This window comes from Rhopilema esculentum, chromosome 15, assembly GCF_057945365.1.
Source record: "Rhopilema esculentum isolate cy_ngs chromosome 15, ASM5794536v1, whole genome shotgun sequence".
NCBI classification, from domain to species: Eukaryota; Metazoa; Cnidaria; class Scyphozoa; order Rhizostomeae; family Rhizostomatidae; genus Rhopilema; species Rhopilema esculentum.
In genome coordinates this window covers 3397904-3499001 of record NC_142829.1, presented here as the reverse complement: position 1 = coordinate 3499001, position 101098 = coordinate 3397904, and the positions used below count along the sequence as shown (strand labels likewise).

At 35.9% G+C, this 101098-nt stretch overlaps 4 protein-coding genes and 1 long non-coding RNA gene across 7 annotated transcripts; 2 read left to right on the top strand and 3 right to left on the bottom strand.

Annotated features, from left to right (window-relative positions):
- Window positions 1-7992: 7992 nt before the first annotated feature.
- Window positions 7993-10553, bottom strand: LOC135685053 (uncharacterized). The gene is made up of 3 exons (XM_065200792.2): window positions 10312-10553; window positions 8862-9334; window positions 7993-8396 (listed from the first exon to the last, which is right to left on the bottom strand). The coding sequence occupies exons 1-3, from the start codon at window positions 10376-10378 to the stop codon at window positions 8130-8132; spliced, it is 807 nt and encodes a 268-aa protein (XP_065056864.2). The 5' UTR covers window positions 10379-10553; the 3' UTR covers window positions 7993-8129.
- A 4188-nt stretch (window positions 10554-14741) lies between these two features.
- On the bottom strand, window positions 14742-33770 carry LOC135685049 (origin recognition complex subunit 3). Its single transcript, XM_089112861.1, has 25 exons — window positions 33516-33770; window positions 32443-33197; window positions 31392-31494; window positions 30097-30197; window positions 29542-29665; window positions 29091-29195; window positions 28776-28831; window positions 28317-28434; window positions 28066-28147; window positions 27555-27714; window positions 27228-27341; window positions 26471-26607; window positions 25990-26053; window positions 23416-23532; window positions 22709-22788; window positions 22129-22206; window positions 21114-21184; window positions 20593-20687; window positions 20267-20355; window positions 19252-19327; window positions 18999-19064; window positions 18254-18370; window positions 17764-17843; window positions 17513-17617; window positions 14742-15235 (listed from the first exon to the last, which is right to left on the bottom strand). The coding sequence occupies exons 2-24, from the start codon at window positions 32485-32487 to the stop codon at window positions 17515-17517; spliced, it is 2181 nt and encodes a 726-aa protein (XP_088968987.1). The 5' UTR covers window positions 32488-33197; window positions 33516-33770; the 3' UTR covers window positions 14742-15235; window positions 17513-17514.
- A 639-nt stretch (window positions 33771-34409) lies between these two features.
- On the top strand, window positions 34410-50924 carry LOC135685800 (transient receptor potential cation channel subfamily A member 1). The gene is made up of 11 exons (XM_065201870.2): window positions 34410-37887; window positions 38625-38965; window positions 41048-41345; window positions 41901-42228; window positions 42702-42898; window positions 43832-44161; window positions 44482-44868; window positions 46272-46773; window positions 47789-47953; window positions 48522-48697; window positions 49793-50924. The coding sequence occupies exons 1-11, from the start codon at window positions 37409-37411 to the stop codon at window positions 50025-50027; spliced, it is 3438 nt and encodes a 1145-aa protein (XP_065057942.2). The 5' UTR covers window positions 34410-37408; the 3' UTR covers window positions 50028-50924.
- A 2230-nt stretch (window positions 50925-53154) lies between these two features.
- LOC135685566 (solute carrier organic anion transporter family member 4C1) lies at window positions 53155-79703 on the bottom strand. The gene is made up of 11 exons (XM_089112635.1): window positions 79519-79703; window positions 65066-65309; window positions 63483-63671; window positions 62298-62671; window positions 61678-61879; window positions 59681-59881; window positions 58585-58762; window positions 57530-57668; window positions 56699-56922; window positions 55305-55522; window positions 53155-54268 (listed from the first exon to the last, which is right to left on the bottom strand). Exons 2-11 carry the CDS (start codon window positions 65286-65288, stop codon window positions 54141-54143), a joined length of 2076 nt encoding a protein of 691 aa, XP_088968761.1. The 5' UTR covers window positions 65289-65309; window positions 79519-79703; the 3' UTR covers window positions 53155-54140.
- On the top strand, window positions 56917-88368 carry LOC148958437 (uncharacterized). 3 transcript variants are annotated; one of them, XR_016144618.1, is made up of 4 exons: window positions 56917-57305; window positions 77535-77611; window positions 85729-85850; window positions 88318-88368. It is a non-coding gene; the product is annotated as an uncharacterized LOC148958437 (long non-coding RNA). The 3 variants fall into 3 exon arrangements; XR_016144617.1 differs by lacking the exon at window positions 88318-88368 and adding an exon at window positions 87583-87620; XR_016144616.1 differs by lacking the exon at window positions 88318-88368 and having other exon boundaries at window positions 85729-87539.
- Window positions 88369-101098: the final 12730 nt, after the last annotated feature.

Sequence of the window (101098 nt, the reverse complement as noted above, 5' to 3'; positions counted from 1 at the left end):
AAGATGGTCTTCGAGATTTGTGCACAAATTGAAAGAAACTAGATTGTTACGTATAAGTAGATACAGTTTAACGCACGAAAATGGTCGGAGACGCATTTTTTGCAATTCTTGCCGTTCACGGTCAGCGTCATCCCGCGCCAGACCTTTTTTCAACTTTACTGTGCTATCATGTTCCAGAAAAACCTTCACTTCCATACTTAGAGGGACAAAGCTAGCGGTGGGTGTAGGGGGTATAGGGGCAACTTTCTCCAAATTTTCATGTTTGTTTGTAATTCTTTAGCTGGATCAAATAATCTTTGTTAAACCGCCTATTGGTAGGAGAACTGCACCCAAATTTATCCTAATTTATATCTTCGACGTCGGTAAATTGAACTTAGATGACTCTCCATCCCGTAGTCTGGAAGGCCAAGTTGCCATTACTTGCTAATTATGCAAAAGTGAAGATAATGTTACCGGGTGGTATTGTCCATAATGTTGCATTTCCAGCAAAACGCGTGACATGGACATACCCTAACATTTGAATTTACCTTTCTGCTATACAGTTTCCTTATTCAAGAGGGCCTAATCTATTTCCCGGTTCGGGTTTAAAACATTGAAGTTAAAGGAATTAATGTGCACTTTAGCCACTTTCTAAACCATAACTAGCACCTCCCAATTAAGGAATCGACCCAAATTTTGCCCAGACACCGACTCAGGCAGCCTTTCCACTAGCCCGGGTTTGAACAAAAACTGGTTAAAAGTTATCCGTTTCTGCGTCGCGTTCCCACTAACCCACATGAAGAACGGATCTCAGAGTGGGTCAGTTTTAAGCCGGGTATCTTTTGATCCACCTGCAAGATAACAGAACGCCGAAACCCGGATAACTTCTGACCATACAGTACCAAAGTGTGACGTCATCAAAAATCCATTTTTAGAACTTCTTAAATTTGGCCACACAATCTGAAAGAACATAATAAAATACCTCTCAATATGCAAAATTAGTTAGATATGTTCCAAATTGGGCGAGATATGACCGATGAATGATTTCAAGTTTGCCAGTGCTCAAGTGACCATATCTCAGCCAATTCGTAATGCCTTTAACTGATTTTGCATATTTAGAGATATTTCATAATGCTCTTTCAGGTTCTGGGATCAAAATTCGGAATTTCTAAAAATATATTTTTATGACGTCATCACTTCGGCACTCTATAGAAGACTCACTTGCAACAACAGCAACGTTTAAGAATTGAGATGGCGCCATAAATCAAAAAACAAAATCCTCGATGTCGATTCATGGACGCCGGAACGACCAAGGGGCAAGACGGCGGGCTTGAGTAAAAGGGCATTTGAAAAATTAATTCCCAGCTACCAAAAATTCTTTCGCAACTGTCATTTTATTTTGATCTTCTGTCGTACTCAAAAATCAGCTAAATTTTGGCATAATAAGTTTCTTCATAAGTTTCGAGAAATGTCGTCATGAATGAGGCAATACAGTCAGGATTTCATATGAATCTCATGGATTTCCTACAAATGGCCGGCGTCAAGGGCACTTCTTTGAAAAGGGTACTTTAGCTCTTCTTGCCCCTCTTATCAAAAGGCAACAGAGGCGGTTGATTGCCCTGATGGCCTAGAAATTAAGACACATGGGATAAAAATATACTTCCCACATCTAAATACAGCGTCAGACGGAAGCGAATCTCTTGACGTAAAAAAGGTCATGAACATTTCATAACATCATTTATGACATCATAATTAAGAAACTCTTAAAAAAACAGTGAGTATTGAAATTTCCAGAACATCAAGAAACTGGAGTACTCAACATCGACCTTTGTTTCTTATAAACAAAAATGAGTGTATTGTTCACACGGATCTTATGGCGTGAGATTGCACCAGTTTCTTGGTTGTTTTGTCAGTATTTTGATTTATCGAAATTTGGATTAATATTTAGGTTAAATATTACAGTTTTTCTGTAAAAACACTGAGTATAGAAAAAGTGTTAAGAAAAAGTACTGCTCAAAATGCAAATGCCTGGTGCCACTAGGGGTCTGGCGGGGCAGCCCTGGAAATGTCTTCCCTTTCAAAATGATTCGCATCGCTGCAGATTTCTTGGTGTGAATCATTGAATGGAAAGCAACAGATTTTGAGCTCTTCTATCTGCCCACACCCGTCTCTACCTGTAATCGTTTAAAACATTTTGATTACTTCAATTCCTAAAAAAGAATTTTTTTATGTGACTCTTTAGACTTTGATTCCCCGGGGTAATTTGCCCCACTGCCTCCTCTTGGCGGCCCTGCATATTTACCTTAAAGTCTGTTTCATTTTCATCTCCACTGTGATAGAGTTGTGTGCAATTATGAAAATGACTCCTTCTTATGGACTTGTTTCTTTGCCTCGTGTCCATTATCTTCATTTGAAATTGAGGATTTCTTCACAACCAGCTTTATCTGCTATTTACCTTGTACATCTAAGTCATACAAAATATTGTAAACTTTTACAATCCTTAAATGTTCTTGCGCAACCGGCATGCTTTGCGACTATATTTTCAAAACCGTCCTAATATCGTACTGCGTGAAAATACCACAATCACAATTATTTTCTCAAGACAGCTGCCGCTAAACATGACGGTTACACTACACAATACCCTTTAAATAGCTGTCTCCTTGAGGCTTGTTGATTATTTTTATTTCTGAAGGTCTAGTCTGAGTTCGATCAACTTCCCAACTAAATGTTATAACTAACTAAATGATATGTGCTCTGTTATAACTAAACCCTCAATGCCTGCAAGTCAAGAAATCACCCCTATTAGAACATGGGATGATAATGGGGCATGCAAGAAGGCTACACATGCAATACTGTATATTGAAACCAAAGTTCTTGCCAGAGTCCAGAAAAGTGTCCATCATCAGGACCGCCGAGAGGTTTCTGAGGCTCAGGGACAAAACCGGAAGATGAGGCTCCCTGCGAGCGAAGCGCGCAGAAAATTGTTACCACGACACCGTTTAGGTTAGCTCAAATTCATTCATTCGTTTAAAATTTTCGACTATTTTCAGGCATTTTTTGTTACTTCTACTTAATTCCGTTTTGAAAAGGGATCCATTAATTCTATGAAGCCCTCTAGACCTCGAGGTCTTGGGGTAACTTCCCCCCTTAGCCCCCCTCGCGGCAGCCCTGCCCATCATTCTAAGTACTTTGTACAATCCTTTCTCAGAAAAACAGAGAAAAGAAGGCGTGTTACTTTGATATGTTAATATTTTAATGTAACGAGTTAAAAAATGATATTATTTTCAGGCTATAGACTATAGGAACATTTGACTATAAGATTAAAGACTGTTATTTATATGTTAATAAATATTTCACTTTTATTCGATAGAAAGTAAAATTTCTTGTGTAGAAAGAGAGTATTTCTTTATAACTGAGAAACTGCTTACCAGGGGAACCAAAATCGGCGGAAATCTTAGTACTTTCAGAAGCTTGATTGGATGCTCGCACATGCAAATGCAATGTCTGCCGTTTAATTGCAAATATTATATAAACAACATCAGAAAAAATTATTATTTTTCTTGTTTTATTATAATTGGTTATGTATCATGCGATTTTGATAAGCTTTCTTGTACTAATCGATGTAAAATAAAACTGCTACTACTCCAACTTTTGCTAACGAGGCAAGCCATCAGCACAAGTTTTGCAAGAGAAGAAAATGACGTCATAAAAATCAATTTTGAGCAAAGAGCAAAAAATCACGATGAAATGCCTCTAAATCTGCAATTCAATCTGCTAAAGTGTGCATTTCTTGAGATGTGGCCAATAGAAGTTCTCTAACGAAAATTCTGAAAATAGATTTCTAACGTCATCAATTTGCCTTTCAGGGCCTCTCAAAGATTAGGGCATTTAAAACCTTTTGGATCTAGAAAGGGGGCAGTAACATCTTTAAGTACATTGGGCGCTTGTAACTTAGAACTTTGTACCTTCGTCTTGCTTTATCAATATGTGAAACGAAGTAAGTCAGCCTGCTCAATTACTGTCTGCAATGGTTTCTGGGCTGCATGGTTATTCGTCCCTGTGACAACTATGCTTAAATAGAAATAAGACACTCAGTGATAAGAATGGTTATGGCTATGAGTTGTCTGTGTGGACATTGTGTGTGTTTTTTTTCTTCTTTTTTCTTTCTTTACTCTCTTTTAGAGTTGATAAACGTGCACTACCAGCTATACTAAAGCTTGTTAAAACCAACTAAATATGTTAACAATAACTGAATTTAACAACGCAACAAAAATAGATGAATAACTAATATGATACATCAATGTACAGTAGGTTCCCTGTCATGTTATATAGCCTACTTGTTTTAAAAAGGGTTTACAAATGCGGCATGAGCAATATATCGCAGGCATAGTTTTGATACTTGCTTTAAAGGTTTTTATATTTGAGCTTGAGGTTATTTCTGTGGGAATTGAGTTCCATACTTCTTGACATCTGTATCCATTGTCCAATCTGTACGCTATAGTGTTTGGTTTATTTCTAGTGAAAGTGAACCCCCTGGGGTTATAAGATGATTCGGTTATGCTAAAAATATCTTCCATGAAACTTGGATTGTCTTAGGGTGGGAGGGAAGGAAACCTTCTTCGAAAAAAATTCCGTAGCAAAAATGATGGTTTTTTGTTATCTAGGGATGCTTCGTTGGCAAATTCTTACACTTTTCGGAAAAAAGGGACCAGGGAGCACGATAGCTTGTGACGATCCTTGTTACAAAGGGCAGTGGACACTCTTTCTAGTAGCAACTGGCATTGAACAAGGATAGAACATACAAATTCAAAAGAGAGCATGTTCTTGTACTCCCAGGACACTGGTTTCACCATGCAGCTCCGACAAAATAGCAAAAAAAGCGTGATATCTTTGTTATTAGTAATAAGTTATGTATTCTTGTAAGGTTAAAACCCTTCCTTCCGATTTGCTGACTTTTTATGCCTCGTGCTGTATCCACGAACGGAACTTCACAAGATGCTTGGCAAAGACGTTAGGCCAACTGGACGGTAAGAATATTTTTTATTTATTTTACCCGCATTTCATTCTTTTTAAACAACAATATATATGGCTTCCAAAATTTGACTGTGTTTGGTAAGGGCCGTATTGATTCGTCGAGCCTTGCCATGCTGTCCTCAGAATTTAATCTTTGTTTTGTATGACAACGCTCGAAGTCCAGCGCTGTCCTACCCTGGGTTCCAGACTCACTTTATAAAATAATAGAGTCTGGAACCCAGGGTACCTATTTTATAAAATAATAGAGTCTGGTACCCAGGGGATCTATTTTATTTTATATATAGTGAGTCTGGTACCCGGGGTAGCGCCCAGGTCGTATCCATGCCCAGGTCATACAGGCCTTCCAGCTTTCATGCATTTTGCTTGTTTTTCGCGCTTTTTCCATATCGGGTACCAAGCACGCAAAGATTTTTTTCATGAGCTTTTGCATCTTTTGAACACATAAATTGTTTTGAATGACAAAACACATGAAATAATATTTTGCAACATAAAAGTGTCTTCTCAGCGAGGATATTATGATTATATATAACTAATTTACGCGTGTTTGTTGTTGTTCATTCTCGTCGCGTTGCGGTTTTACTTATTTACTACATTTTATCGATATTTCGCCGCAAGAATTCCATCGGAGTCCGTCAAGTAGCCTGCTATCGTGGCCTCTCCTTTATTCACACACATATTATGCTTAACCTATGTTTCAAACTTTCGTTATTTCTGCAAATAAATCTTATGCTAATGAAAAATAAGTGTATTCTTTTCTTGATTTCCTGATTCCTCTAACGACATTTACTTTAAACCCGTTTCGGAATTTCGCCATACACTTGAATTTTTAAAAAGCTCCTTTATAACTTCACCAAAACATGGGCTCCAACAGGGGATGGAAAGTGGGGGAGGGGGCAAGGGAAAATTTAACACCAATTACAAAACATTTTGAAAACTTCTTTTGTTTTGCAAAAAAGTGGCGGGGGGGGGGGGGCTATATCTCTTTCAAGCATTAAGAAATTAACCTTGATAAAAACTGGTGTTTTAGCTGGGGGCAGTATGCGGGGTTCGAGAGGGGCCGTGCTCAAAATTAAAAGTTTTTTATTTTACATTGATAATGCTTCATTAAGTAAGGAATTCTTGCATAGGGGCCCAAAGCCGACAATATTGAACGCAGGCTAGCTAATTTGGTTCGTCAAAATAGCAAATATGTCATTGATGGCTTTAATATTGACCCTGGGACGACTGAATGAGTTAACTTTTTTGTGTAATGAAAGTGGTGTAGCTAAATATATTTGATGATTTTGTTCTAACTTGTGCATTTTTGCCTTCAAAACCAGAGGAAGAGGGTTTTTAGGAACGAAAACAGGGCGTGGCCCTCAAAATATTTGTTGGCTTTTGGCGCAAATTTGGGGCTCGTCAGGTCCTATGCATTCACATGCCGATCCTTTAGCCCGACAAGTACTATTTTGTGGAGGGTTTATTTTGCACGCAGGTAGCCTCTAAACTCCCTAAAAATAAATTTATATTCCACTCTAAACAGAATACGAAACCAGAAATCTTCAGCCGTTTCTATGAAATGCTGCTTCGTATGAAATATTGCTAGGTATGAAATATTGCTTTGTGTGAAACATTGCTTGAAGTTCAAACAAGTGTTATTTACAGTATTATCACGTGCGTGTAGTTTTATCCTAAATATTTTTGTGCCGAACTTTTGTCAACAATAGGGAAACGTTTTGAAATTCTCCTCAAATGCCCTCATATAAATCATTTTCAATATGACTTTGAAGCGTTATGCATTTTAGGCATCTTTAAGCAAAAAGCTTAAATGAATATCGTAATTGTCAAAAGATTCATATAAAATTCTGAAGATTGGTTTCCACTAGGCGACTAAGTGCGTTCAAGTGCGTTCATCTCTAATCCTTTAATTTAATTAAAGATAACAGATAAACTACCGAGGCATTCCCACTTGCAAACATAAACACTCAGCTAGCTGTGTGAAGACAAGTCAAAATGTCTAAATGTCGCATTTTAGAGAATCTAGAACATGCATTTAAATACTAAAATAATTATCATTTTTGCTCTTTTATCACTTATTAATTATGCAATTGTAAGATGTTGTAACCCTCTCTTGAAAATTATGTAAAGGCCATTGTTACACTATCCGATCAAGTATCGCAACAGGATCGCAACTTAAGTTCCCTTGCATTTTCGTGACACGAGTTTCGCAATTCTTTTACGTGTACATTGTAGGTGTTCTATGCTTTCAGTTTATGGCCTCTCGTTAGTCATTTCAAGTAATCCTGATTGTATAGCTCTTTTCAAAATTTACAAGTTAGCAGAAATCTCTTAATTGGCAATGTTTTATTGATCTCAAGGTGCTAACAGTCACGAAATGCATTTCATGCATTGCTATGGTTGAAATTGCCTTATTTTGGCTTTACTTTTGCATCTTACTTGTTGGTTGATGAATGAAACATTCCTTGAATTGTTCGGCTTCTTTTATGTTTAAACGCTCAGATCAAATTTTTTTTGCAAGGTTACTCTGAACCTGATTCAGATAATCAAAATTGGTTTAGAGATGTTTATTTAACAATTTTTCATTTATTAATAAATAAATATTACTGAAAATTCATATTTTGCAATTATTTGCCTTTCATACAAATAACTGAAAATGTCTGCTTGTTTCTGAAATTTTGGGCAGTTTGAGGGAAATATCCTGATAGGAAATTTTTGTAGTTATTATCTGCTTTTATATTCAATTAAAAAGTGTGATATGTAGTTTTAAATTTTATAGATCAATCCTAACACTTTAGTTTCATATTTCCCTGTGTTGTGAGATGCACCATTTTAAGATGGGAAACTTAAAATATTCAAAATAAAGCTGCCCTGCCTAAAAATTAGGCCAAAAATGCAATGCATTTTTTTAAGGCAGCTTAATGTTTGGAAAGTAAAATTGCCATTAGGGAGTCTTGTTAAGAACAGAAAAGAGAAAATATATACAGTTAAGCTAGATCATATATTAAAAAAAATTAGAATTATTTTACATCATCTACAATAATTTCCCACTAACTGGATGAGGTATTATGAATTTAATAGTATATTTGTATTTCAGCTTTAAATAATGCAATGTCCACTTATACATGGGTTTCATCATTATCTTCAGCTTCTTGATCTTCTTCAGCATCAGCATCAGCATCAGTTAACTCTTCATCAGTTGGTTCTTCAGAATCTTCCTGCTCTGTGTCATCCATAGATACTGGTTCATCATCTTCTTCCATGTCTTCTGCATCATCATCAATGTCAGATTCATGATCAATGACCTTGTGGTTTCCTAATTCCTCATCTTCGTTGGATTCTTCTTTTGTTAGTACCTTGCTATTGCTGTCTTTCTTGTTTGCTTCCTTAAATCAAAGACTTTTCTAGTTTGTGATAATTAACCAACATTAGAAGAAATTAACAAATCTGCAAAATAACGGCATCAGGTTTTGTAATGGGAGGCCTTCAAGCTCAAGCAGGTGCCTCTACAGGTGCCTAGAGAATCAAGCAAGCTAAAATATCTTTTGTATCACTGGCCATGGTGAGAAAAAAGGTTTATTATTTATCTAGAAAATTATCCTGAGTTAACAAAACAGCTTAGGTTAACAAATTTCTAGCTCCAATATGACCTTGTTGCACTGCTGACAAAGTAGAGAAAATGCAAACTCAAGTTTTACTAAAGAGATATTTGTTTATTATCAGTTTGCTTTGAGTGTTGGGAATAATGTATAAGGAACCAAGTTACAGGGGCTCAACTTTTTGATTATAATTAAAATGCACCAGGATGTTTATTATGTTCAAATCCAATCCAAATCTAGAAGTTTTTTTACCTTTGTGTCTTTTTTGGCATTCTCTTTTTTGGATATGTTAACTTTATCATCTTTTTTATTCACCTTTTCCACATCACTTTTTTTACTGTTTTCGTTTGGTGTCATTTCCTGTGCAGTTTTTGAGTCCTTTTTGTGAGATGCATCATCAGCAGTAGCCTTCTTTGTATCTTTATCCTCATTTTTTATATCCTTCTTTTTATTCTCCGCAAATGCTCTGTTGTTTTCCAACTCATTTGCATAAACAACTTCATTATTTGGAAGTGCCTCTGCATTATCCATGGCTTCCTCATCTTCTTTGTCTGCAGATTCAGGAAAATGGTTTCCATTATCATCATCATCTTCTTCTTCATTATCTTCTTCTTCCTCTTCATCATCTTCATCATCTTTTGGCTCATCATTAAACTCTTCAAACTCTTCATCTTCAGGCAAAGCATCATCAAACACTGGTTCACTTTCTTGATTCACCATTGCATCTATGGAGTTATAAAATTTGAGAATATAATCAAAAACATTTATAATTTCACTGAATATGCTACATATACTTGATATTACAAAATCATATACATATACTGAACAATAGAGTAATTTTATAAAATTTAAATCTTTAAAAATATATATATGTAAATAGGAACACCAAAAGCACAAAACTTATGAAATCTAATGTAAGATTTTGATTACAGTGTAGACCTTGTTAAGGAATGTAACCATTTTTTCTGAAAGATCCATTAACAGATTTACTGAACATGGTAAGAAACCAGGAGGTTTGACAAAAGCAATTCATAACAAATAGATTTCCAAGTTAGTCTAGTCTCTCAGTTGCATTTCTTGATTTCTACATGAGGAAGTCCCCAATTAGCAAGTATGCTAAATTTATTTGACACAGAAATAAAGAGATGAAGTAAAATCTGGCGGGTCTAAGGCACGTGGAAGACCTTCTTACAGTCTCTATATCATTCTACATTATCACTTTCTTTTATTTTTTACCCCTTTCGGTTGTTCTCCCTTCATTTTAATACGCCTGGCTTGCTACTTCTTCTACATACCAGAGACAGCGTCACAAAATAGAGCCTAGGGGGGGGGGGGGGGCTAAAATAAAGTTTGTGACACAGGAGGACCCACTATGGTTTGGGCTGACGCGAAAAAAAAATTTGAAATCAGGCTTTCTAAAATGGCTAAAAATGCATCTCCCAGACCAATTTAACAAATTGCTATATATACCGCTCAGAAAAGACAATTCGACGATTCTCATAAAAACATTTCGATTTTTAGAAAGAATTTGGGATGGGAGCTTCCCGTCCCCCCGCCCCCAGTGGCGCCGTGACTGCATACAAGTTTACAAAGTAGTTACGCGATCATATACCACAAAGGCCATGGGCCTAAGACGTTATTTTCCGCGCACAATTATTAGAGTTGCCTAGTAAAAATTCAACCATGTTTTGGAATGTGTTACCTTCCTGCATTGGTGCTGAGCTTGCCAGTAGTATGAAGCTGAAAACGAAGACTGAAAGAACTTTCATCTTTTTGAGTGTTTCTGTAGCAAATTCCAGTTTGAAAACACTAGGTAGTTCGATGAAATGTTGAGGCCCAAGGGCAAAGCCGGAAGTAACCTCGTTTAAATTGTCTTCCTATTTGCAACCATGGAATCGCAACAAAGTAAAACTTTTTGCTTTCATTCTTTATGCCAAATGAAGCACTTGAAAAGGAAGACATACTTTAGAAAAAGTAGTAATACACTCATTTTTTATAAGAAACAAGGTCGATGTTGAGAACTTAGTTGTTTCTTAAGAGTTTCTTAATTATGATGTCATGAATGATGTTATGAAATTTTCGTGACCTTTTTTATCACGTCAAGAGATTCGCCTCCGTTCCGATGCTGTATTTAGATGTAGGAAGTATATTTTCATCCCTTGTGTCTTAGGCCCCGTTCACACGGGAACGCAATCGTTCCGTTCCGTTCTTTTCCGTTCCGAAAAGCGGAACGCTCAGGGGTTGTGTTCACACGGGAACGCTTCAAACGACTTCGTTCCGTTCCAAAAAGTGGAACGATAAAATAAGTGATACGAAAAGTGGAACGGTACGCAATCGTTCCGTTCCGTTCCCGTGTGAACGCGCAGAACTGGTCCAGAAAATGGAACGATAAGAGTTTTGCCCTTGGCGCATGCGTCTGTGTTGTTGTTGAGGGAAGGAAAAGGTGACAATAATAAACTCAGCGAAGAAAATGGAGGATTTCAAAAACACCATTGGCTGAATCTCGCCCTTAGTCCATCTAAAAGATTCAACACCATTCGGCAAACATTGAAATTCCTTCCTTTTAGGGTTGGCTTCAATTTTCCCACGAGCTTGCTTATTTTCGGGCCCCTTTGTATTCCCCATTTATTCAAATTGTTTAAAAAATTCAGAGATAGCTCAGAGATAAATCGAAATGATGAAATCTATCTCCATTATGGACATGCGCATTAAAAATCATTCGCTTATTTTGGCGCGCAAATTGCAGAACGGAACGATTGCGTTCCCGTCTGAACATAAACAAAAATCGATACGCAATCGTTCCGTTACCGTGTGAACAGTATACCATTTCGTTCCAGAAACTGGAACAAAAATGGAACGGAACGATTGCGAGGCAATCATGTTCTTGGATTTTACAAAATTTCGTTGTTCTCAGTTTTATCACGATTTGATAGTTTCTCAATTTTTTTGTTTCGAGTACTGAAGTTTCTTTATTTTTTCTGACTGTCCAGTACTCGTTTCTTATAGCCAGTTTCTTATAAAAAATGAGTGTAGATTGTATTAACAACTTAACTACTATAATAAGCCATATCATTTCAACTACCCACTTCTTTGCTTAAATATTTGCTGATTGTCCATATTCCTATAAATTTTGAGTTTAAATCAAAAACAAAAATTTAACACAATAAAAAATGAAGTGTAACGTCTTATAAAATTTAGTCTTCAGAAGCTTAACTAAACCAAAGTATTGTTTTCACATGAGCCTAGAATCATTCTTAAGCGACGCAGCGGGTAAATTTAGAAAGGGTCTCTAGAAAGAAAGCTCAACTTTTTGCCTCTGTCTTACCTCATCGTTAAAACAGAATAAAACGAAAAAATGAAAATTGTTTGCTGTATAAGTGCATTTTAAAAGTAAAATAAAAAATTTCTAACTGAGTCTAATATGAATGGACCCTTAAACATGATCAAACTCATCAACAACGATTTAGTCCTAAGTATCATCCGCGTATATTTAATTCTTTATTTAGATGAAGATTTATTAAAATATTCAATTTTTGCACTAAAGCAGTCATTTCCGTACAAAGCGCTAATTTGCTTCCATGTGTTTCGTCACCAATAGAATGATCTTCTCTTTTGACTATCTATCCATTTCTTAATCTTCTCAGCGACGTCCGCTTTATCCTGTTTGCTCAGAAATCTCAGATAGATAACAAGTCAAACTGGATATGAATTTTGAGCCTGGCTACTATTCTTAATTATTTACTGGATTTCAAAATTTTCAATTCTCAACATTAATATAAAAACTATCGTTATATAAAGGTTTTTCGATATAAGAGCTAGATTATCTAATTTTTTATAAGAAACTGTCTTTTAAAAACCGAGCGCTAAGATTAAGAAAATAATATTAATGACCATAAATTAAGAATCCATAAGCTTGATCCCCCTAAACTTGCTCGAAAACCCTTTTTTAAAGATGGGGTGGAAATGATTCCTTCGACGATTAGGCCCCATTTACCTTTTTAACTAACATCGATAAATAGAAAGGAACTCTGTAGCAATGGAATTTAAGAAGCATTAAGGCAACTTTTAGCATTTAAATGAAAAAAATCAAGAAACTGGGTGATAATCCCGAGGTTAGTTCCTTAAAAAATGACAATAGTTAAATTCGTGAAGGCTTCTTTTGCCTTGAGACTTACCCAAATGCTTCCCAATTTTTTTATTGCAATTCTTTCATTTTGGTAAATGTGTAGTGAATGAAACGTGGTATAGATTGAATATTATTTATAGTGAACTCGTAAACAACGCAATTCAACACGTTATACCAGACGGAACAATGATTCATATAAAGAAAATATTAAAATGAAATAAAATTACTCAACTTTATCTCCAGAACTAAAATAGGGGTGAATTTCTGAATTCTAACATGTTGCACCAACTTTTGGACAATAATTGTGCTTTCGAAAAAAGCAAATCGGTGATATACGATGATGGAGTGAACTCTCCCAGTGGTCTTTCTAAATATTTTGTCATGGTTTGGTTTCACATTTAATTCAGACCCGTATCCGATTGTGTTATACTATAAATGGTCTAGCCAGAGGAGGGTGCAAAGTTGCAGGTGCCAAATTTATCTTTATTTAAAAAAGAAGTGATTTTAGTAACTTCCATATCAAAATTGTATGCTGCTGACTGCGCTGTTAAAAGTTCCAAAAAGCGTTTCTATGTCATTTTACACGTTTTGCGAAGTTTTCCCTCCTGTCACTACCCTGACAATAGTGGATGAGAAAAGCGGATCAGGGAGACGAAGCTGGATAAGGAAGAAAACACTTAACAAGGAACAAAACACTGAACAAGGAAGAAATACTGAACAAGGAAGATGACGCTGGTAAGGAAGAAAACATTGCAAAAGGAAGATGTCGTTGGATAAGTAAATCGATGCTAGATAAGAATGACGGCGCAAGGTAAAGAAAAAAACACTGAACAAGGAAGATGACACTGGGCGAGAAAGATTAAACTGAATAAGGAAGTGGAGGAGGCTAGGTAAGGAAGACGATCCTGAATAAAGAAGACAACGCTAGGTGAGAGAGACGATATTGATAGAATGGGTGAGAAAGACAACACTGAATATGATAGACGAAAGAGATGGAAGATGCCATAGCCAAGCTATAAATATACAGACAAAGATGAATATTTTGATAAACACTTAATACTTGATTGAAAAGCAGGTGAGCAAATAAATTCTTAAGAAGATTTAAATTTATATGGAAAAGTCATTCTAAAGATGTCATTCTACAAACAGATTTCATAGTATCGATCGTGAAGATGAAAACAAAGTGTATAGGCCCGTTATCACGAATTTCCAATGGAGCGGATGCAACGAATCGAGGCAACGAGTGTTTGAGTTATCGGGTCTTTCAAACTTGAAGAAAAAGTGAACATAAGTTCGAGCTACAACAAGTTTATTAGGAAACAACATGAACTACTAGTCTTTTGAAAAGCTAAGATTGCTCTTGAAACCCGTATCAATAAACACAACGTATATAAGGATACCTTCAAACCGAAGGCAAGTCGGACTTTCGATGTTCTTTGAAAATCAGAAAATATCGTCGATATGTATGCAGTATGTGTCAAAGTCGGTTAGCAATTGAAAGATGTTACAGACAATTGTTAGTAATTAAAAGATGAAACAAGTGACTATTTTTTAAACACACAGCAAAGATGTTTGGCAAAAAGTGAAATCTTGGGGATGCAGAAGAACTACGAGCTCATTGCAGTCTTCACTGTATCTGTGTTAATACAACTTGATTTTGTGGTAGAAAAGCGTTACTTATTTAAAAAAGATATTGCCTATGTTTTCACTTCACCCAGAAAAAGTTCTGGTTATAGAAAAACGATGACCGAATGAGTATAGAATTATGGATGAAGATATAGAATATTCGAGTTTGACAGAATCAAAAGTTTGACTTAACGAAGGTTTCTAAACAAAAGTATTACAAAGGTTCAAAGGAATGGAAACAGAAGGAGTTAATGAGAATTCGAGTTATCGGGATCAAACTGGAGAATTCAACTAAAGTAATAGCTGTCGATTGGCATATTGGGTTGAAATTATCTAATAGATAAAATTTGTACTACAGAGGTCATGCTTCACTACAGAAGTTAAATCTAAGAAATAAGATTTAGTTAATCGAAAAATTAACAATATGAGTAGCTCACCAGTGTTAAATTGTAAACATTAATACCCCTGAAAGTTGATACAGCAATTTTTTAGATTCTATAAAGAATCATTGAGATCACTGTTAATATCAATATAAGAAGTTCCAGCTTGATCGTTCTTCAGTCTATAGTCTTGTTTTTCCATCACACCATGATCCATTTTTTGTTTCCCGGCTGTCGTTTCAACGTTCCTTTCCTGGTCAGCCTCATCAATGAGTCGCTCTAACAAGATGTCAGGAGAAACTTCTGCAAAATTCGGCGGCTCTTCGACTTCGAGTGGTCTCAGTTTTGTTACTTCATCTTGCTGAAATGTTTTCAGGAAAGCTTCAAGCTCTTCTGGTCTAAATTTTTCATTGATCATTTCTTCTTCGGAGTCATCAACTGCTTTCGGCATTGTTTCGTCTAACAAATAGGCATGCCTCGCCAATGCATACTGGCTGAAACCAAAAAGCAATGAAGAAATTCCGATCAATAAAAACAAATTTAGGCTTTTCATGATGCGGTGCTCTGTTTCGTACTTCAAACGACGTTTTGAAGTTAGTTTTAATGAAAGTATGGAATCCTTCGTTTTGTACAAAGCAGGGGGTTGCCTGAGTGACTGAGCACGGAATACAATATGTTTTAATACAAAAACTTATAGATAAAAGCATCAAGCCCCGGAGGCTAGAAATTGGACAGGACAGGTGCACGTGATAAGGCATTGCATTGTTTTTCATAAATCAAGTCAAAATTGTTTTAGAAAGAAGTATAAAGTTGAAGATGAGTTTGGAATCTAGAATTTAAGGTGAAAATAAATAAGCGTTAAATTTGCCCTTTGTTTTAAATTGTTTATCACCGTAGATGACAGCCCAAAATATACAGGTGTATCTCAAGATGCCGGATATTTTAAGTTTACATTTATGACCCCTCAGCGAAGTATTTGGCATTTAGCTGCAAAATATAACGGTTTACTACAATACGATTTCTAATCTAATGTTACAGTATTACCAACCGTTGTACTGAGGGACTGGAACAAAAGGATGTTTGATAATAAACATTGAGATCTAACAGCTCAACATGACAAGCCCATTACAATACATGCTCTAGCCTGCCAATTTATCTCTTCGACATTCACTTTCATTCAAAGGGCTTATAATACAGCCGACGAAACTGATGATGAAGGGGTTGTGAATAGGTATATCATAAAAAACACACAAAAGGAGCAACACTTCTAGAAGTGGTCATTCAGCAAAGAGAAAGTTCGTTGCAGAGGCGTTTCTTTCACCCCGTCATCAAAATGCAGTGGATTCCAGCAGCGTTAAACAGAGGCCAAATAGACCAACCAACTTCTGTCTTTCTGAAGGAAATCTCAAAGAATTTAATTCCAACCCTCCCGAAAGAGTTCATTTTCATAAGTTCTTGTTGACTGATAAGGAATTTTGGGATTTCAAAGCCGCTTGAAAAAAACGTGGATGCATGCCTGATTCTGTTTAAAATTTAATGACAGCAAGTAGTCTAAACACAGTTTAGGATTATAGAAAAGCATGTTTTTGTTTTCTGATTAAATTCATAAACCATAATTTATGTTCAAAGACTAGAAAGTAGATCTCTTGTCGATGAGCTGATGTTATTCTTTAAGCTAATGTGTTTGGATTGAATCTTTGCAGAAATTGCCAGTTAAGACAAGAAATGCATCGATTATATCTCATAATACTACCAGTTCATCCATTATGCAAGATTTATCGACCAAATATTGTATTTGTATGTTTCAACAAAAAAAAGGCAATAACATCTTAATTAAAAATATTCTGGCTTCATTTGTAATCTTGAACACTAGAAAGTTAAGAAAGCGTCTCAAAGAGAGATGTTATCTCTTAAAAATCGAGCTAGGCTAGCATATCACCAGAAGAACAAACCTTCAGGTTAATTTGCAAAACATTTTCAATTCTAGTGAAGCCCTTTAAAGACACAGTTGATATTGTCTCAATTTCAAACCGAATTTCAAAATGCTACATACATTATTTGAACGATGCTGATACTGTTCCATCATTTTGTCGTCATTCGTATTAATATAAAATTACTTTGCAATTATTACCTCAAACGATGTATTTATCCATTAAAGATACAATTTATTCTTTCAAAAAGGTATTCTTTAGCCTTGGCCAAAGAGATTAAATTTTTGATTGAGCAGCATCAAACCTTTCGTTTGGCCAAATGATTTATATGCTCCGTGATATTAACAGCTGTTTATTCCTTATCGATTGCAGTTCTGATGGAAATCAAAAATCTTAAACAGATCATAAAACTGTCCTATTGTTCTAAGATATGTTGAGCGTTGCGCAGGGAAATATTGTGTTCATTTCCAACGGAGCAAAATCAAACACCACTCAGCAAAACGTAGAGCAAGTCAAGTGCTACTCAATCGAAAGGTCTATTCGTTTGGCCAAGGCTTAAGACTATATAAGAAAAAAAGCTGTACTAACATAACCTTGAATATTTGAAACATCGAAAGTTGTTTATGAGCAAGTGACGCTTAAACATTTGATGGCAAATTTAATAAACATTTTATAAGTCCAGCAGCTTTGGCAACATATAATTATGTAATAATAATGTTTGAAACATCGAAAGTTGCTTTTGAGCAAATGACGCTTATACATTTGATAGCTGATTTAATAAACATTTTATAAGTCCAGCAACTTTGGCAACATACAATTATGTAAATAATAAATACAAACCTTTAAAAACCCCACGTAAGCCTTTGGACATGATCTGCTTTCCGCTTTGTTGGCTTAATCAAACCTAGCAATTGCATTTCTGAGACACTCTGGAAGAACCGTGCTCTGGTTTTTTCGTCAAGGGAAAACATTACCACAAAGGCTTCAAACTAATATCCATTACAAGTATCTTTAAAACATTTCAAAATAAAAGTTCTAGCACACGGCTCAAAAACACTAATATAGTCAACTAAAGCAAGTGGAAAAGATACTGTAAGCTTTCGTCTTCTGCTTGTCGCTTTTTTGAATTGCTTCGACCGGCAGGCGAGGGAGCAACAACGGCAACAAAGGCCTAAGCCAAATAAAAACAATACAACTATGCTGTTGATGACAGACTGGAGAATATCAAAGAAGAATGATAAAATATTCAAGTGCATGCATCATTTTGCACACTTTTTTACTTTTGCAATAAGGGATCAAGCAAGTGTGTGGCATTTGTGCAAACTGCCTAACATTTATGATAACATTTCACCGATCAAGCGGAGAGCAATGAAATGTTGGGCCAGCAAATTTTCCTTGAAAAAATATCGTCCAATACTGAGCAAACGACCAAATATTTAACCTGATCTGATATTAAATCTGCTGTTAAACTAAATATTAGATCATTTGCACATGCCTTAAAATGCATTGACGCAAGATGGCACTGACAATGTCAATTTAAATGTTTAGGCTGAACCAATCAAACTAAAGTAAACTGTGCACCTGCATCCAGTCATAGAGATTTATCATTTTTCCACATTCCAAGTGAATCTTGTAGACAATGCTCAAGTCGGGTAAGGTTTCTTGGGTATCCTCCGCGTCAATTTTGCAACATTTGCACTAGAAAAAAGGGAAATCCTGATATACAATCGAATAAATTTTAATTTTGTGCGTGATTTTTTTTAGTTGGAGTGAGTCATCCATAGCACGGCAACCGTGTAACGTGAGCAATCGCCCTTACAGCGTTGGTTTGGCTACCTGTCAGAGTCATGTATATTGTGTTTGGTATCAGTTAAATTCCGTATAACTTAAGTCGCGTGTCAATTTCTTGAAATTGTAAGGAAAACAAGGGAGCCTCTAAAGGGCATACATAGAGAGCCATAGAACTATAAGTATTAAAAAGAAGCTTCACAAATAGCCCAAAGAATTTTTCGATGATGTGTAAGTAAAGAACTTCTAGAGGGCTTTCTATCATCAATCAATTGTTGTCAAAAACCAAATAGCTATCGGAAAAGCCGAGAGATCATTCTATTTATAAAAATCAAACAATGACTCTATGAAACATTGGTAGAAGAATGAATTAGATATTCTTCGTATCAAACTGCAATATCAAATCACTTCTTCAACGCTTGACTTCATGGCAGAAATATACCAGCCATGATATCTAAAAGAATTGCGGCCTGTATAGTATTTTGAGAAGGTATGTTTATGAACACGACAACACGATCGATGCAAAAATAATGATTACCTTAAGGTAAAAGTGAGGATCTCGTAACGCATTTTGCACTGACAATCGAGGAGCAGGGTTGATATGCTGAAGATAAAAGATAATAAAGACACAAGCTTAATAAACTTGATACTGCTTGAAGGAATAAAGGATTAAAAGAAAAGTGAACAGCTAAAAACAGCATATCTTCTTTAAACACTACTATGAGATTTTAGTTGAGGAAAAAAATCAACGTAACATAATTGAACAGAGACACACAAGAATTTCTACATACAGGCATAACTGACTCCTTGGCATCGAAAATGAACAATTCGTGAAGAGGAAGCAGCATAGGACATTTTAAGTATTTTCTAAAATAAAAGATTTGGGAAAGTAAATTAGCAAATTAAGAACTCAAATCGTCTTGGCGTCGAGATGTCATATTAGCTGTTTCTATACGAAGAAGTCAGCTTGAAAATTATTCGTTAGGCCCGACGCACTTTCAGCCTGCAGATATTTGAATATTGAGTCGTGAATTCCTAATTCAAGATGACAAATTATTTTTTTGCCTTTCAGCTATTTAATGCTCCATGCCAGAAAAAACAGAGCTGTACACGCTTTCGTGTATAGAACAGGAAGGCTTAAGTTGCAACTGCTAGTCTAATGTTTGATGCGATTAAAGGTTGCTTGATTGTTCCACTTTAAATCTATCCAGTCCTAGAAACAAAAGCGTAAACAACAATTGAAAAAGTATGTCACTTAATACTGAGGTATGCAGCCAGATCGATGGTAAAAGGGTCAACTAGGTGGAGAGAGAAAACTACCCATTCTTTGACTTGTCACAGGCTTTGAAAAAAACAAACTTTTCATAACATAGTACTAAAAGCTTTTTTGCCTGGCAATCCTTAGATTGACGTCATAATGAGGGTTCAAAAAACAAAATGCAATTATATACCCAGATGTAGATCGAAATAGTCCAATCAGAAAAATGCGAGTACAAAAACGTTATTGATAAATTTTTAAATGCACAATTAGAGTTTACTATCAAATATACAAAATAATATTTAAGATTTAATGAGGCTTATTTTTTCCAGATATTTGCATATCGGCGGTTTGTCTTAAACTGGAGTGTCAGCATTGCGAAAATTCCCAGTAAGTCTCTTAGTGATCATATTTTTTAAAAAACAACTTCTTTGTAAATATCTGAATAACGACTTAAAAGTTTATCCCGTTAAACAATGAATTAAAGACGTTCTCTGACAGACTTGTGCCTGCTAAGAAACATGGAAATTAATTACGTAACAAAATACCGAAAAATAGAATCCCAGCAATCGATGACTTCATTCCGTAAATTATCGTATGGAGTGGATTTTCGTTCTTTAACTGCTTGCCTCATACGCTAAAATGACAATATACCTTTTGAGATCTACGTAAAGCACAGCTAATAAAAAGCAGGGTGTATTTAAAACATGTACTATCTAGCACAAGCTACTGCATCTTTCGATATGGTTCACAACTTTAACAATGCAGATATTAAGACGTTCTTTTCATTAACTTGACAAGAACAATTCAAGAGCCTACTTCACTCATGTTTTCATGATTGTTATAACAAAATTTTTAAGAAAAGGTAAATTACCTCTTGCAACTCGAATCTGTTCTTATAAACTGGTATTTTTTCTACTGGTGTTTTTGGTATAGCACTAGCTTCTTCATCTTTTTGGTTACTGAGATCTGAAGGAGCAGAAAAACAAAACAGTCAATAATAAAGAAGAAAGTAGCATGTTACACCAATAATAAGCAACATGTAAAGCTGAATGTCAAAGCTGCTCTGATATCAGTTAATCTTACCAATTTTAGTTTTAACTTAAAATTGAATTTCCATTGTAGAAAATCTTTCTATTTTCGATGCCTCTAGGAGAAAGCAAAGCCCTGAAATTTAACCTGAAACACTAAAACGGTTTGGCAAAAGTTTAAAAATAGTTTTCAAGAGAATTTATAAAATATATCAGCTAAAGGAGGTTGACCCAGAGACAATTTGTGTAATACCATAAACAACTACTTTCAGGATGTAGATTTTTCAGAAAATAATTATCAACTTCAATATCATGAGTCTAAACAAATGTCCATACTTTTTCTGCATGAGGTGAAATAACTTACTATCAAGCGTGTCAAACTTCTTCATCAATTGTTCTAGCTTGGGTAGATCATCAGCAAAACACGCACCTAATCTAGAAATTTAAGCATTTATTTTCTATTACACAACAATAATTATCATTATCTGGAGGTCAGAATTGTAGACGGCGATTGGAAAGGAGAAATGTTTTGTTAACAAAAACTGTTGTCAACCTTTAAAGGTCTGTAATATCAATGGTATTTTCGCTGGTAGCCCACGGTGTCTCCTTATTATACCTAGTTTAATAGCTAGTAAAGTACATTTTCATCCATCATATGAATGCACTTGTGCCCGGTTTTATTTATTCTAAAATGATTTTAAGCATTTCTTATTGATTTCACAAAAGAAATAGTATATCAATTTATCATAATTTACATAACTAATCGATGGAACTTAAACAGGATTCTGATAGCAAAACACATAAAAACAATTATATAAAAGTAGTACTACAAATTAACAAATGAAAAAATCTACCAGTTACAACTCAAACTCTAATCTTAAGTAAAAAAGTGTTTTATGGTTTCTATGTTGAGTGCCTATAGGTTTATTTTTCAAAAAATATGGTCTATGATTTAACGGTTACCCGTGGTCTTTTAGTGTAAATTTCCCTTGTCTTTTAATAATCAAAGTAGCGACTTAATGCTCAAAACAATCTATGAAATATGCTTCTTGTCTAAGCCATTATCACGCACACTATAATTGGAGGTAGGGGTATTACAAGTGCCTCAAGTGAATAATTATTAACAAAAATATTATATCATTCAATTTAAATATTAATATTAACCAGCCTTTTGCTATTACCTGATACTGTATAAGGAGAGCTGCACATGCTTTTGTACGTAGAACAGGACGGTTCTAAGTCGCTAGAGTTTCACGTTTAATATGGACGTAAACTGAGCAAATTTTTACTTCCTTATTTGCCCGTGGCACCCGTGGCATAAGATAATAAAATTGACAAGAGGACAAAATGGAGACTCAAAATATCGATATTGAACCTACGTGTTCTCTTGAATGAAATCTGATAATATTGTGTAGCATTCTTCCAAAAGAAATACTAGATCGTCCTTTGATGTTTGCCTATAGAAAAACCGAAATGAAAATGGAATGAGGAGAGTCCTTCAACTGGTTGGAATGTAAGGAGAATCCTTCACCTGGGAATAACCCTTGCATGTTGATTTGCCTTGTGTATACAACCTTCTTTTAGGCAAATAAATGAGGGTTGTGCCAGTATGCGGTTTAAATACATCTTGCATTAATATAGTCACTGAACGTGCAGTGCCTAGTAAAAACAATAGTACATAACATGTGTGTCACTGTAGAATAAACACTAGAATATGTGCTACATTTGCAAAATATAAAACATCTCTGAATATTCAAGGATATAGAATTTATCAATGTTAGTAACTGTTTTTAAGAAAAATTACAATGGATAGGATCAATAAACAAAATTTTATTTGCAGAAATCCTGTGTACAAACAATATCGTCCTTTGAGCTTTGTCGGCACTTATTGTAATAGTGGTAATGATGGGATCAAAATGCGAAAAAAACGAAAACCTATGACGAAACAGACTGACTCACTTAAGCAACGCAATAGATGTATGGTATTGCTCTTTCTTTACAATTTCTTGCTTCATGCAGAATTCATAGACATCTTTCAACTGTAAAAAAGAAACATTCGAACATATTCAATATGTCAGGAATAGCAGGAAAGAGAAAATGGTTTCATAAAAAGAGTTCTCTTCATAATTTGTTAGGAAAATAACCAATTAGCTACTGTTTAGTAACTTAAGAAACCAGAATGGGCCAACAAGGAGTGACGACAAAGAATCCCGACCTGTGTAGATACAAAAAATAATCTTCTCTCTTTGAATCTTCAGCTAGGTCAAAAGTTAGTAGCTGAGGCTAGTAAAAACAAAGAAACGTTAAAACGTGCTATTCTTCTTCTGGCTTGACTTTCGATTCGAAAGTGGATATAACTGTTCTGCTTACCTTTGGACACTATCCGACAATCATATTACACGAAAAGTACTACAGTAAGATATATTTCCACTCATGCGCGCTATTTTCAAATTTAGAAACTTGTGTTGTGAATAAGACCATCTTACGATACTAAATTTTCTTCAAAACAGGTACAGTAAAAAATAACTAATGATTTTAGCAATAAAATCTTAAGATATTTCAAGATAAAGTATCCAATATCTTTGCTTTTCGACAAAAAACGACTATGCCTAACCCCACTTGGCGTTTTTGAACTTATAAAACTTTATAAAACCATTCACTCTTACTCGCTTTCCAAAAGGTGCTCTTGGAAGTTTGGAAGAAATTTTGTGCAAACATCTCAAAACTGGGAAAAGAGTTGTCATTGTCTTTCTGAATTCATCAATCATCTTTTTAGCTGTTTTCTAAAACAGGGAAATCATACTAGATACTTGGTGATATAATTTGAAATGAGCTTCAAAAAAGGAGATGCAAAGCATACAATTGTTAATTCTATGGTTCAAAAAAATATAACAATTCGCTAAGAGCTAAGGACTGATTTTTGAAGGTGGCTGTTTGAATGATTATTGATGTATAGACTTAATACCTAGATTGAATACCGTGATGAATGGTATGTCATATTACCTTGATGTATAGACCTAATACCTAGATTGAATACCGTGATGAATGGTATGTCATACTACAGGCTTTCGTCGGAAAGGCGTGCGATCGCACGCGCACGCCCTGGCGCACGCCTGCTGCTTTCCAGGAGTGCAAAACATCGCACGCCTTCTTTTATTATCGGAGCAAAATTCATAATTATTGGTTTTGTGGGTTTTTGAGATGAGTTAATAAATTGATCCCTCCTTGGTACTATTACTTCATGCCACTTCAAAAAGGCTTAACACCTTTTCAGGATTGCCGATTAAATATAAAATTTTGAAATAATCATAGAACTAATCTACAGTGGAATCCCGATATTATGAAACATTAAGTGTTTTGAACAAGACTTTCATTTTCTATCGCTAATGTACGAAAGTAGCCGATTATGCGATAAAAAGGAGCCGATTTGCCAATGATGCGGAAAAAAATAACAGAGGATTTGCTGGATTTCGCTACCCCCTACAGCCCCCTCTTTAGACATCGCTAGGCTTTAAATCTAGATTTTAGCAACATTTGATTTAATGAAAGTTGGGCCATCATTATCTTTTATGCATCTGGCCAGTGAGGTACACAAAATAGCTGTCATGTTTGATAACAAAGGGCTCTCGATGCACTGATTTACATGAAAAAACTGCCATTACAACCAGATGAACGCCAAAGCATCAATGATTCTGCTAAGGATTCATTATTGAAGCTAATGAAAACTGCTTACGACATGGCAAACATATTTCTATACTTGTAGTGCCGTTTTTTTTGGATATATTAAATAAGCTCAGTTTATACTTGTTTAGAAAATTGCTCAATTGCTAAAATGTAAGTAGTCATGGTAAGAATTCAGCGAAGTAAATTTCATTGAAATTTTTGCTGTCATCATTTTCGTGTTGGCCATTTCTCCGTAGATCTACCATAATTATCAAAATGTTTTGTGAAAAAATGTCACACGCCATCACACGCCTGGATGTTTTCAGGGGTGCGGTGGTTAGCACGCCTGCTATATTTTTCCCACGAAAGCCTGTACTACCTTGATGTATAGACCTAATACCTAGATTGAATACCGTGATGAATGGTATGTCATACTACCTTGATGTATAGACCTAACACCTAGATTGAATACCATGATGAATGGTATGTCATACTACCTTGATGTATAGACCTAATACCTAGATTGAATACCGTGATGAATGGTATGTCATACTACCTTGATGTATAGACCTAATACCTAGATTGAATACCGTGATGAATGGTATGTCATACTACCTTGATGTATAGACCTAATACCTAGATTGAATACCGTGATGAATGGTATGTCATACTACCTTGATGTATAGACCTAACACCTAGATTGAATACCATGATGAATGGTATGTCATACTACCTTGATGTATAGACCTAATACCTAGATTGAATACCGTGATGAATGGTATGTCATACTACCTTGATGTATAGACCTAATACCTAGATTGAATACCGTGATGAATGGTATGTCATACTACCTTGATGTATAGACCTAATACCTAGATTGAATACCGTGATGAATGGTATGTCATACTACCTTGATGTATAGACCTAACACCTAGATTGAATACCATGATGAATGGTATGTCATACTACCTTGATGTATAGACCTAATACCTAGATTGAATACCGTGATGAATGGTATGTCATACTACCTTGATGTATAGACCTAACACCTAGATTGAATACCATGATGAATGGTATGTCATACTACCTTGATGTATAGACCTAATACCTAGATTGAATACCGTGATGAATGGTATGTCATACTACCTTGATGTATAGACCTAACACCTAGATTGAATACCATGATGAATGGTATGTCATACTTCCTTGATGTATAGACTTAATACCTAGATTGAATACCATGATGAATGGTATGTCATACTACCTTGATGTATAGACCTAACACCTAGATTGAATACCGTGATGAATGGTATGTCATTGAATGGTATGTCATACTACCTTGATGTATAGACCTAATACCTAGATTGAATACCGTGATGAATGGTATGTCATACTACCTTGATGTTCAGACTTGAAACCTAGGCTGAATAACTTGGTGAATACCTTGATGTATAATACATCTTGCTACCTTGATGAATAAACCTAATAACTTGACGTATAGACGGAATACCTTGATGTATAGTACATCTTGCTACCTTGATGAACAAACCTAATAACTTGACGTATAGACGGAATACCTTGATGTGTGGTATGTCTTGTAATAGTTTCTCTTGCTCATTCAAAGACTTTCGATCTTGGAACCTGAGAATAAATTTATTTTAAGATCAAATTGTGATATTAAAAATCTATGATGCTTGTTACAAATACCTGTTAGATTGACAAACATTTCTGTTTAATTCGTGTTGCTCCATAGTTATGGAACAAACCGAATTTCTTCTAAAAATTAGAATTATTGATGATTTAAAGAAGAACATCAACACATTTAAATAAAATCTTGATTGTTACTCTACAATGGTTATTTTCATAAATTATCTTTACATCATCTTTGAAAAATATTTGTATAACTACACCTCAAATCAGATTCAAAAATATAACATAATGTTTTTATAACATAGACCTCAAAATTTCAAAAATTTTGATTTTCAGGAAAACTGCCTGAAAATGATTCTTGTAAAAAGACATCAAAGGTTTAATCGATTGGCTTTTAGGTTGCAATACCTTTGGTAAGATGGCATGTTTATGAGATACGTGATGTGGTCTTCATTCAAGGAGTCAATGGCATTTCTATGCATTTTGTTGTCATAAGTGCAAAAAATGCTCAGAGGATTATCGTAGTAATGCTCCAGCATAGCAAACTAAAATAAGATACAGATTACAATGCACTTAGATTGTTAGAATTTTTAATCAGGAAGATCAAATGCATATGCTTAGTAAAATCAGTAAGTGGTTCATTGGTTTTTGATATGGTTTACAGATCCAACATTGTGTGATTCAAGTTTTACTAGGCTGGCCAAAGTTTTACATAGATACAGGAGAAGTATCAGCTCTCTGAAATTCCAGGAATATGAAATCACAAGGTGTAGACAAACCAAGAGGACAGACCACGACACTGCTCAATAAGTATAGCTTCTTAGTATCTTTAAAACTACGTACGGAAGCTGGGCAGTAACAAAAGCAATGTAATCAGATTAAGAAAGGAGACTAAACGGAAATAGAAAATGACTAGAAAGGTTGCAAGGCAATATAAATAATATGTCAAAACAGAGCTCATAGCAAAAATATTTTCTATTCGTGGGACAATGTAATCAGATCATAAAAATATCCTCTGCAGATCTACAGCACATGGATAGATGTTGCCATTTAACTTCCTCTGATTACCGTTTTTTCATTTCATTTTCTGAAAGGGATTCAAAGTAGAATTTCATAAAAAAATCACTTTTTTAGATTCAAAGAATATATTGATGATTAACAATACCTGCACTGCACTAGCAAAGCTCTGAATAGAAAAGTCCTGGCACAGAAATTTGTCATATAAAACGTGAAGAAGTCTGGGTCCCAACTTAAAAGGATGCTGTGATGTTATGAAGACCTGTTGAATGAAAAAAGGTTTGCGTAAATGTTCCTTCAATCCTTCAAGCAATAATAATATCTTGAATAAACTTTGTTTGCTTAACAAGAGCAAACAAATCTTCAGGGGAAGGAAGGAGTCCAAATTGACTTTTCTATTAAATATAAAACTTATATAGTGAATTATAATGAAATAATAATATAACACAGGAGTAAAAAGATGTTAAATATATACCTTATTGAGAATTATGTGCAGGCACTCTAAGGATGGCTCTGCATGGAACTTTTCAATGGAAAGTCTGGTTGAGACTGAATGAGGCAAAGAGTTGTGCACAGCTCCAATAGTTGTTGCCAATGAAAACACCAAAACTATTGGTAGATCCTGTATGTATTCACTGTCAAAATATGACGAAAAATGCAATGGTTATGTTCCGCTTTGAGAAACAAAAAATCACTTTTAAGAAAACAAGAAAAATTTGCTTTCCCAATTATGACCACTCTCTGTTTTCTTAGTTTTTATTTAAATTTTTAATTTTTTATGAACTAATCAACTATAACATCCATCAATGATCTAGACCACATCTTTTGCCCTGGACTATTTTGTCTTAAATCACTAGCCTAATGCACAAACCAGATAAAATTGCTGTTTATTTACAAATAAAGCCATTACCACCTTTGAATGGAAATAAGGTGAATATACAACTTTTCCTTCAATATCATGCCTACCAAGAGGAAAAAAGTATAACCTTGCAATTAAGATGAAGTCCTGCAACACAGACTTGTGGAAGCCTTCAAAGTCTTCTAGAATGATGACAATTGGATTTTTGCCTAAAAGGAAAAATTGTTTTCAAATTCTTTACAGAAGATTTGAGCTTTTGGTCAATTAGGCTGCATTTCACAAAAAATCAGGCAAAAAAGATACTCTTTGGGACACAACCATTAATAACTAACTTTCTTACTATTATATTCTCTCTTTGTTAAAACAAAGGGGCCATACCTGAATCCTTAGTTGAAACTTTTGAATACCAAGATCTCAGCACTTTGAATGTAAATCGCTTTATCTTTCCCATTTCTTCAAAGAAGCTCTTATCAAGATTTTCATTAACATCATCTTCCTAAAGTTTTTCAGGTGAAAACAAATAATCATGATACATAGATTACACATGGCTATCAAAATATTGTCAAAAGTAACTCTCTGATTCTCTGAGTCTCTAAATAGAATGTGCAAAGTTTAAGATCTATCATATAAAGCAATTAATAGTTACAATCACACCAAATGGTATGTACCAAATTTTGTGACTGCAAATGATGAGTGACTATAAATTAATCTTAATCAAATAGTATTTTATTTTTATGTCGAAAATTAAATAATTATATGTTAAACAAGCTGTAATTTACAGGAATATGCTGGTAGCAAAATTTAAGCATATTTTCATAAAACCAGAATTTCATATACCTCATCATCAGTAGTCATAAGTTGTGTAATGACCTCTCTCATCAAGAATTTCAAGTCTGTCAATAGAATGTTGAGAATTTTTAATTCAAAACTAAATAAATAAACATTTGATTTATAAAAGGTTTACATGATGTGAGGTTATATCCACAAAAAGAAACCTGCTAAGGAAAATGGTAGATGGGTAGCAGAACTCAACAGGTAAGAATGAAAAAATATTAGTTATAGGTTACGAAAACCTCAAATAGCCTATGATAATGGTATGATGATAAGAAAAGCCATAAAGGACCAACCTAATACCCTCAAATATTTACTTACTGGAGCAGTTTTTTGAGTGAAGGAGAACAACATGCGGTGTTATGTCATTCAAGATGCTTGAGGTTATTTGTTGGAAAATTATATCATGATCTGGCATGTTTACTCCTAAAAAAAAGAAACAAAAAATGAGACTTAAAGGTTTACAATAAACAAGAAGATTGATAAAAATATTTTATCAAACCCATATTCAAAAACTAAATAGGATTGCATTTTTAGCCTTATAAATTTGACAAAAACTAAGAAATAATCTGTTTAGCATTATGCTTAGCAAAACAATGGAAGATTTATGTTAGTAATCTCACTATAAACTCATAGCTTATAGATCAAATTATTACTAGATAATTTCCAGATATAAGTGCAGTTGCTTCTGAGCTTCTAGATAGTTTTCTATGAATTGTTTTTTTGAATGCCCATCATAAATGTTCATGAATTCAAAAGAAGAATCACATACCTGTCAAAAGAGCTGCTGTTGGCAGTTCTCTCCATTGGTAATTTGCATTTTCCTCTGAATAGCTTTCTTTTATGTAAGTGAGCAGATCATCAAAAACTTTTTTGTTGGTTGCAACCTGGATGCTCTTGGGCAAGCAGTAAAAATAATCAAATAAAACTAAACTTTGTTGAATAAAAATGCTACATTTTGTACTGAATGCTAATTAAAGAAAAAATATCATTTACAATGAAACATATATTTAGTTACCAAGAAAAAATTTATAACTTTTGTAGCAGCACAAAAATGGTATCCTATAGCAAGTTATCAGGCTCTTTTAGCCCAACATAAATCATCAACTAAAAATTAAGATTATAACAACTTAAAAAAATGGGGTAGTTGACTTGATTACTAACCCCGAATTGCAACTAAATGGCAATAGAAGCTCTTCATTAGAACAATTCAGGTTTTCAAAATACTTACAAAACAACATTTCAATTTTGTTTACTTGAACTTAACTCTTTCAAAGAAGCCCCTAACAGCTTGTATTATTAAAAGTCAGTTATTAAAATAACATACTTCAATTTGCTCTGAAATATTCACCCAGCATTCTTTGAAACACGTATACCGCAAAGTAGCTTGCTGAGAATTCTCGCCTTTCAGGAGAGGAAACTTATTCTCTGCAAAAAATCATAACTTTTTTATGAAAATTGTTCTGGTCATTTGCAAATTAGATGATACTTTGTATTGAACTTTCAAAGGGTTAACATTTGTCAAAGATTTCTTTTCTGTGTACCCACCATCAATCCTGGAAACACAAATCCTTCTATTCAGGGCAAATAATTAGATATTTGGTTGGAGATTATTCAAAGCATTACATTATTAACTAATGAAGGCTTCATTGGGAAGTTTAAAAAAACATGTCATAGAGAGTCATAGACATAAGTAAGTCAGTCAGTCAGTACCCAGTTGGGCAGTTGGTGCTTCTGGAGAAATGGCTGAACCTACCACAAACCGTTGACAGGAAGAGATTTCTAAGAAAAGCCTCTTTTCCCAAACAAGAGCCAATACATTGGTCCTACCTACTAGCATGAAAAATGCCAAACAGCACAAAAGATGCCTTAAAAGGCAACCAGAGAAGCTTTAAGAATGCCAGAAAAAGAAACACAAAATGTAAGACTGTATGGAAAAAGCAATTTTTGTTTAAAGAATCAAAATGAGGGTGGGAGAGCTGTAAATAAATGAACACCACACATGTACTGAGGCTTCACCAAGCAAAATTAGCCCATGCTATGCCAAATACCCATAAATCAACCAAGGGCATTAAAATTCTATGAACCTAGTATTTCGAATCCAGTTCTCAAGAGACCAAAAGACTCTCCATCTATGCACATAAACTAACAAAGTCACATATAGCAAACAATAACACCTTAGGCAAATTATTTAAAGGTCAAAAATGCCCATCCTGAAATTAACTCCTATAAAATTTCATTTAGTCATCATAACTTTAGCAAACAAAAATACTTTTAAGCCAGGTTGAGCCACTTAAAGGCAGGAAAGTTGTTGTTATCTAAAGGCCGGTTTCCACTTGATACGCTCTGGTCACGCAACTTGGCGAAATTCGAATCAACAAGTCAGCAAATCGGCGAATGCAACCAGTAGTTCAACTCAGTTGAACTACTCAGCGAATGGTCTCGCATTCGCAGCCAATGAGGAAGTTCAATTTGCGCATGCCCCAATGTACATTCGCTCAGTCACGCGACCAGTGCGAATAAAGTGGAAACCGGCCTTAACTTTTGTCAGACAAAATGCATTTTGTTATGTATTATTTTTCCAGTTTTTCTTATTTTGTAAATATATTTTCAAATGCTGACCTGTAAAATATCTTGCTTTTACTTTTAGTGACCCTCTTTGATGTTTCTTTTTTTTAGTTGTCTTTCCAGCTTTACTTTCATTGCAATTAAATAGAAAGCAACCCTGCAACATAGAACAACAATATCATTCACACAGTAGTGCAAAATATCATTCAAATTTAATTTTAAGTAACTGTAGCAATGCTAGGTGAAAAGAAACATATTTTTGATTGACAGTGTGTTGTCAATACAAGTTATGATGTTTGCTTTTCACTATTCGCTTACTAAAAGAGTAAGCAGATTGATTGCATTGCACCCATCCTCTCTGGAAAAAAACCCACTTCTTTTGTTGGAATCATCATCATCAGGTACCATCTTCTATCATCAGGTTCATCTTCTACCATGACCCTCCAACTATCCCAAAATCTAAGTTTTTATTTGTTGTCATGGTCATAGATAAAACCTTTGTTGGAATAACCCTTTATTCAACAACATTACCTAGCCCTCACTGGGACAACATGATTTGCATGCAAATCTAAACATTGTTATTAACTGTCATAATAAACATGTAATTTAATTTAGTTTACGTTCCATTAAGAACATCATCAAAGGTCTCAGACTGTCATTTCTGCCAACGTTGTTGGGCCAAGAGAAACTTGCAAAAATTTGAAGGGGAGGGGGCATCCTCTTTTCCAGAATGGTAAGTGGGTGTGCAATGTTCCAGGAAGCACAGTGGGTACTTGGCTCAAATGAGTGATCTCTCATATATGAATGACAAAAATATTCCAAGTCCTCCAGATCAGAAATAGTCAAAGCATGAAATTTCAAGAGAGAAAAAATTTTCGGGGCTTCACAATTACATATTTCCTCGTCTTTTTATTATAAGATTTTCAAATTTTAAATCATAAGTTGCATCCGTCCTTATTTTTCAAAATAAGGCTGGTATAATATGTCGGGCTACGCGTATGGCACGGTACTTGACCTTCAAAATGAAACCTTCAAGATTATTTATCATTTTTCGAGATCAAAAAGTTTACTGATGCATTAACTGCTGCGATCACATAATACTTGCCTTCGAAATGGACACAGTCTCCTCTGATGCCCGCTCTGATGCCATTTTCTACCTTTGCAGGCCTATCGGTAAATCATGATTCCCGCCAACAGCCTCGTAGCCTCGCTTTAGAAATAAAAAACAGGCATGTCATTGAGACACATCATTGTGTTGACACTAGAGAGTTTAAGCACAGGCGACGATAACGATACCGATAACGATAGAGTCTACTGTCATCGTTTCCGTTATCGTTGTGGTATAAGTACATTAAGCATGGACACCCGTAGGGGACTGCAGCTCTACCGCATGACACACTTCCTTGTTTGGCACGGAAGTCTAGTTTTGAATGCCCCACAAATGTTAAAAATTATTTAGCTAAATAAAATATGACCGTAAAAATGTTAATTAAGTTCTTGCTGTCACACACAGCTTTGATGTTATCAATGACGAAGATCTTCCTCTTCTGTTGGAATTACAAAAAGGCCTAAATTTATTCTGAAAGTTTCATACTCCATATTTGCACTATGAGATAACTGATACCGAAAAAGTTCCGATTTGAGAAAATAGATTTTCAATTTAAATGAATGAATTTATTTCCAACGTAGAGTTATTATATACAAAATACTACAAAGTTAACAAGAGCGTTTCTTCCTCCTTTTCTGCACAGCCTTCCTTCTTCCAGCCCTCGTCTACCAAAATTTTGCTGTTAGGTCATCTCGCATTAAAGCTCATCTCATCTTGGGCAAATGACAGTCATTTGAAATGTCCACTAAAACCTTGAAAAAATTTGAGAGATGGTGAATACACGTTCCAGCCAAAACACGAACAATCTTTTTCTCAACCTTGGTAGTTTAAGGTCGAAACCCTCAGAAAATAACGACCTTGGTCGCTTGACACAAATTTTAAAGAATTTGTTTAATATTAGAGTAATAAAAAAGTTTAAGTTCTCAATCTTTGTTACCGAATTTGCAGAATTTTTATTGAATTTCATCGCTGCAGCCTATGTGAATCTTTACAATATAGGTAGGCCCAATTCCATCATGAAAATAAAATTATGAATCGCTTTAAACAAACAAGAGAAACAAAAAACTCACCCGCATGATTTGAGGCTTGATAATGAAGTGGCTGATGAAGCTATTTCCAGTTGAAAATCCTCATAAAACTCAGCAAAATCCGTCACCGAATCCTATCGTTGTCACAGAACGATACATCAGATTTCTATCGTACTAGAACCATGAGTGAGAACGATAACGGAAGGGGAATCTCCACTGACGCCTGCGCATTAAGGTAATAAAGCCTCCTATCGTTATCGTTATGGTTATCGTCGCCCATGCTTAAACTGCCTAATATCTTTGAGGTACCGTAAATCCTCGAATTGCCCCCCCCCCCCTTGAAAAAGCCCCCTCGAATAAGCCCCCACCCTAGAACTACAAATTGTCAATAAGCCCTCCCTCGAGTAAGACCCCACTGCTACCGTAAATTCTCAAATTGCCCCCTCAATTTGATGACTTTTGCCATCTGAGGTCGCCTATGGCGTTTTACTGAATTGCTACAACAAATTCATACTTTTGGTAGTAATTAATTAAATGCTCATCAAAAAATTTCTTCTAAAATAAACGAGGTCTTTTAATAATGTCTTCTTAATGTCAACAATGATTCTATAAGCCCCCCCCTTGTATAAGCCTCCTCCTCGAATAAGCCCCCACCCAAAAATATCAAAAATAAATAAGCCCCCAGGAGGCTTATTCGAGGATTTACGGTAAATCAATAGAGAAAAATCTTCGTCAGCGATTTTCGTCAGATGACGTAGCGATGGCCCGATTTTCCTCCTTCTCGGAAAAAATGATAGCTTGACCTGCCCAAAGAAGCTGCTGAACACCAACTCGATCATTCCTGCTCTTAAAACTCTTGTTATTTTTCATTAAGAGCAGTTGCATAAAGATCAAACTCTCCCCCAAATTTTGACAGATTCTTTGCTTCTCATCTTTTGTAATACTGCTAATTTTAGGCCTTTCTCTCTAGTCCATTCGTTTGATTTTCCTTACCTAATCACTCTTGTTTATCTGTAACTTTCCTTGCTCGTTCCGCATTTTTCTATCACGTGTATTAGGATAATCTTTGTAATATTATGAGTAACTTCATACCTACGTCAATTATCAGCATGTTAAGTAGATCGCCATAGCAACCCAGTATTTTAGGATATCGCGCTACCCCACCCCGCTCGTCACTAAGTAGATTACTTCCTTTCACTGTTTTATTTACGTATGTCTATTGTTTTTAGTTCAGTATTTATAGGAGCCCCGTACCTTATCTTAGGAAGTAAAGAATTATGGAAAAGTAGCAGCAAGAGAAAGCAGTTTAGGCATGCACCGTTTTAGGGGCAAGATGCTTGTGAAAGATCTTGTCGCCTTCGTTTTGCTCATAGTCGTTTGGAAATATTTATAGAAGATATATCAGTTTTGGAAGACCTCTGGGATAGTTCTTGTGAAAGATTATGCCCATGTCACGCGTTAATCATTATGCCGTTGTTAGCATGCAAGTTATGTAGCTGCCGGGACGATTTTATCGAAAGAAAAGAAGGAAAGATTTAGCCGATTTACGTCGCATCATTTATTGGCCATCCTCTGCTTTTTAAAGGTCCTGAGAATCAATCGATTTAAGCAACATTTTACATTGGTGACAGGAGTGGGATTATATGGTGCTGGAAACAGACCCGAACCCAGATTCACGAATCAGTTTAGAACATGTACCTCAAGATGGAAGGCGACGAACAACTGTTCACGAGACGACAGTTCGAACACCCTGCATACCATCCCGAGATGCATTCGGAGAAAACGCCAATCTTTTTTTTAATCCATCCACTGGACTTGTCGACTTTTATTCACAGACTTTAGGCATTTATCAGACTTCAGTTAGTCACAATTTGTTTAGCACGCAGAAACGAGGACGTTTCTATTTTCTCGATAGGGAGGTATGTAATACTGCTAATTTTAGGCCTTTCTCTCTAGTCCATTCGTTTGATTTTCCTTACCTAATCACTCTTGTTTATCTGTAACTTTCCTTGCTCGTTCCGCATTTTTCTATCACGTGTATTAGGATAATCTTTGTAATATTATGAGTAACTTCATACCTACGTCAATTATCAGCATGTTAAGTAGATCGCCATAGCAACCCAGTATTTTAGGATATCGCGCTACCCCACCCCGCTCGTCACTAAGTAGATTACTTCCTTTCACTGTTTTATTTACGTATGTCTATTGTTTTTAGTTCAGTATTTATAGGAGCCCCGTACCTTATCTTAGGAAGTAAAGAATTATGGAAAAGTAGCAGCAAGAGAAAGCAGTTTAGGCATGCACCGTTTTAGGGGCAAGATGCTTGTGAAAGATCTTGTCGCCTTCGTTTTGCTCATAGTCGTTTGGAAATATTTATAGAAGATATATCAGTTTTGGAAGACCTCTGGGATAGTTCTTGTGAAAGATTATGCCCATGTCACGCGTTAATCATTATGCCGTTGTTAGCATGCAAGTTATGTAGCTGCCGGGACGATTTTATCGAAAGAAAAGAAGGAAAGATTTAGCCGATTTACGTCGCATCATTTATTGGCCATCCTCTGCTTTTTAAAGGTCCTGAGAATCAATCGATTTAAGCAACATTTTACACTTTCTTTAAAAAGCTTTCCGCGATAAACAATTATGAAGTTTTTTGAAGATTTCTGTATGAATGACTTGTTCATTTGTTCTTTAATAAAACACTTCAAATTGCATACTGAAGCATTATTTACATTTCTATTGCTTTTTTAGGATCACGATCTACCTTATTGCTAGATGCCCTACCTTTGTACATAGAAATTCTCACTTTTTTATTGTTTGCTAGAAACTTGGAGAGTTCTGGATTCTTCGGTTTGTAACGGTTATGATTTTATATTTAATCAATTTAGTAATGTTCACGTTGTGTGTTTAGATCACATGTTCTGTTAAGTCCTGTTATAGTGAGCGCCTTTTTATGGCAATGTGTTTGTCTCTCAACATGTCCTGTGACGCTCGTATTGTTTTGTTAATTAGCTTTTGTTTATGTTATTAGTCACAATACAGTCATATAAATATATATAACGTAATTTTTTATCTCTATGCTTGTACATATTTTCTAGCCTATTTTTTTATTATAATAAGGACTATACTTACATTTGGTGATCTTTACTTATAGGTTTTTGTTTGTTTATTTTACTGCCAGTGAAAAACCTATATCATAATTAGGATCTGTGCAATTAATACATTACATTAAAGCATTAGAGATAACACCAAAGAAGTAGTATATTTTGTGTGTTACTTATTTGGCCTAGCCCATCGCTCCGTAAATCATAACAAGAACCCTGATCGTTACAGTGAGGTTCTTACATATGTGAATAAATTAAAATTGTTTTCATAAGCAGCTCTAAGTCATATTTGTTTGAACGCTCTAGTTCTGAAGATTGTTTTGTTTGAAAACTTTATCTAACGGCGGTTTAGGAGCACAATTAAATTGTTTCCAGATGAGCAATAACCAAAAAAATGCAAATCCAATGTTCGGGAATGCTAAGCGTTGTAAAGTCCTTGTTTACAGATGGTCTTTTAATAGTACTTCGGTGTATACCGATGCTTTAATAAGGCTGCAAAAACAAATTACCTTTAGCAAATATAAGCCTACTAATTAATGCAAGGGTCTTTTCTGTAAAACTGGGCCAAAAGTTGTTTGCCCATCCTAATTTCAGTTTGAAAGTCAAGGTTTTGTTAAAAATATATTTTCTGTTGATAGAGTTTTGAACCTTTATAACATAACAGAGCTTTGACGCCCCCGGCTAAGTCACAATTGTGATTACACTGCACATTGCACATTTCGCTTTGCGCATGTCAATTTACCAGGCAACACAGTAAACAATCAGGCCTTGGCAGGCGACCTTCTTGCAAATAGAATAGAGCCCAATTCATAAATTTACCTGCTGTTGGAGAGCATGTCTGACATAGCTCTTATCAGGTTCAAAGAAAAATCCGAAAGTGGAGGTGAAGAAATGCCAACGTTGGGAATAAATGTGGGACCTTCAGAAGTAGAAAATGGCGGATTCGAGGGCGAGGTTCCTAAGATTCCCTTCAAAGAGAAAGACAAAAAAGAAAGTGTTTCCGGGCCTGGCGATAAACCCTCAGTTGCGGGATCTCATAGCATAGGTTCTGAACTTTCTTATACTGATTATGGATTGCATCAAGCTGCAAGGGAAGGAGCAACAGACGCGCTTAAAAAGAAAATCGATGAAATAGCAAGGGGTGGGCACGATGTTATGCGTGTAATTGAAATTGCTGATGCAGAAGGACTTGCACCTCTTCATCATGCAGCAAAATGTAACAAGTCTGATGCCATTGGGATACTGCTGGATTATGGAGCATACATTGATCGGCAGGGCGAGGATCAGAACACACCATTACACCTTGCAGCAAAGTAAGACTTGCTCGTTTGTAGTTGTAGGCGATATTGCGTGATTGCCTGATTCTGATAACCACAAACTTGCCATCATTCACTTCCTCCACTGTGATTTTCATTTTCTGACAGCATCATATTCAGCAATCTAGGACAGTATATCTAACAAAAATGTCATTTACATCAAGCTAACAAACAAGTCACGTCTTCTGGGAATCGTATTACGTTCAAACTTTTCCGTCAATTTTGTTATTTAAATGAAATGATATATTTAGGTATGGCAGCAGAGGCTGCAAAATGCAAACTTGTGCTAGGTGATTTATTTTTGAGAATATTGGAGGTAGCAGACAAATCTTATTGAAACTGCCATGAATGGAGAATACCTGAGATTTTAAACAGGTATTCTGCAAATCCTCATTCCAGTTCAACTATTCATAATCTGAGAACATTAAGTAGAAAAACATTGAAATCAGAGAATTTGATAGAACATTTTTTTGTCTTGAAAACACTGATTTTAAAAATATTTACTTTTTTATAAATCAAAAACTCAATGAGCCCAGAATTTGAGAAAGAGCATGCGCATCATCTTGAAAGACAAAAAATTTCCTTATTCCTCTTTAAATAGTGGTTGTATCCAATTTTCTGCTCTATTCTGACACTAAACCTAAAAAATGTCCTCGAAATACCATATTCAAGAAAATAGATATTCAGGAAGAATATATGAATTGAAAGTAATTTTTTGACAATTCAAATCTCAGATACAATTCCTATAAAGCTGCTGAACTCCTAATTCAGAGAAAAGCTTCAGTGGATCTACCAAACACCTATGGTACCACACCATTGCATTTTGCGGCAAGAAGAGGCAACACTGCCATCGCAAATTTGTTGATTAATCAACCTGGGATTGATGTTAATGCAAAAGACAATGCTGGTGCTACTCCACTTCACCAGGCAGCAATAAGTGGGGATTCAGAAATAACTCACAAGCTCCTCCAAAAAGGTGCAGATCCATTTAAAGCAGATGTCGAAGAAGAAACTGCATTGCATTTTGCTGCTGAAGAGGGAAATTATGTTGTTGCTGACATAATTCTTAAGTCATGTGAGTAAATGTTACCTAACAGTTTACATAATTCTCCTTAAAGGTAATGTGTCCAGCTGAAGCAAGCAACTCTGCGGGGGTTTTCAGAAACATGTGATTTTACATGTCATCACCCCAGCCAATACCGTCGTTCTGTTTATCTACCCTGCTGCGAAGTTGGCTTTTCACGTGAACAGTTTTGCATCCCAAGAATACTGACCAATCGCAAGCCGTTTTTTTTATGTAACTTGACAAGTTGGCTATACGCAGCTCTTTTATATGGACCCATTACTTTTAACTGGAAAGTTACAAATGGAATAGTTTGAAAATAAAACTTTCAAAATAATCATCCTTTTACTTTTCAAAGCCAAAGATATGTGCTTTACGATATTATTGTTACCATAAGAATTCAAAAATGCCAATTCTAATATATTTAAAATAATATTTTTGGAAAGCTAACATGATACCAATAAATGATAAAGTTGCAAGAAAATGTGCACTAAGAGTTTCCAAGAATTTATTTCAATTCTTTATTGGAGTTATTATCTTTATAAATGAATATAATGATCTTGTAGCCAGGGAATTAATTTTGTGTTTTCTCAAATGACATTTGGTCTTGGGATGCTTAAGGATTTGTTCAATATCTTATACACGAGAGAAACACAAAATATAGTATGTTTAGCTATAAGTGGTAAATCTGAAAATGATCTTCTTATGTCTGATTGGGTTCTCAGATAGACCCTTGGTTGTTTTCAGTCCTCGCTTAAAGGGCCTCTCCAGCCAAATTTTGCACTTGCATTTTATTGGCCAATCTAAAGGAGTTGAACCTGCTGATCACGAATTCGTTATTTGTTTTTCGATATTTTTTACAGTTTGTGAGATATAAGCTCTTGCATTTCGATAATTGAATTGAATTAATCGACAAAATTTTTTCGGTTTGGTGACACTGTGATGCAATTTTGACGTCACAGTGTATTTCGTTAGTCTCGCCTCAAACCGAATCGAACGTCGGCGACTCGCAAATTGAACACTGCAATTGTTGGTACTCTCAGTTCTGTTCCACCGGCTTTTAGTTTGAGCATTTCAGATATCAATTCTGAAGCCTTTAGTTGTTCATCGTTTCTGGAAAACAACTGAAGTGTCAATTATGATTAATTATTCGCGAGGGAAGAGCTGGAACAGGAAGCCGTAGCTTTGTGGGCCTACACAAGTGATCAAAACAAAGTCGTGACACAGCATGGACACATTCCGACTCGCAAACTTAGAATAATTGTAAACATTTATCATTTTTCGATCCTAAAATGCACTTTCTGTAGATTTAGATGCAGTTATCAACGCGTGACCATTACTCCTTCACGATTCGGTAGAAGATATACGAAATTCATGACGAACGAGAGCCGCACACTGTGACGTCAGAATGTCACAAAACTGATTCGGCTTTTGTCGTTTTTTTCTCGGAAAGGTGCAACTTTAAAGCCTTATAACTTCTAAACTAATTGGAATTTTGCAAAAACAACAACTTTACCATAATACACGCACCAGATGCTAACTTTTTGGTCAATAAAAAAAAAATTTTTTTGGCTGGAGAGGCCCTTTAACTGATTGTATTTTGCAATATTCTGAGAGAATTTTTGTAACACACTCAGTTATTGAATTTAGAGCTTTACACAGATTCCCTACAACTTTTCAAATGGTTAAAACCTTTTTTCGTTTTGAGCAGAAAGAAAAATGTTTTATTTGTGAGTCAAATTTGTATTGTTAGTTTTCCAAGACTTATTATATTAATATATATAAACAAGGTATATTTGTAGATATTTGTGCTTTGAACAATCTTGCCTATTTTTACTTGATTGTCCATTGACCCCTTCCCTCCACTTCACAATAAGCTGCATGCATTGACCTCCATTACTGGGAAGGGGTATGAAAGGTATTATATTATAACTTGGCATACTTGAAGACAGTATTGTTTCCAGTTCTTAACTTCCATCCAATTTGCCAGCCAACTCTGAAAGGTTGAATCATTGCTAATAAGATACCACCATGGTGCTTAGTTCTATCTTGATAGAGTGTTTCAATTTGAATTTTTGTTGATTATGTTTACAGTTACTGGTCCATCAGATGAAATAGATAGCTCTGTTTTTACAAAAAGAAAGGAAGAGCTTATCAATAAAAAGTCAGGCCAGTTAGACACTGCTTTGCACTTAGCATGTACTGCTGGACATAAAGAGATGGTAGAAACTCTGATTGAACATGGAGCTAATGTTAACTTGCATGCTGATGGGAAAGTTTCACCTCTCCATTTGGCTGCAACAAGTGGAAATATTGACGTAGCAAAGATCTTATTACATCATCGAGCCAGGATAAATGCCAGAGATGTTGATCACTTGACGCCATTACACAGGTTGGTGTATCATAAATTTGATCTGAACCAACTTCTTGTTTATTTACTAGCACTATGTATTACTAGTAATAGTTCATTTGAAGCGTTTATAACCATCCCTTTAGAGCAGTCTCTGATGTTTTAGTCTCATTTTGCTTCTCGTTTTGCTTCTCATTTTGGCAATCCAAAGATATGCAGGGGTCTTGGGAATGTGTATAAATTTCGTTCTTGCAATGTTTTTAATTTCTCACGTTAAGGCAGAAGGTATGATAACCGTCTATACAATTATAAATTATATTGTTTATAAGGATTTATCAAAAGTCTATCAAACCTGCGGTCTGGATTCATAATTAAGGTATTTTGCATCATATTGTTTCAAAAGAATATGCTTCTTGCAAGTCTTTTCTGTGTGCTCTCGTGTATCAGCTTTCTTTGCCAATGTTTATACCATTCTTATTAACAATGAAACTAGTTTTATATCTTTAAAAGTTATCTTAGCGTTGGTGAGGTATTTGAATGTGGAATAATCTCTGTTTATAACTTGGTCACTTATTTGTGATAAAAACTGTTATGTAGAGCTTCGATGTTTGGACAGACGGATATGATAAGATATCTGCTTGAGAAAGGAGCGAATATAAATGCAAAGGACGTCGATGGGTATACACCTTTACTAAGTGCCTCTTGGAAGGGACAGACGCAAGCTGTTTTGCTATTGATAGAAGAAGGAGCTAAGATCCAGATGACAGAGTCGTCACTGAAAACATGTGTTCATCTTGCTGTTGAAGACGATCATTGTGTGACTCTCAAAGCACTGCTTGATAATGGAGCTGCTGGGCTCGTAAACACGACGGACAAAGATTACAAAACGCCACTACATTACGCTGCTCAGATGGGAAATTTTTTAGTAAGGAAATAATTTTTTATCAGAAAATATACAGTATATTTAATTAAGTCACAATTGAAGTACATGTCTTTTTGATGTTGTACTGCTGATTTCGCTCTAAACATGAAATAGCATTATTGTATGTAGTTTGGCAATCAATTAAATATAGATTTAAGCTCACAATTCCTTAAAATGTTAGCTCACAGTTTCCTTACAATTTCAACCGCAACTTTTGTTTGAAATGTGCTTTAGTTTAGAGGAAAGTACGGTCTGTCGACTCAAAACATCAGTGTGTTTGTCCTCATAGCTGGTCAGTTGTTTAGAAATTCAGCAGTCGTTTGATCATAAACTTTCTTGCATCGAATATGATCGTGTAGTATTTCGTTCTTTGATAATGATTGCAGTGCCCTTAAAAAACTGATGATCTTCTGGCTGACAACTATTAGGAGTGTGGTGAAAACTCTTTTGGACGCTGAACTATTCTCTTTTTGCAGGCACTAGAAATGCTTCTGAAGCATGAAGCAAGGGGTGATAGTGGTGACAACTCTGAGAAAACTCCTCTTCATTACGCGGCCGAGAAAGGGAAGCCACGTTGTGTTGAAGCTTTGTGTAAATTCCAACCTGGCATCATCAATACGACTGACGATCACGGACGAATGCCATTGCATTTGGCGGCAACATATGGAAATATGTAAGTTCCCTTTCTTAAGATTTCTTGTTTCAGGGGGTCTCTGAAAACATAGGGGTGCGGGGGAATTCTAGCACTAATATGCCAGAGAAATATCATATGGTAACATCATACATCAAAAGCTGAGGATGTATGAGATCTAACAATAATTTGCCACCAAAGATATATAAGGGTATAATGCATGACATGATAAAGTTTTTAAAGGGAATATGAAAGCGATTTAATATCAATTTAGCAGTGAAATGCAGTAAATCGCAAGATTAAAGAATCAAAACATTAGAACTTGAGACTGAGAGGTAGAAACTAGCTTAAAGAGAATATGGTACCTTATTATTTAACTGGTGTAGAAGGGGCTGGAGTAGTTAGTTTGATGTTGTAGTGGGTGGTTCAAGCATTAAGCTAGGCTCAACAGTGTTTCACCCATTAGTAGTTAAATCTTTCAGATTCTTTTTTATCCTTTGTAATGGTCCGACACCCTATTAGAGACAATGATTTTTCTGACAAAAAAATGCAATTTCGCAAAGTTAAGCATCAAAGTCAACCGCACACCTGTAGTTCCTCCATAACATGCCACTGAATGTGGCATCAATTTCTTCTCGCTTAGAGAGACAAAAGTTGGATGTGCACTTTTCGTCAAAGCTTGAAGATATGATGTTTGTCGAGCTAGATATGTTCAACATACGGGAAAACACCGGCGATCTTTTCGGTGTAAGTTAACGAGAACTTGCCTATAGTTTATCGTTTTGCTTCCATGCAAATGCTAACTGGATGTACACTAACTAACTGACATGTGTGGTACATTCACTGAATAGTTGAACATTGCCAACTAAACAAAATTAACACTACCAAGTACACAAATCTCGAGAAGGGACTGTATTCCATTTATGCCTTTTAGTGACGAACAAGAATCATATTGAGTGTTTATTTCATCTACAGTCGTGCTGTCAGAATACTCGTTGATAAGGGAGCCGAGATTGATGCCAGAGATGACACCGCCTGGACTCCTTTGGACTATGCTGCGAAAAATGGATTCTGGAAGTCAATGAAAATTCTTTTGGAAAACGATGCTCCAGTAGATGCAAGAGACAAGAACAACAACACTCCGCTGCACTGGTCCGCTGCAAACGGTCACGTGGAGTGTATGGTTATGTTGCTTGATTATGGTGCTGATATGTCATTGAAGAATTATGATGGAAAGAACTGCCTCGATTTAGCTGTTGATAATTTTCAGCAAGAGATTTGCATGGGGTTAATAAAACATTCCAGGTACGTTCTTACAAATCCCATGGTTTAACTGGTCCTCTTTAATTGTTCCCAGCAAACTGTCGTACTGCAGTGTAGCCTTTGCCCGTTCAATATTGTTTTCTCGCCGTAAGATTTTCCACGACCTTATTGCTTGCATTCATTGTAGAGAATCATGATTGTCCCTTCTGGTTAGCCAACTGGGCATTTATCGTAGTTGTTCCGATCCCTCTTTTAGTTGTGCGTTTGCAATTCTAACGAATTTTAAAATGAACATGCATTAGTATTAATTTTTACGAAGCACATCTTTTTTGCCGTGAATGACTTTGAAATTTTTTAAACAGATGGAGGGAAGTTCTTGACAACATTAATAAAGATGGGAGCACTCCAATGCGCAAGCTCATTGCTGTAGCCCCCAGCGTAGCTCAAATTGTGCTAGACAAATGCATTAACGAATCAAAGCATACCCGAGGGCACAAAGATTACAATATTACATATGATTTTCGTTATATCGATGGTGATCCGGATAATCCTTTAACTGATGACAAATCTTTTGAGCCAGTAACAATGGCTCAATACAACAGAGAAAAGCTGATGTCCCACCCCCTTACCAAGAAATTGATGGCCTACAAGTGGGCACATCTTGGCAGAGGAGTGTATTACACAACATTGTCTCTATATCTACTGTTTGTAGCATGTGTTACATCAGTTGTCGTTGTTCAAAGAGAAGAGTAAGTTTGTTTTAACTTTCTCGTCTCGTTTTGAACTCACAATGCAAATTTGCTTTTTATGTTTCATTTTAACTAAGACTTGTTTAATTGATCATATTGTCATCGGTTTTTAACCGTCAAATTGACCGTGTCATTTTATCATAGTGATAAGTAAATGCCTTGAATTTGCAATCGGTAAAATTTTGAAAGCAAATTTTACTTTCAGTCGAATCCTACTTTTTAACTTTGCTCCCTTGCTTTCCCGGAACTCTCTAAATTCCCTGACCCCAGCCTTCCCTAACCCCAGTCTTCTCTCATCCCTGCCTTCCCTGACCCCTGCCTTCCCTGACCCCCTATATTCCCTGATCCCTGCCTTTCAAGACTCCTCTGCCTTCCTTGACCCCCTGCCTATCCTGACCCCCCTCCCTTCCCTGACCCCCCTCCCTTCCCTGACTCCCCTGCCTTCCCTGACTCCCCTGCCTTCCCTGACCCCCCTCCCTTCCCTGACTCCCCTGCCTTCCCTGACTCCCCTGCTTTCCCTGACTCCCCTGCTTTCCCTGACACCCCTGCCTTCCCTGACCCCCCTGCCTTCCCTGACCCCCCTGCTTTCCTTGACTCCCCTGCTTTCCCTGACTCCCCTGCCTTCCCTGACTCCCCTGCCTATCCTGACCCCCCTCCCTTCCCTGACCCCCCTCCCTTCCCTGACCCCCCTCCCTTCCCTGACTCCCCTGCCTTCCCTGACCCCCCTCCCTTCCCTGACTCCCCTGCCTTCCCTGACTCCCCTGCTTTCCCTGACTCCCCAGCTTTCCCTGACACCCCTGCCTTCCCTGACCCCCCTGCCTTCCCTGACTCCCCTGCCTTCCCTGACTCCCCTGCCTTCCCTGACACCCCTGCCTTCCCTGACTCCCCTGCCTTCCCTGACTCCCCTGCCTTCCCTGACACCCCTGCCTTCCCTGACCCCCCTCCCTTCCCTGACTCCCCTGCCTTCCCTGACTCCCCTGCCTTCCCTGACTCCCCTGCCTTCCCTGACTCCCCTGCCTTCCCTGACTCCCCTGCCTTCCCTGACTCCCCTGCCTTCCCTGACTCCCCTGCTTTCCCTGATTCCCCTGCTTTCCCTGACTCCTCTGCCTTCCTTGGCACTACTGCCTCCACTAGGTTTAATGTTGACCGCAAAGAGTTTGATTTCTAGTCCTCACGTTGAGAAGCATTGAGAATACTCGATGCAAAAACACCCGGACATTTAAAAAAATCGAACATTTATGCCCGGTTTAAGAAAGATTTTTTTTAACCGCAACTTAGAAGAATATTGCTTGAATCAACTATTAAATATGTTAGAATTGCTTAGAAACCTTATAAATCTTATAATCTGGTTGCTTACTGAAATGATACTTGAAAAAACAAAACATTTTAACATTATTTGGTAGGGATCGAAACAAAAAGTTGACTTCAATGAACCAAGCCAAGTATATCACAACAACCCATGCGTCATCTTCCAAAGTCTTTGCAACTGCAATACCCGCATTGACTGTTGCTATATGCTCCGTGAACATATTGAAAGAAATCATTCAAATGATTATTCAAAAGCGGAGATATTTTACTTTGCTAAATAATTACCTCGAATGGACACTGTATATCTCAACTTTGGTGTTTATGTTGGATTTCCTAATTGCTGAAAACACGATAACGTTCACGCAGAAATGGAATGCTGGCGCGATAAGTGTGTTCCTGACTTGGATCAATTTGTTGCTGTTCCTAACCCGGTTTCCGTATTTTGGTGTCTACGTAGAGATGTTTGTAGAAGTCTTTGCTACTGTGATCCGGGTCCTCTTGGTCTTTGGTATTTTCATTGTGGCCTTCTCGCTTTCGTTCTATGCGTTGCTGAGAGAACTGCCAACATTCAGTACTGTTGAACGATCTCTCATGAAGGTAATCTTGTTATTTAGTTTGAAAAATCATGATGCATCAATGGCAGGGACTTGAACCTAATTATAGAGGCTATTTTGCTTTCACAATTTTTTGAAGAAACGAAAAAGAAGAAAAGTGCAAAAACTTTAATGAAATGGTGATCTGATACAACTACTTTTTTTGGCCAACGTTCCCATGATCTAAGTTTGATTTTAATGTTTAAAGGAAAAAAGGAAGGAAAGAGCAATGTAGGAAAGGAATTTTCGAGAAACACAAATGAGTAAAACCCCACCATTTTGCATTGTGATTTTCATATTTTTATGAGTATGAGTTCGTTTATTCCTTCATAAAACCTTCTATGCATTTTTTTCAGTTTTCTACATACCTTTACAGGAACTAATAGAGAAATTTATTAACAACAATTTCAATTTTCTTTCCTTTGGAAAATATTAAGAAACTTATCATAAAAAGTGAAATGCCTAATTTTAAGACATTAAGATGTTATCTTTTCCTTCTTTTCAACGCTTTTCAACGCTTTTCAACACTTTTCAACGCTTTTCAACGCTTTTCAACGCTTTTCAACGCTTTTCAGGTAGTTACAAGAACTCCATGAATATACTCGCTTGCGTGCTGTACAATGTAATAGCTTGATAACGGGCTATGCGCGAAACTTCGTAAATAAAATTCATTAATTTGTCCTGGTGCAATTTGACTTAAATTTCTACTTTTATTCTATAGGTGCAAGAACTGTACTTTATTTAACCTTGCATAATACCCCCGTTACCCATTTACCATTTACTGTCAATTTCACATCTCTTCTTTCGTTTGGCCTTTTTTCGTTTTACGTCTTGCATTCAATCTATTTTCTCTCTTTCATTTTGCCAGGTATCCACCCCCCTCTTCACCCCTTCCCGATCGCTATATTGCACCATTTATCTCTTGTATTTTCCATCGATGATTTCCCAAACTCCATATGTAACAACTTTTTCATTTGTTTCCTGTTCCCAGCTTTTACTTAAAATCTGTTATTTTTCAGGTTGCAGTTATGACCATAGGTGAGCTCGAGTATGACACTGTTCTAACAGACAACGTCAAAACTAATGCAACATCTGGACTTCCCAACATACCAATGGAGGGCGTGACGTACACTCTGTATGCCATCTTCTTACTTCTGATGCCAATTATTCTCATGAATTTACTGGTAAGTCTACACAAATTTGAATTATGCTCACAGCTATACAGTGCTGGAATGTGAACCCTATTACACAGGCAGCTATGAAAAATCAGCAATTATTGCTTTAACGATCCTAATAAGGCGAAAGTGTCGAATGAAATATAGAACGAAATGTAAAAACTTTCTAAAACATACTTTTAATTTGGCACGAAAAAGTGGCCCATGCTTTGCTAATGTGCATTATTGTTTGTCCTTCTTCGTGCTACGGAAAACCAACCTAATGATCAACAATTAAAAGTAACATTTAAGAGAATTGAAGAAATCCATCTCATTTGCAAATTGATTGTTTTTTAACTTTCCGATGAACTCTGATGATTTAATTTTCCATGAAGAAATTAAGACCTTATTATAATCATATATAATTCCAGTGAAAACAGATATAGAGAGGGAAATCATTTGTTCAAAATTAACTTGATTACCTTCGTGAACCCCATTGCTAAAAGCGTATTCCCTTGCAATGGAGCTGCTTCCATAAACCGTATTGCCTTGCATTTTTGGTTAATATTGTGTCTATAGCCCATTCTCTTTTCAATAGGTCGGTTTGGCTGTTGGTGACATCGAAGCAGTGCGAAAAACGGCCTACATTCGCATATTGAAGCAACAAGTGGATATTCTGCATGACATGCATAGAAATTATCCTCGTCTTATGTTGAGATGGGCCTACACCAAGCAACTTGTAATCTTCCCAAATAGAGAATCCATTTTTGAAAGGTACGATTTGCCAAATTGGTCTTTGTGACAATAATTGATCTTGAATCTGCTAGGATTGTTTACAAATCCCTGAATGGTGATGCACCATCCTATATGAGTGACATGTTCACGAAAGTCAACGTCTCTACAACACGGTCTCTTAGAAATTCGGATTATGACCTAAGAGTCCCTTTTCTAAGAACGACCACAGGACAGAGATGCTTCTCTTACCAGGGTGCGAAACTTTGAAATGGTTTTTCTAAAAAGTCCAAAAAACGTCAACTTTAAATAATTTTATGAAAGCGATAAAAAATTAATCAACTGTTCATGAAGAACCAATTATACCTTCCTTTCTTTTATTTTCAATGTATGTATGATAATTTTTTTTAACGATTGTAATTACATTATGGATTAGTTTGATTTTGTAAAGTTAATTTTAGTTAGATATTTTTTTGTATATTTTAGCATGGTCCCCTGTAAATCAGTCCTTGACTGAGGGGCTACTATGGGTAAGAAAGATAAGAATGAAATGAACTGAATGAAATGAGAGAAGGCTGAAAAATTTGCCTTTCATGTTTGTTTGCTTAAACAGTTGTAACAAATTGCTGTCTAATATTTAAGATATTAATCACAATATATCCACCTTTATGTCTCAAAGAATCAGGAAATCCTACACATGCGCTATTTGTAGAAATTCAAGGCAAGCTGATTCGAAATGCAAATTTTTAACATACAGTATGCTTCGAAGTCTTTGGGATTTTAAGTCAAAGAATGTAACTCTCAGGCACGACGGAACCGGGGGATGGGGGGTTGGGGGCTGGAGTCCCCCTAATAATTGTCAAACTCAAGTATATTTTCTTTAAAACAATGTAGTGAATGAAAAAGAATACAATGGGCAGTACCACCCCCCTCCCTCACCCCCACCCCCCCCCCCCCCCATTATGAATTTCATTCCGACGGCACTGACTTTTCATGTCCTTTAGTAGCCACTTTTACTTTAAGCTGCAGAAAAGTTAAGACTGTTTTATTTTCTTAGGTCTGTAAAGCATACTTTTTTTGTTATTTGGAAATTTTCTGTTTTACATATTCTGATTCTTCTTGCCTTGTTTTCCTCAGAATTCGGCGTTACCTTGGTTATGATAACGACTATGACTACTGGAAAGAAGATCAAGCGGAGCAGCAAGGTAAGGAGGACGACCTCAATGATAAACTCCAAGAAAGCAGAGCAGATCTTCAGAAACAAAAGAGGCATATAAAGCAGCTGAAAAGCATCGTTAAAGATCAGAGTGCTTTGTTAAAGCGGATTGCTGCGAAGCTCGATGTTGATGGCTCTGATGACGAGGACGAATAGGCTGTCATAATGAACATGGAAGCATTTTTATTAAAGCATCACAATGCCGTTAAGTGTACACAAAGCAACAATTTTCAAAGACACAACATGTTCTCTAAGGGCTACATATTTTGGCTTGCTACAATTTTCAAGCGCGAAAATTTGTAGGCTTTGGAATTAATATTTCAATAGTGTATACTGCTAAAAGGTGGAGTGATGGGGGCCTCACATTATTCCCTTTCTAGCACCTACATTTCTACTACATAAACTGGGAAAATTATTTACCTGCCTAAAAATTGAATTTCTAACTACATAAATCATTTAGCATGACCTTAAATGCCCTTTAATAATTGTAAGAATATCATGTTCATATGCTAGTCATGGTATGCCACTAGAAGGCAGGCAAAAAACATTTTTAGTTTGGCTGCCTCATTAGATTTTTTCTTTCAGGCTTTCATTTTTCTAGTATGGCTGTATTGTTATTTTGTGTTACTCACTAGCCTAACGGAATTTTATTCTAAATATTTGAGAAGCATTTCGCAAGAAAATGTACTGTACTTTTTTTGATGTGAAAGCTTCCAACAAAATAAGCAATATCGTTTCAACGTGTTAAGTATCATAATTGACTTGGTAATAATTTATAATCGGTGAGCCTTCAATTTGAAATAATTCCTAATAATATCGATTTATAAGTCCTATTTAATAATAACCTACTTGATTGAGTAGTTAATATCTTTCTGTATTGTGAATTTTATGTAAGTTCTGGTGTGGACATTATAATGTCGTTTTATTGTGTAGCCGGCGCTTTTTCAACTGAATTTTATCCGCATATACATTCTGTAATTCCAGGGTATATAATTTTTCGAGATTCATGTAAATATTTTTTAAATTATATGCGACTGTGTGTAGGCTACTTGATTTGCCGTGTGTCTCTTCCTGTCCCAAAATACTATGTTTAACTGAATAATGCTCAGTTACACTTTAATTTGGTGCATTACAATAATTTGTTGTAAACAGCCACATTTATAAGGTACCATTATACAGATAGATCTTGGAAATTCTATGGTTTTTCCACTTTACTCATTATATCTTGAAGTTGATGGTGAAGAACAAAAACGTTAGATCTTGAGGGTTGCGTATCTCAAACTTTGCCCACACACCTTAAACTGTGAAAATTCTATAATTCATTCAGGACACGATCGCCCTTAATGTAGCCATGTCTGACTACAAAAATACGGGTGCATCACAAGAACGCGAAAAACGAAAAGTTACTCTCAGTATGCTCTTAAAGTCCATCATAAGAGCTTTCTAGAGTTAAGCCTTTTTAGATAAGGAGTATTCGATTTTAGAAGTAATACATTGCCTTGTCTTAATAAAAACTTGAAGAGACAGTTATCAAGAGTTTTTTAATTTCAAATAGATAGGGAATCAAACAGGACTTATAATTTTTCTGTATTCACAAGATGACATATTCCTTCCTCTGAATTTCACAACAACGAGCTTCAGCGATAGAGAGAGTTGCTGCCATAAAATTCATAGCAAGGAAGAGTGCTCGAATGTTAAACTGTGATATAGTAACACTAATCTAAGATCCTTTCATTTTTAAACAGTTTAATTTCGTTCCAAAACAGGGTTTATGCATTTCCAATCTTACAGTTTTCAGTCAATATTATGATGTTTTTTTTTTAAAGAGTGTCAGACAAAATGCTTTAGTACGTTTTAGAATTTTTGTTACGAAACTTTTTTCAAACCAACCTTTTTAAACTTGCAAGAACTTGGGAAGGTATACTTTGATGGCAGAGACTGCAACAGTGAGCGAGAAAAATTATATCGATTGGATTAGCTGAAGCAAAAACCTTGTTCCTATCGGACAGGCTATTGATTGTCTTGGTTTGGGGACAATAAATCCATAAGATAATATTTTGGTTTAAATCCTACGGATTATGTTTTTTTAGATTAGAGAATCAGTGGAAGGTCTTAGCAAAAAGAAAAGGAAAACAACTAAAAGTCGATGTGAAGAAATGTACCTGTTTCTCTCTCTGGTGTGTTTGTTACATTTTGCAACAAAAAGGTTTCTGGGCCGTGGCTGATGTGAATTCGAAAACTCAACATTTCTCGAAATTCATTAAGAAATTAAAGGTATGAGCTTGCACAATTTTTTGCTATTGCTCTCAACTCATTTGCAAAACACACTTCACATTTATATGTAAGCTCAGTCTTAATGAGAATGTTGATATATCAACTTCTATGCTTCATACAGACAACCAAAATAAAAAAAACCATTCGTTTTTTCTTTTGCAGTTATCCTTCTGCGAGGCAAAGCTAGAGAGTTTTTCTAAAACTTTTGCTTACTGTGAAACTCTGGCACTGTTGTAAAGCATCATACATCACTCACGAAACCTCTTTGTATCTAAACCCTTAATCATCACATCAACAAGAATCACACAGTCGCTTCCTGTACTCTATCATTCCCCCCTATTAAGCACGCAGTAAGCGCTATTTTACAGATTTTTATCAACCATATCCTCCATCGATTCTTCTTTTTTACAATTTTGCTCCTTATGAAGGCCAGATTGAGGCAAAGAGAAGACTTTTCTCTGTTTGTTGCAATTTGACTTTCCATTATATATGAACCTAAATATCAGTTTTAACATTAATACAACTTTACAGTACTAACATTCAAGACTCGTTTAGATAATCAATTGTATGCTTATTTCAATTTTACTTTTATGACTAAATCAACATATATTTCCTAGATAGCGCAAGGAGTGATACAAAAGTATTGAAGCAAGTAAAAAACAAGGTTTATTTCGGGTCTTGCACATGTCTCTTGTAAAACTTAATTCCATCAAGAAAGCATGGGCTTAAAATTGTATTACCATGAACAGAAATATGAGCTGAATGTTGTCAAAACAAGAATATTTATCAACCGTTACAAATTAAAGTCGTCCTCTTCAAACAGACATTGCAACTTATGGTAGAAGCTTTAAACTTTCTTTCGATGTAAATTACTACTACACACTAACAACTACGTTAATGCTTTTTGAAAATATGCATTCCTATTTAGTTTTTATAAATAAAACTAAAAATATACGGTGGAAGCATGCTATTGCATATTTATGGCGAACAATATTTCTTTTTTTCAACATTTCTGTCTAGGAACGTACGAAACACGAGCACCGAGGATCAATGGCATTACTCCATTCTCCAGACAAGGGAGATGGCGGGTCAGCAATAGTGTAATTTACCGACAAAGATATTGGTAAGACAAGATTTAGATGCTATTTCATCTATCTTTGGTAAAGTTACCGACGAAATGAGGCTTTGCCGAACTAATCATGAAAAATTGGGGAACGTCAAACGCTCATTGCCCCACCCTGGGTACCAGAGCCGCAAAAATTAAAAAACAATATTAAAAAATAATGAGAAGCTCTGGTACCCAGGGTATCATTGCCCCAGCCTGGTAGTTACACCCCTGCCAAGGACCCTGCATTTTACTATATTTCGTTAAGGGCAAGGATATATTTTCCATCCTCCCACCCTCCCTGCCTTATGAAGGGACCCGTCTTAGAGAGTCAAATTGCATACCATTTCTTTTGAGATGCCAGTTGCTTTGATCACATGATCTTTGCACACAAACAGCTGTGATGTTAACGAGTGTGAAAATTGACGTGAGGCGGAATAGAAGTAATCAGGATTGATTTGAGCGAAATTATGTAATTGCAATAACTTCATAAAATTCATTTATAGCATGGGTTTTGATAAAGTACACCTTTAGTTGATAAATTCAAGTTTAAGACTAGTACTGAGCGATCAATTCTAATATGCCACACCTCGTTAAAAACGCTTGACCCCCCCCCGAATTAAATCTTTTCTCTTCAGCTTTGATTGGTATCAGCAAGAAAAAATTTTAAGATGACCTGATTTATAACTCCTTTATGCTACATTAAAAAACTTGAATTTAGATTTTATTTCAATTTTTTTGCTTATGTTGGTTCAAATTTCGTAATTGTGTGCTAGATATAATACTGTTAAAAATGGACACTTATGTTTATCTAGTTACAGCTTTAAAAAAAATAAAGGCGCAAAAATATTCAGCGTTCCGTAAAAATCCTGTTTGACTGACAGGACAACTCATGCCTTTTCCTTTGTATCTTCAATAAGATCGGCATTTTCGTTATTATTCTGTTGCCTCTCATCTAGCACTATTTGCTGGGGGATGTAGAAATACCAAGCCAGGAAATACATGATGGTAGCTGAAACTGGAATGAGAATGTGCATGTTATAAACATCTAATCTATATACCTGGTGATAAATTGTTGATTATATGATCTGAAAGATGGCACAACAGTATACATAGCATCATTTTAGGTGTTTCCAAAAGCATTTCGCTTAATCTCAAACCAGAATTATACTTATGATATAAATATTTAAAGAAATATCGGTTGTGACACTTTTGAGTTAAAATGTTAGCTTTCTCTGTCACCAGTTAACATCGACAAACTGTTAGTAAGGTGTCTCAGATTACTCACTTTTATATGAAAAAAATTATGTCTTCGTGTCAATATTCCGATAAAACCTTTGAAAAAACGTGTGACATATGTTCTAGCGTTTCTACACAGTGGCGTAAGGGAGCAGTGTGGGCCCTTATTGAAAGTAGTGTTTTGGGGCCCTAAAACTTAACTTAATTGGAGTCAGGTTTTAGAGCCCAAATACTCATTCTATATAACCCAAAGAAAAAATATATAACAACATATGAAGAGAAATTCTGTTGCCTGAGATATTTTCTATGATCTTCATCTAAGCTTTTCCTGGATTTTCACGCAGCGTATACAGATGCAGCTTGAACATGCATTTGAAAACATGTTCAGAAAGAATTACATTTTCAAACTGCGTCTTGGAGGAAATCAATCATATTTTCAAAATTTTCTATATCCTCGTAAATTAAATCCAAAAATTTATAACGATATAGGTGTGCATTAGAGGGAAACTTCTTCGACATGCTATATCTTGCATCATTTTCAAATAGTTGCTCACATTCACAAACCATATCCAGTCTTTTGCCCATTTCGATGATGCTGTGAATGCTATTAAGAAACGCATGCTATCATAAAAAAACTCATTTTTCGAGAAACTTCTTAGGGGCGTCTTCGGGTTCCAAATGCTTGGGGCTCTTAGCTTTGTACTTAAAAGTGCACACCGTGTGTTACGCCACTGTTTATACAAATCGTACGGTCAGATTCTGTGGTCAGATCAATAAAAGAAATGTTGTCGCACAAGGTAGCCCCGAAAACATACTTGCTGCTATGATAGAAAACGTGAAAAAGTGTTTAGAAAGCTTATCCACGTCATATTCCAAGCAATTTCCTTGGTTTCCGCAGTCATCCTTTCCCCAAAGGAGGCAGCTCGAATCAATAATTGAACCAAGGATAAGAGGACCAGGCACAAAGCTGAGCAAACGCAGAAACATGATCTGCATTCCAAGTCCAAATGCACGCTGGTTATCTGCTACACATCTAAAAAGAATTGAAGTATTGAGAATAACTTGCAAATAGCCTCAAAGAAATAGTACCAGACATGTCAGGACAATTCAGGGCAATATCACTACATTTCAATGATCCCCAAATAAAACACAAAAAATTTATGTGACAAGAGCTAAATGAGATTTTGAGACAATGGTCCAAGTTACACAGTACCTGATGGCTTTTATATAAGATAGCTTCTCATTTAAGTGTCACCTTCCAATCTGACACAAGTACCATTGGCAACCCAGAACCAGCTCTGTACATAGTGACATAGATATGGACATCCCGATCTGCTACAGTATTGGTACAGGGAATTTTACCAGCAATTTAGTGCTAACAACTTTACACATTTTCAGAAATTTATTAGAAACTATTTTCAGTAAAAAACACTATATCCGCATTGACGGAAAACATCAACCCGAAACGAAACAATTAAAAAATCTTGTAGGTTTTTTTCCTGGTATTAAACGTATCTGGTACTGCGCAACTAGAGCAAATGTTCCTCTGCAAAAAGTATTCACATTTTCCTTGCTATTTGTTGTGTCGTTATTGATGCTTGTCTTGTTTTCTATACAAATGAAAAGGCACAAACGTTGCAAAACTATCAGATCCAGAGCCCTCGTGCCCTTGGATCGATCCAGAAATGGTATCGACACTCTTCTACCCGTAAATTGTTTTCTCTATTGGGCATTTTTGCTTCCGAGGAGAGAAAGGTACATCATGAAATGATCCATTTCGTCCTACTTGCATGCAGATACGCACTGGCCAGCAAAAATGGTTTATCCTTTTATAAACGGATTGTAAATAATTCAAAGCAAGGACTTCAAGAAAAAGATGTCTCAGAAAATATGTGGTGTATAATAGCGGATGAGGCTTTTACCCACCTACTGGCCAATGTCGTCTTAAGACACTTGACATACATATTTAATATAAGATTGAAAATTGAAATTTCTGAATTTCATTTAGCAAAGAAGAAAGGCCTCCTGAGACCTCTTCTGTTGCCTGGGGCAAACGAAGGATCAGGCCCAGTATGACGTTATTTAATCTGTGATTTTAATTGTTGACGTTATAACTTTTTGCACCCCTCTCAACTCGGGGCCTAGGGCAATCTCCCCCTAGAGCAATCTTTAAGCGGGCCTGAAACTAGACATAAAACAATATATTCACCTTAGCGTCAACATTTTCTGTGGGATTGAGCCACTAAATGACACCATCAGGTTTAAAGCGCAGAGGGTCAGAAAAAGAACAAGGTTTTTGCAGTTTCGATCACAACGACCCGCTGTAACTGATGCATTACTACCAGATGTTGCTGTGTAAGTTGAGTTACGCAATGTTGGAGTTGTTTGATTGCTCGACATGCCTTCAGAAACACATGTGCAGTTGCTAGCTCCCTATGAAGCAAAAAATATACGAGATTGGCTACATTAAAAAATGTTCAGTTAAACCTAAAAAATAGTCGTCAGTTAAACCTAAGGTGTTTTCATGGGGAATGTTTCCTTCAAACACTGAGAGAACCAGATAAAAACCCATTCGAAGGAATTTTGATATTAAAAATGCCACTAGTATTTATGCAATTAGAACGCCCCTCTTAAATGAGCGCCCCCTTCAGGGGGCGAAAATTAAATTAACGCCGCTCATTAGAGAAGACACGGCATTCTAGTTTCAGTACCAAAATCATTGATCAAAATTTCTGCTTGCTAAATACAACGAGGTTGTTTGAAAACGAGGTTCCAAAGAAACGGCCAGGAAGTCTTGGAGAGAAGTGAGGTCTGAGGTAGGTAGTTTATTATTTTTCTATCTTGATGATGCTTTAGTTATATACCCAGAGTAAGAAATTTCGTTAACTTTCCCAGCGGTTAAAGTACTGTGAAGGAGATAGGAAGCTAATTAGAACTAATTATCTACATTCTAAATAATAACTTAATCGTTGAAGTAGTAAATGTCGTTCCACGTGTTGCAATACTGTTGTCCTTGTAGCGTACGCTGTATGATACTTACCCCTTTAACTTTTGACTGGCAACCAGCAAAACATGGCGAGAAATATGTGTAGCCATCTTTTCCACACATTGGTTCATATGAACGTCTTGAACAGCCACAGCCAGAGTTACATTGTGATGTGATTCTGCCAATTTCGTTGCTGGAAAGTGTTGTGGCAAAAATTAGATTCTTTTACCCTTTTTATCACCTAAAATCCATAAAAGTCTAGAGCAGGGCAGAAAAATTTCATTTGTGTTTTTGTACTCAATTTTGAGGTTGGGCTGGGCACAGGATTCACATAGAAATTCTTGTTGCAACTGTACAGATTATTATAAATTTGAAAAAATGCATGGAGTGGATTTGAACAAAATTAATTGGGTGGGGAATGTGCATACCCAACGTACCAACGTTTCCGTCTGGGTCTGGACAAGGTAAAAAAAACTGTTGCCGCCAACAAACAGCAGTTGTGAGATTTTGCATGTTGATTGCTTGTTTATGTTTTGTATGGTTCTCTCTGCGGCTGGTTATTTTACTCAGGGTTTCCTTAACTCCACAAATTTATTGAATTATATTGTTTGTGTGAATTTTGTAGTTGAATTTTAGTAGTTTTTTTGTGTTCTCAGGTTCTTTTGTTTTGTTTTGATGTTTCAACAATTGAGCTATTTGTAAAAAACTTGTCTTGTAAAATGTTGTGTGTGTTTAGTATTGTGTTTGATGTTGTAAAATGTTGTGTTGTATGTTTAATATTGCCTCAAAACCCTTTTTGTTTCTGATGCTCTACAAATCCACTTTTTGCTCAAACTTTAATAAAATTCTGTCAGTTATTATGATAGATTATATAGTCTGATCAGTGTCTTAGATCGAGGATTTTGTCGCTGACAGATATGATCAGCTATTTTCCAATTATATTTCTTTTTATGAATGTTGACCTAAGCTTTGCATTAGTTTAAGGAGTCTCTTGCAATAGTTATGCCCTCTCACCATTCAGTAACGTTTTTCCTCATAATGTACTGCTTCCTTCTACAACATAGTACGTTAAAGTCTAAACATTTAACATCTTAGGATGTAGCACTTACGATTTTTGATAAGGTATGGCTGCTCCAACAATGTTTGTTGACTTGCAGCCCGGCAGCAACCAAACTGACGAAAATATTGTCAGAAACACCCCAGTCACGATGAGATACTGTGATGCTCTCTTTGGAGAGTTGGCTATTGACAGCTTCTTCATTAGAAATGATCCAAAAGCAACACCAACTGTGAATTAAGCAATCTAGTTTTCAGAAAATATTGCTAACTTGTTGCCAAACATTGACCAGAATAATTGGACCTTGTAACTCTCCATCTTATCTCAGCAGAGACCTTAGAAAAGTTTTGCCCAGGAATTTTGCCAAAGGATTGCATTGGAATCCCATGTGAATAAAGCTCAATTTAAAGCACCAATAAACATTTCAGCCCAAGGGGAAATTCAACCTTGTTGCTTGAATTTCCAATTTGATGGGCCTAGCTAAACAGTCATGTCATGTTGTTAAGACAGTGTTTCTACAGTTATTGACATCCTTGCTCTTTTTTCTATTTATATTAATAAGAAACAATAACATAGTACAATATTAATATACAATAGAAATACAATATAAACTACAATGTTCTATGCTGTCCCTTGCAGAAAAAATTGATGCATTCTGGTTGTTTCTATGAATGGCACTTAAAAGTTCTTGTTGTAAGGATTGTAAGATGCGGGCTAAACAGTGTTTTATCTGATTTTCATAACAGAACAACTATTTACATTATCAAAGATGTAACTCAAAACTATGCTTGTAATCTAGATAACTAGAGAACTTGACTTAACTCATGAACTCAACTTAGCTGCCACATCATTGTGCATAATTGCATTGAAGCCAGGTTGTGACACATGCATGTCGTGAAAGCATTTTAACAATTCTTGAACAATAGTCTTATAAAACAAAAGTAGTCATTGAATAAAAGACTATTATTTGTCAAAAGCTTTTTGTGTACCATGGCATGGCACCTTTTCATTTTGACAGGTGCTAGAATTTGCCAGGCTCTGGTAGGCAAATTGATGCTGAAAACTATGCAATGGTGCATGACTTGTGAAAGACAGATCCTTTTACTGTAATTCAGTTAATCACTATAGTAAAGCTGAAGAAAACTCACTGGTATTTGCTGGAATGAATACAGCTGCTGACAGTAATGAAACTTGTGACAAACTACCACCAAATTTGAGAACAATAATTTTTGTGTAGAACCCTCCAAGTGCGGCAGCAAATATAATTTTTACTGTAAGGCCAAGGCAAGAAAAGATATATGTCTTGTTCTTGAGAAGATCAATCAGGCTCCTCAATAGACCTTTCAGTCCTGAAAAGAGTGAGGTTGACAATAAATATAAATATATATCTTGTAAAGGCTACAGTTCAAAAATAATCAGCTGTTTCTCTTCTTCTTATAAAAAATAGTACTACAGCAGATGTCCGGCACACCCACAAGTAGGAAAGAAATAGGTGACTCGTGGTTAAACATAAACAAATCAGCCCGAATCAGAAAATAATTTCCACGTTGCCATACAAATATCTCTTTTTGTAGCTTTTCACGATTTTCAAAGTCATTTTGCTTACATTTTAATCAGTAACCGTTTCTAAAATATTAAACCAGAATAAATCAAAGCTCGAAAAGATATTTTTAGTCGAAAAGATAATTTTAATATGCTCATTGTCTCTAGCGGTTTCTTATTCTTTAACTCGTTTATTTTTACCTTTATTATTCACCACTGAACATGTTATAGATCATATACTAATCATTGTATTTTTCTATTGTATTTATATTAAAGAAACAGGTGCTTACTAAAACACAAAAATCGGTGTATGGCATTTTTGGGTTTGGGATAAGGTGGGGCTTGCTATCATTCTTAGATTCCACGATGAAGTCTTTTTCGAGGGGAAACTCCCTGCAGATTTACGGTATCTGAAAATTTATTTTTTGGGGTGAGTGGTAAGACCAGCTACCTTTGGGTGGAAGCGGCGATAAATGGCATAGCCATGAAAATTTTTTTGGCACCATGCTATCTTTAAATTATGAAAATATCCTCGTTGTACCCTTTATCATAGATAGCTCCCCCCTTCCCCATGGACACACCCATACATACAACCACCTTTGGTGCCTTCGTCAGAAGGGACATCAGAAGGTGCCATGCCATATAAAGAAAGATACTGTATAGTAAATTGAAATAATCATGAATGGTAATGATTCTTTGATATTCACATTTAGCTAGTGTTGATATCGGGGCTAACTAGTTTTTTTCCGCCATATATTAAGGGACTTATCTCTTCTACTCCTATCTCTTGCACTCCCATTAATTGATGCCATAAATCACTACTTAGCACGTCTGTTGGTTAAAGCACAGTCTTTGATAGAAATTAGCGCTGCATCTTAGGCCCCGTTTACACGACCTTTCAGACTAAAAGATCCGGACCTTTTAGGTACGATATGGGTACGATCCACAAGCGTTTACACGAGATCGGATCAAAATCAAATCTCTCTTTTTAAGCATGCGCAATGACAAGGTAATTGTTAATTTCTTTTTTGCGGGAGAAGCGATGGCGTCATTTGCAAACAACGATAAGTGTTTATCTTTTACATGGAAAGAGGAGGAGACAGCTTTCTTGATAAAAGTAGTTATTGGTTACAAAGCTGCTAAAATGCAAAATGAAGAAAACTTAGAGACTGTTAGGTCGAAATACAAAGACATTCTCCTTCAATTTATCGAGGCCTATCCAGAAATAGCAACAGAGAACTTTCGAAATAGCCAGGGTAAAGAAAAATCTTCAGAAGTTTTATGTTGTATAATGAGTGCTACACTTTATTGCGTACAATTGAAATGGCCTCAATTGATCCAGCAACAGTCTCGTTTTACTGCCGTTCTTTTGCAGATTCGTTTCCACCCGTTTACACGGTGCTCTTGAAGGTACGGATCCAATTAGATTCGCTTTCGAATCGTACCCAAAAAAGTACAGATCTCTCCCTGAAAAGATACGGATCCTACCGTGCCCGTGTAAACGCGAGGCCTATTTTGCTAGTTTGGGTACGGATCTATGCGAATCCGTTCCCGTGTTAACGGGACTTTAATTTGATCATCATCTTTATTGGAATTAACTTACCTTTGCCAATTTCCTTGTTTGCTGGTCGAAGTTTGCCTGCATCCATAGCTTCAAGTCGCTTTTTACGATATTTTGGCATCTCGCGTGGGAAGCATAGGAGAAAGACGCCAGAAATGATTGCAAACCATGCAAAAACGAAGAAGCCAAGCCACCAGGCCCCAATCCAACGAGGATCCATTCTTGATAAGGTTATACCTGCGGGCTACAGCATATTTGATTTGGTTACTGATAAGACTACACTTTTCAGTCTCTGAAGTTAACTTCTTATTAACAGAGTTATGTCAATAATATCAAGAAGGATTATGTCGTCATAAAATTCACGGATGTGTGTATACAAATAACACACTAGAAGTGAAGAATGCAGAAGTGAAGTCCAGTTGAAAATATCTGAAATATAGAAGATATCTGAAATATCTGAAAATATTTAGTAGAAGATAATTAATCTTCTTGTCGTCTAGATGTTTTGCTACGTATTTTTTCTCAAACATAATGCAAAGACATAAAGAGAGGGATTTTTCGAAACAAGGAAAGACAATTTACTTATACTTTGCTTGAAATTAAAAAAAACAATTTTCTCAGCTTAAATTATCATAATCTAGTAGATATCAAGGAACTCTTACTAAAGCAAGGTTTGTGAAAAACCTTGAAAAGGTGCCACCAATAGCATATCCCAAACCACGGCCAAGAAACACAGAAACAAACCATACGCCAAGGTATATTGGGGACATTTTAGGGTTCACATTTTCATCCAGGTATACAGGACTGAGAGGCCAAACAGGTGTGACTCCTAAACCAATAACGACTTGTGCAAAGCAAAATAATGCCAGGTACTTGTCAGCTGATCCATAACCTTGTGGTCCACTACAGCTTGCCGCTAATGCAGACTGCCCATTGAGAACAATGTTACAGAGATTTGATCCTTTGTTTTTCAGGCCAGGAATAGAATAGTTGCCAATCATTACTTTTGGCAAGATCATCAGCAGTGCACCAATACCTTAAAATGAAATTTTTTTATTTGTAACAGAAAACACCTATAAGCAAAATAAAATGCAATGCAACCTAAAAAACACAATATATATTATTATTTCCCGATATTTTTTCTACCCTCTTTCTCTATTCTCTATTCTCTATCGTCTATGTGATCCGTTGTTATATTTTCTATTTCACAGTTTATTTTTTTCCTATACTATTATCTTGTGTTTTATCTTATTAAGTTTTATTATTCACTTCTTTATTCAAATCTGGTTATGCTTTTCTGTTTTATCATATTCTGTTCCGGCTAGATAGCAAATTTTATTCAGGTGCTGTATATTGCACATTTAAAAAAGTTGTGGCACATGGATTCTTTTGAATCTGCAAACTTTTCTATAAAGTGTGAATTAAAAGAGATGCAGATTTGGTAGCGAATTCGTCGCATACGTGTGGGCAGGACCTATCAGCAAATGCATGTGTGTATTAAAAAATATCTTTATACGTGGGGACCAAACCTTAGTTTTGAAGAAGAATGATCTGGAGTATCCGTTAGTGTGAAGGATCCCTATAAATTTGCCCATCCTAACGATGATACAGACGCCATTGCTGACACTTCTGCTGATGCTAATGCCGAAGCTAATGCTGACGCTTATGCTGACGCTTATGCCGAAGCTAATGCTGATGTTGACATCAATTCTGACGATGACACTTGGCGCTATTAAGGCTGAAAGTGCAACTGATTGGCCGTTTAGACCGTAAATTTTGATGTTGATAGAGGTATATATTTTTTAAACAATGAGTATTTGTGATTTTATAATGCAATTGCTTTTTACCTGTTATAATGGCACCAATGCCTATCCATTTTGGTTTTTTGGCGTGAGTACCATAAAAGCTTACAAAAGGCAGCATCAGTATTCCTCCAATGTCATTTGCGAGAAGGATAACTGCGGACTTCTTGCTGCTAAACCCGAATTCTTTTTCAATATCAGGCAAATTCACTCCAGTCAGACCAGATACTATCCCTGAAGTAAATGAATTTGTATAATATAGAAAATTTATCAAATTTGTTATAAAGTGTAGAAAAAGTAAACAAAACGTTATCCAGAGTGGTGGAAAAGCATTTTCTCCTGCCCATCGCGAGGGAAATGACACCCAAATACTTGTATATCACTGCTCTTTCATATCTTGATAAAAACATCTTTTAATTTGAACATCTGCATTAGTAAAAGAACTTGTACACATATACTTTAACAACATTCATATGTAATGTGATATGCAAAAAGATGCTGTGAATCTGTGGAGGTATGTTGTTTGTGAACAGATCCTGTTTGAGACGTCATGATCGGAGTTAATGCGCGTTAATCACGATTTCTCGTATGTCGCTGGCATTATTCAATTTTCTATGCATTCGGAAGGTGGCCTATTCAATCTTCACCCTAGCTTGGGAAGGTGGCCTTTACAACACCGAGAAGCCGTGTTTTTTGGAGCTGTGTCCTGAACCTTCTTTCGATATGATCGTGCTTTCTAAGCCTGGAATTACAACAAGCTGGCGTCTCTCCAAAAGTAAACTTTTGGTCATGTCACTGACTCGCACTGCAAAGAACTTGGATTGTGGTCCGCCACCCTTATCAGCTGAAACATCCTCACAACAAATTCAATCGTCATCCCTAATTCAATCTTGATTTCAATCATCAGTTCAATTATTTTAATATTGCGGAAGATTCACTTTATTATGAGCTTTTTCTGTCATATCAGCACAAATATGAACCTACCAATCTTTTCTCCTTATCATATATTGGATGGAAACAACAGTCCTTGCCAAATTTTCTTTAATGAACGCGAAGAAGCCTTCTTTCTACTTCTCCAGACCACCCAATACCACACACCCACCTCCTCACCCCCTAGACTTTTAAGCACATCAAGCGCATTGGCGCATTGATTAGGAAACATTTATTCTTATAAGCACATCAAAAATATGTTTATAAAGCATAAACATCAAAATATTCAGCATCGTTTCAGGGAAAGGGAAGATGCATGAGTTATTCGATTTTAGGGGAGTTTTTCAAGTGTTTTGGCAAGGATTGAAGTTGGAAAGCATGATTGAAATGACAGCCATTCGATGTCAAAGGCAACGTCCAAAGTTGCTCTATTGAGCAGTAGCTCATTACCTGAGTGGAGTGGACTTTTCCCATCCTTTTTCTAGTTACATGATAGACTCAGTCTACCTCTAGCTTTAGAGATTTTGTAACTCTTTGTGCGTAATAAATTATAGCTTCGAGGACGCGGAAAACATCCTTGTGGGACTCATGTTGCGAGTGAATATCAATATGAAACGGTATTTTGCATATCAATTTGCGATCGCATCACACCAATGCAGAAGTACACGTTATAATTTCATGAAGTAATCGAAATTTACCTGCTGTCATAGCATAAACAACAAGAACTACGAGGAAGACACTTGGTCTTGACAGAGGCTGCAGGAAGTTCGGCCGCCATTTTCCCCAACCACAAAGCAAGGTCCTATCCAGAATTTCCTCCGTAGTTTTCTCGTCAGCTTCTTCGTGCTCGGATTCTTGCTTTTTGCTTGTTCCATTCGCTTCCAGCGGAATTGTCTCTGAAATGTCGTGCTCTCCATCCATTTCTCCAGCTGAAGTCTTGTGCTGGAAAATGTGTTATAAATATATTGTTATGATCTTTCAAACTAGAAGCGTACCCAGAAGATATAGAAAATAGTACGTCGTATTACGAGATGTAGCATAGCTGGAGTATTTGTTTGTTGGAACAAATTTGGAAAATTTTTGTTCTCGCTATGTTTCCTGAATGATATTTTTGACGGAGATTTGTTCGTGATCTGCCTAGTGAACACCAGACATTTTTATGTTACAACGCTGTTCTTCTTTATTTCAAGAGCTCTCTCCGATACCAAATAAAAAAACTGTTTGCCGGTTTCTATAAGTGAACTTTGTGTATTGCAACGTATACTGCTAGAAGATGCCTTCCATGTGTATATGTAACTTTAGGGAAACCTGTTAAAAGCGCCAGGAGCATGTTGGGTATCATTGCCAGCTCTAAGAGATTTTCTATGTTTATTGTGAGACATGTTTTTTCTTTTGGATAAAATACCTTGGAAAGAGCTTACCGTATTTTCTCGAATAAGCGCTAAAGCCTAGCGCACACTAGCGAGTTTTGTCGCCAGCGACGGCGATTTTTGTCGCCAGCGACGATCTAAATGTTTTCCCCCGCACACTTGCGATCTTTTCTGCCTTGGCCAATGATTTTTGGTCTCCACCTCATAATTAACCTCGATAAAAATGACCAGAAACTAACAATCACATTTTTTTATAACCCATGCATGTGCCTGGACATCCTCAGAAATTACGGGATGGGAAAATTTAGACAAAAACAATGAAAAATATTGCCAGCTTTGATTTAACCAGGCCACATTTAATGGCAAAAAATTAGGCCCAAAATTGTAGATTTAGCTTGGCCTAAATTATGCTACTTATTTTATTTTCTTTTCTTTTGTACTGTAGAGAACCCAACACATGGGTTTTATGCACAATTTGTTTGTTATCTGTTTTACTGTTAGTTGCTAGTAGATAATAAAACCTACATCGTACGAGATTTTTCGCTTTATAGGCAACCCATACTGCTAATACGTTTAAAAATAATTGAGAGCAGTAGTACCCGCTCGTGGCACTAAGTGCATCAGCAAGCTCAGCCACGGCTGCAGCTTTTGCCGTTCTATCGTCGTATTGTCGAGAGGATATGGCGTACAAGCAGGGTTTCTCGCGCTACAAATCGACTAACAAATCCTCTTAATGCGTTGTCCAAGAAAACGAGCATGTTCCTGTGACCTCCATCTTGTCAACACACTTTCCACGTGCCTTGAAAACACTTAATGATTGGCTGATCAACAAGAATTTGTTTTTGCGCCCCGCACACTTGCGATTTTCAGTTTTTAGTCGCTGGCGACAAAAATCCTGCGATGTTTTTCCCCGCAGACTAGCGATTTTAGTCGCCAGCGACAAAACTCGCCGTCGCTGGCGACAAAAATCGCTAGTGTGCGCTAGGCTTAAGTTATATGCCTTGTATGGCACATACACGGTTATGTGTCTGGTTAGACAAGAAAATTAGGTTCTCGCAGGGGCGGATCCAGGATTTTTGGTGACTATAGCTCAAATCTTTCGGGATCGGAACCACGCCCTCCTTGCTTGCGGGACACGCCCACTATATGGGCAAATGATAAACCATGTGTGTTCATAGTTGCTTCGTATTCATAAATATTCCTTCAAACATCCTTTTTCTATTTCCAGGGACGCCAGAGAAGGGGGTGTGGGGGTACAACCGCCCCTGTTGCCCTTTGGCAGAAGGGGCAAGGGTTGTTTTTAATAAAGTTCCCTTGAAACTGGCCAATTGTAATAATCAGAGAGATTCGTATGAAATTCTGAACTTCTCAAAACATGTAAAATAATTCCTTGTGCCGAAAGTTAGCCAATGTTGAAGATACCTACAGATAATAAAATTGCAGTCACGTATGAATTTGTAGAAGCTGAGAATTATCTTTCAAAAGCCTTTTTACTCAAGCCTGCCCCCCCCCCCTCTTGCCGCTTGGTCGTTCCGCCGTACCTGTCTATTCCCTAGTAGGTCCTTGCCTTTGAAGCTACATTACAGGGGACCCAGGATGTGAAACGAGCAATAGTCTACTGTTGCTTTACAGGGGACAGAGAGCGGAGAAATACCGTGGATACTCATATTCTATTGGTTAAAAGGCCATTTTCAAACCTGACTATAGCTTGACTATAGCTCGCGCCAAAAATTATAGTACGGGTTTCATTGTCTTCGATGCCTTTTCCAGAGCAAATCCCCAGACCGACTATAGCTCGGAATATCCACTGTAGCTCAATTCTGGTTGGTTACTGTCAACAAAGAACGAAACTTCTGATTCGTCTAAGTTTTAATATTAGACCATTCTGCGCTCAGTGTTTTATATCTTATCTGGAGAGGCATTGTGATGACACATTGCCAGCAGTGCATGTTTGTTAATCGCATTTGATAACCTATACCGCTGCTTTCAAATGTGAATTCCGAAAATCAAACACTGAGATTTTGACTATAGCTCGAGCTACAGTTGCTATAGTCTGGATCCGCTCCTGTTCTCGGATGTGTGTTTGCTTTCTAAGGAGGTAAATTATCAATTGCAGCATATGCTGGCTCAGTCATCCATAAATAACAAGCAATTTAAAATGCTTTTCTAAAATTGTTTTTTAATGCTTATCAAATATTGTTTTTTGGTACTTAATGCTACTACACACTATTCAATCATCGTAGTCAATACTGTCCACAATAAGTGTTTGTTGTAAGTGTTTGTTAGTATCATGTAAGTGTTTATTTATTTTGTACTTGTTACTTACTACCGTAGAGCCTCGCTTGAGAAAGCCCGCCATTTGGGGCTCGAGAATAAAATAAGGGGCCGAGCGCTTATTCGAGGATTTAAGGTACCTAAAGAAGCTTTTATGACACTGATATGCTGTGCGAATCGACCAGTGCCTTGATCCTTCCTCTTGATGTGGCAAAATCAATTGGATCCAAGAATTGGATTCTTCGGGTTGAAAATAGTATGTACATAGAAATTTCCTGTTGTTTGGACAGTCATGCCACAGATTAAAACCGTTTTCAAAATTCAGCTTTTCCTGTAAATTTTACTGAAACCTTCTACTGCCGTGAAAGAATTCCACCTCAGTGGCATATTCCTGCCAAAACTTTAGAAATATCTAAAAACAGTGTACTCCCGATATAACGAACCCCGGATATAACGGATTTCCGGTATAACGAACTAAATGTCTGGTCCCTTGGAATCTGCCTAACAAACTCCTCACAAATTCTCTCGGTATAACGAACCGCGGATAAAACAAACTTTGGATATTACGAACGAAGTTTTGGAATCCCTTCATCATAATTATCTTCAATATAACGAACTTTTCATAATTTTTTCGTTTGTTATTTTTGTTTATTTATTTTCGATGTTGATTTATCACTTTCTCTTGGGGGAAATCATTATTGTCATCAGCAAAACATGGTGATGATACATTTCAAGCACTGGCTGATAGACTCAGTGCACGAGATGAAAGTTTGATTGCGTCAGAAATTACTACAAATTGGTACATTGACACTAACGAATACTTTGTTACATATGAGAAATTGGCAATGAGCGACGACAAAACTTGTTGAGAGACCCAGATGGAGAAGCAGAACGAGGAGCAATTCACTCTTTCAAATAGCGTACAAGACTTTTTCTAAAACAAATTCAAAATACAACAATATACAACAATTCCAGATCCATTTTCAGAATAAACAACATAACTTTGAGGTAAAAATTCAAAATAGTCACAAATATCAACCGTTCACTGCTAAAGTTTTTTAAATATCGAAATGTCTCCTAATCTACAAATGATTCTCTATCGTGCACGCAAAGCTTTATTGCATGGTTGACATCCAATGAAGCATTCAGTTGCATAACGATACGATGATCTTGTTGCATAATAAAGAGAATTCAAGTACAACCCAGGGACTCTCTTGCAAATAACGTACGAGATTATTTATAAAACAAAAGGATTTCTGGGGATCTTCAGTAAAAACAATAGGATTTTCACAAAAGATGTACTAGATTTTCTAGGAGTAATTTGCCCCTCGAAGCAAAAGACAAATAAGAATGTGAAGTATCAGGCGCGCAACCAGAAATTTCAGAGGGCAGGGGTCCAAGACACAAAAAGGGCACTAATTAAATTTCATTAAAGGTCCACCGGGGCATTTGTTTAGGTACGGCGAAAATATGAGCAGTTAGTAAATCTGTAAATATTGTACGCCAGACAAGGGAAACTGATCAATAGAGAAAAGTTGTGGTGTACGGTTTATTTTGTGGTGAGGTGTGATTTATTGTTTCCTTTTAATTTTAACTATGCATATGACTTCTTTCTGTCTGCCGTACAGTGCCGCCGAGAAGTTTAGGAGGCCCGAGGGAGGGGGGAAATGGAAAAAACAATGCCTCTTGCGAGCAAAGCGAGCAAAAATTTTGCCACCACACCCTTGCAAATAGCTTAAATTCACTAATTCGTTTAAGATGTTTTACTTTTTAATTGTAATTTTGTTACTTTTAATAAATTCCATTTAAAAACGGAATTCATTGCTTTGTGAGGCTCCCTAGACCTCGAGGCCCTAGGGCAGTTTGCCCCTTTGTCCCTCTCTCGGCGACCCTGCTGTCATCTCCTTTTCCCAGCGCCAGCTCACTTTTGAATAGCAGCCCACCATCTTACATATCCGAAGACATTTTGCTCTTTGAAATATTATTATTGAATTCTTTGCTTCGCACTTCAGTGGGAGTAGGTTGAACAGTTCCACGAGCCTTGCCTTCAGCTGGTTTCTGTCTCCAAGTCTTGCTTTCAGCTTATTTGTAATACTGACAAGGAACGGAACAGCTGAACATCAACTTTTTGTGCCATCTTTACTGCTTTCTAATACCAGTCCGCGAATATTTCTCTGCATTCGCTCGTTTCATGCAAAGGTCTTCTATGACCCTGTCAACTATGTGACAGGCTTGAAAAATGTCTTGGTCGACCCAACAAGCTCTTACAAGCTCTTACCAGAGGTCGTAGAGGCTCTATCCCGTTCAAAATCTTGTGCCTTTATTTTGGTTTTTGAGTCCCAGAACCATTCTTCTTCAAAGCCAGTGCGTGACGCATCATAAAACACGCTGTAGAGTTGGGGCTTGAAGATATACTCTATTACTGCAACATGATGACGTTCGACCCAACAAGTACGTGAAAAATTGACTAAATAATTTATCTGTATTCCTGCGAGGTCCATTACATCTCCGTAGTGTGTCATTTACTGTATGACCAACCATTTTAGCGTAATAATCAAAATATTCAAGCAATTTTCCAAGAAAAAGGGCACTTTTCCCCTTTTGAGAAAAAGGGCAGGGGTCTGGACCCCCAGGACCCTCCCCGTAGTTGCGCGCCTGGTAATTGAAAACGTCATTCAGCCCCCAACTGGAAGTGAAGTGATATCAGCTTTGCAAATTTCTTGATCTTGAATAATAAGAGGAACATTAAGATTTTAATTTTTGATAACCAACCAGTAGTGTTATTTGAACTCAGCTTGGATTTTTGGAGTTAAATGTGCAAAGAAGTTGGAGATAGGCTAGACATGCACACCGAAGGTTTTAAAGACGTGTACTGCGAAAAGACCTAAGACCCCGTTTACACTGTCCCGAGCAAGTTTGGAACCGTTACAAAACTGTCGCGGTTCGCCCTTGCGTTTACACTAGCACTGTGGAACCGTGACGATTTTGCTCTGCTATCCGGAACAGTTTTGACCCTGCTTTGAAAGCGAACGAATTTTGTACCGTCACGGTTCCGTTTTTGAACGGGACAGTGTAAACACCTATCCGAGACGATTTTGTCACGGATTCACAAAGAGGTCTTTTGTATGGCTGTTTCAGGTAATCGAGGCTTTGATTGTGGCGTAACTACGTTCTCAAATTTTGAAGAAAAGGAAATTCTGAAGAAAAGACGACCACAGAAAAGGCTTGTAGTGTTTCCCAGTCCAAGCCTTGATTGGACTTGGCAGTTTTGTAGTCTAAAATAACACTGAAAATTAAAGCCACCTTGTCTTTCGTCCAAGTAAAGTTTTAATCGGCCTTCCGCTCCATTTTAACTCACAATAAAAATTCGATTGTTGACTTCAGCGGCAAAATAAAAGCCTTGGTTGACTAAATACAGCTTCTTCTAAACAATGTTCTACCATTAAATTAAGGTCGTACCGGTACAGTGTAAACGGAACGGCTAAACGGAACAATTTGGAACCGCGACAGTGTAAACACTTGCGAACCGTAACGGTACAAAATTGTCCCGGGACAGTGTAAACGGGGTCTAAGAAACTTTTTCTCTCGGTTTAGGGAACTCCCGATATGACGAACTTATTTCTGGCACCCTACAGAGTTCGTTCTATCGGGGTTCCACTCTATTCCAAACGGAGCAACTGGCGACAAAACCGTCTAAACGGTCGAAACAACATGATTTTTTCATTACAGACTATTTTCAAAATGACGTTTGCAAATCTGAGGTGAATTTTTGACAAAATTCCGAGATAGCGAGATGCAAGATTGATTGCGTCATCTGGGAACTGCTAATTTTATTGCTGATGTTGGCTAACTAAATAAGGTTGATAATGGAGATGATATACTGCTTTCCTCACAAGGATGATAATGATGACAATATATTTTTCATGATTTTGTTTTGCTTTTTTGTAAAAGGAATCATTTTACTTAGATCTGTCACCAGAAAGTAGATGTAGCTAACAGGAGTGCCGTGGAAGGGCACTCGGGGACTTAGCCCTCCTTGTTGAAATTTAGAACGTTTTTATGGAGCTGAGCCCTTTTGAACAAGCCAGTGTATGTCTGGTTAGGCAAGTTCCTTACTTAGCAAAGTGAACTAACCCAAAACTATGCTATTCATTATCAATGTAGAATTGGTAAGAAGTACCATTATCAATGTATTGTTTTGATTTACCAATAAGCAGCGCGACAGTATGCCCCTAATCTACGCTGGCTTTTAGATCAGACTGGCATTCGGGAGCCTTTGACAACTTTTACAACGATCCAACTTTTACAGAAGCACCTTATTAAAAGCAAATCTATTTCTACCATGTTTCATCACAATAGTTTCATCCAAAACGCAGCCATACAATTTCGTTATTTCTTCCCTTATTAGAGGGTAAGAGAAAGCAAAAGGCTTTAAGGTTGCCATAATCTCATTCTATTATCAAGCTCTTTATAGAATATTTTGTAAGGGGCCTAATTGCATTGGCTGGCTAGTTCGTCTGGCTATTTGCTATTATGACCTTGTTTTCATGAGACCTAAAGTATCCGGATTTTTTTCCAGTATCTTGGGCGTTAACACGGGATCCAATCCAAAACCATTTGCTTTTACGCGAGATCGTACCCAGATGAGATCTACACAATATACGCATGCGCTTTTCGAAAACTGGCATGCATCAGATGTTTAGTAAGCAACTGAGATTAAAACAAACAGCCCAACCTGAATATGCACTTGCAATTCAACCTAAAAGAGCTTTTCACCAAAGACGATAAAAACATGCTATAAACATATTTTAAAGACTTCAGGATTCATCTTATCAATTACCGCGAATTTCAAATTGAAAATTAGCGTAAATCCTCCAATTGGCCTCCCCGCGAATATGCCCCCACCCCAGAACTACAAATTGTTTATAAGCCCCCCTTGGAATAAGTCCCCTCTCGAATAACCCCCATCCAAAAATATAAAAAAATAAGCCCCCCCCCCCCGGAGGCTAATTCGAGGATTAACGGTTATCTGTCTTACATTCGAATAAAAAAGTAAATGGGTTCGATCTGGACCAGATCCAACCGTTTAAACGGGATCCATACGGGATCACCACTGAAAGCGATCCCAAAAGTATTCAGATATCTACGGATCACATCCGTGTAAACGCACAGTCAACCTCTTTTGGATCCGATGCGGGAAACGTGTAAACGGGGTCTATATATCAATGAAATTCACTTGTGTGTAAACGGGGTCCAAGAGCGGATCCAGAGAAAATTTGAAGGAGGGGCAGTTGGTTGTGGGGGCGCTGAACAATTTTTCAAAAACTGGTTACGAGAGTACGCTGTATACAACAATTTCAGATCCATTTTCAGAATAAACAACATAATTTTAAGGCAATCCTTGAAGCAAATTAACCTATCGGTCCAAGAACCTTTTTCATCTGATTATCATTCTTCAAAAGGGGCGCACAATTTCTAAAAAAGGGGTGCAAGACTTGCTTAAACTCGTTGAGGGAGGGGCGACTGCCCCTAGTTGCCCCCCTCAAATCCGCCACTAACGGGATCTGTGGTAATTAATTAAGACCTTCAAATCCTGAAAACGTTTGTATTTGTGTGTATGAAACTTGTATTGTGTGATTGAGCGTGATATGGCAGGATGGACTTTCTATGTCGCATAACTGAATATTACACCTTTCTAGAGAAGACGATACCATTGGGAGCACAATGGACATGACCACCCATTGACCTGATAAAAAACAATACATTAGCATCGAAAGCTTTGCCAAAATCATGTTTAGATCATTAGGGATTGCCACAACGTATACAAAGGTATCATAGCCATCAATGAAATGATACATACTGCCCCGTTAAAAATATTCTCTTATAATAAGATATTCTCTAGCTTTTGCCTTTTAAGGTGTGCTTGATGTTTCTACTTTAAATTCCTCGAAAGGGGAATATGTTTCTGTATTATTGAATGTAGGGCCCTTAGAAACGTACCGAGGAAGACTAACCACCAAGAACACGGACAACTGAGAACACCGATTTTTAGAGCGCACATACAAATAAAAAATTATCCATATATGGCGCTTTACAATGACAAAAGTTTATAACTAGTTTAAAATTTAGATAATTGATAAGTTCTAGCCTTGTTTTTGTTTTTGGGCATATCAAGTCTCAGTGTCCTTATAATGTGTGTTCTTATAAAAAATTTAAAGCAGTTTATGATTATGATTATGGCTTTTACCGATTTAGACAATGAAGTATTTTACATCGCTTAAAGGGCCTCTCCGGCCAAATTTTGCACTTGCATTTTACGGGCTAATCTAAAGGAGTTGAACCTGCTGATCACGAATTCGTTATTTGTTTTTTGATTTTTTTACAGTTTGTGAGATATAAGCTCTTGCATTTCGATATTTGAATTGAATTAACCGACAAACATTGTTCGGTTTGGTGACACTGTGACGCAATTTTGACGTCACTCTGCATTTCGTTAGTCCGCCTCAAACCCAATCGAGCGACGGTGATTCTCAAATTAAACACTGTGCAATTGATAGTACTCTCAGTTCTGTTTCACCGGCTTTTAGTTTGAGCATATCAGACACCAATTCTGAAGCCTTTAGTCGTTCATCGTTTCTGGAGAACAACTGAAGTGTCAATTTCGATACGCGAGGGAAGAGCTGGAACAGGAAGCCATAGCTTTGTGGGCCTACACAGATTATCAACAAGAAAAAAAAGTCGTGACACAGCATGGACACATTCCGACCCGCAGACTTAGAATGATTGTAAACATTTGATATTTTTCGATCCTAAAAAGCTCCTGCTCTAGATTTAGATGCAGTTATCAACGCGTGACCATGACTCCTTCACACTTCGGTGGAAGACATACTAAATTCATGGCGAACGAGAGCCGCACATTGTGACGTCAGAATGTCACCAAACTGATTCGGCTTTTGTCGTTTTTTTCTCGGAAAGGTGCAACTTTAAAGTCGTATAAGTTCGAAACTAATTGGAATTTTTTGTGGCTGGAGAGGCCCTTTAATTTCAGCATCTTTACTTTAAATTTAAACCGTCGAATTATTTTTTAACACGTCGAACGTTGGACTCGTTGTTTCCCTCGGTTAACCAAAAATCGAATAAACATTAGCTTAGTTTTAAGCCTTTCTTCCGTGATTTAATTTCTTGTTTTGCCTGCCTCTTGAAAATACGATCAGGGTTCTACTGCATAATCCTTACTGTCTAAGCAATCAAAAAATGTATAAGCCGTATTTTATTCTATCTTTAATTATTTTTCGGAATTTGGATTATAATGTACTGTTTTCATGCAAATGACTACTGCAAGAATATTTCCAGAGGGTTAATCTTTAAAGGGGTGGTATTTATTCTATGGTGCTTCAGCTGAAGTCTTTAGAACAAGTCGGTAACGGGAGAAACATCTGATGACGATAATCTAGTTACTTCGTTTGTTCACTCTGCTTCGTGGAATATGAATATACCGGATTGTTTTCATAGTTGCACAGTTTCTTCAAAGCTTGTCTATTTGCATTTTCGTAATATTCGTCAACTTTCCTGGAATCCAGAGTCTTGGCAATATTAACCAGAAATATCGTTTTCAAAACCAAATGTGCAGAAGGGAACCATACAAAATACAAAACACAATGCTTGCCAGAAGTCTTTTTACATTGCACTAAATTTTGAACATTCTATACAGTATTCCCCTCGCCCCTTCCGAACGACGTCTTTTTCTGCAATATCAAGTGATTTCATGGTCACGTTTTATGGTCAAATAATTTCTAATAGCTATGGTAGATAGTTTCTACAACCAACATTGTTTTTGAGGAATGGGGTGTGCTTTCGGTCTTTTTTAGCGGAAAATGTTCATTTGTCATTTCAACGCAGGGTCCACGCCACGAATTTCAAGGTGGAGGGACCAAGTTCTATGAGTCGAACTTGAATTTAGTGCTTCAAAACAGGGCCTCTTTCGAAATATTTTTGCTTAACAAAATTGTAGGGGGAATGGCCCCTCCCGTCTTCCCCCCTTCCGGTGGTGTGGGCCCTGCAACGCTCAAGTAGCTGGACACTCCTTGGACTTTTGGCAAGAGTCATAGCATCTTTCTTCTTTTTAACACTTAACTCACCTTCTCTCAGACTTCAATGAAAAACACAAAACTTTGTTTAACATCCTTACCTCAGACCTTACGTACTTTTTGCCATCAATTTACTTTATTTGACAGAAATGGATTCGCAAGCTCTGTTTTAAGATTATTTTTAATAAATGGAACAGGTCACGCCATGTCATTCATTCCATGGCATGTAATCATTGATAGTGAGTCATAAATTGAGGAAAATGTAAGCTACTCATCCTGTTTGGAAGAGTTTAACTGAGTCTGGAAATATCCCGACCCCACGGCCACTGGCAGGAGGAAGGCTATAGAAACCTTTAAGCATTAACGTCTTATAATTTTAATGTTTAAATTTTGACACGCTTCTGTAACTAATTGACATGTTACTGGAACTTTACATCTGTCTAAAAACATCTAACATCGAAACAAGCTACAATTTTTTCAAGAATGTTTAGGAAAAATAAAGTTGCAAGGAAAGGGGATCAAGACTAGTTGAGTACCCCCACTTTCCTGACCGTGCCCATTTTAAACCCATTAAAAACGAGGAAGGCTTTGTAGTGAGATTTCCTTGGCCGGGGGCAGATTGGCAACTTTTTTGGAGTCTGGAGTTCATGCCATCGGTGCCCTTATCGTAAACACACCTGGCCTCAGTATAGAAAGGGAAATTCTTTGCCTAGCTCGCTATCAGATTTCCTGTCATCTGTGGCCAAGAACTATGTATGTATGGTCTGCAGTTGCTCTCACACAATTGAAGGGAAATTCCCGTGTTTGATACAAGATCCTTGCATACAAGAACCCTTTTTTCGTTTTGCTCATAACATTTTTCACTGATTTTCTTAGCTATTCCTCAGATGGCCCCTAAGTGTGCTATGTGAAGATAAAGTGTATTTTTTGTCGGAGCTGCACTTCAATTTTTCGTAAAATGAAATTTTAAACGTTCACTGTTTGACTGAACTTTACAATTAAAAGGCTTTAATAAGGGCAATTTATATTTCAAGTCTTTACGATAAAGATTCACTAATTCTATTACAAATCTTCTAAAAACTATTTCTGCAGCCTTTTAAAAACTATTTCTGTAGCTTCCAGTCTTTGCCTTTATCCATTTTTACTATTTTAATCAATATAGAGTGGCTTGACCTTTCAGGCTAGAAGGGGAGGGGAGGGAGGGGAAATTGAGGATTATCAAGAATAGAATTTACCGACGAAGACATGGATAAAGATAGATTTAGGTTCTAATACACCTATCGATATGCAATTTTAAAAAGGGGGTGCCACACCCCCTTACAGGTCCCCTAGTCTCGCCCCATCCCCGGTTAAACAACTCACCAGTTGTGTTAATTGTAGAACCATTTGAAACTACCCAGTATCGGTTGTCTTAAGTGGCACATTTTCACTTACAGGGGCATTGTATATCGCTGTAGGGTCAAGAAGACCATCAAAATCGCAAGTCTTACACCTCTGGATTCAAATGAATAAGGTAGATATGCTTGTTTGAAGAATTGTAATCGTTAGTGTCCAAGCTTCTCTATGATTGCTATTTATATACACCAATGGATTTCAAAATATTGTCAGTAGTCGTTTCAACGGAAAAGCAGGGAAGGGACGATAGTATAGATGGATCTCATCTAGCATCGTCAGTTTTTTTATCTTCATTTTTCTTCAAAGATGGATCATAGAATTGGAATCTCATGTTAAAATAAGACTGTGCCAGAAATTTGATTGAGCACAGTCAGGACGCGTATTACGCTGTTGTCAAAATTTAGTTTTTCCTAAACATTTCAATGTAATCTTTGATGGAATTTTCCTATGCAGTGAAATAATTCACTGCAGTAGCGAATCCCTGTTTTAGATCTTTAGAAATATATCAATATTAAAAAAGTATTATCTCACAAGCGAACAGTTTAAACGACACGGAGGTTTCAGTAAAGAATAATTTCAACTTGAAGATTTCAGAAGTGAGGTCAATTTTTGACAAAGGTTTGCAGATAGCGATATGTCTTTTCAGGCCCGTAGACAGCTAAACTGGATTGGGAGGGGGTGGGGGCATGGATATCCAGTATATAGTTATGGAAAAGGTGCATTTCTCCAAGAGATCTCCAAAAACAATTTTCGCAAATTATTGGGGGGAGGGCATTGCCCCCTGCCCCCTAGCATCTACGGGCCTGCTATTTGATGATGTCAAATCAGACCCACTCTTTTAGTTTATTTCTTATACAACTCTAGATATATTACTTATCTTTTACGTATGATTGGTCAACGAGAAAACCTTTGTTGGACTCGCTTTGAAGGAAAAATGCGAGGGGCAATTCACTCCTGCAAATAGCGTACGAGAGTTTCCCCAAAAAAGGATTTCTGGGGATTTTCAGATAAAACAATAGGATTTTCACTAAAGGTGTACGATACTTTCTTGAAGTGATTCGCCCTCGGAATAATGAACATTCTGACTGTCCCTGTTTCCGGGGGGCAAATCACTCCAAGAAAATCTCGTACACTTTTTGTGAAAATCCTATTGTTTTATCTGATAGTCCCTAAAAATCCTTTTGTTTTATAAATAATCTCGTACGTTATTTGCAAGAGAGTCCCTGGGTTGTACTTGAATTCTCCTTATTATGCAACAAGATCATCGTATCGTTATGCAACTGAATGCTTCATTGGATGTCAACCATGCAATAAAGCTTTGCGTGCACGAAAGATAATCATTTGTAGATTAGGAGACATTTCGATATTTAAAAAACTTTAGCAGTGAACGGTTGATATTTGTGACTATTTTGAATTTTTGCTATGATTAGCTACATTGTTAGCAAGTAAAAGCTGTGTTTAGTTCACTGAAAGCGTTTTATAAGGTTGCTTGTAGCGGGATTTTTTAGGAAGCTCGGTAAAGACTCTTCAAGTAAATTTCACTGGCTCATTTTGCCCTTCACTGGTTCCATTTTCAAGCATGATCGCTAAACTTCGCTTTGGTGCCAGCTTCCACTTGTTATCCGGTATTCAATAGGCATTTACATGCAGGATGCAGCAAGCCCTTTGAATGCAGGATTCCTGCACTGCTTGCTAGAACTGACTCCACTTAATTAAGACTGGCCCTTGTTATGGTAAAAAACGAAGTACATTCTAGTAAGTTTATGCAGCCTGAGCCATGAAAAAAATGGAGTCGATATTCATTTGATCTCTGACGCAGGCTAAGGTATGTTCAGGTCACAGGTTTTATTATTCTTGCATTCTTTTGTAAGGCAAAAAGCACGTGAAGTGCAAAACAATAAAAAACATGAGAACAATCAGCTGATATTGCAGCTCCATGCTTTAGCTTAGATTTATTGGCACAGCAATCTGCAGGGCTGATCAAGATGAATTTAATAAAACTTTACCTTATTGTAAAAAGCTCACCTCGGATTCCTCAACTCGTCCCTGAAAGTTTTCTTGGTCTTTCGGGTGCACCGTCTGCGGAGAGAGTTGCACTGGTTCAATCACGAATGCAAACCCGTTTTGCGGGAAACTTTATGTTAGAGATGACAAAAGATTCATCGACCTGTGTCATTCATGCTCTTTCAACATTGAACTTTATATGTGCTTAGACAATCGATCTACGACCCACCGACTTCCCCTGAATTTCATAACGAACCATTGGCGATAAGAATTCGTCTTTTCGCAATCATCTACAACTTCTAATTGGTTTCGATTTATGCAAAGCGTGGATTATTTTTGATTAATTGTCAAGATATCCTTTTCTCTTTCCTTACTAAAATGTGTTTTCTCAAAGGTTTTATCTGTATGCTTTCTCTTATTTTAAGCTCCAGCTCTCAGATCTTGAAATGTCATCGGCACAGCTTTTCAATGAATCCTTCATCAAACCTAAAGAAATAGTATTGTTTTGGTAGAAATAGAAAGAAATAGAAATATGCCAATGCCAAGCCGTTCTTGAAGTAGTTCCTTTCTTTCATTCTTCTAGTGTTGGAAATTTTTTTATCATTTCATAATTATCATTTCATTTTTCTAAAAATCTGAAAACCTTTGAAGGGTGACGTTTCGTTTTTCCTACGTTTGAAATACTTTACATGTTAACTATGTTAATTCAAAGTGGACTTTTTCAACTGTGATGTCATCCTATCTGTCTAAGCAATCCCTTTGAATTCAAGACATTTACCCAATTTGAAAGTGGTTTACACCTTGTTCCAAAAGATATTTAGATGACCCACATTCAAACATTTCAAAATCTCATGCTTTCGAAATCCCACCCCTTCTTCTTAACAGGACAATATTGAAATGTGACTTCATATACCTTTTGGGGCTCATTGTCGCCGTATTTTGTTCTCACATAAGTAAGAATTTGGTAGGTTTTAAAGTTCAAAGTTAAGATTTAATGGGTCAAAATTTCTACCTTGTATCATTTAAAATTTGAGACTTGTTTAGAGCTGGAAAGAATTAAGATCGGTTTTCTAAAGATTGTCTGATATGGAAATTGGCACAGCCTTCCTAATTTTAAAAGGGTATTGAAATTAAAAAAGGGCATCATTTAAAACTAAAGTTGGGTCCTAGATTTTAGAGAAATCTGAAATTCTTTTTCGTCGCTTTATTAGAATAATGATCTTTAACATTCGGAAGTTTTCCAGATATCTTGGATCTAGACCGCAGTTAGCAGCTATCAATTTCCTACTTTCGATCACGTTTAAAAGCCACGTGCTACTTGTCATTCTAAATGTTTCAGGTGCAATGAATCGATCATCATAACTGGATTGCGAATCTTTCAACATAATTTTTTTCAAAGTTCCACTGCGGTAGCGTTTTGGCGGTGGAGAAGTAAGAGGACTGGCCGAAAAATCTTTGGATGCTTTGACTAAATTAGCAGCTTTGTGCATTCTTAGACTATTATGAAAAAGCTTTAAAACGTAGCAAAATTGCTGCTTATTGCAACAATCTCCAGAAATTTTGTTGCTTTAAAGAATGAAATTGGTTACATGATATAACTATGATTTGGATGAGTTACAATGCCTGCAATAATCTTGGTACACTAACATCGATTTTCAAGGGGAAATCAAGCCACCCCTCTCCTTTTGAACAATGTTGGTTCACAACAAAACGACATAGGAGGTTATGAAGAACGTTTAAAGGCTCTTGCGCTACCGGTGTGCTTTGCAACTATAATTAAAAGAACCGGTTGCGCAAGGGGTTTGTATCCCTGTAACTTGTATGATATTTGCTAAAACCTGAAGATTCTGGAAAAGTTTTTGGTGTATGCTTTTGTTTGCAACATGGTGCAAGGCCGTACGCAGAAAAGTCTTGAAAATGGGGCAATCGTCAATAAAGGCTACAAGGATAGGATTTCCTCAAGAAATTTTCTCTGATGTAACCCCCATGTAAAGCATCACAAAACTTTCTTCACTCAGTCACTTGAGACAATAGAAAGCATTCCTACTTAGATAGCATAAGTGTTTGCCAGGTTGTTTGCCAGTTCCTATAATTTTTCAGCAGGACGGATAAACAAGCACACGATATAGTAACCATGGTTGCTGCGGAGGGGTGGGGAAATTTTCGAATTTTGATGCTTCCAGTTCGCTTGAAAATGCACTTATTGAATAAATTTTACCACCTTACAATACATACAACCTTACTCCTTGTGTTGTTGTTACGGTTGAACTTATGTAACGTGTCGCGATGGATTTCTTTGATGGGGTGGTCGGGATAGTTGAGAATTATGAACAAAGAGACTAATAAAAAGTCTAATAAGGTAGTCGAAAAATGAATTTGAGTCACCTCTTGGTCTACCATTACCATCATGTTTTTTTTTAAAACGTTGTTCTTACAACATGGACCAAACTTTGGCGTTAATAGATCCAGGCGACCTGAAAGCAGTGTGATGTAATGTGTTTAGTTTTCTTTAGTTTCAGTTCGCCAACTAACAGTTGAAATATAAGCGTTCCGAAGTGCAAAGAGGACCAAATCGAAATGAAAATTATATCAGTCAAATTTTTCACCAATTATCATTGATTTCTAAATTTATACCAACCACCAAATTTGCCGAGTTAAAAAATGTCGAGTTTCCCAGGTAAAGAGCCGATTCATGACTTTTGGGGGATGTCACGTAACCTATCCGCCCTGTAGCGCCGCCTCTGCTGGAGTTGTTGTTGCTCGGAGCCTGGACGCTTAAAGGGCCTCTCCAGCCAAATTTTGCACTTGCATTTTATTGGCCAATCTAAAGGAGTTGTACCTGCTGATCACGAATTCGTTATTTGTTTTTCGATATATTGTTTACAGTTTGTGAGATATAAGCTCTTGCATTTCGATAATTTAATTGAATTAACCGACAAAATTTTTTTCGGTTTGGTGACACTGTGACGCAATTTTGACGTCACAGTATATTTTATTAGTCTCGCCTCAAACCGAATCGAACGACGGCGATTCGCAAATTGAACACTGCAAGTGATGGTACTCTCAGTTCTGTTCCACCGGCTTTTAGTTTGAGCATTTCAGATATCAATTCTGAAGCCTTTAGTTGTTCATCGTTTCTGAAGCCTTAGCTTTGTGGGCCTACACAGGTGATCAAAACAAAGTTGTGACACAGCATGGATGCATTCCGGCCCGCAAACTTAGAATGATTGTGAACATTTAATATGTTTCGATCCTAAAAAGCTCCTGTTGTAGATTTAGATGCAGTTATCAACGCGTGACCACGACTCCTTCACGATTCAGTGGAAGATCTACGAAATTCATGGCGAGCGAAAGCCGCACACTGTGACGTCAGAATGTAACAAAACTGATTCGGCTTTTGTCGTTTTTTTCTCGGAAAGGTGCAACTTTAAAGCCTTATAACTTCTAAACTAATTAGAATTTTGCAAAAACAACGACTTTGCCATAATACACGCACCAAATGCCAACTTTTTAGTCAATAAAAAAACCTTTTTTTGGCTGGAGAGGCCCTTTAAGTTTTGAAAATAACCACTCGCATTCCACTTGAGCTACAACCAGCGCGTTAAGCTTGGTTTCCATATAGCCGTAAGGCTGCCTGCGGCTGCCTGCGACTGCTTTCTGCCATCTTCCATCTTCCATCCCTACGGTATCGCCGGCAGATAATTCTTTATGGAAACGCTTTCTAACGGTACCGCAGGTAGCTGTTTGAAGTGCCGTAAGACTGCCGGGAGAGCCGGGAGAAAGTTGAACTCGTTCAATGGGCTCTTACGGCAGCCTCCCGGTACCGCCGGCAGACAAATTACAAATGAAAACGCCTTGCCTGCGGCTGCCTGCGGCATTCTTTTGTTCAAACGGATCATGTGATGTACAAGAACCAATTGAAACAGGACTTTGTTGTTGAATTTTGCCCGCCAGTTTTTCCCGCTCAAACTTTACCTAGTTACCGGCATAGTTACCGATACCGCAGGCAATTGAAAACAGAACGTTTCCATTTGCCGGCGCTGCTGTAAGGGTGGAAGATGGAAGCTGGCAGAAAGCAGTCGCAGGCAGTCGCAGGCAGTCGCAGGCAGCCTTGCGGCTATATGGAAACCGGGCTTTATAAAAGTGTTTGAAGCATCCACTTTTAAGAGAGATTTGCTGCTAACTTATGTGTTGGATGCCAAGTATCCAATTCTGAACTATGAACTCGAGTCTACTTGTAAATGGGGCATTGTTTATTTCACCAAAATTTGCATGTCCAGCTTTACACGTCCATGCTCATAACTTTTTTATTTACGAATGCATTCATTGTCTGAATTTTTAAATGATATCCAGTTTAGCCAACAACCGAGATGTAGTGATTTCGTCGACCAAGGCCTCAAGATCTAGAAGGCCTCAAAAAGTAATGAATTCCATTTTGAGAAAGTATGCCTAAAGTATGCCTAAAATAGAAATACGGTCTAAACAATTGCCAAAAATGACTGCATGAAAGGGCTTGGTCGCAAACAATTTTCTGCTCGCTCCGCAGGTGGCCTGGTCTCTCGGTGTCGCCAGCCCCCAAGGCGTCCAAATCCTCTCGGCGGCCCTGCCTCTGAGATCTGCTCATACAAGCTAAGGTTCTAATAAACGTGCTGAATTATGTGAATAAATGAGGGTATCTCATTGATGAACACTTGACTTTTAGAGTAAAATCAAAAAGGTACTCCAAGATACTCAGACAAAGGAAATTACGACGTTAAAATCAGAGCAATTACTGAGCAACTAGAACATACTCTTCGATGAATAAAAGCAACTGCGTCAAAATGCCGCACCAAAAAACGAATATATTTTAGGCCACGCCCTACTTTGCCGGCAAATTGGTGACTGGCACCCACCTACAGGTGAAAGTGTTTAGCGTCGGCCCTGGTGTTAGGAAGTGTTTTTGTGACGGGGTTGTCTTAGTTGAAATGCGTGATTTTTATTAAAAAGGGAATGGTCGCAAAAATGCTATTGTTTGTTCCTCTCATCCTATTTTCCCCCATTTTCCGGGGCTGGCGCTGCCTCTGGTTAAAATTGGGACCTTACCGCTGACCCGCCAGCCAACGACATCGCTGATACAAGTAGCAGAAACCTCGTTTCTAGTATAGCTGTCACGAACGGGAATGGCGGTAGAATGGAATCTGCCTCTTCCACTAAGTGTCACAAATTGCAATTATTTATCACAAGTGTTAGTATCAGGGTAATCTATATCAGGGTTCACAAAACCCATAAAGAATATCCTGGGCATTTAGTTGGGGCTGCTAATTTTTTCTGGGAATGGTTTGCACGAGGTGTATGCAGCCAGAATGACAATGCACATGCGATAACTCGTTGAGAACTGGTATCTATGCAGACTGGGTGAGTTGTGGTTGATAGTGAGATGAAATGAACTTCATTGAAAGTTATGCTTTGTTGTTGAAGCTTTGAGAGTTGCAACAAGAGATTGAGATCAGTAAAAGGTGTAAAGTGACAAATAAAATAAATCCTTTTAATTTAGACCCTTAAATGGCGCAGATTTTGAGCAATGGCTCTTTTAAGGCATCATAGCTAAGAAATCAAATGTTAAAATGGAGCAATTTAGCTACAAGTTCTAATTCTTGTAAGGAAATATTCAGACCAGTTTCTACTTTTTATTTGACATTAAAACTATGGCAAAAGGTAAACATTTTGGAGATCCATTTTAATGGTTGTTGTATCTCAGGATACCAAAAATACTTGCTAATTTTTTTTGTAGCAAACTTTTATTGAATTGTTTTTAAATAAGCATTTCTTTAATGATATCTTGTTCAAAGTATGAATCAGCTTTTAGCAAGTTCATTTTTTGTCTTTCAATGGTAAAGAATATTTGAACCACTGATCTTGTTTCTTTATGCCCAATTAAGCTATTTTGTTTTTTATCTCTTGTCAATCATGACCTTTTCTTGGCATCAACTAATCATTTTTCAATGTTCTGTAGGATCTGAGATAAAAAGTATTACAAGATTTTATTAACTTTGAAGTATTTAGTAAAATGTAGGCTACCCAAAATTTTTGATCAAGTAGTCTAAATAAAGTATATGGTACCCAAAAGGTTGAATGGAGCAGCTCAAGTGCATTTTACAATGATTATAGAAAATAACTGTTTTTGAGGTCATATTGTAAAACTCCACTCCAGAGAATATTTTTTCTATCTGAAGCTTTTCCCCCTTGTTTAAGGTCAAAAAAATCATTCTTAATTGGGCAAGTTTATGATTGTTGCTGCATTACTGATGTGATTTTAAGCTTTGGTTGGAAGACTGAACCTGTGCTTTGGGAGACTTAATTCCAATTGTACTGAGGTTAGTTGAAATATCTTTCAAATTCTCTTAATTTAATCTCCTTTTTACCAGTTGTTTACAATTTATTATTTTTCTCAAGCTCATGATTTAACCTTTGCTAGTCAACATTTTAAAGCTATTATTAAAATGTTTACACTATTCAATCATTTGATGTAATCATCAAAATAAACTTGTTGAAGCACACTTGTACGATTTGTACTCTTTCTCTCAGTTTGTGATAATTGATATGTTTTTCTCCTTTGTTTTTCTTTTCTTGGAACTGTTTTGATGGAGAAGATGAAAAAGGCAGCCTTTATTGGAAAATGTAGCACCTACCTACAAAATCATTTTAAATAGCAAAAAATGCCCTTTTATGTGACTTTATCTTATCTTTGCTTCTTTGACTAACAATTTTGTAAGGATATATCACTGTTTGATCACAATCTAGTCTCTGGTAGTGAAAGAAGTGCTTATTATTTCACAGCTTCTTTTTTCTTCAACTTTATTTTTCAAACCTTTCTTTCATATGAAAAGGTCTAAAGCTATATAAAGCTGGATTCTCTTTCTTCATAAACCATCAAATTAATTTAAAATATTTTTTGATTTTTGATAATGCTTTTTGAGGTTTGATTTGAAACATTTCTCTTGTTTGCTGCCTAAGCTGCAAATGGATGCCCAAGTGACTTTTTAGTCACTCTTACACATTTTTACAGTCACATATTCTTTACCCATAAACCATATGTATTGTTTCTCAAGAATCCTTCTTGGAGTTTCATCCATGCTTTATCATATTCAACTGTAGCTGTCTTTCCATCATTCTTTCTGAATGCTCTTTCTGTTGGTTTGAATTGGGGGTCCAGCAGGTTATCAGTTTTACTCCGTCTCAAAATCCCATCCTTTTTACTAATAAACTACAAGAAAGGTTTATAGTTTTTGATTGATTAAATTGTTTCTCAGGAATCCTTCTTGGAGTTTCATCCATGTTTCATCATATTCAACTGTAGCTTTATTTCTATCATTCTTTCTGAATGCTCTTTTCCTTGAATGGAATTGGTTGTCTAGCAGATTAAAATAATAATAATATTAATAATCATTAGGGTCCTGAAATAATAATCACTGATAAATTAATGGTAAAAGATCGAAAAACTAAAAACAAGTATCCACTAAAAGAGTCCACTCCAGAGGTAAAATAAATTAAAACCATATAAAATGATTTTCTAAAAATCGTCTAAAAAGTAGTTTAGATTCAATCTTTCTGGCACTTGGTGCTAAGTTGTAAATTCTTTTCAGATTTTTGAACTTTTTTCACAGGTCCAGGGTCATAGATTTTGTGAAAAATGACTTGGTTCGTTTTTTTTCGAATATGACCTAGAAATTCATGGGAAACACTTCTTATGGTGTTCGGAACGTATTTTCAAGCATTTCAAGCTGTTTTGTGCGAAAAAAAAATTTTGAAAAATTTTCAGATTTTTGTACTTCTTTCACAGGTCTGGGGTCAGAGATTTTGTGAAAAATTACTTGGTTTGTTTTTTTTCAAATATGACCTAGAAATTCATCAAACAAACTTCTAATGGCTCATTTTGCAAGATATGGCTTCGAAGCCTCTCTAGAAAAGTGCTATTTGTATTGTCAATGAGTAATAAGCCCTTTTGTGTTAGTCAGAAAAAGTATATTTTTTTCAAAGTTTAAAGTTTTTAATTTTTTTGCAAGTGAAGGGTTATACGCTTTTTTATTTTTAGTCATTCTTTTTCAGGTATCATTTGGAAACTCATAGAAATGTGTCAAAATGTCTACAGAAAGGTATTAATATTTTTTTACTATTCTTTCAAGCCGAGAACTGTTTTATGAAATTTTCAGATCTTTCACCTTTTTACACGGTTCTAGGGTAATAGATTTTCTTAAAAAATGACTTGGTTCATATTTTTTCAAATATGACTTGGAAATTCATCGAAAACACTTCTTATGGTGTTCGGAACGTATTTTCAAGCGTTTCATGTTATTTCGTGCGAAAAAAAATTTTGAAAAATTTTCCGATTTTCGAACTTTTTCACAGGTCCGGGGTCATAGATTTTGTGAAAAATGACTTGGTTCGTTCTTTTTTAAAAATGACCTAGAAATTCATCGAAAACACTTCATATGGTGTTCGGAACGTATTTTCAAGTGTTTCATGTTGTTTTGTGCGAAAAAAAAATTTGAAAAATTTTCAGATTTTTGAACTTTTTCACAGGTCCGGGGTCATAGATTTTGTGAAAAATGACTTGGTTCGTTTTTTTTCAAAAATGACCTAGAAATTCATCAAATAAATTTCTAATGGTTCGTTTTGCAAGATATGGCTTCGAAGCCTTTCTAGAAAAGTGTATTGTCATTGAGTAATAAGCCCTTTTGTGTTAGTCAGAAAAAACTTTATTTTTTTCAAAGTTTAAAGTTTTTAATTCTTTTTGCAAGTGAAGGGTTATACGTTTTTTTATTTTTAGTCATTCTTTTTCAGGTATCATTTGGAAACTCATGGAAATGTGTCAAAATGTCTACAGAAAGGTATTAGTATTTTTTTAATATTCTTTCAAGCCGAGAACTGTTTTATGAAATTTTCAGATCTTTCACCTTTTTACACGGTTCTAGGGTAATAGATTTTCTTAAAAAATGACTTGGTTCATATTTTTTCAAATATGACTTGGAAATTCATCGAAAACACTTCTTATGGTGTTTAGAACGTATTTTCAAGCGTTTCATGTTGTTTCGTGCGAAAAAAAAATTTTGAAAAATTTTCAGATTTTTGATTTTTTTCACAGGTCCGGGGTCATAGATTTTGTGAAAAATGACTTGGTTCGTTTTTTTTCAAAAATGACCTAGAAATTCATCGAAAACACTTCTAATGGTGTTTAGAACGTATTTTCAAGCGTTTCATGTTGTTTCATGCGAAAAAAATTTTTTGAAAAATTTTCAGATTTTTGAACTTTTTCACAGGTTCGGAGTCATAGATTTTGTGAAAAATGACTTGGTTCGTTTTTTTTTCAAAAATGACCTAGAAATTCATCGAAAACACTTCTTATGGTGTTCGGAACGTATTTTCAAGCCTTTCATGTTGTTTCGTGCGAAAAAAAATTTTTGAAAAATTTTCAGATTTTTGAACTTTTTCACAGGTCCGGGGTCATAGATTTTGTGAAAAATGACTTGGTTCGTTCTTTTTCAAAAATGACCTAGAAATTCATCGAAAACACTTCCTATGGTGTTCGGAACGTATTTTCAAGCGTTTCATGTTGTTTCGTGCGAAAAAAAAATTTTGAAAAATTTTCAGATTTTTGAACTTTTTCACAGGTCCGGGGTCATAGATTTTGTGAAAAATGACTTGGTTCGTTTTTTTTCAAAAATGACCTAGAAATTCATCGAAAACACTTCTTATGGTGTTCGGAACGTATTTTCAAGCGTTTCATGTTGTTTCGTGCGAAAAAAAATTTTTGAAAAATTTTAAGATTTTTGTACTTTTTGACAGGTCCGGGGTCATAGATTTTGTGAAAAATGACTTGGTTCGTTCTTTTTCAAAAATGACCTAGAAATTCATCGAAAACACTTCCTATGGTGTTCGGAACGTATTTTCAAGCGTTTCATGTTGTTTCGTGCGAAAAAAAAATTTTGAAAAATTTTCAGATTTTTGAACTTTTTCACAGGTCCGGGGTCATAGATTTTGTGAAAAATGACTTGGTTCGTTTTTTTTCAAAAATGACCTAGAAATTCATCGAAAACACTTCTTATGGTGTTCAGAACGTATTTTCAAGCGTTTCATGTTATTTTGTGCGAAAAAAAATTTTTAAAAAATTTTAAGATTTTTGAACTTTTTCACAGGTCCGGGGTCATAGATTTTGTGAAAAATGACTTGGTTCGTTTTTTTTCAAACTTGACCTAGAAATTCATCAAATAAATTTCTAATGGTTCGTTTTGCAAGATATGGTTTTGAAGCCTCTCTAGAAAAGTGCTATTTGTATTGTCATTGAGTAATAAGCCCTTTTGTGTTAGTCAGAAAAAACTTTATTTTTTTCAAAGTTTAAAGTTTTTAATTTTTTTGCAAGTGAAGGGTTATACGTTTTTTTATTTTTAGTCATTCTTTTTCAGGTATCATTTGGAAACTCATAGAAATGTGTCAAAATGTCTACAGAAAGGTATTAGTATTTTTTTACTATTCTTTCAAGCCGAGAACTGTTTTATGAAATTTTCAGATCTTTCACCTTTTTACACGGTTCTAGGGTAATAGATTTTCTTAAAAAATGACTTGGTTCATATTTTTTCAAATATGACTTGGAAATTCATCGAAAACACTTCTTATGGTGTTTAGAACGTATTTTCAAGCGTTTCATGTTGTTTCGTGCGAAAAAAAAATTTTGAAAAATTTTCAGATTTTTGAACTTTTTCACAGGTCCGGGGTCATAGATTTTGTGAAAAATGACTTGGTTCGTTTTTTTTCAAAAATGACCTAGAAATTCATCGAAAACACTTCCTATGGTGTTCGGAACGTATTTTCAAGCGTTTCATGTTGTTTCGTGCGAAAAAAAAATTTTGAAAAATTTTCAGATTTTTGAACTTTTTCACAGGTCCGGGGTCATAGATTTTGTGAAAAATGACTTGGTTCGTTTTTTTTCAAAAATGACCTAGAAATTCATCGAAAATACTTCTAATGGTGTTTAGAACGTATTTTCAAACGTTTCATGTTGTTTCGTGCGAAAAAAAAGTTTTGAAAAATTTTCAGATTTTTGAACTTTTTCACAGGTCCGGGGTCATAGATTTTGTGAAAATTGACTTGGTTCGTTTTTTTCAAAAATGACCTAGAAATTCATCGAAAACACTTCTTATGGTGTTCGGAACGTATTTTCAAGCGTTTCATGTTGTTTCGTGCGAAAAAAAAAATTTGAAAAATTTTCAGATTTTTGAACTTTTTCACAGGTCCGGGGTCATAGATTTTGTGAAAAATGACTTGGTTCGTTTTTTTTTAAAAATGACCTAGAAATTCATCGAAAACATTTCTTATGGTGTTCGGAACGTATTTTCAAGCGTTTCATGTTGTTTCGTGCGAAAAAAAAATTTTGAAAAATTTTCAGATTTTTGAACTTTTTCACAGGTCCGGGGTCATAGATTTTGTGAAAAATGACTTGGTTCGTTTTTTTTCAAAAATGACCTAGAAATTCATCGAAAACACTTCTAATGGTGTTTAGATCGTATTTTCAAGCGTTTCATGTTGTTTCGTGCGAAAACAAAGTTTTGAAAAATTTTCAGATTTTTGAACTTTTTCACAGGTCCGGGGTCATAGATTTTGTGAAAATTTACTTGGTTCGTTTTTTTCAAAAATGACCTAGAAATTCATCGAAAACACTTCTTATGGTGTTCGGAACGTATTTTCAAGCGTTTCATGTTGTTTCGTGCGAAAAAAAAATTTTGAAAAATCTTCAGATTTTTGAACTTTTTCACAGGTCCGGGGTCATAGATTTTGTGAAAAATGACTTGGTTCGTTTTTTTTCAAAAATGACCTAGAAATTCATCGAAAACGCTTCTTATGGTGTTCGGAACGTATTTTCAAGCGTTTCATGTTGTTTTGTGCGAAAAAAAATTTTTGAAAAATTTTAAGATTTTTGAACTTTTTCACAGGTCCGGGGTCATAGATTTTGTGAAAAATGACTTTATTCATATTTTTTCAAATATGACTTGGAAATTCATCGAAAACACTTCTTATGGTGTTCGGAACGTATTTTCAAGCGTTTCATGTTATTTCGTGCGAAAAAAAAATTTTGAAAAATTTTCCGATTTTCGAACTTTTTCACAGGTCCGGGGTAATAGATTTTGTGAAAAATGACTTGGTTCGTTCTTTTTCAAAAATGACCTAGAAATTCATCGAAAACACTTCATATGGTGTTCGGAACGTATTTTCAAGCGTTTCATGTTGTTTTGTGCGAAAAAAAAATTTGAAAAATTTTCAGATTTTTGAACTTTTTCACAGGTCCGGGGTCATAGATTTTGTGAAAAATGACTTGGTTCGTTTTTTTTCAAACATGACCTAGAAATTCATCAAATAAATTTCTAATGGTTCGTTTTGCAAGATATGGCTTCGAAGCCTTTCTAGAAAAGTGTATTGTCATTGAGTAATAAGCCCTTTTGTGTTAGTCAGAAAAAACTTTATTTTTTTCAAAGTTTAAAGTTTTTAATTTTTTTTGCAAGTGAAGGGTTATACGTTTTTTTATTTTTAGTCATTCTTTTTCAGGTATCATTTGGAAACTCATAGAAATGTGTCAAAATGTCTACAGAAAGGTATTAGTATTTTTTTACTATTCTTTCAAGCCGAGAACTGTTTTATGAAATTTTCAGATCTTTCACCTTTTTACACGGTTCTAGGGTAATAGATTTTCTTAAAAAATGACTTGGTTCATATTTTTTGAAATATGACTTGGAAATTCATCGAAAACACTTCTTATGGTGTTTAGAACGTATTTTAAAGCGTTTCATGTTGTTTCGTGCACAAAAAAATTTTGAAAAATTTTCAGATTTTTGAACTTTTTCACAGGTCCGGGGTCATAGATTTTGTGAAAAATGACTTGGTTCGTTTTTTTTCAAAAATGACCTAGAAATTCATCGAAAACACTTCTAATGGTGTTTAGAACGTATTTTCAAGCGTTTCATGTTGTTTCGTGCGAAAAAAAAATTTTGAAAAATTTTCAGATTTTTGAACTTTTTCACAGGTCCGGGGTCATAGATTTTGTGAAAAATGACTTGGTTCGTTTTTTTTCAAAAATGACCTAGAAATTCATCGAAAACACTTCTTATGGTGTTCAGAACCTATTTTCAAGCCTTTCATGTTGTTTCGTGCGAAAAAAAATTTTTCAAAAATTTTCAGATTTTTGAACTTTTTCACAGGTCCGGAGTCATAGATTTTGTGAAAAATGACTTGGTTCGTTTTTTTCAAAAATGACCTAGAAATTCATCGAAAACACTTCTTATGGTGTTCGGAACGTATTTTCAAGCCTTTCATGTTGTTTCGTGCGAAAAAAAATTTTTGAAAAATTTTCAGATTTTTGAACTTTTTCACAGGTCCGGGGTCATAGATTTTGTGAAAATTGACTTGGTTCGTTTTTTTCAAAAATGACCTAGAAATTCATCGAAAACACTTCTTATGGTGTTCGAAACGTATTTTCAAGCGTTTCATGTTGTTTCGTGCGAAAAAAAAAATTTGAAAAATTTTCAGATTTTTGAACTTTTTCACAGGTCCGGGGTCATAGATTTTGTGAAAAATGACTTGGTTCGTTTTTTTTTCAAAAATGACCTAGAAATTCATCTAAAACACTTCTGATGGTGTTCGGAACGTATTTTCAAGCGTTTCATGTTGTTTAGTGCGAAAAAAATTTTTTGAAAAATTTTAAGATTTTTGAACTTTTTCACAGGTCCGGGGTCATAGATTTTGTGAAAAATGACTTGCTTCGTTTTTTTTCAAAAATGACCTAGAAATTCATCGAAAACACTTCTTATGGTGTTCAGAACCTATTTTCAAGCCTTTCATGTTGTTTCGTGCGAGAAAAAATTTTTGAAAAATTTTCAGATTTTTGAACTTTTTCACAGGTCCGGGGTCATAGATTTTGTGAAAATTGACTTGGTTCGTTTTTTTCAAAAATGACCTAGAAATTCATCGAAAACACTTCTTATGGTGTTCGAAATGTATTTTCAAGCGTTTCATGTTGTTTCGTGCGAAAAAAAAAATTTGAAAAATTTTCAGATTTTTGAACTTTTTCACAGGTCCGGGGTCATAGATTTTGTGAAAAATGACTTGGTTCGTTTTTTTTCAAAAATGACCTAGAAATTCATCGAAAACACTTCTAATGGTGTTTAGAACGTATTTTCAAGCGTTTCATGTTGTTTCGTGCGAAAAAAAAATTTTGAAAAATTTTCAGATTTTTGAACTTTTTCACAGGTCCGGGGTCATAGATTTTGTGAAAAATGACTTGGTTCGTTTTTTTTCAAAAATGACCTAGAAATTCATCGAAAACACTTCTTATGGTGTTCAGAACCTATTTTCAAGCCTTTCATGTTGTTTCGTGCGAAAAAAAATTTTTTAAAAATTTTCAGATTTTTGAACTTTTTCACAGGTCCGGAGTCATAGATTTTGTGAAAAATGACTTGGTTCGTTTTTTTCAAAAATGACCTAGAAATTCATCGAAAACACTTCTTATGGTGTTCGGAACGTATTTTCAAGCCTTTCATGTTGTTTCGTGCGAAAAAAAATTTTTGAAAAATTTTCAGATTTTTGAACTTTTTCACAGGTCCGGGGTCATAGATTTTGTGAAAATTGACTTGGTTCGTTTTTTTCAAAAATGACCTAGAAATTCATCGAAAACACTTCTTATGGTGTTCGAAACGTATTTTCAAGCGTTTCATGTTGTTTCGTGCGAAAAAAAAAATTTGAAAAATTTTCAGATTTTTGAACTTTTTCACAGGTCCGGGGTCATAGATTTTGTGAAAAATGACTTGGTTCGTTTTTTTTTCAAAAATGACCTAGAAATTCATCTAAAACACCTCTGATGGTGTTCGGAACGTATTTTCAAGCGTTTCATGTTGTTTCGTGCGAAAAAAATTTTTTGAAAAATTTTAAGATTTTTGAACTTTTTCACAGGTCCGGGCCATAGATTTTGTGAAAAATGACTTGCTTCGTTTTTTTTCAAAAATGACCTAGAAATTCATCGAAAACACTTCTTATGGTGTTCAGAACCTATTTTCAAGCCTTTCATGTTGTTTCGTGCGAAAAAAAATTTTTGAAAAATTTTCAGATTTTTGAACTTTTTCACAGGTCCGGGGTCATAGATTTTGTGAAAATTGACTTGGTTCGTTTTTTTCAAAAATGACCTAGAAATTCATCGAAAACACTTCTTATGGTGTTCGAAACGTATTTTCAAGCGTTTCATGTTGTTTCGTGCGAAAAAAAAAATTTGAAAAATTTTCAGATTTTTGAACTTTTTCACAGGTCCGGGGTCATAGATTTTGTGAAAAATGACTTGGTTCGTTTTTTTTTCAAAAATGACCTAGAAATTCATCTAAAACACTTCTGATGGTGTTCGGAACGTATTTTAAAGCGTTTCATGTTGTTTCGTGCAAAAAAAAAATTTTGAAAAATTTTCAGATTTTTGAACTTTTTCACAGGTCCGGGGTCATAGATTTTGTGAAAAATGACTTGGTTCGTTTTTTTTCAAAAATGACCTAGAAATTCATCGAAAACACTTCTAATGGTGTTTAGAACGTATTTTCAAGGGTTTCATGTTGTTTCGTGCGAAAAAAAATTTTTAAAAAATTTTCAGATTTTTGAACTTTTTCACAGGTCCGGAGTCATAGATTTTGTGAAAAATGACTTGGTTCGTTTTTTTCAAAAATGACCTAGAAATTCATCGAAAACACTTCTTATGGTGTTCGGAACGTATTTTCAAGCCTTTCATGTTGTTTCGTGCGAAAAAAAATTTTTGAAAAATTTTCAGATTTTTGAACTTTTTCACAGGTCCGGGGTCATAGATTTTGTGAAAATTGACTTGGTTCGTTTTTTTCAAAAATGACCTAGAAATTCATCGAAAACACTTCTTATGGTGTTCGAAACGTATTTTCAAGCGTTTCATGTTGTTTCGTGCGAAAAAAAAAATTTGAAAAATTTTCAGATTTTTGAACTTTTTCACAGGTCCGGGGTCATAGATTTTGTGAAAAATGACTTGGTTCGTTTTTTTTTCAAAAATGACCTAGAAATTCATCTAAAACACTTCTGATGGTGTTCGGAACGTATTTTCAAGCGTTTCATGTTGTTTCGTGCGAAAAAAATTTTTTGAAAAATTTTAAGATTTTTGAACTTTTTCACAGGTCCGGGGTCATAGATTTTGTGAAAAATGACTTGCTTCGTTTTTTTTCAAAAATGACCTAGAAATTCATCGAAAACACTTCTTATGGTGTTCAGAACCTATTTTCAAGCCTTTCATGTTGTTTCGTGCGAAAAAAAATTTTTGAAAAATTTTCAGATTTTTGAACTTTTTCACAGGTCCGGAGTCATAGATTTTGTGAAAAATGACTTGGTTCGTTTTTTTCAAAAATGACCTAGAAATTCATCGAAAACACTTCTTATGGTGTTCGGAACGTATTTTCAAGCCTTTCATGTTGTTTCGTGCGAAAAAAAATTTTTGAAAAATTTTCAGATTTTTGAACTTTTTCACAGGTCTGGGGTCATAGATTTTGTGAAAATTGACTTGCTTCGTTTTTTTCAAAAATGACCTAGAAATTCATCGAAAACACTTCTTATGGTGTTCGAAACGTATTTTCAAGCGTTTCATGTTGTTTCGTGCGAAAAAAAAAATTTGAAAAATTTTCAGATTTTTGAACTTTTTCACAGGTCCGGGGTCATAGATTTTGTGAAAAATGACTTGGTTCGTTTTTTTTCAAAAATGACCTAGAAATTCATCTAAAACACTTCTGATGGTGTTCGGAACGTATTTTAAAGCGTTTCATGTTGTTTCGAGCAAAAAAAAATTTTGAAAAATTTTCAGATTTTTGAACTTTTTCACAAGTCCGGGGTCATAGATTTTGTGAAAAATGACTTGGTTCGTTTTTTTTCAAAAATGACCTAGAAATTCATCGAAAACACTTCTAATGGTGTTTAGAACGTATTTTCAAGCGTTTCATGTTGTTTCGTGCGAAAAAAAAATTTTGAAAAATTTTCAGATTTTTGAACTTTTTCACAGGTCCGGGGTCATAGATTTTGTGAAAATTGACTTGGTTCGTTTTTTTCAAAAATGACCTAGAAATTCATGGAAAACACTTCCTATGGTGTTCGGAACGTATTTTCAAGCGTTTCATGTTGTTTCGTGCGAAAAAAAAATTTTGAAAAATTTTCAGATTTTTGAACTTTTTCACAGGTCCGGGGTCATAGATTTTGTGAAAATTGACTTGGTTCGTTTTTTTCAAAAATGACCTAGAAATTCATCGAAAACATTTCTTATGGTTTTCGGAACGTATTTTCAAGCGTTTCATGTTGTTTCGTGCAAAAACAAAGTTTTGAAAAATTTTCAGATTTTTGAACTTTTTCACAGGTCCGGGGTCATAGATTTTGTGAAAATTGACTTGGTTCGTTTTTTTCAAAAATGACCTAGAAATTCATCGAAAACACTTCTTATGGTGTTCGAAACGTATTTTCAAGCGTTTCATGTTGTTTCGTGCGAAAAAAAAAATTTGAAAAATTTTCAGATTTTTGAACTTTTTCACAGGTCCGGGGTCATAGATTTTGTGAAAAATGACTTGGTTCGTTTTTTTTTCAAAAATGACCTAGAAATTCATCTAAAACACTTCTGATGGTGTTCGGAACGTATTTTCAAGCGTTTCATGTTGTTTCGTGCGAAAAAAATTTTTTGAAAAATTTTAAGATTTTTGAACTTTTTCACAGGTCCGGGGTCATAGATTTTGTGAAAAATGACTTGCTTCGTTTTTTTTCAAAAATGACCTAGAAATTCATCGAAAACACTTCTTATGGTGTTCAGAACCTATTTTCAAGCCTTTCATGTTGTTTCGTGCAAAAAAAAATTTTTGAAAAATTTTCAGATTTTTGAACTTTTTCACAGGTCCGGAGTCATAGATTTTGTGAAAAATGACTTGGTCCGTTTTTTTCAAAAATGACCTAGAAATTCATCGAAAACACTTCTTATGGTGTTCGGAACGTATTTTCAAGCCTTTCATGTTGTTTCGTGCGAAAAAAAATTTTTGAAAAATTTTCAGATTTTTGAACTTTTTCACAGGTCTGGGGTCATAGATTTTGTGAAAATTGACTTGCTTCGTTTTTTTCAAAAATGACCTAGAAATTCATCGAAAACACTTCTTATGGTGTTCGAAACGTATTTTCAAGCGTTTCATGTTGTTTCGTGCGAAAAAAAAAATTTGAAAATTTTTCAGAATTTTGAACTTTTTCACAGGTCCGGGGTCATAGATTTTGTGAAAAATGACTTGGTTCGTTTTTTTTCAAAAATGACCTAGAAATTCATCTAAAACACTTCTGATGGTGTTCGGAACGTATTTTAAAGCGTTTCATGTTGTTTCGAGCAAAAAAAAATTTTGAAAAATTTTCAGATTTTTGAACTTTTTCACAAGTCCGGGGTCATAGATTTTGTGAAAAATGACTTGGTTCGTTTTTTTTCAAAAATGACCTAGAAATTCATCGAAAACACTTCTAATGGTGTTTAGAACGTATTTTCAAGCGTTTCATGTTGTTTCGTGCGAAAAAAAAATTTTGAAAAATTTTCAGATTTTTGAACTTTTTCACAGGTCCGGGGTCATAGATTTTGTGAAAATTGACTTGGTTCGTTTTTTTCAAAAATGACCTAGAAATTCATGGAAAACACTTCCTATGGTGTTCGGAACGTATTTTCAAGCGTTTCATGTTGTTTCGTGCGAAAAAAAAATTTTGAAAAATTTTCAGATTTTTGAACTTTTTCACAGGTCCGGGGTCATAGATTTTGTGAAAATTGACTTGGTTTGTTTTTTTCAAAAATGACCTAGAAATTCATCGAAAACATTTCTTATGGTGTTCGGAACGTATTTTCAAGCGTTTCATGTTGTTTCGTGCAAAAAAAAAATTTTGAAAAATTTTCAGATTTTTGAACTTTTTCACAGGTCCGGGGTCATAGATTTTGTGAAAAATGACTTGGTTCGTTTTTTTTCAAACATGACCTAGAAATTCATCGAAAACACTTCTAATGGTGTTTAGATCGTATTTTCAAGCGTTTCATGTTGTTTCGTGCGAAAACAAAGTTTTGAAAAATTTTCAGATTTTTGAACTTTTTCATAGGTCCGGGGTCATAGATTTTGTGAAAATTGACTTGGTTCGTTTTTTTCAAAAATGACCTAGAAATTCATCGAAAACACTTCTTATGGTGTTCGGAACGTATTTTCAAGCGTTTCATGTTGTTTCGTGCGAAAAAAAAATTTTGAAAAATTTTCAGATTTTTGAACTTTTTCACAGGTCCGGGGTCATAGATTTTGTGAAAAATGACTTGGTTCGTTTTTTTTCAAAAATGACCTAGAAATTCATCGAAAACACTTCTTATGGTGTTCGGAACGTATTTTCAAGCGTTTCATGTTGTTTCGTGCGAAAAAATTTTTTTGAAAAATTTTAAGATTTTTGAACTTTTTCACAGGTCCGGGGTCATAGATTTTGTGAAAAATGACTTGGTTCATATTTTTTCAAATATGACTTGGAAATTCATCGAAAACACTTCTTATGGTGTTCGGAACGTATTTTCAAGCGTTTCATGTTATTTCGTGCGAAAAAAAAATTTTGAAAAATTTTCCGATTTTCGAACTTTTTCACAGGTCTGGGGTCATAGATTTTGTGAAAAATGACTTGGTTCGTTTTTTTTTAAAAATGACCTAGAAATTCATCGAAAACACTTCATATGGTGTTCGGAACGTATTTTCAAGCGTTTCATGTTGTTTTGTGCGAAAAAAAAATTTGAAAAATTTTCAGATTTTTGAACTTTTTCACAGGTCCGGGGTCATAGATTTTGTGAAAAATGACTTGGTTCGTTTTTTTCAAAAATGACCTAGAAATTCATCGAAAACACTTCTTATGGTGTTCGGAACGTATTTTCAAGCGTTTCATGTTGTTTCGTGCGAAAAAAAAATTTTGAAAAATTTTCAGATTTTTGAACTTGTTCACAGGTCCGGGGTCATAGATTTTGTGAAAAATGACTTGGTTCGTTTTTTTTCAAAAATGACCTAGAAATTCATCGAAAACACTTCTTATGGTGTTCGGAACGTATTTTCAAGCGTTTCATGTTGTTTCGTGCGAAAAAATTTTTTTGAAAAATTTTAAGATTTTTGAACTTTTTCACAGGTCCGGGGTCATAGATTTTGTGAAAAATGACTTGGTTCATATTTTTTCAAATATGACTTGGAAATTCATCGAAAACACTTCTTATGGTGTTCGAAACGTATTTTCAAGCGTTTCATGTTATTTCGTGCGAAAAAAAAATTTTGAAAAATTTTCCGATTTTCGAACTTTTTCACAGGTCTGGGGTCATAGATTTTGTGAAAAATGACTTGGTTCGTTTTTTTTTAAAAATGACCTAGAAATTCATCGAAAACACTTCATATGGTGTTCGGAACGTATTTTCAAGCGTTTCATGTTGTTTTGTGCGAAAAAAAAATTTGAAAAATTTTCAGATTTTTGAACTTTTTCACAGGTCCGGGGTCATAGATTTTGTGAAAAATGACTTGGTTCGTTTTTTTTCAAACATGACCTAGAAATTCATCAAATAAATTTCTAATGGTTCGTTTTGCAAGATATGGCTTCGAAGCCTTTCTAGAAAAGTGTATTGTCATTGAGTAATAAGCCCTTTTGTGTTAGTCAGAAAAAACTTTATTTTTTTCAAAGTTTAAAGTTTTTAATATTTTTTGCAAGTGAAGGGTTTTACGTTTTTTTATTTTTAGTCATTCTTTTTCAGGTATCATTTGGAAACTCATAGAAATGTGTCAAAATGTCTACAGAAAGGTATTAGTATTTTTTTACTATTCTTTCAAGCCGAGAACTGTTTTTTGAAATTTTCAGATCTTTCACCTTTTTACACGGTTCTAGGGTAATAGATTTTCTTAAAAAATGACTTGGTTCATATTTTTTCAAATATGACTTGTGGAAATTCATCGAAAACACTTCTTATGGTGTTTAGAACGTATCTTAAAGCGTTTCATGTTGTTTCGTGCGAAAAAAAAATTTTGAAAAATTTTCAGATTTTTGAACTTTTTCACAGGTCCGGGGTCATAGATTTTGTGAAAAATGACTTGGTTCATATTTTTTCAAATATGACTTGGAAATTCATCGAAAACACTTCTTATGGTGTTCGGAACGTATTTTCAAGCGTTTCATGTTATTTCGTGCGAAAAAAAAATTTTGAAAAATTTTCCGATTTTCGAACTTTTTCACAGGTCTGGGGTCATAGATTTTGTGAAAAATGACTTGGTTCGTTTTTTTTTAAAAATGACCTAGAAATTCATCGAAAACACTTCATATGGTGTTCGGAACGTATTTTCAAGCGTTTCATGTTGTTTTGTGCGAAAAAAAAATTTGAAAAATTTTCAGATTTTTGAACTTTTTCACAGGTCCGGGGTCATAGATTTTGTGAAAAATGACTTGGTTCGTTTTTTTCAAAAATGACCTAGAAATTCATCGAAAACACTTCTTATGGTGTTCGGAACGTATTTTCAAGCGTTTCATGTTGTTTCGTGCGAAAAAA

Coding starts and splice junctions, on each gene's coding strand:
- LOC135685053 (XM_065200792.2), bottom strand. CDS start 10,378: ATGAAAGTTCTTTCAGTCTTCGTTTTCAGCTTCATACTACTGGCAAGC. Junction 9,335..10,311: donor CTCAGCACCAATGCAGGAAG/GTAACACATTCC, acceptor ATAACTCCATAG/ATGCAATGGTGAATCAAGAA. Junction 8,397..8,861: donor ATGCCAAAAAAGACACAAAG/GTAAAAAAACTT, acceptor CTTTGATTTAAG/GAAGCAAACAAGAAAGACAG.
- LOC135685049 (XM_089112861.1), bottom strand. CDS start 32,487: ATGGCATCAGAGCGGGCATCAGAGGAGACTGTGTCCATTTCGAAG. Junction 29,196..29,541: donor AACAGCAGCTCTTTTGACAG/GTATGTGATTCT, acceptor TCTTTTTTTTAG/GAGTAAACATGCCAGATCAT. Junction 27,342..27,554: donor TGCACATAATTCTCAATAAG/GTATATATTTAA, acceptor TTCATTCAACAG/GTCTTCATAACATCACAGCA.
- LOC135685800 (XM_065201870.2), top strand. CDS start 37,409: ATGTCTGACATAGCTCTTATCAGGTTCAAAGAAAAATCCGAAAGTGGA. Junction 42,229..42,701: donor CTCAGATGGGAAATTTTTTA/GTAAGGAAATAA, acceptor CTCTTTTTGCAG/GCACTAGAAATGCTTCTGAA. Junction 46,774..47,788: donor TTGAACGATCTCTCATGAAG/GTAATCTTGTTA, acceptor GTTATTTTTCAG/GTTGCAGTTATGACCATAGG.
- LOC135685566 (XM_089112635.1), bottom strand. CDS start 65,288: ATGGATGGAGAGCACGACATTTCAGAGACAATTCCGCTGGAAGCGAAT. Junction 61,880..62,297: donor TTTTCACAAACCTTGCTTTA/GTAAGAGTTCCT, acceptor AATATGCTGTAG/CCCGCAGGTATAACCTTATC. Junction 59,882..61,677: donor AAACAAGGAAATTGGCAAAG/GTAAGTTAATTC, acceptor CACTCTTTTCAG/GACTGAAAGGTCTATTGAGG.